The sequence below is a fragment of the Gopherus evgoodei genome, chromosome 5, assembly GCF_007399415.2.
Source record: "Gopherus evgoodei ecotype Sinaloan lineage chromosome 5, rGopEvg1_v1.p, whole genome shotgun sequence".
Lineage (NCBI taxonomy): Eukaryota > Metazoa > Chordata > Testudines > Testudinidae > Gopherus > Gopherus evgoodei.
This window is the reverse complement of record NC_044326.1, coordinates 131228905-131358678: the sequence shown is the minus strand read 5'-3', so window position 1 is coordinate 131358678 and position 129774 is coordinate 131228905. Positions and strand designations below refer to the sequence as shown.

The window sequence follows — 129774 nt, the reverse complement described above, 5'->3', positions numbered from 1 at the left end:
GTCAGGCCATCCAAAGTGTCTGCTCCAGGTACTGTCCTTTTTGGAACCTTCCTCCACTTTCAGGCCAGGCACCATCCACAGAATGCAAAGAGCTGGGTTGAGGGACCTTGCTGACAGAGCGACTCCTCTCAGGAGAGGCGTTATTTCTGTGGTTTGTTGGTGCTAAGCAGGCACAGCTAGAGTGAAGGAGAGGGCTGTGCAGTTTGATCTCATTCTGGTTCATGAGGTTCATGCTCATTCTGATCAATTCCGGGACTAGTTTCACAGCTGTGGGCCATGTGCCAAGCAAGTTGTTCATTATGATGGAATAAGTGGGCCCAGACAGTCAGATGTTAACATGACCCTGTCACTGTATAACACTAAAGAGTCAAACACGGTTTGAGGTTTTGGGTACAAAGGTCTCCACCTGCTCAATTCAATGGCAACAGCTACCATTACAAACCCAAAACTTTATAACCTTTTATTAGAGAAAAAGCGAGCAGCTAAAGCAATTAAAAATGTGAAACATTAAGTGAGGTTTTAGTTTAACGATACCCCTTAAAGGTTCATTTGCTTTAGCTATCAAGAGTTTTTAAATAAGGAAACACAGATTCGTCAGTCATTTAGATCAGTGGCTCTCAACGTTTCCAGACTACTGTATCCCTTTCAGGAGCCTGATTTATCTTGTGCACCCCCAAGTTTCACCTCACTTAAAAACGACTTGCTTACAAAATCAGACAAACAATGAAGCTAATGTCCTTGCCAGCTCACTGCTAGAGAAACAGTCACCACACACTGTCCAACCAGCATCTATGAAACCTGGCAAACCTGTGCTAGCATTGGGGTGTTTAAGGCATTGCTGGTCCTAGGCTCACAGCAGTGTTGTGAAAGATGCAGTCTTGACCGGCTAAGCTGGGCACTTATTAAACATAAGGTGAAAGAAAGAAAGAAAGAAAAAGAAGAGATAAGGTGGGGAAGGAAAATGATACATGGGCATGACAGCATGATCCCACGGCTCACATTTCAGGTGTTGTTTGGGATTTAGCCAAAGCCAGTGGAGGTGGCGCTGTCATTGGTTCTCCCTCTCTGGCCCAGACTGTTCAGGATGCCTTTCAGGATCAGGACGATAAAGAACCAGTGGTATCATGGTAGATTTTAGAGACCCTGGGGAAGTGGGGGTGGCAGCCATGATGGTAACACTCGTTCTTCCAGTCCACCCATCTCTACCCTAATGATTCCCCCCAAAGTCTCATAAGGACGCCAAAGAAGAGTGTGATTGATGGAATAGCCCATACCCTTATTATTTTGTTTTCCACTTAGATCTAACTTCTGACACCCTAATTTTGGTCCATTGATTTCTGATTCCATGCTCCTTTGTTCATTACTTATGATCTTAACACAGTCGTTGGGTGGCATCCGTAGATCTTTTTGTTTAGATAAATTCAGTCTGTCTAACTTTTTGCTGACTTTTATAAGCAATTTTTTGTAATGGGCTGAGTTGAACTTTTGTTACCTTGGGCAACTTAGATGCAGGCCTCTGCACAACAGCTCTGTCTCCTGCACACAAGTTTTACTCACAAGGGTAATATGTCCATTTTCCATGCAGCGTAGCTGTGTGGGGGAGGTCATGGCCACACAGGAAAGCAGAAGCGGCTGTGGAAATCCCTGTCAGGCTCTGTAGTTTCAGTTGTGAAGAGTGGAACATTGCTAGGTCCAGAAAGGAAACTGGGATTTTCCCACAGAGACTCAAGGGATTGCTGAGACAAGTCTGTGGCTCCTTGATTCTGGAGAGCAGCAGGCACTAGGGTCATGTCTGACCATAAAGGGTGCAGGTCGCACAGTTGTATCTTGCAGCTGATTATGTCCTATAAACAAATGACTGGGGAATTTCCTCATATACAGCTAGATTGTTCTTTTGGCACAGGTTTCTAATCTAGAGCTCATAATTACAATGCTAGTTTTGTATAAGCAAGTATGTACTGTAGCTCAGGGATCTGCAACCTTTGGCACATGGCCCATCAGAGTAATCTGCTGGCGGCACGCGGGACATTTTGTTTACGTTGACCGTCCGCAAGCACAGCCTCCTGCAGCTCCCAGTGGCCGCAGTTCACCGTTCCCGGCCACTGGGAGCTGTGGGGTGTGTGTGAGGGGGGAGCGTGTCCGCAGACAGACAACGTAAAAATAAAGGCTCCCGTGGCCTGTGAGTGGATTACCCTGATGAGCCGCGTGCCAAGGCTGCCAACCCCTGCTGTAGTTAGTGTTTCTTTATCTTTTTAGCTTCCTGCTCTGCTCTATAATACACTCTTGCAGGCACTGTTTGTCATTTTGAAACCTGGAAGAGGAAGGGAGAATCTGTGCAGCAAAACAAGACATCCAAATGTATTAAATTAGCTAACTAATTACAGTAGAGACAATGTTTGCCATTTGGCTGCCCTTCTGATGAATACAGTTTCTGCATAGTGGTAAAATGCCAGAGAATGCCTTTGGAGCACCAATTGTCCACTGGAACGTGGAGTAATAATAAAATCAGACTATTCTAGATAAAAGTGGATGCACCTTGTTATTTACACAGGTTATTAATGGAACCACGTTGTTACCTGATGTACTGAGAAAGTCATTATTCAGAATGTAAATATGCAGATTTCTTAACCTCAGTGCAGTTGTTAATCTATAACAGCTGACCAGAAAACAGACCTCACTCACTTCCACCTCTGGGACTGTCTCTGCCACCAGAGCTGTGTTCTCTTCCAGACAGAAGGGCAGACCCTTAGCGGCTATAGATTGTCCTTGCTCCATTGACAACAATAAATCTCCAACAATTTACAGCAGTTGAGGATCTACTCCAGACTACCTTACAGACCTGTGCAGTTCAAAATTCATGGATTATTAGGGTTGGAAGGGACCTCAAGAGATCATCTAGTTCAACTCCCTGCTCAAAGCAGGACCAATCCCCAAATGGCCCCCTCAAGGATTGAGCTCACAACCCTGGGTTTAGTAGAGCAATGCTCAAACCACTGAGCCATCCCTCCCCCCTTTATGCTAAATTGATGGGCCATAAAAGGCCCTTCCATGCGTTTTTGCCGAGCAGTTCATGAGTTCTAAGTCTATGCTCATGAAGAAGATGCTAAATGGAGGTAGTGAATTTACCTTGGACAGATTGCAACAACCTCATTGAGGGATGGATTATGGTTAAATGATGCCTAGTTCCACCTACAAACTTTGACACATCTTTGCCAGACTCTCCCTTACAGTCCGGTCGCCTAACACCGGAGCAGTTATTAGTCATTCAGAGCAGGTAGATGACATGAGCTTCAAAAGGCAAGCTTGCATCAGGAGTGAAGGGGACATCTTCTAAGAACAGCCCTGTGACCTGTTATTTTATTTTAATACTGATCTAAGAAACATATCTTTTGAAGGAATGAATATTGAAATATTTACAGTGCTGCAAGACCCATTTCAGAACACGAGTCATGTTTTTGTATCATGTGGGCCTGAGTTATTAAGTTCCCAGGTGGCATACTGTAGAAATGCTTCACTCTCACCAATCAGTGTTTGAACAAACACCCTCGTGATGCAGCTATGGACCTGATCCAAAGGCAGTGGAAAGGCCCACAGCGACTTCAGTGGGATATTGATCATGGCCTACTTAAGTACTCTTATTTCACAGATGGTGAGATTCAAAAAAGGATGTGAAGGCCTAATTACTCAGCACCTGTAGCTCCCACTGACTTCAAATGGAAGCTTTGGGTACTCAGCACCTCTGAAAAAAACCAAAAACAACCCACATGCCTTAAGCAACTTTCCAAGGCACATTTTGAAAGGTGATCTGGAATAAACATGTCATGGAAATAAAGAAGATAACTCTGACATTCTTACGGGCCAAATTCTGCCCTTAGATTAATGGGTGTAGTTTCTGTTAACTTCCTGGGCACATATCTGAAGACAGATTTTGGCCTTTCAAATCCCTTTAGCCATAATACTGCTGTATTAGCTGTACATTCACCTAAGAATCACCATTAACTTTATTCACATTCTGTGCTTCTTCCATCAAGCGACGGTAATATTTCTTTTAAAAGCAGACAGCTCAATAAAGCTTAGGTGGGCATTTTCCATGCCATGCTCCCCAGTCTCTGCAAGAAGCTACTTGATTTTACATGTTCTGTGATTTTTAGCAGCATTAACTGAAACTACTGGGGTGACCCAAAGTTTTGTCTGAACTAGTTTTAACAAAAGGCAAAGAGTGTGAGATTGTGCTGCAACTGAAATCCAAAAAAGTCAGAACATTCTAGGCAATTATAAATAAAATACATTTCAGTTTGCCTTTTTTCTACCCACAAAAAGAGAAGCCCACCCACTCACCCACTTACACAAAGAAGTCTTGTTCAAAGACCCTTTTCACTTCCGAATAAGAATTGTTTTGTGGGAAGTAGAAATGACCTAGTGCCAAGAGGATGAAGGCAGGGGATTTCTGCAGGGGGAAAGAGAGAGAAGCAGAGTGCAAGTGAACCATTGTCTACACTACCACTTACTTCAGCATAATTTATGTCACTCAGGTGTGTGAATAATCCATCCCCCTTGAGTGACATAAGTTACATTGACCTAAGCATTGGTGTGGACAGCCCTTTGTTGGCAGGAGAGCTTCTCCCGCCAATGTAGTTACCACCTCTCACAGAGGTGGAGTTATGATGCTGACGGGAGAGCTCTCTCCCGTTGGTATAGAGCAGGGGTAGGCAACCTATGGCATGGGTGCTGAAGGCAGCACGCGAGGTGATTTTCAGTGGCACTCACACTGCCTAAGTCCTGGCCACCGGTCCAGGGGGCTCTGCATTTTAATTTAATTTTAAATGAAGCTTCTTAAACATTTTAAAATCCTTATTTACTTTACATACAACAATAGTTTAGTTATATATTATAGACTTATAGAAAGAGACCTTCTAAAAACGTTAAAATGTATGACTGGCACGTTACACCTTAAATTAGAGTGAATAAATGAAGACTCGGCACACCACTTCTGAAAGGTTGCCGACCCCTGGTATAGAGCGTCTTTACCAGACATGCCACAGACAAGGCCCCAGTGTAGACAAGCCCAGAGTTTGAAGCCGAAACTCAGAGGTTCAAGTACGTGCCAAGAGAACTAGGCAGCAGATGCAAAAGCACACTCAGGATTAAAATCTAGACTAGAAGTTAAAGGTTCTTAAGATTTTGTTCAGCAGAAGCTGAAGAATGACAACTCAGTAATTAAGGGTAACTTTGTTTCTCACTAAAGTCAGAGAAAGGCATCTCCGTACTTTAAGAGAATTATTTAGAACATTTAAGGGTACTTCTGTTCCTGCAGACTCAAGGACCAAATCCGGAGGGGGAAAGCCAAGTTTTGAGAACCCAAATCAGTAGAAGATGAACCAAATTGTGCAAGTTACTGGTGGCCCCCCTTAACAGCTTACAAGCAGCCAGTAGGGGGAAGCAGAAGCATCATGGACACATTACCCTGAAATTTTGAACTATTTTTTCTGCTTCTGCCTTAAAGCAGAGAAAACTTGCTTCAAACTGGTTTTTCCTAACCAGATAACAGAACTGTGGTGTTTGACACCTACCAATCAAGTGTTAACACACAAGGGTCTTTGTCTGAAAGTGTATAAAAAGTTTGTAAAATTTGTATGAGGCAGAGTTTTTTGTACCAAGGTACAAGTCTCTCCTTTCTTCTGCAGAATAAAGCATTGTTTCCTTACCCCTGTCAGGCTGTTATTGGCTCTCAGCTAGGCAGACCCGATATTTCGGTAACAAAATCAAGCCAGACTTAAATGGAAGCTTGTATGTCCAACCAGGTGTCTTACCTTGTACCTGGGCCTAGAGACTTAATATTAAAAGCCTAGGTGGAGTAATAGCTAGGACTTTCTATCATAATATCCAGCTAAGAAGCCTTTAAAATGCAAAAACTAATCTGAAAGCTCCCGTAGCCTAAAAGAGAAAAGAAGAACAAACCATTCAGTAACTTAAAAGTTTAACATCTTACTTAAATACGGCATTGAAACGTTTGTCTAGGTTTTGTGTCTGCAACTGACAATGAGCACTGCTAACTAAATGGAAAAAGTGACCTGTCATCTGCCTTTCACTACAACATAATATGAACCACAGAATTGCAGGGTGTTCTATTGCGAGCTGTTTTTAAGAGCTAGCAGAAGAAGTATAATTTAGTTTATTACATGGGGGAAAACCTGAATCCTCGGTCTTAGGCTTACTGAATGTTAATTCGTTTGGGCTTTGTCCAGTAGGAAGAAATCAGCCTTTTGATAACACTAGTCACAATTTTAATACTTTGTTTAATGTGGGTTCCAAGTGACTAATAGTCCCATAAAAGGAAACATAGGGCACTGGGCAATTCCCGCTGGCTAACAGTATTCTAACTGGTTTCAGAGGAGTAGCCGTGTTAGTCTGTATCAGCAAAAACAACCAATAGTTCTTGTGGCACCTTAGAGACCAACACATATATTTGGGCATCAGCTTTCATGGGCTAGAACCCACTTTATCAGATGTAACTCTGGCAGTAGCCACATCCAGCTATCCTCTGCCATGAGGGGTTCCAGAGATCAATGGAAGTGGTGGTGATATGAAGGTAAATGGTAAGAGAATAGGAGGTATGAGGGAGTCACATATACACAAAAATCCTCCCTGTCTCCTAACACAAGAACAAGGGTTCAGTTGAAGTTAAAGGTAGGAAATTAAAAGTCAAGAAGAGGAAATACTTCAGTAATTAGACTATGAAATTCACTGAGGCCAAGAACTTAACAAGGTTCAGAAAGGGATTGGCCATTTATATTGATATCAAGAATATCCAGAGTCATAATCAATGCCAACAAAAATGTTGCTGAAGCAATATTAAACTTGGGTTTGAGGGTTTAAGCCCTTCTCCAAATATTAGATCCCAGGATGAGACCTACTAGGGGGTGTATGTGTGTGTGGGGAGAGGATTTTTCACATCTGCCTACTGGGGGGTTCTTACACCTTCTTGTCCTCTGAAGCATCTGGAGCCAGCCACTGTCAGAGACAAGATACTGGCCTACATGGACGGTGGGTCTTACTCAGTCTTGCAATTCTTATGACCGTCTGCACCCATTTAGCCCCAGCGATGATATACTTTAATTTCTAACGCTGAGGAGCAATTCTTACCACATATCAAATGGTAAATCTGGGGGCAGGGTGGCAGGGGTGGAAAGAGTTTTTTGGATGGAAACTAGCATGCCTAAAATCAGCCGGCACCTAGAGCCAGGGCCTGCTAATATAAAACTAACTAAATAATAAAATCATAAAGGATCAGATCCTTGGATTGAGAGGAATAGGTAAGGATTTTTTCTAACCGGGAAAATGAAACTAGCACAGACTTGCTTATCTATGGGGAAGGAAACCGAGCTCTTCAAAGATAGATTGGGGTTTTCTGATGTGGGAATTCCCACCTACACACTTCTAGACTAAGTGAAAATGCCCTACAAATAGCAGTCCAGAAGCTCCCTCTGAACCCCACACCACATCCACTTGCCTCTTACTGAGCAGCAAGTGGAAGAGGAGCAGCTACAGCTACACAGAGCTGAACATGAAGTTTCTTCTTCGTCTCTCACTCCTGCTTCTTCTGGCTGCAGTTCTGGTGCAAGGTACAGTAGCACTTTCCGTGGCACAGCCTGAGGTTTACATTTTTCCTGCAAACTTTCATTGCTCTTCACTCCTCTTTCCTGTAATGTGTCTCAAAACGACCACTGGTCTCAAACCTGGGTTAAACGCTTTGCAGTCTCTTACAAGTGTTATGTGAGAGAACAAACCTGATAAGAGCTGCACAGACACAATATCAGGAAATACTTAATGCAGTAAATAAGAGGCAGCTGTTGGCTTTGTGTAACTGACAATGTGCAAAGCAAGCTACAAGCAGGAAAATTCACTCATTTTGTACAATCTTATTTTGTGGTTTCTCCCCTCCCCTTCTGGAAAGTGGTCTCTCCCAGCAGAAAAAATCTGATTTGTCAAGCAAAGTATAAATTAATACTCATTTTATGGTAAAATAGATGCTTTTCATTACAGAGATATAATTTTATGATATATGAACATAGAAGGGGAAAGTATAGGATTAAGGCCACCAGCTCCATGCAGGTGCTGTTGTGCAAATGTCTCCCACACGGGCATGATCATGCCCAACTTTTATTCATTTATTGAGGCAGTGGTTGAAATGTTATTTGGAGCCACCTCTGCTGGAAATGAAAGGGTTAAATAGTGCTTAACAACTGATTCTCACTCAGCTTCTCAAAAGGTATTTAGGTTCCTAATTGCCACTGATTTCAATTATTCGATTTCCTGAATACATTTGAAGAACTGTCTCTCTCTGCTCTGAGTGTCAGAATACAATTCAGACACAGGCAATAGCCCCTATCTCCCCCCCCAAATCTCTTATTTTATTTCATCTCTCACATCTGCTAAACCTACCCTGACTTTGGTGGAGTTACACCAGCATAAGAGAAAGGAGAATTTGACCTAGTAGTTTTATCATAATAAACAATGTTGTGCTCAAATGTATTTATATATCTGTATTCTTTATGTCATCATAGGAATGCCAACCTCCAGCAGAGGACGCTGTCTTTGTGTAACAGCTGGTGCACCTTCAATCCACCCAAAACATATTGCAAAGGTTGAAATATATGGGCAAAGCAGCAGTTGTCAGAAAATCGAAGTGATGTAAGTGCACAATTAATACCGTGCAGCGCACGTTATTTTAGTATTTATTCAGTCACTTCCCATTTCATGCTAAGTCATTTTTTCTCCTGACAGTGTCACACTGAAAGAGAGCAAGCAAAGAAAATGTCTGAACAGCAAATCCAAGCAAGCATCACACCTGATACAGGTAAGCCATAAGTATGCCGCCTCTGTCCTGGTTTTTCCTAGAATGCTCCACTTTGAGCTTTTTTGATGTAAGTTGTAGGGAATGCAACTTTGGGATTTGAGGGAAACTTTTCCTTTAGTCTGCTAGACAAATCTCAGCGCTTGTTATCAGACTATTACATATCTTTAACAGCTGAGTTTCCTGGATCTCAAAATCCTGGGATTGACAGCACTGACATTTTGGTATTGGGAGATACTGTTGGATGAAACCACCCCCTTTTAGCACAGTGTACAGGAGTCCTGAAAACACTGGGTTTAAACCCCTTTTCTTAAATCACTGAATCATCATTTTGTGGCTTTGCACTGAGTCTTTAAGTCAAATAAATCAAGATGCTCATTCTGGACAAGATCTTATGAACTCAACTTTAAAAAGGCCTAAGTTGCATGCATTTCATTTACATATTAGATGCAATGAGGAAGCTGATTCTCTGTATGAAGTATTATCCTTGACATGAGAGGCAGCAAGATAAGGGCCTGGATTTTAATGTCACCCCTTAGCAGAGACCTATAATATTGATGTAGAACAAATGCACAATATAACCCTTTGCAAAATACACTGTAATTATTTCCATTATGCACAGAAGTATAAAAGGAGAAAAAAATGGATGGATAAGTAGTAGTAGGAATACTCTAGTAGGAAACTAATCCTTCGTGAGATGGTGAAGCCCAAACACAGCAATACAGCATGGGGCAGTGGAATAAGCTTGTTTATATAATAATTGCATGCTCTAAGCTAGAGCACCTGCAGAAACACAATGATGGCCCTTTCCAAAGGGCACCTGAGAAAGCGGGACAGCTGTTCAGAAACAAACTCCAGTGTACCTGACCGTAAACTCCAATAGGAAGTTGACCTGATCACCTAGAATTGTTAAATGAATAGATGGATGCTGCATAGCTCAACTAAAATTGTCCTTTATAGGACAGCCAGGCCTTTGGAAACAAATGGCTAACCCAGTAACCATGTATACCAGACTCCTGTAATGGAGTCCGAATAGGAGATATGAGGCTTTCAGTCCTGGGCACTTGAAAGTTTTCTGACTGGGAAGGAAAATCTGATCATGACTGTGGCCCACGTGCAGTTGTGTGTGTTTCTGGTTTGACATTGCCTGTCTGCTATTTGCTCTTGCATGCATTTGTGGGTTTTGTGGTGCACTCTGCTTCCCGTTCACTGAAGCAAAGTTTTCACGTGAAACAGAGTCCTCTGTTAGTTACAATGGGGTCCTGAGAGTCAAGACTGCTTGGTTCTATTCCCAGTGCCGGTACCTAGTCACTGTAAACCATATTCTGACACATTTACACCCAGCAAGTATTACTCTAATCCAGAAGTAGTTCCGTTAACTTCAACAGACTATTCATGGAATAAGGGGCTAGTCAGCATAAGTAAGGGTATCAGAATCTGGTCCTGTGTGGCATAGCGTAAGGTGCTCAACCTCTGTGCCTCAGTTTCCCCACCTATAAAGTGGAGGCATTGATATTTTCCCACCTTTGTAATGCACTTTGCTATCATGGAGATGCAATAATGGAACATGCTTCCACTGTCCTTGAAGGAGGCCAGACCAGAAAACTGATAGTATTTTTCCCCCTTCCAGAAATTCTTGAAGAGAAGTAACTAATAGCAGCGACCCGAAAGGAAGACTGTGCAAAACTACTAGTGGACATAACTGCTCACGCCATTTACCTGCTCACAACGAGGCGAGCACCCGGCCAGCCTGACTCGTCCCTGGAGTGCTTCTAGCCATGCAAGTACATCACAATGTGTGATCAGCCCCACAGCAGATAAAATATTTGCAACTATTTTCCTGTGCGTCAACATCTGTCGTCATTCTTCACACTGGTTATTTCATCTGCTATTGTTTAGCCTTGTCAGGACTTTTGTCATCAGGGACTTGACCTTAGCTAGAGCAGATTTGCTAAGACATTACAAAAAGTAGATCCTCTCTGATATGCTTAACTATGCATTTACCTTAGAGACACTGTAGAACTCTATCCCAAAGAAACCCAGTTGAGTCTTCTGGGTCAATCATTCATATTCTATGAATATTCAAGGAGAGCATTCTCTTTTAAAAAAAAATATGCCAGGGAAACCCCTGTTTAGATAAAAATATGCATAATGCAAACTAACAAAAGCCGGCAACATCAAGGTCAGAGTTTTAACCCTATCTTTAACTCAAAGTACTGGTTTATGAGTTTCATAAGAGAGTTTAAGAGGAATTGTCACCCTCTGTTTTGGATTTTTATGTTCCATTGGTTTGTATCATACTGGCTGTAACATTGAGACATAATTTGTCATGAATAGTAAATATAGATGTACAATCATTTCAAAAGACATACTTTGAAATAAATAAAGGTACATTTTGTTTTTTCTCTGAGACTGCAGATTTGTTTTTTTAAAAATTGAACTAATATCTTGAATTTGTACAAGTGTTTTGTAAATAAATAGATTTGTTGGATACAAGCATTGCTTTTTTTTTCTTCTAAGGAAAAAATATACATATATCCCCCAAACACACTATGAATAATATTACTGGACACATTTTGGCACAGACCCTCAGCAGAGATAAGTCAGCTTAGCACCACTGATTTCAATGAACCAGTGTTTGCATTGTCTGGGGGACTCATCTGGTATAACAAAGAATTCAGTCAATAATTCTCCCTCTCTCCCTGCCCTGCCTTGCCATTTCATTCTCAAAGCATGTCTACAGTAGTATGCTGCAATTTACCCTTGCCCTTCAGGGGCTCACCGTTCTCATGGGAGCAATATTACCAACCCCAAAGTTTAAAAATCCTGAGTTAGGATCCCCCCACTCCCAAAAAATGGGTTAAAATGCCCCCCCACAAAAAATGGGTTAAAAAACATGATATATTTTAAGGGAGAGGAGCAAGTCGCACACTTTGTTACTTCAGTAAACTGAACTCGTCGTGCACACCATTGGCTCCTTGTCCCTCCATTTTCACCCACAAGCACCATGTGTACCATCCTCCCCTCTTCCTCCACTTCAAGGACTCACTGTAATTAGCTTTCATCCTGTGCCAGGGAGTCTGTTTTCCTGCATCCGGAGAGCAACCCTTGCATCAGTGCAGGATGTTGCTGCTACCTTCGGCTCCAGCACATCCTTCCAGCTGCATGCCTCTGGGCCCAAGTCTTCTGTGGCTCAGCCCTTTGGGCACATCACTTATGGTCAGACCCTTTCCAAGATATCACAAACAAGCCCCAACAGAACTGAACAGGTCTCCTACCCCTCTGGGCTACCAAAGTCCTTTTTTCTCTATTTACAAGTTGTATCTCAGAGCTTCCCTTGCAGGAGCCTGCACCACCACCTTCATATCCCCTGTTGTCTCTGTATCCTGACCCTGAACACCTCTCACCTGGAGAAACCTACCACCTCTGCCCAAACCAACCAACTTCAGTCTACTTATTACAGCTTAGCTCTGCTCCCTCTGGCCAGGACCCAGGCACTGACACCTCCTCAGCTGCAGGGCAGGACTAATTGGGTACCTGTGCTACTCTTGCAAGTGGTGGGGGTTAAGCTCTATCACAGCCCCACCCCCTCCCCAGACTTTGTATGCTCCCCATTCCTCCTACATAACAGTGGTTCTGTGTCCCCACTCTTTTCTCCCCATGCTGCAGGTTCTAGGTGGCCACCTACCAGGGTCTGTGTACCCTAGTCTTTTATTTCTATCAGACAGGTGTCACAATTCACAGGGTGTGCGTGTGCTCTCTCTCCAGCTTTCATACAGTCTTTCTGGAAGAATCACCTTTGTTCTAGGCCCTAGACCTTCACTTTTCACACTGGTGAGCCCTATACCTCTACTACGCCATCACTGGGACCTCTGGCTTCTCAACATGGCTCTTCCGCCAGTCCAAGTGAGTTCAGACTCCTGGGAGAGACTTCACCCCTTTGGGGAGTGACACAGCCAGCAGGACAGCCCTTCAAAACAAGCCAGAATCTGTCAGTCAACTGGAATACAATATTTAAGGGTCCTCAAGTTACCATGGCAAAGCAAAACTTAATTGAAAGCCCATGTTTGCAAAATTGCCTGCCCTTTTTTCCAAAGCCTCCTGGATTTCATCTGTCTCTCTGCCCTGGACAGCAGCAGCAGCAACCTTATATTGCCATCTGCCCACATGTAGGCCTTTCTTTCAAATTGCATTCCTGCTGTGTTCACATGTTCAGCTTTCCTTGGCTCCAGGTGTTATCTGGTTGTTGGTATTTCATTATACCTCTGAGGCAACTCCTTTGATACCTTGACAGTTAAATAGACATGGGTGGGTTGGTGTGAATTACCACCAACACCCTTATTTCCCTGTCACAGGGGAAAAATGAACTCCTTCACAACGAGTGGGCAGCATATGACGTGAGGGGGGGGGAAATGAGTCATGCATCTCTTCATAATATTATCACAGAAATGTCCATAGTCTTGGTAATAGGCAATTCAGAATGTCAACATTCTAAACTGAGATGGCGGCATTATGCTGGAAGGTGTTAATTTCTGCTGTTAAGTGATATATAGACAATTAGAGGTGTTTGAAGCTGATGAGACTGCTAACCAGATATCAGGGGTTTCACATGTTCCCCATTTTCCCCTTCCAGTTTTCACCAAAAGCAGTTTACTCCCCTTTGATGCTTAGAACATTCTCAGAAATTTTGTAATTGATTGGATGCAGATTTCAAAAGTTATTGAATTGGAGACAGAACAATGCCTTAGGGCCTCACAACCGTGGCCAAAAAGATTAGTTATGTTTGATCTGTCTTCTCATTTTTGAACTCCATCAACCAAAGGGGTAGTGATGCTGAGCAGCCGTGAGTGAGCTAAGTCCTTGTCACACGAATTCTGGCCCATTTTGTTTCTCCAAAACCCAGACCTAACAATATCTTGTGACACAAAGCCAGTAGATCTTTAATGTCAATCAAATTACACAGACTTGTATCAACCGTCACAAATTTGTATGAAGTGCTGCCTGAGGGTGCAGAGGGCTCTCAGATTCTCCTCAGACCCCAAAATGGCAGTCAATTCTGCGCCCCTCAGCTCCACCTGCTGGATTCATCACCAAGAATTTCTGTTATTACTAAGTAACTTTCATTTTTGGGTCCCCAGTTCTTTCATTGACCAAGTGTTATGCTTATAAGAAGCACATGGGATTTTTTTCAAGTGAAAAGGTAAAATGCTGTGTTTATTGAAGATACAACAATTAGCATATGCATTTTAATTAACACACACACACACACACACACACCAGTCGATGTTATAGTTACCAGTTTAGAGTCCGGATCAATCTAGTGGCCAGCTAGGGAGAAGCCGGGTTCCGTCGTCGCGACACGGTGCTCCGGGGAAGTCTTGGCACGAGGAACCCAAAGTTTTATGGCAAGACACCCTGTTTACATAGTGATTTTTTTTTTATTGGGCCAAGGAGTTTTGCATCGATATGCTGTAATAATTGTTGTTTGATGACTGCTTGTTTTTTTAAATTGTTTTTTTTCTTAAATTAAATTTTTTAGGGAGTTATTTGATGCTGGTTTTGATTACAGCTATTTTGTTTCCATTGATAGGTGCCTGTTTTATTTTCAGAGTTGTTAACTTGCCTTTTTTTGGACATTTTAACAGAGGCATGTTGCAGCCTCCTGACGACCTTGCGTTTGTCTTTGGTTCCTTTCTAGACCATTGCACGCCCAGCCGCAAATCAATTAGTTTTGTGCCCCCAACCCTCGTATCTGTCCCCGTGACCAAACGCATGTTCACTTTTTACGCATAACCCCAGTGTCCGTCTGCTCCTTGTCCCCAATATACTTCTGCTCCTTCTGCAGCTGTGGAGATTCTTCACATCCCCTCACACGTTGTGGTCCTTCCCAGAACTGTTTACATACCCCCTCTGGCTCAGGCCTGGTGATGTAGACAGAGAAGAGTGGCACTGACCCATGCTTTCAGGGTAGCAGAACGCATGTAGAGCTCTCTTCTTTCCCTCTGGAGCAGACAGATTTTTTTCTTTTTTTGGGTGGGGAGAAAGCAACAGCTACCATTTCAGCATTGCCATCCTCAAGTGTTCAGAAACTGCAAGTCATGCCTCAAAAAACAGCACAGGATTGACTTGCAAATCAAGAGATTTAAGAGCCATCGGGTTTTTGTTTTCATTCTGGTTTCTGAGTCTTCAGGGTACATTCAGGTCATGTTTTCAGGTTTTCCTTTTCATCCATAAGGGCCAGACACATTTTAAACAAAGCCTGAGATTTTCATTGAATCACAGGACTCCAGAAGCTAAGACTTTAAGACAAGAAATATCACAAGCCTCCCTGTAAAAATAATGAGAGTTGGCAACACTGATTACAGAATAAACTACTCCGTGGGAGAATGGATATAAAAAGCTAACCTGCTATTGTTGAGACAGACCATTTACTCACACTGGTGAGCAATTACATGACTAGTCCCATTGACTTGTCTGGGATTGTTTGGCAAGTAACTCCTCATCAATTCAAGTAAGAGGTGCACAATTTTGCCCTAAATTACGCTGACATTAAAATTTCTCCTTGGAAGAGTGCTTTTACACTTACTGATAATTAAACTCATTGCTGTGGGAAACACACTAGCTTTCTGTGGCTCAGCTATCTGTTATACTATTCAATATAGAATGACTTTTGGAGTAATAGTTACTATTCATAAAGGGCACGGGAGGAATTTAATTAAATGATTTGAAGGCTGGATTGTTGAAGTTTTGGATAAATGCCAGCAAGCATAGAGTGACTTCCCAGAAATCATGTCTGTTGACTTTCAAAGCAGCGTCCAGAGTCACAAAATGCCATGGACTATATTTTACAATATGCCACAGTCTCTGTAGGAAAATCCCTCAACTGGTTTAGATTATGTTATAAAAGATTTTTATTTCTTGTAAATCATGCCTGCTCTCTGCATCTGCAGTGTCAGATCATCCCATTTTGCCATCCCTGTGTCATGATAAGTCTCAGATACCAGAAAGGGATGTTATTCAATATTGCATTGCAGTCAATAATTGAAGTGACAAAAAATGGAACACATAGCAACCCTCTCACTCAGCACTGTACCTCCTCTCTGCCCCCGAAGTCTTCCCCTTTCTTTAGCTGGTAGCAGTCAGAAGAAAAAAAGTTATGGCATAGCCACATTCAACCTTCCTCCCCTGAGCCAAGCACAGACACTAGAGTAAACTCAGGCTTTGATCCTGCACATGCATCCATAGCCATGTCCTTAAGTTTAAGCACACAAACAAGCCCATCAGGCCCCATACTTGTGTGAGGCGAGTTAAGGACGAATGTGGTTGGAGGATCAAGGCTTGGATTACGTTCCAGAAATGCTGCATACCTATAGCTCCAGTGAAAGTCAATGAGAGCTGAAAACAACCCAGTGAGACGTAAGGCCCAATTCGCCTTTGTTCTGCACCATATGTAGCCATTTACAGCTGTGCAAGCTGAGTGCAAATTGCGCGTGAAATGATGCCATGCTGATTTGGTGGCGTTTTACATCCACTTTGCATAGGTGTAGACAAATACACAAGGAGCCCTGTTGCTGGGAGCATATGGTAAGGATTTGCTCTTGAACCTAGTCTAGTTGGTTAAGTTTTAGCTACTAGAAATCATTTTACCTTTATTTGTCTTGTAACCATTTCTGACTTCAATGCCTTGTACTTCTACTCACTTTGTAGTTAAATAAACTCGTTTTATTCTTTAATGAAACTAATCCAGTGCTGCATTCAAGCTGAATTGTTTGGGTAACTCCTTTTAAAGCAGCAAACTGTTGGATACTGTTCCCTTACAGGGCAACTGGACCTAAAATATTCAAATTGTCCAGGAAGAGGCTGGCCAGTGCAGAACACATATTTTGGGGGAACATTTGGGACTGAGAGTGTGTTGGGGTCACCCTGCAAGTGGAAGCCAGATTGGGGATGGCAGGCTGCAGCTATACACAGACACTCAGAGCGTGACCTTCAGGCTGTTTGTGGGAGCTATAGCAGCAAAGCATTGTGAGGTGCTCCAGGTTGCAGACGACGGATGTCACAACCCCTCGCTGATCTGCATTGCACCTTGGAATGTCAAAGACATATAGCAAGACTCCTTTTTTCAAAATTGTCCTTGACATTTTGACAACAGTTTTTAAACAGTTTGTTGTCAAAATTTAGCATTCAGTTTCTGGAATTTACACTGTGAGGATTATCTAAGTCATAGCATTGCTTATACTCCAATTGGATGATTTATGCAAACAAACAGTGCAGATTTCAAATTCTGAATATCATGATCATCTACAATGTGAAATTTGCTTTTAGTGAATATTCAGGTTCAGCATTCTTTGTATTAATGAAGCTCAGCCGTTCACAAGAAGCTAGTGCAAAATGGTTGCAAATATGGTCAAATCCAAGTTAGTTTTTGTAAGCAACCAAATATTTACAAAATATTTTTTTTACAGTTCTTTCCCTTCTATTATATAGATACTAATCCAAAGCCCAGTGAAATGAATAGGATTTTTCCATTGACTTCACTGGGCTATGAATGGGTGACAGGAGATGGATCACTTGATGATTTACCTGTTCTGTTCATTCCCTCTGAAGCACCTGGCATTGGCCATTGTCGGAAGACAGGATACTGGGCTAGATGGACTATTGGTCTGACCCAGTCTGGCCATTCTTATGTTCTTAAATGGTTGGTACCCAAACGAACAACGCTTGTCTTGGACAGAATAACATTTCGGCTGGTTGCAGACATACTAGGACCTTTGGATTTCAAAATTTCAATGTCCTTCCATGATGTGTACAAGTCCTGTTTATTTCTCAGTCACCAGGGTTTTGCTGGCTTGAGATCAGAGTGCTCAGTCCTGTTGGCCCATGGCCTTCTCAGTGCACATGTTTTTAATCAAAACAAACTGTTGTTTTCTTATCAAAGAAATTCTGTAATCTCATTTTACTCCACCATCCTCCTCTTACAGGTGGTCCCAGTCACTGGATCAAGGTTTCTGATCTCTATCTTCCCTCACACTTCCCCTTTCCCCTGGGTGTCATGATGTTCCCTGGTTAGCCACATGCTTAACCTGAAGCATGGAGTAGGTCCACTAAAGTCCTTGCTGGATCAGAGATCGTGGTCAGCACCTTGTAGGATCGAGCCCAAGAAGATCTAGGAAGTGATCACCTAGAACTGGGTTATGACTCAAATTTATAAAATGGAAAATCTCCTTTCTGTCTTAGTTATGCAGCTAGCAGAGTGTCCGCAAGATTCAGACTGAAAGAGGAACTGGGGAGGTGGGGGTCTCCTGTAGTTAGAATGAAGATATTATTTCAATATAAAGAAAACAAAAGCAAAGCAGGGGGCCAGTGCATTGCCCTGGTTAATCATCAGCCATTTGATGCCTAAATATATATACACAGCAAATCTATCACTTTCACATCAAGATTAAACAAAGGCCATTTGATAAATTATCCATCTTACAACTATCCTAACATAGGGCCTGATTACCAAGAAAAGCCTTTATGTAAGGAGCTCCAGGGGGAATTCAACCCCAGATGGCTAAGTCACCCAGAAGGCAGCTGTAGTACACTGATTCTCTGGATGAGGCAAAGGTTGTACCTCAGGGGTCCCCAACCTGGTGCCTGTGGGCGCCATGGCGCCTGCCGGGGCGTCTAAGTGCACCCACGTACTGGCCGGTGGATGAGCATCTGCCAAAATGCTGCCAACAAGCAGCAGCATCTGGAGGTGTCGCTGCCAAAATGTTGCCGATTTTCAGCAGAATTTTGGCAGCGATGCCTCTGGGTGACACTGCTTCTCGGTGGCATTTTGGCAGCAACAGCTATTGATGTTGCCGCTTATTGGTGGCATTTTGGCAGATGCTCGTCTGCCGCCATGGTCCTCCATGGCTCGTCATCTGGCACCCACTGGATGAAAAAGGTTGGGGACCACTGGTGTACCCAACACACCCAACAGTCAGGGCCAGCTCCAGGCACCAGCATTCCAAGCTGGTGCTTGGGGCAGCAACCTGCAAGGGGCGGCAGTCCCTGTTGTTTTGGCCCCAAGCAGCCCACCGAATTGCCGTCGCGGACAGCAGGGGCAGTCCGTGTGCCGTTAGGGTGGCAGGCGCGTTTCCGCGGTGGCAGCAATTCAGCAGCAGCTTCTATGTTTAGCTGTCCCCGGAGGCTTCAGGTAAACGTAGAAGCTGCCGCCGAATTGCCGCCACCGCGGAAAGGCGCCTGCCACCTAAGGGCGCACGGACTCTCCCAGCTGTCTGTGGCGGCAATTCAGTGTGCTGCTTGGGGCGGCGAAAACTGTAGAACCAGTCCTGCCAACAGTGGCTTGCTTACACTTGCTTCCTGCATAGTCACTACACCTGTGCAAAATGAGGGGACAGCAGAGTTGGAACAATTGTGGGCGGCCACACAAGCTGCAAAACAGTGGTGAATCAGGCCGAAAGCCATGTTTTAGTGCCGTTTTGCTTCCAGTGTGTCACAGTGTAATTGTTCTAACCTCTGTAGACAAATATTTCATGCAATGTACAGCGCTACTGGAGGATGGAGACCTGCAATACGGAAGAGAGCAGTTGATTTAAGGTTAGAAAATTAAATGGAAGCCTAGAAAATTAAAGTGAAGTCTTGTTAACAGATGTATACGTTATACCATTTTTCCAGCAAGGCAGCTGGTTGGGATTAGTGAGCAACAGCCTTTTCTTGCTGCTTCCTAGTAGCTCTGCAAAGCAGAGACAATTCCTGAGTAAAAAGGATTTAGGAGACTTCTTTCTGTTGGTAATCATTTCGGGCTGCCTGGGCACAGCTGTTACTTCAACATCTGCTTAAGCCGCAGACTGTGGTTTGGCAAAGAACATCAAACTTAGGGGGATTTACTACTTTTTTCTTTTCCAGAAAAATACCCCAATTGGTATAAGTGAAAAAGAAAATAGAAGCCCAGGAGGGTATTTTGGGGGAATTGGTTTTAGAAGTGTTGAATTTGTTAGGCTAGACATGTAGGAGATGTATATTCATGTAGCACAGTGACCGCACTCAGACCCAGAAAACACTTGGGAGCTTCTGTTACCCCTTGGCAGCCTCACGTTCTTGAGGTCAATGCCGTTGGATGGCCCTTCGCATCTGTCAGGATCAGGCTCTCAATTTGGTCATTCACATAGGAAGAACCAAATTAGACAGGCCATTTAGGGAATACACTGACATAGCAAAAGGCTCGAGTGTTTTTGCTCTTTGCCACGCCATTTTCCTGTGGTTTGCCGACACTTTCTCTTCAGTATTCTTGATTTCATTCTCTTTCTATCCATATGTCTTCCCTTGTGCCCCCTCTCCATTTGCCTTTTGCCTCCATTGTATCCTCTTGGTTCCTGGTCTTAATCTTATTGAAGGCAGTGGGAGACTCGCACTGATTTTAAGAACTTTGGATCAGGGCCATGGCCCTCATCCAGCCTCAAGCCTCTATTATGCCACCATCCAGTGAGCTGCCTCTAGACTCCCCTCTCCTTCTGCACCTAAGGCCTGTGCAACCAGGTTGTCTATCCTTCCTCCTTTCCAGAGCTCTATGCAGGAGGGCATCCCAAAATACACTGCACCATGTGAAAGACACCCACAATCTTCTGTCATCAGCACCAACAGCTGAGGCAGTATGGGCCAGCTATTGAGAGACCCAGAAGAAAAGGGTACAAACATGGTTTTACAGCATGGTAGGACAGGTCAATATATATACTCTGGGCTTAGTTTGTATTAAATGTTGTTAGTTACAGTGCACCCATCCAATGCTCTGGATGCATGCACTCTCTGTTTAAATAAAAAAAAATTCATGAGGAGAACCAGTGTCCAGAAACTAAGGCCAACATTTTCAAGAGACCATTGATTTTGGGTGCCTTGTTTCCTAGGTTCCCCAGCTCACACCTAGCCTCGATGTTCACTGGTGCTGAGTGGCTGCAGCTCCAACGGAAACCAAGAGGCAGTGTGTGCATTCACTACCTCTGAAAGGCAAGCAGCCCCATTAAATGGTCTCAAGATGAGCACCCAAAAATGGAGGCCCTCAATAATAGTGGTCATGTTTGAAAATTCAGCTTTGGAAGACGCCTAGCTCTTCCTCCCCAGACAGAGGGCTGTTCCCCGGTAGCAGCAGGAATGAGACCAAAGTGGGTGATGTGCAGCCTCATTTTCATGAGAAGGGTCGCACGGAAGCCTGTGTCTCCTCAGATAAAGCCATTCCCAGCCACCCTTTCTTTAGCCTGCACTTTTCAAGTGAGGTGCTGAAGGACACCACCACCACTACTCAATGCAGAGAGCAACACCAGGTGAAATCATAGCCCCACGGACATCATTGGTAGGTCTGTTATCTTCAGTGGGGCCAGGATTTTACTCCTAGTCCTTAACCCTACTTGTTCTAACATGCCACTTCCATTCACACTTCCACCAGAGCACAACAGGCCTTAGGACCTGCCAGTCTGGGCACAGTGCACAGCAAGGAGCAGTCTATAAACACTCCAGATACACACTTCTATTTTAGGCAAGGTGGGAAACACTGGAAGACATGACACTGTGATGCACTGGACTTTCAGAAAGCCTTTGACAAGACCCTGCACCAAAGGCTCTTAAGCAAAGTGAACAGCCATGGGAGAAGAGGGGAGGTTCTCTCATGGATCAGTAACAGGTTAAAGTTAGGAAACAAAGGTTAGGAATAAACGGTCAGTTTTCAGAATGGAGAGAGGTAAATAGTGGGGTCCCTCAAGGATCTGTAGTAGGACCAGTGTCGTTCAACATATTGAGAAGTGATCTGGAAAAAGGGGTAAACAGTGAAGTGGCACAGTTTGCAGACTATACAAAATGACTCAAGAAGTTAAGTCCAAAGCGGACTATGAAGAGTTACAAAGGGATCTCACCAAACTAGAAGACTGGGCAAAAAAATGGCAGATTAAATTCAATGTTCGTAAATGCAAAATAATGCACATCGGAAAACATAATCACAACTATACATATAAAAGTAGCTGTTACCACTCAAGAAAGAGATTTGAAGTAACTGTGGAAAGTTCCCTGAAAACATCTGCTCAATGTGTAGCAGCAGTCAAAAAAAAAAAAAAGCAAAAAAAAAGCTAACAGGATGTTAGGAACCATTAGGAAAGGGATAGAGAATCAGACTGAAAATATAATGTCACTATCTACATCCATGGTATGTCCAAACTGTGGATACTGCCTGCTTTTCTGGTCAACCCATCTCAAAAAAGATATATTAGAATTTGAAGTACAAAGAAGGGCAACAAAAAGGATTACATGTATGAGACAAGATTAAAAGACTGGAATTATTCAGCTGAGAAAAGAGACAACTAAGAGGGGATATGACAGAGATCTATAAAATCATGAGTGGTGTCAAGAAAGTGAATAAGGAAGTGTCATGTACCCCTTCGCATAACACAAGAACCTAGTGAAATGAATAGTCAGCAGGTTTAAAACACACAAAAGGAAGTACTTCTTCACACAACGCACAGTCAACCTGTGGAACTCATTGCCAGAGGATGTTGTGAAGGCCAAAAATATAACTGGTATCAAAACAGAATTAGGTTAAGTTCATGGACGATAGGTCCATCAATGGCTATTAGCCAAAATGACCGGGGAAGCAACCCCATGCTCTGGGTGTCCCTAAACCTCTGACTAGCAGAAGCTGGGACTAGATAACACAGGATGGGTCACTCGATAATTGCCCTGTTCTGCCCCCACGCCGTCTCTTCACACGCAGTTCTGCCCCCTCCTTTGAGCGTGCCCCATCCTCACTCCTTTCCAGTGCCTCCTGCACACTGCAAAACAGCTGATCGTGGCGGGTGGGAGGCACCATGAGGGAGGGGGAGGAATTGATCAGCAGGCAGATGGGAGGCACAGAGTGGGAACAGGGGAGCTGACTGCCAGTGGGTGCGCCCATGAAGTCAGTGCCTATGCACCCAGCCACCACTGAGGAAAGGTAGCACTTTGACCCTAACTTGGAGGAAAAACAAATAAGTGTTTGGGTAAAGTGTGTACAAAGGTTTATGGCCAGCTGCCTAGGTACATACAAGATCTTGGCTTTATTTGTGCGTGTATTAGATACACATCCTGTTCATCTTATCTGTAAAGAGGGGAATTCTTATGCTGTTCTGGTGTGAGTTGTCAGCACGGATCTTCCCAGCCTGCTCTACAAGAAAACATCACGTGTTCTATCAAATCCAAACTCACCCCTTCCCTGAAATTTGGCTTTAATAACAATAAGATCACAAAGATCAGTTCATGGCTTTTCCCAGGTTGGCTTCAACTCGAGTTCCTCACTCAGGACTGCTCAGCCCGCACTAAGTGGGTCAAAGCTTGGGATCTCTGCTCTGTGGGAAAGTTCAGTGTTTTGTTTTTGTCCAGTTTGGTCCACTCAGGCCACGTCCAGACTAGGAATTAAAATCGATTTTAGATACGCAACTTCAGCTACGAGAATAACGTAGCTGAAGTCGAATTTCTAAAATCGAGGTACTCACCAGTCTGGACGGCGCTGCATCGATGTCCGCGGCTCTCCGTGTCGATTCCGGAACTCTGTTCGGATTGATGGAGTTCCGGAATCGATGTAAGCGCGCTCGGGGATCGATACACCGCGTCCAGACTAGACGCGATATATCGATCCCCGAGCAATCGATTTTAACCCGCCGATGCCGCGGGTTAGTCTGGACGAGGGCTCAGACTGCTAGGGACCCTAAAGCTTCCACTTTCAAGCTAGCTGGCTCTCATGTTTGCCTGCTTGGAGGAGGCCAGCTGGCCAGGATGTCTTCAAGTGCGGGGGTTCCCAATCAGGGCAGTCTGTCCTAGAGCCACAGATCCTGGAACAGAAGAAGGTTATAGAATCCCCATCACCAGAGGTTTTTAGAAACAAGGTGGACAAACACCTGTCAGGGATGATCTAGGTTTACCTGTTCCTGCCACAACATAGGGAGCTGGACCTGATGATCTTTCGAGGTCCTTTCCAGCCCTACATTTCTATAATTCCCTTCAGTTTGTGAGGCGAGCTAAGCCTGACACATGTGCTGCTGAGCTCCAAATCCCCTTTAAGGACCGACCCACCACACGACAATGACTCATCTGACTCAAGTATTTGATGAGTAGATTCCAAGGCCAGAGGGAACATTGTGATCATCTAGTCTGACCCCTTGCGTAACACAGGCCATAAACCTCCCCTGCTTGAAGTCCAATAGCTGTGATTGAATTAGAGCAGTAACGGAGAATCCAGCACAACCCTTGGTAAATTGTCCCAGCAGTTAATTAACCTCGCTGTTAACAATTTGCACCTTATTTCTAGCCTGATTTGTTTAGCTTCAGCTTTCAGACATTGGTTCTTATTGCATCTTTATTAGCCAGAATGAAGAGCTCATTATCAAATTCCCGTTCCCATGTAGGTGCTTATAGATTATGATCAAGTCACTGCTTAACCTTCTCTTTGATAAGTTAAATAGTTTTAGCTCCTTGTGTCTCACCATAAGGCATGTTTTCTAATCCTTTAATCATTCTTGTGACTTTTCTCTGAACCCTCTACATCCTGCAAGTATGGCCTATATTATTTGCTCCTAGGTGTCTAACTTTACATTTGACCATCCTGAAGTGCTTTTTGTTTACTTGTCTATGTTTATCAAGTTATCCAGCTTGCTCTGTATTAGTGATCTGTTCTCTTCATTATTCACCCCCCAAAAATTTTTGTGTCACCTGCAAACTATCTGTGGTGATTTTATGTTCTCTTCCAGGCCATTGATAAAAATAGTTGTTTCTAAACGGATAAACTAAATTGGAAAAAGGCAGTCTTATTCTGGGATTAGTGTGTCTACACAGGGATTTATACCAGTACAACTATGGCATTATAAATATCCTAATATAATTATGCCACTAAATTCCCCACATAGATAAGCCTATACTCACTTCTTCTAAACATGTGGGTCTTGTACAGATCTTTATACCAAGCTTAGTGCTGGGGTATAACACGATCCAGTGGCTGTAAACTGAAGAGAGACAAATTCAGACTGGAAATAAAGTATATATTTTTTAACAGTGAAGGTAATTAACCATGGAATCAATCCAGCTGGCCCTACACCAAATGGCAACCCAGGCGAGGAGCATCTTCAGTGCCCCCACCTGCACATTTGTTAACATTTCAAACACCTTTTTTTTTTTATTCCATTTCTAGCTCATTTCACGACTTTGATGTGTGATTTATTCCTGGCATATAAGATAATAAATTTGCATTCTAGGATCTGTACAATAAAAACAGCACCCCAAGCCCAGCGCCCCCAGCTCCGGCACCCCAGACAGTCGACTGGGTTGCCTGCTTTAAATCTGGGCCTGGAAACAATTTACCAAAGGCTGTGGTGGATTCTCCATTACTGTCAATTTTTAAATCAAGATGAGATGTTTCTCTGAAAGAGATACTCTAGCCCCAAAGGAATTATTTTGGGGAAGTTCTATAGCCTGTGTGATACAAGTCAGACTAGGGCCTGGTCTACACTTAAAGTTTAGATCGGCATGGCTACATTGCTCAGGGGGGTAGATTTCTCACATACTTGAGTGATGTAGCTATGTTGACTGAACCCCCCGGGTAGGTGCAGCTAGGCTGACAGAAGAATGCTTCTGTTGACCTAGCTACCGCCTGCTTGGAGAGATGGAGATCCTACATTGAAGTCACGGTACCCTGCATCTATACCAGGGGTCTCAAACACGTGGTGGCCCAGGGGGCTCTTGTGTGTGGCCCGCCAAGCTCCCTGCACTCCCCACCCCTCTGCCTACCCATGGGATTGCCCCCTGTGGCTTTGTGAGCCCCGCGCCTCTGTCTGAAGCAGCTGGCAGCACGCTCCTTCGGTCTGGGGGGGAGGGGGAAGGAGGCAGAGGGAACAGGGAACCGCGGCCAATGGGAGCTTCATGGGAGGTACTTGAAAGAGCAGCAAGAGCTGCACAGGCACAGAACCCTGAGCCCTCTCCCACTCTTCAAGGGGCTGCAGGGACATGGTTCCAGCTGCTTCTTGGAACAGAGCAGCGCGGGGCCGGGAGCCAGGGCAGGCAAGCAGGGAGCCTGCTCTGGCCCCGGTGCACGCCGCTGCCACTCCGGAGCTGCTCTAGGAAGCAGCCCCGGGCTGAAGCCCAACCCCTGCCTGCACCCCAACTCTCTTCCCTGATCCCCCTGCCACATCCCACACCCCAACCCCCTGCCCTGAGCCCCCTGCCACATCCCACACCCCAACCCCCTGCCCTGAGCCCCCTGCCACATCCCACACCCTTCCTGCATCCCATCTCCCTTCCCTGATCCCCCTGCCACATCCCACACCCCTCCTGCACACCAACCCCTGCCCTGAGCTCTCTGCCACATTCCATACACTCCTGCACCCCAACCCCTGCCCTGAGCTCTCTGCCACATTCCATACACCTCCTGCACCCCAACCCCTGCCCTGAGCCCCCTGCCACATCCCACACCCCTCCTGCACCCCAACCCCTGCCCTGAGCTCTCTGCCATATTCCATACACCTCCTGCACCCCAACCCCTGCCCTGAGCTCTCTGCCACATTCCAAACACCTCCTGCACCCCAACCCCTGCCATATCCCACACCCCTCCTGCACCCCAACCCCTGCCCTGAGCTCTCTGCCACATTCCATACACCTCCTGCATCCCAACTCCTGCCCTGAGCCCCCTGCCATATCCCACATCCCTCCTGCACCCCAACCCCTGCCCTGAGCCCCCTGCCACATCCCACACCCCTCCTGTAGCCCAATCCCCTTCCCTGACCCCCCCACCACATCCCACACCCGTCCTGCATCCCATCCCCCTTCCCTGATCCCCCTGCCACATCCCACACCCCTCCTGCACCCCAACTCCTGCCCTGCGCCCCCTGCCACATCTCACACTTCAACTCCCTGCCCTGAGCCCCCTGTGGCACATCTGAGGGCAGGGCCAGAGGCAGCGAGAGGGATGTGTCAGTGATGTGGCCCTCAGTTCAATGCACTAGTCCTCATGTGGCCCTCGTGGTCATTTGAGTATGAGACCCCGATCTATACTATGGGGTTATTGTAGGATAGTTATAGCACTGTAGCTATGCTGCTATAGACCCATATTGGAGACATGGCCCAGATCATCACAGTGGTCCCTTTTGGCCTTGGAATCGATGACTCTTCTCACACAAGAAATACTCAGCCCTTCAACGCACAGAATATCGTTCGAGGCTAAAGGATTTTTCCATTTTAGTTCATTATTTTCTAGCACAATGTCTTTTTTTACGCCACAGTTGTTTTGTATTAATGTCAGGAAGCTCCACTGCCCTTTCAGTCTCCCAATTGTTTGTTATCTGTTTGGCATGCCACTCTAATACGGAAATTCTTAATTTATTTTAGTTAGAGTAGAAATCCCCAGATATTCTGTATCACATCAGTTGGTTTCTCACTGATGCAAATAAGACTTAGGTATGTGCTTAAAGTGTTTTCCTGATTAGGGGCCTGTGAAATGGTCAACTGGTGCCTCTTCTGGTGGCTGTGCCGCCTGTGTGGGAGTGTGCCTCTTCCAGTGATGTGGCCCTCCAGCCAGGTCCCTTCAAATGTAACCCTTCTTTGTGTCTTAGAGTTCAGAACTATAACACACAAGAACTCCAAAACAGAAGGAGACAAAGCAGGCTGCTCCCTAAAGCAGGGAGGAACAACTCACCCTATCTTACTACAGGCCTTTCTGACTGCAAACTCACTGCTGCTAGTGTTAGGCCCAGTTCACACACTACATTACAGAACCATCTAGCCTGGAAGCAGAACCAGGGGAACCACTCCTTCCCTGAAATTTAAAATTATAACCTGCAATTTTAACATCGTTTTAATATACCACAATTTGGACCTCACTGAACCTGTGTGGTTCCTTCATATTTCATATGTTGTGAAAGAGCAGAAGGCACAACAATTGCTAAAGACTAGAATCCAGGGCCCGTACTCACACTACATAGCACCACACTCCTTGTGCAGTATCACTGAAAATATTGCCTTGTAAATTAAACGAAGTAGAGAGTATACAGTCTAGGTGGAGAAGTCACAAAAGCCAATAGTCCTGTGGGATTTTTGTCTTTGCCGACTGTTCCCTTTTTCATTTAAACACCTCTTTTCTCATGGGGACACTAAGTAGGTTTCACTTTCTGTGACTCTTAGGAAATGATCAGCCCACACCTGGGATGTGTGCAGGGAGCTGTCTGGGTGATCTCACAGGAGAAACTAACCCATGGGGATTTCTTAAAGTTAAAGCCCCACAAAATATTTCAGGCGTGGGACAGAGAAAACAGAGTCAGATTATCTCAACTCCAGTCCCTTAATACCAAATGTGAGTTGACTCAGCTTTGGGCTTTAAATATTAACAGAAATACTGCACTTTTTTCTTGTTAGTAAGTCCTTCACACTTGCAGGGAATTTGTAGTGAAAACTTCAGACCATGTTTCCGAGCAAGATTCCTAGGAGATATGAGAAAACAGGGCACCCTTAATGAGGGGACAGGAGCTGAGATAACTTGACTCCCTTCCCCCGACTCCTCATCCCACACAATGTTTATTTGTGGCTTTCACTTCAAGAATTACCGCTGTGTTATTGTTGCCTAGGAGAGCAAAAAGGCAGCGCCACTCTTTGCACACGTAGAGGCATCCGTCGATCACGTCCCAAGGGTACGTCTACACTATGGGATTATTCCGATTTTACATAAACCGGTTTTGTAAAACAGATTGTATAAAGTTGAGTGCACGCCGCCACACTAAGCACATTAATTCAGCGGTGTGGGTCCATGTACCGAGGCGAGCGTCGATTTCTGGAGCTTTGCACTGTGGGTAGCTATCCCGTAGCTATCCCATTGTTCCCGCAGTCTCCCCTGCCCATTGGAATTCTGGGTTGAGATCCCAATGCATGATGGTGCAAAAATAGTGTCGCGGGTGATTCTGGGTAAATGTCGTCACTCATTCCTTCCTCCATGAAAGCAACGACAGACAATCATTTCATGCCCTTTCTCCCTGGATTGCCCTGGCAGATGCCATAGCATGGCAACCAGGGAGCCCGTTTTGCCTTTTGTCACTGTCACCGTATGTGTACTGGATGCTGCTGACAGAGGCAGTACTGCAGCGCTACACAGCAGCATTCGTTTGCCTTTGCAAGATAGCAGAGATGGTTATCAGTTGTTCTGTACCGTCTGCCATGCCATTGTAAATTAGCGATGAGATGACGGTTATCTGTCGTTCTGTACCGTCTGCTGCTGTCATGAGTGCCTCCGGATCATTCCCTCCTTTATGTTGTATCTAAAAATAGAGTCAGTCCTTCCTAGAATATGGGGCAAGTGTGCTAGAGAACCAGTGTACCAGAAAGCACAGCCGCTCTATGTCAGATCCTGCAGAAATGATGAGCTGCATGCCATTTTAGGAGTGCCCTTTGCAACAACCCCACCCGTTGCTTCCCTGCTCCCCCAACTCTCCTGGGCTACCGTTGACGAGCTATACCCTGAACCACCCCGGACAACGTGTTTGACCCTACAGGCATTTGGAGCTCAGCCAATAATGCAAATGCTTTTCGGAGACTGCGGGGACTGTGGGATAGCTGGAGTCCTCAGTACCACCTCCCTCCCTCCATGAGCGTTCATTTGATTCTTTGGCTTTCCGTTATGCTTGTCACGCAGCACTATGCTGAGTCCCTGCTGTGGCCTCTGTCTGGAGATTTTTTCAAATGCTTTGGCATTTCGTCTTCTGGAACGGAGCTCTGATAGAACAGATTTGCCTCCCCATACAGCGATCAGATCCAGTATCTCCCGTACGGTCCACGCTGGAGCTCTTTTTGGATTTGGGACTGCATCGCCACCCGTGCTGATAGAGCTCCACGCTGGACAAACAGGAAATGAAATTCAAAAGTTCACGCGGCTTTTCCTGTCTATCTGGCCAGTGCATCCGAGTTCAGATTGCTGTTCAGAGCGGTCACAATGGTGCACTGTGGGATACCACCCGGAGGCCAATACCGTCGATTTTCGGCCACAGTAACCCTAATCCAATATGGTAATACCGATTTCAGTGCTACTCCTCTCATCAGGGAGGAGTACAGAAACCGGTTTAAAGAGCTCTTTATATCGATATAAAGGGCCTCATTGTGTGGACGGGTGCAGCATTAAATCGGTTTAACGCTGCTAAAATCGGTATAAACACATAGTGTAGACCAGGCCTAAGACTCACTGAAAGTGAAACCTAGTTTGAGTCCTTATGAGAAATCAGGAATTTCAATTAAAAAGGGAACAGCTGGCAAAGCAAAACAATTCTGTCACCTGCTGGGACTTTCCCATACAGCTTGAATAATCTCTAGATATTTTAGCTGTCTTGGCAATAATAAAGACCAATCAGCATGAAGGAGGGAAAAGGCTTAGTGTATAAATGTACACGGGGAAACACTTTCTCTTAGGCACTCCTCCATCTCTCCCAGACATCCAAGAATAATACAGAAGAACCTTCACTCTCATCATCATGAAGGGAACCTGGGCTGTTGTCCTTTGTTCACTGCTCTTGATTGCAGCTGAAATTCAAGGTAAGAGGCAGCAATATCACAAAAGACATGTAATACAGTGAGAAAGCCAGAGGCGTGAGTCACTGGAAAGCTGTGTAGTATAAATGCTTGGAAATTACTTTTGTGGGAAAAAAGTGATCTCAGTTCAGGGTTAGTGTTCTACTGCAGCGCGCAAACATCTGTCCTCTCTGCTTGTGTCTAGAAGGTGTGTGTTGTCCACACAGGACTCGGACGAATCAGCTTGTATTTAGCAGGGAAATGAATATGAGAGTTTTCGGCAGGCTTGAATTTGTGCCCAGATTGTCCCCTAGTTCATAAGGGTGTGAAATCAGCCTCAGTCTGTAATATTTTGTCTTGTTTTAATCACCGGAGGAAGATAGTTTGGGCCTGACCCAAAGCACATTCAGGTCAGTGGGAACTTTCCCACGGATTTTAATGGGTGTTGGATCAGACACTTTCTGAGCAACAATGATTTTAGTTTCAACTGCTCATTCACTCCCATCACTTTTACACTAGGGTGACTCTTGTTTTCCACTGACTCGTGTGAGAGCAGAATCAGGCCCTCTGACTTCAAAACTAATGAGATCAAGGCAAAAGAGTGTAGCACATTTTGTGACATTGTTCTAATGTAAATATGCTCATGGAAACATTGCAGGACAAATTACTCTGCAGCCCTGAGGATGAAATGGAGTGTTTTCAGCCTCTCCTCTACCAACTTACATACATTTTACTGAAGATCTCTCAGGTATCTAATATCGTTCTAATCTGTCTCTCCCCTGGACCCATTTCTTTTAGGGCAGTTGACCTATGGAAAAGGACGTTGCAGTTGCATAGACAAAGGTTCTGATTTCATTCAGCAAAAAGCCTTAGGAAAAATGGAAGTGATTCCCAAGAGCTCTTCCTGTGACCATGTTGAGATCACGTGAGTAATGACTTAACCACTCAGCTATCACCTCTCAGTGGGGCTGTTGTTGCAACAGCAGGAAATATGGGATTCCCCCCCTTTAATGTAACCCCACGTTCTGATGTCCATCTCCGTATTACGTAAAGCGAAGTGCAATGAGGCTAGAGACGAATGCCCAGATCATCAGCTGGTGTGATCAACACAGCTTCATAGACTTCCAAGGAAATACACCAACTGAGGACTAGCCTGGAGGGTGGGATTCTCCAGGGCTCGCTGCCTTGTTTAGTCATTGACCCTAGATCTGAGGAGGAGCATTTTCTGCACTCCCTTGGCACAGGGGTCAATGACTACAGGTTGTAGGGAATCAGGCCCTGAGGCTAGATGGGAACCTAGATCCCACTTGCTGGGTGCATAGAAATACATCAGGTAGATCCTTCTAATGTTTTAGCTGATTTGAGGTCTTTTGATTGTATATTCGCTCCCAGTTCATGGCGACAATGTAGCGTATCACTCAGCTCACCGAGGGCCAGACTCCTGCTATTCAGACCCTGATCTCAGATAATAAAGACAATGGTGACCTTTCCATAGTGTGGAAATATATTCTGTCTTTGGGGTGACCAGAGAGCAAATGTGAAAAATCAGGATGGGGGGCAGGGGTAATAGGTGCCTATTAAGAAAAAGCTCCAAAAATCAGGACTGTCCTTATAAAATCAGTACATCTGGTCACCCTATAACTGTTTTGCTTTGTTCATTTCAGTGCGACAATGAAGCCCACTGGAGAGCAAAGATGTTTGAATCCTAATTCCAAATGGGTACAGAAGATGGTGACAGCCCTCATCAAGAACAGGTAGGTTTCCCATCAGTCACGGGCTTAAGAGCTCACTTTATTCTTATATCTCAGTGAGATCCAACTTTGGGCTCCATTGATGGTCACTGCAGTCTCACAGCCTGTGCCTGAACCACTACTCAAAGCGTCCTCATGAACCTGCACTGCAACCCCAGAAAATGGCAGATTTCTTGGGAGACAGTATAAGCTATCTGGGGCATACAGAACACCCCTTGCAGCAATAGCCCCTGCTTCACGCAGAAGAGCAGGTCAAATTAACTGCATTGTTTCAAAGGGAAAAACAAGTTCGTTTAAATGGCCTATGTGTCTCAGACTCAGTACTACACTCACTTGTGCTGAATTTTGGGGCTCTTCACCCATGGGTGGATTTCAAGAGCTGGGAAGAATGGCTATCCTATTGAGAAATCACATAATCCCTTAGGACCAGATTGTGCCACATTTACCCTCACCGAGTAACACCTTACACCATAAGTAATCCTGTAGAAAGCAAAGGAGCTTTTCACAGTGTAAGGTGCCAATCAGCTTAACAGTGGCAGAATCTGGTCCTTTAAATTTAACCTACTGTTCTACCAAGTACTCGATGTCCTGATACTGATGTGACTTAACTGGTGTAAATCAGAGTAAGTCCAGTGGAGTGGCACAGCGTAAAGCTAGTGTGAGAGGAAAATCAGGCTCTTCTGATGTGAAATCCAGAAAGAAACATTCTAAATGAAAGGATAAAGTTCCCACTGTGTTTTACTTTGACAGGTCTTCACAAAGCACTCACCTGTAAAGGAGAAGAGCTAAAGATCACTTCAACAGCGCTTCAGTCTCCCTCTCCAATGAGAAATGAACTTGTCTGTTTCCTCCACCTGGCTCTACAGCTTTTAAAACACAAATGCTGCAGCTGAGGCAAGTTGTTCCCAACACAAAGTCGTTGCATTCATTAAGTAACATCTGGGTTGTGACATCTCAGCACTGTGATGGAACATCAGCCTGTCACGGCAGGACATGTAGTGAGGCCTCTGTAATCTCAGTAATCCTACTGGCAAACCAGTGACAGTAAAGGCCCAGTTTGTCTTTGGGGTCTCCGGGTGGCTGTAAGTGGTAATAGATTTATTCTGCTTATCTAATTAGCAAATAATTCTTTGAGCCACATGGACGGGTAATTATATTATTATAATCATAACTCGGAGATAAAAATATTCTCAGGTAACACATACTAAGAATTCCAAGTTATTTTTTTCTAGCTGGTTTGAGATTAATATAATTCTTAGATGTACATGTACTATGTTAGTTTATATAATATCACATATGATTGTTGTTCTAGGGTATGTGAAACATTTGCCTGTAGGCTTTATAAATAAAATTGAAGGATTATAATCTAAAGCAAACCACACTCTGTGTTTAACTGATGTATAAACATTTATTACATAGCTTAAATGCATCTGATCGTTATAAACCATAATATAACAAATGATTAATATAATATTCACAAACATTCCTTGTGTTAGACTTCTTCTTTTAAAGATAAACCAATTAAAGTGAATAAAAGACACTAAAAACTGTAACAGCTGCCTTGGAGTTTGTACTATATAATCATTCATCAGCTTAAATTTCATTCATAGTGCTAGGTATATTTACAGTTGAGTAACTCCATCTGAGAATAAATGCTAATATCCTACCATATTAATCTGATAAAAATACATGTATAGACAGCTCAATGCTTGTGTACATTAATTCACACTACAGTGAACCAATATGCAACCAATAGCACTTTCTCAAGTCCTCCTCCTACACCTCTAACACCAGAACTGCATCCCATCCCCACTCATCTACTTACCTTTCCGTGTCACCCCAAAGAAAACCCTGGAAGAATAGATAAGCATTGCAGCTTCTCCTGAAGGTCAAGTCAACATATCTGGTCTTTGGCAAAGCGGGGCGGGAAAGCCAGTTCCACACTGAAGGGCACCTCCCTGAAGAGGCTCTGGGCCTGATTCCCATTTACATGGCAGCTCTTTGCCTTGGTGTGGCAGCGCGAAGGGGCTGAGATGTGCGTCCCTGGTCTGACAGAAAGGAGCTGGTTCCAGAAGAGCAGCACAGGGGCCCAGACCCTCCAGAATATATAGGTGCCTAATTTCTACTGATTCCAGCGGGAACTAGGTGTGTGTCCAACACCTTAGGGGAACTGGGCCTGCCGGTCCCAGCTGGAATCCCCCCTCTGCTGGCCAGGGACAGCTCTTTCCCTTTAATACAATGAATTCCTATTAACTGGGAACACTTTAATGAAGCATTCTGCACCTATCACTGTGCCTGCCCCAAATAGCCCCATCTGTAGTGCTGGCCTTGCTGCCCAGCACCCTCAGCAGCACACAGATACTTCCCAGAGCTTTGAAAGGGGATGGTGCATGTCTGCAGGGCAGCAGAGATTAAAACACTGAGCAGAGCAATCAGGGCAGGCTTGTGGGATACTGGCAGAAGCCAGTTCTGTCGACAAAACAATCAGCAGTGTCTACACTGACTCTTTGTCGACAATAAAGGGAGGGGAAAAGACAGAAGTCTCTTGTAGGTTTGGAAGTTTTTTCTAGCCAAAACTGGACATTTTTCCCAGCAAAAGTCCCATTGTAGTGTGCACGCTCTTCAGGCTGGGCCCACAACATTTTGGCACCTGAGGCGGGGAGCTCAAATGCCGCCCCCATGGCCCCTTGCTTGGCCCAAAACTTTGAAAGGTCTCAATTCTGCCTTCTTCCTGTTCTACTCCTCTCATAGTACTGCTTTTCTACCTACCCAATAAAGGAGAACTAACAACTTAAAATGCCTTGTTCAAAAATTTTAAGTAATACTTAACTTTCAAATGCCTGAACAGCAAATGTAACTTTTCTTGTCTGCATCGTAAACACTGACATTTGTATCTGTTTGAATAATCAAAGTGGTGCTTTCCGTGCCTTTTTGCTTGCAAAGTTTTGAACTGCTGCCTGCTGAAGGTCCACAGTCTCGGCTAGCTCATGTTCTATTGAGATGATTGCAAGGCCAACCAGCCTCTCTTGCATCATTGTGGAGTGCAGAAATGTTTTTATTAACTTCAGCTTGGAGAAGCTGTGTTCTCCACTGGCAACTGTTACAGGAAGTGTTAGAAGTATGTGCAGAGCAACAAAAGCATTTGGGAAGAGGGTGGTCATCTTATTTGTGCACATATATTCCAGAACAGCCTTTGGAGTTGATCCTGCTGAAATGTATCTTGAAAGGGCTTTCAGTTCATCACCCAAATCACCCGCATCAATACTGTGCATGTCATCATGTATCAGCACTGTCTCTAGTGCCCTGCATTGCTGGTGTAGGTCTTCTTCAGGTATAGTGAGGAATTTTGGATTATCATACAACATCCCAAATATACTGATGTGTTCCTTGAGCTGCATGAAACATTCTTCAACCAACTGTATTGCACAATCTAGCACCTGGTTAAAGAATTCAACTTTTAATTGGTGTTTGGAGTCTCTTATAGGATTATTCCGTGCCTCGTAATCAAAATGTCTTCTTCGGTGATTCTTGTATTCTTGAATGGGCGGGAAAATAGCTTCAATGTGAAGTTCCTTTGCCAACTTCTATGCACTCTTCAGAATGTTCTGAAATCCCTCATCTGACCAGTAAGACTGTAGGTATGACTTTGCTTTGTCCAGTTGTTCCATTGCTCCAGATATATCAAGGTCAACACCTTGGAGTCTCTTGCATACAACCTTTATTTCAAACAGTTTGTCATGCCACAACACTAAGCCACACAGAAATTTGAAGGTATATATGTTTCTGGTGATTCCATTTCCCTCTGCCATTTTCCCATGAACAGTTTCTGTCATAGCATTATCCTCCATAATGGCAACTATGGCATCATCTATCTTCCCAATTTGGTGTTTGATAGGCTTTATCACCTACACTTGACTTTCCATTGTGTGGCACTCAGTGGTCAGTGTCAGAGAGGATGTTCCCAGATGTTGCTTCAAAATTTGCCATCGATGAGTTGATGCAGAGAAAAATGCATAGATGCTTTGAATTACATTAAAAAATTCAGCAGCCTCACTAGAAACTGATGCTGCCTCACTGACCACCAAGTTCAATGAATGAGAACTGCATGGGACAAAAAAAAAACTCGAGGGTTTAACTCTCAGATCTGTGTCTGCACTCCTCTGTTCTTTCCTCTCGTGTTGGCACCATTATCGTAGCCCTGATCTCTCATGTCAGCTATTGCAATTCCCGTATCTTCCAGCTTTTTAAGAAGTACATTTGTCATACCAGCTCCTGTAGTATCATCAATGTCAATACATTCTAGAAAATGCTCTCTGACAGTCACCATTACAGGGACATTTTCACTAGGTTCTGTTCTTGTTACAGTGCTAATAAGCTATGGTCACATAAACACCACCCTATACGGGACACCGACTGACTGCTATACTTACCTACATGCCCCCAGCTTTCATCCAGATCACATCACACAATCCATTGTCTACAGCCAAGCTGTAAGATACAACCACATTTGCTCCGATACCTCAGACAGAGACAAACACCTACAGGATCTCTATCAAGTGTTCTTAAAACTACAATACCCCCCGGTGAAGTGAAGAAACAGATTGACAGAGCCAGAAGGGTACCCAGAAGTCACCTGCTACAAGACAGGACCAACAAAGAAAGTAACAGAATGCCACTAGCCATCACCTACAGCCAGTGATGAGCTGCCAAAATCTTAACAACTGGTTCCCTACAGGGTCTTCAGTGGCACTTCGGCAGCGGCTCCTTCAGTGCTGCTGAAGACCCGGAGCGAGTGAAGGACCCACCGCCAAAGTGCCGCCAAAGACTCGGAGCGCCGCTCAGTGAGTACAGGCCCACATGTTTTATTAAGTGGTTTTTTTCAGTAATCCCTGCCGGGCCTCCGTCAAAACTGTTTGAATCGGGCCCCGCACTTCCTAAAACTGGCGCTGCACATCGGGGTTGCAAAATTGTACTGGGGGCCGGGTAGGGAAGGCTGTGCCTCCCAAAACAGTCTGACCCCTCCATCCGACCCCCACTCATGTCCTGCCCTCCACTGCCCTCCTCAGAACCTGCAAGGGCCGCAAGCAACCCATTACCTCCCCCGCTCCTTGTCCCCTGACCACCGCGTCCCGAGACCCCCCACCCTAACTGCCCCAGAACTCCTCCCCACCTCCTACCCAATTCACCCCGCTTCCTGTCCCCTGACTCCCCTGACCCCATCCACTACCACCCCGACAGACCCCCGGAACTCATGCGTACCCGAACCCTCTTCGTTCCCCATCCCGACCTCCCCCCCAGAACCTCCGCCCCCTCCAACTGCTCCTTGCCTGGCCCCTGCCTTATCCAACCCCTCCTTCAAGCCCCGGCCCGGCCACCTTACCATGCTGCTCAGGGCAGCGTGTAAGGATGTGGCGCGGGCCGCTGGAGCTCGCAGCCCCCACTTTACCTTGCTCCTCAAAGCGGCAGGAACTGCAGAGCTGCCCAGAGCGCTGGCGCCGGTGATTCGGCACGCTGTGGCTCTGTGAGGAGAGGGGAAGTGGGGGAGAGGCCAGGGGAGCCTCCCCAGCTGGGAGCTTAGGCCGGGGACAGAATGGGCCCATGGACAGGAGTTGTTTGCCCACCCCTTTAACAGCCAGTTCTACACCGGCTTCTAAATTTAACCACCAGTTTTTGCGAACCGGTGGGAACTGGTTCCAGCTCACCACTGCCTACAGCCCCCAACTAAAACCTCTCCAGCTCATCAACAAGGATCTACAACCTCTCCTGAAGGATGATCCCTCACTCTCACAGACCTTGGGAGACAGGCCAGACCTTGCTTACAGACAGTCCCCCCAACGTGAAGCAAATACTCACCAGCAACTACACACCACACAACAAAAACACTAACCCAGGAACCAAACCCTGGTGCCAACTCTGTCCACATATCTATTCAAGGGACACCATCATAGGACCTAACCATATCAGCCACAGCATCTGGGACTCATTCACCTGCACATCTAGCAATGTGATATATGCCATCATGTGCCAGCAGTGCCCCTTTGCCATGTACATTGGCCAAACTGGACAGTCTCTATGCAAAAGAATAAATGGACACAAATCAGACATCAGGAATCATAACATTCAAAAACCAGTAGGAGAGCACTTCAATCTCCCTGGTCACTCAATAACACACCGAAAAGTGGTAATTCTTCAACAAAAACACTTCAAAAACAGACTCCAATGTGAAACTGCAGAACTGGAATTAATTTGCAAACTGCACACCATCAGATTAGGCCTGAATAAAGACTGGGAGTGGTTGGGTCATTACAAAACATAAACCTAATTTCCCCAATACTAATTTCCCCCTACTGTTACTCACACATTCTTGTCAACGGTCTGAAAGGGGCCACTCTCATTACTACTTCAAAAGTTATATTTCCTCCCTTGGTATTCTGCTGTTAAGTGAATTATCTCATTAGACTGACCTCACACTTGGTAAGGCAACTCCCATCCTTTCATGTATTTATACCTGCTCCTATATTTTCCACTCCATGCATCTGATGAAGTGAGTTTTTGCTCACGAAAACTTATGCCTAAATAAATTTGTTAGTCCCTTAGGTGCCAGAAGGACTCCTAGTTGTTCTAGCCCAAAAGGAATTACTTTGAGGAAGTTCTATGGTTTGCATGATAAAAGTCAGATTAGGGCCTGGTCTACACTTAAAGTTTAGGTCGGCATGGCTACATTGCTCAGGGAGGTGGATTTTTCACACATTTGAGTCATATGGCTATGATGACTTAACCCCCTGTGTAGGTGCAGCTAGGCTGACAGAAGAATGCTTCTGTTGACCTAGCTACAGCCCGCTTGGAGAGGTGGAGCTCCTACAGTGATGTCATGGTGGCCTGCATCTAGACTATGGGGTTATTGCAGTGTAGCTACAGCACCGTAGCTATGCTGCTTTAATCCCATATCGGAGATGTGGCCTAGATGGTCCCTTTTGGCCTTGGAATCGATGACTCTTATCACACAAGAAATACTCAGTCCTTCAACATGCAGAATATCATTCGAGGTTAAAGGATTTTTCCATTTTAGGTCATTATTTTCTAGCACAATGTCTTTTTTTACACCACAGTTCTTTTGTATTAATGGCAGGAAGCTCCACTGCCCTTTCAGTTTCCTAATTGCTTGTTATCTATTTGGCGTGCCACTCTAATACAGAATTTTTAGTTTATTTTAGTTAGAGTAGAAATCCCCAGATATGCTGTATCACATCAGTTGGTTTCCCACTGATGCAAATAAGACTTAGATATGTGCTCACAGTGTGTTCCTGATTAGGGGCCTGTGAAAGGGTCAGCTGGTGCCTCCTTATAGCCAGGTGTGGTGTAGCAGCTCTCTCTTCACTGGGTGTGTGTGTGTCTCCTGCTGGTGGCTGTGCCGCCTGTGTGGGAGTGTGCCTCTTCCAGTGATGTGGCTCTCCAGCCAGGTCCCTTCAAATGTAACACTTCTTTATGTCTTAGAGTTCAGAACTATAACACACAAGAACTCCAAAACAGAAGGAGACAAAGCAGGCTGCTCCCTAAAGCAGCGAGGAACAACTCACCCTATCTTACTACAGGCCTTTCTGACTGCAAACTCACTGCTGCTAGCGTTAGGCCCAGTTCACACACTACATTACAGAACCCTCTAGCCTGGTAGTAGGACCAGGGGAACCACCCCCTCCCTGAAATTTAAAGTTATAACCTACAATATTAAACACAGTTTTAATATACCACAATTTGGACCTCACTGAACCTCTGTCATTCCTTCATATTTATATGTTGTGAAAGAGCACACAACAATTGCTAAAGACTAGAATCCAGGGCCCATACTCACACTACAAAGCACCACACTACTTGTGCAGTATCACTGAAAATATTGCCTTGTAAATTAAACTAAGTAGAGAGTATACAGTCAAGGTGGAGAAGTCACAAAAGGCAATAGTCCTGTAGGATTTTTGTCTTTGCCGACTGTTCCTTTTTTTCATTTAAACACCTCTTTTCTCATGGGGACACTAAGTAGGTTTCACTTCCTGTGACTCTTAGGAAATGATCAGCCTGCACCTGGGATGTGTGCAGGGAGCTGTCTGGGAGATCTCACAAGAGAAACTAACTCATGGGGATTTCTTAAAGTTAAAGCCCCCCAAAATATATCAGGGGTGGGACAGAGAAAACAGAGTCAGATTATTTCAACCCCAGTCCCTTAATCCTAAATGTGAGTTGACTCAGCTTTGGGGTTTTTAAATATTAACAGAAATACTGCACTTGTTTTCTATTAGTACGGCCTTCACACTTGCATAGAATTTGTAGTGAACATTTTGGTCCATGTTTCCAAGCAGATTCCTAGGAGATATGAGAAAACAGGGCACCCTTAATGGAGGGACAGGAGCTGAGATAACTTGACTCCCTTCCCCCGACTCCTCACCCCATACAATGTTTATTTGTGGTTTTCACTTCAAGAATTACCGCTGTGTTATTGTTGCCTAGGAGAGCAAAAAGGCAGCTCCTCTCCATGCACACACAGAGGGGTGCGTCAATCACTTCCTAACACTCACTGAAAGTGAAACCTAGTTTGAGTCCTTATGAGAAATCAGGAATTTCAATTAAAAGGGAACAGCTGGCAAAGCAAAACAATTCTGTCACCTGCTGGGACTTCCCCATACAGCTTGAATAATCTCTGGTTATTTTAGCTGTGATGGCAGTAATCAAGACCAATCAGCATGAAGGAGGGAAAAGGCTTAGTGTATAAATATACACTGGGAAACACTTTCTCTTAGGCACTCCTCCATCTCTCCCAGACATCCAAGAATAATACAGAAGAACCTTCACTCTCATCACCATGAAGGGAACCTGGGCTGTCGTCCTTTGTTCATTGCTCCTGATTGCAGCTGAAATTCAAGGTAAGAGGCAGCAACAGGACCTCCCAGAGGATTCCGGGGGCCTGGGGTCTTTGGTGGTGACGAGTCCCTTTTCGGCAGGAATTTGGCAGTGGGGGGTCCTTCCGCCACGGAGTGGAAGGCCCTCCACCGGCGAAGACCAGGTGCAGAAGAAGCTCAAGGGGCCCAGGCCCTGAGAGAGTTTTCCGGGCCCCCCGGAGTGAGTGAAGGACCCCGCTCCAGGGGCCCCGAAAAACTCTCGTGGGGGCCCCTGCAGGGCCCGGGGCCTGGGGCAAATTGCCCCTCTTGCCCCCCTTGGGCGGCCCTAGGCAGGAATATCACAAAAGACGTGTAATACAGCGAGAAAGCCAGAGGCATGAGTCACTGGAAAGCTGTGTAGAATAAATGCTTGGAAATTACTTTTGTTGGAAAAAAGTGATTTTTGTTCAGGGTTTATGTTCTACTGCTGCTCGCAAACATCTGTCCTCTCTGCTTGTGTCTAGAAGGTGTGTGTTGTCCACACAGGACTCAGACTGATCAGCTTGTATTTAGCAGGGAAATATGAGAGTTTTCAGCAGGCTTGGATTTGTGCCCAGACTGAACCCTAGTTTCTAAGGGTGTGAAATCAGCCTCAGTCTATCAAATTCTGTCTTGTTTTAATCACCGGAGGAAGACGGTTTGAGCCTGATCCAAAGCACATTCAAGTTAGTGGGAACTTTCCCACTGATTTTACTGGGTGTTGGATCAGACACTTTGTGAGCAACAATGATTTTAGTTCCAACTGCTCATTCCCTCTCGTCACATTTACACCAGGGCAACTCCTATTTTCCATTGACTCGTGTGAGAGCAGAATCAGGCCCTCTGACTTCCAAAAGAGACTGATAACAGAAAAGAAATTCTCAGCTCTGGAAGAAAGAGGTTCAGAAGGGCCTAGTGTAAACAAACGAATGGAGATCAAGGCAAAAGAGTGTAGCGCTTTTTGTGACTTTGTCCTAATGTAAATATGAACGTGGTAATATTGCAGGTCAAATTACTCTGCAGCTCTGAGGTTGAAATGGAGTGTTTCCAACCTCTCCTCTACCGACTTAAATATACTTTACTGAAGACATCTCAGGTATCTAATATCATTCTAATCTCTCTCTCTCCTGGGCTCATTTCTTTTAGGACAGTTGACCTCTGGAAAAGGACGTTGCAGCTGCATAGACAAAGGTTCTGATTTCATTCAGCAAAAAGCCTTAGGAAAAATAGAAGTGATTCCCAAGAGCTCTTCCTGTGACCATGTTGAGATCATGTGAGTAATGACTTAATCACTCAACTATCACCACTCAGTGGGGCTGTTGTTGCAATGGCAGAAAATATGGGGATTCCTCCTCCCCCTTTAACGTAACCCCACATTCTGATGTCCATCTCCGTATTATAAATAAAGCGAAGTGCAATGAGGCTAGAGACAAATGCCCAGATCATCAGCTGGTGTGATCGACACAGCTTCATAGACTCCCATGGAAATACACCAGCTGAGGACTAGCCTGGAGGGTGGGATTCTCCAGGGCTCGCTGCTTTGTTTAGTCATTGACCCCAGATCTGAGGAGGAGCATATTCTGCACTCCCTTGGCACAGGGATCAATGACTACACAGGTTGTAGGGAATCAGGTCTTGAGGCTAGATGAGAACCTAGATCCCACTTGCTGGGTACATAGAAATACATCAGGTAGATCATTCAAATGCTTTAGCTGATTTGAGGTCGTTTGATTTTATATTTGTTCCCAGCTCATGGCAACAATGTAGCGTATCATTCAGCTCACCAAGAGCCGGACTCCTGCTATTTAGACCCTGATCCCAGATGACAAAGACAATGGTGACCTTTCCATTGTATGGAAATGAATTCTGTTTTGCTTTGTTCATTTCAGTGCGACTTTGAAGCCCACTGGAGAGCAAAAATGCTTGAACCCTAATTCCAAATGGGTTCGGAAGATGGTGACAGCCCTCGTCAAGAAAAGGTAGGTTTCCCATCCGTCTGCAGGGAAAACTCTCATGGGCTTAAGAGCTCGCTTTATTCTTACACATCCTTGAGGTCGAACTTTGGGCTCAGTCAATGGTCTCTGCAGTCTCATAGCCTGTGGCTAAACCACTGCTCACAGCGTCCTCCGAAACCTGCATTGCAACACCAGAAAATGGCAGATTTCTTGGGAGACAGTATAAGTTATCTGGGGTATACAGAACTCCCCATTTCAGCAATACCCCCTGCTTCACGCAGAAGATCAGGTCAAATGCATTGCAGAGTTTCAAAGGGAAAAACAAGTTGGTTTAAACAGCCTGTGTGTCTCAGACTCAGGACTAAACTGACTTGTGCTTAATTTTGGGGATCTTTACTCATGTGTGGACTTCAAAAGCTGGGAAGAATGGCCATCCATGATGCCTATTGAGAAATCACATAATCTTTTAGGACCAGACTGTGCCACATTTACCCTCGCTGAGTAACACCTTACTCCACAAGTAATCTGATAGAACGCAACGGGACTATTCACAGAGTAAGGTGCCAAGCAGCTTAACAGTGGCATGGCAGAATCTGGTCCTTTGAATTTAATCTACTGTTCTACCAAGTACTCGATGGCTGTGGTTCGGATGTGACTTAAACTGGTGTAAATCAGAGTAAGTCCAGTGGAGTGGCACAGCGTAAAGCTAGTGTGAGAGGAAAATCAAGCTCTTCTGTATGTGAAATCCAGAAAGAAACATTCTAATGAAAGGATAAAGTTCCCACTGTGTTTATTTTAACAGGTCTTCACAAAGCACTCACCGAATGGAGAAGAGCTAAAGATCACTTCTACAGCACTTCAGTCTCCCTCTCCAATGAGCAATGAACTTGTCTGTTTCCTCCACCTAGCTCTACAGCTTTTAAAACACAAATGCTGCAGCTGAGGCAAGTTGTTCCCAACACAAATTCGTTGCATCCATTAAGGTAACATCTGGGTATGACATCATCTCAGCACTGTGATGGAACATGAGCCTGTCACGGCAGGACATGTAGTGAGGCATCTGTAACCTCAGTAATCCTACTGGCAAACCAGTGACAGTAAAGGCCCAGTTTGTCTTTGGGGTCTCCGGGTGGCTATAAGTGGATTCTGCTTAACTAATTAGCAAATATTTCTTTGAGTCACATGGATGGGTTATTATATTATTATAATAATCATAACTTAGAGATAAAAATATTCTCAGGTAACACACACTAAGAATTCCAGATTAGTTTTTCTAGCAGGTCTGAAATTAATGTAATTCCTATATATACATGTACTATGTTAATTTGTATAATATCACATATAATTGTTGTACTAGGGTATGTGAAACATTTGCCTGTAGGCTTTATAAATAAAATTGAAGAAGGTTTATAATCTAAAGCGAACCACACTCTGTGTTTAACTGATATGTAAACAATTTATTACATAGATTAAATGCATCTGATCATTAAGAAATGTAATATAACAAATGACTGTAATAGAATATTCACAAACATTCCTTGTGTTAGACTTCTCCTTTTAAAGATAAACAAATTAAAGTGAATAAAAGACACTGAAACTGTAACAGTTGCCTTGGAGTTTGTACTACGTAATCATTCATCAGCTGATATTTCATTAATTGTGGTAGATATATTTACAGTTGACTAACTACATCTGAGGATTAATGCTAATATCCTACCATATTAATTTGGAAAAAATACACATATAGAAAGCTCAATGCTTGCGTACATTAATGTGCACTATAGTGAACCAATATGCAACCAATAGTACTTTCTCAAGTCCTCCTCCTCCACCTCTAATTCCAGAACTGCATCCCATCCCCACTCATCTACTTTCCTTTCCGTGTCGCCCCAAAGAAAACCCTGGAAGAATAGATAAGCATTGCAGCTTCTCCTGAAGGTCAAGTCAACACATTTGTTTTTTGGCAAAGCGAGGCGGGAAAGCTAGTGCCACACTGAAGGGCACCTCCCTGAAGAGGCTCTGGGCCTGATTCCCGTATACATGGCGGCTCTTTGCCTTGCTGTGGCAGCACGAAGGGGCTGAGACGTGTGTCCCTGGTCTGTGACAGAAAGGAGCTGGTCCCAGAAGAGTAGGACAGGGGCCCAGACTTTCCAGAGTATGTAGGTACCTAATTCCTACTGATTCCAGCAGGAATTAGGTGCCCAACACCTTAGGGGAACTGGGCCTGCCAGTCCCAGCTGGAATCCCCGCTCCGCTGGCCAGGGACAGCTCTTTTCCTTTAATACAACGAATTCCTATTAACTGGGAAGACTTCAATGAAGCATTCTGCACCTATCACTGTGCCTGCCCCAACAAGCCCCATCTCTAGTGCTGGCCTTGCTGCCCAGCACCCTCAGCAGCACACAGATACTTCCCAGAGCTTTGAAAGGGGATGGTGCATGTCTGCAGGGCAGCAGAGATCAAAACACTGAGCAGAGCAATCAGGGCAGGCGGAAGCCAGTTCTGTCAACAAAACAATCAGCAGTGTCTACACTGGCTCTTTGTCGACAATGAAGGGAAGAGAAAAGACAAAAGTCTCTCGTAGGGGTGGAAGGTTCTCACCAAAACTGGGCATTTTTCCTGACAAAAGTCCCATTATAGTATGTACGCTCTTGCTGTTTTGTGGCCAAAAGGCAGTTTTTGGAGACAAAACTTGGTAGTGTAGACAAGGCCTAAACTGACAAACTAAATTGGAAAAAGGCACTCTTAATCTTGGATTAGTGTGCCTACACAGGGATTTATACCAGTATAACTACGGTAGTATAAATATCCTAGTATAATTATGCCACTAAATGCCCTACATAGACAAGCCCATACTCACTTCTTCTAAACATGTTGGTCTCGTACAGATCTTTATACCAAGCTTAGTACTGGGGTACAACACGATCCAGTGGCTGGAAACTGAAGCTAGACAAATTCAGACTGGAAATAAAGTATAATTTTTTAACAGTGAGGGTAATTAACCATTGAATCAATCCAGCCTGGCCCTACAGCAAATAGCAACCCAGGCGAGGAGATCTTCAGTTCCCCCCATTTGTTAAAGTTTCAAACACCTTATTTTTTATTGCATTTGTAGCCCATTTCATGACTTTGATGCATGATTTATCCCTGTCATATAAGATGATAAATTTGCATGCTAGGATCTGTACAATAAAAATAGCACCTCAAGCCTCGCGCCTCAAACTCCGGCACCCCAGGCTGTCGTATCGGTTGCCTGCCTTAAATCTGGGCCTGGAAACAATTTTCCAAATGTTGTGGTGGATTCTCCATCACTGTCAATTTTCAGACCACGATTGGATTTTTCTCTGAAAGAGATACTGGGGAAGTTCTGGGGAAGTTCTATGGCCTGTGTGATACAAGTCAGACTGGGGCCTGGTCTACACTTAAAGTTTAGGTCAGCATGGCTACATTGCTCAGGTGGGTGGATTTCTCACATACCTGAGTCATGTGGCTATGTTGACCGAACTCCCCGTGTAGGTGTAGCTAGACTGACAGAAGAATGCTTCTGTTGACCTAGCTACCGCCTGCTTGGAGAGGTGCAGCAGGGGTGGGCAATCTTTTTTGCCCGAAGGCCACATCGGGGTTGCAAAACGGTATGGAGGGCTGGGTAGGGAAGGCTGTGCCTCCCCAAACAGCCTGGCCCCCAACTCCCTATCTGCCCCCTCCCACTTCCTGCCCCCTAACTGCCTCCCTCAGAACCACCGACCCATCCAACCCCCCTGCTCCTTGTCCCCTGACTGTCCCCTCCTGGGACTCCCACCCCTAACATCCCCCCAGGACCCCACCCCTATACAACCCCGCCTGCTCCCTGTCCCCTAACTGCCCTGACCCCTTTCCATAGCCCTGCCCTGACGGGGCCCCCAGAACTCCCATGCCTATCCAACCCCCCTGCTCCCCATCCCCTGACTGGCCCCCCAGGACTCCCACCCCATATCCAACCCCCACATCTCCTTGTCCCATGACTGCCCTGACCCCTATCCACACTCCCATCCACTGACAGGCCCCCCCCCCAGAACTCCCATGCTTACCCAACCCCCGCTTTCCCTGTCTCCTGACTGCCTCACCCCCAGAATCTTCACCCCATCCAACCGCCCCCGCTTCTTGTCCCCTGAATGTCCCTCGGAACCCGCCGCCCCTTATCCGATCCCCTGACTCCCTTAGTATGCCGCTCAGAGCAGCAGGACTGGCTTATTGGAAAGCCTGGGAGGAAGGCGGGCACAAGTTGTGCTGACTACATGGTGGCATGGCTGTGGGACAGGGGGGACAGCAGGGGAGGGGTTGGAGGTAGCCTCCCTGGCTGGGAGCTCAGGGGTTGGGCAGGACGGTCCCAAGGGCCGGATGTGGCCTGCGGGCCGTAGTTTGCCCACATCTGTCCTACAGTGATGTCACGGTGGCCTGCATCTATACTATGGGGTTATTGTAGCATAGCTACAGCACTGTAGCTATGCTGTTATAGTTTCATATCACAGACATGTCCCAGATCATCACAATGGTCCCTTTTAGCCTTGGAATCGATGACTCTTCTCACACAATACTCAGCCCTTCAAGTTGCAGAATATCATTTGAGGCTAAAGGATTCTTCCATTTTAGTTCATTATTTTCTAGCACAATGTTTTTTTTACACCACAGTTCTTTTGTATTAATAGCAGGAAGCTTCACTGCCCTTTTGGTCTCCCAGTTTCTTATCTGTTTGGCATGCCACTCTAATACAGAATTCTTAGTTTATTTTAGCTAGAGTAGAAACCCCCAGATATGCTGTAACATATCAGTTGGTTTCCCACTGATGCAAATAAGACTTAGATATGTGCTCACAGTGTTTTCCTGATTAGGGGCCTGTGAAGGGGTCAGCTGGTGTCTCCTGATAGCCAGGTGTGGTGTAGCAACTCTCTCTTCACTGGGTGTGTGTGTGTCTCCTGCTGGTGGCTGTTCTGCCTGTGTGGTAGTCTCCCTCTTCCAGTGATGTGGCCCTCCAGCCAGGTCCCTTCAAATGTAACACTTCTTTATGTCTTAGAGTTCAGAACTATAACACACAAGAACCCTGTAGTGGGTTTTGTACCTCGTCAACCCCTTTGATTCAAGGAGGGTGAGGTTAACCCCTCCTCCCTGCATCTACATCAGTCTTACTACCTCCCCGGTAGTCAGGGCTGTATGGCCCAATGGCCAGAGTCCCTCTAAATCCGCTTCCCCTGGTAGGAAAGCATGGCCTAGTGGCCGGAGTCCCTATAGTGTGCTCCTAAAGCAGTGGGGCCTAATGGCCAGAGTCTCTCTGCACTTTCTTCCCTTGGCAGGATAGCACAGCCTAGCAGCTGGAGTCTCTATAGTGTGTTCCTAAAGGAGCATAGCCTAGTGGCCAGAGTCTGTCTGCCCTTCTTTCCCCTGACAGGGTAGCGCGGCCTAGTGGCCAGAGTCTCTATAGTGTGCTCCTAAAGCATCATGGCCTAATGGCCAGAATCTCTCTAAATTCTCTTCCCCTCAGGGGATAGCATGGCCCAGTGGCTGGAGTCCATCTATCTCCTTTGTGGTGAGAGAGGAGTCAGTGAACTATGTTGTCACAATGGGGTGGGGGAGCTTAGAGACCCCTGGTAGGGGAGCCCGGGGCCCATCCGCTTTCACCAGGCTCCAATCCAGGGCCCTGCCAGTGACGGCGTGATCTGCCAAAGGTCAGCGAGGAATCCTACTGCAGCATGCTGCCCTCAGAGTGGGGGTAGATACCACTCCCTTCCCTCCCCTGGGTCACTTCCTACCAGTCCTCCCAAACGTAGCAGTCCCTGTGGCATCAGGGTCTTCAGGTTCCTCAGCACCTGGCACTCCCTGGGGTTCCAACAGCTGCCACTCTCTGGGCCTGCTTCCCGGCTCCTCAGCTCCCTCCTGTAAGGGTCATAACTGCTCCTGGGCTGGAGCTTCTGCAGGACATCCTCCTTCCCCAGCCACCAGCCCTGGCCGAGAGGTTCTGCAGGCTTTTATGCTTGACTCCCAGTTGGAGCATGCCCAGAGGAGCCACAAGGGCTTGGCTGTCTCTGCCAAAAGGGAAGGGTTAAGTCTCTCAGTCCCAGTGTGGGGCCAGTCCGCCCCATCACAAACCCAAAAACAGAGGGAGACAAAGCAGGCTGCTCCCTAAAGCAGCGAGGAACAACTCACTCTATCTTACTACAGGCCTTTCTGACTGCAAACTCACTGCTGCTAGTGTTAGGCCCAACTCACACACTTCACTGCAGAGCCCTCTAGCCTGCAAGCAGAACCAGGGGAACCACTCCTTCCCTGAAATTTGAAGTTATAACCTACAATTTTAACACGTTTTAATATACCACAGTTTGGACCTCACTGAACCTGTGTGGTTCCTTCATATTTCATATGTTGTGAAAGAGCAGAAGACACAACAATTGCTAAAGGCCAAAATCCAGGGCCTGTACTCACACTACATAACACTACACTCCTTGTGCAAAAACCACAAGGAGTCCTTGTGGCACAGTAGAGACTAACTAATGTATTTGGGCATAAGCTTTCCTGGGCTAAAACCCACTTCATCAGATGCATGGAGTGGAAAATACAGCAGGCAGGTATAAATATACAGCACATGAAAAGATGAGAGTTGCCTTACCAAGTGGGGGGTCAGTACCCACCTGGTGAAGAGAAGAAACAGATTGACAGAACCAGTAGGGTACCCAGAAGTCACCTACTACAAGACACGCCCAACAAAGAAAGTAACAGAACTCCACTAGCCGTCACCTACAGACCTCAACTAAAACCTCTCCAGCGCATCATCAAGGATCTATAACCTATCCTGAAGGATGATTCCTCACTCTCACAGATCTTGGGGGACAGGCCAGACCTCGCTTACAGACAGCCACCAACCTGAAGCAAATACTCACCAGCAACTACACACCACACAACAAAAACACTAACCCAGGAACCAAATCCTGGAACAAACCCCGGTGCCAATTCTGTCCGCATATCTATTCAAGGGACACCATCATAGGACCTAACCACATCAGCCATAGCATCAGAGGCTCATTCACCTGCACATCTAACAATGTGATATATGCCATCATGTGCCAGCAATGCCCCTTTGCCATGTACATTGGCCAAACTGGACAGTCTCTACGCAAAAGAATAAATGGACACAAATCTGACATCAGGAATTATAACATTCAAAAACCAGTAGGAGAACACTTCCATCTCCCTGGTCACTCAATAACAGATTTAAATGTGGCAATTCTTCAACAAAAAAACTTCAAAAACAGACTCCAACAAGAAACTGCACAACTGGAATTAATTTGCAAATTGGACACCATCAAATTAGGCCTGGATGGGTCATTACAAAAACTAATTTCCCCATACTAACTTCCCCTGACTGTTACTCACACCTTGTCAACTGTCTGAAGTGGGCCACCCTCATTACCACTATAAAAGTGATTTTTCCTCCCTTGGTATTCTACTGTTAATTGAATTGTCTCGTTAGCACTGACCCCGCACTTGGTAAGGCAACTCCCATCTTTCCATGTACTGTGTATATACACCTGCTACTGTATTTTCCACTCCATGCATCTGAATAAGTGGATTTTAGCCCATGAAAGCTTATGCCCAAATAAATTTGTTAGTCTCTAACATGAGAACTGTTCATTGTTTTCGCTGATACAGACTAGCACAGCTACCACTTTGACTCCTTGCGCAGAATCACTGAAAATATTGCTTTGTAAATTAAACTAAGTAGAGAGTATATAGTCTAGGTGGACAAGTCACAAAAGCCAATAGTCCTGTGGAATTTTTGTCTTTGCTATCTGTTCCCTTTCCATTTAAATGCCTGTTCTCTCTTCAGAACAGTAAGTAGGTTTCACTTCCCATGACTCTTAGGAAATGATCATAATGCTGAAGTAGCAGAAAAGTGAGGTAAATGTATTTGCAAGGCTGTCACAGATGGAGGGCCAGGGAATGTGTGCAGGGAATATGTGCAGGGAGCTGTCTGAATGATCTCACAGGAGACAGTAATCCATAGGAATTTCTTAAAGTTAAAGCCCCCCAAAATATTTCAGGGGTGGGACAGAGAAAACAGAGTCAGATTATTTCAACCCCAGTCCCTTAATCCTAAATGTGAGTTGACTCAGCTTTGGGGTTTTTAAATATTAACAGAAATACTGCACTTGTTTTCTATTAGTATGGCCTTCACACTTGCATAGAATTTGTAGTGAACACTTTGGTCCATGTTTCCAAGCAGATTCCTAGGAGATATGAGAAAACGGGGCACCCTTAATGGAGCGAGAAAATTTGACTCCCATCCCCCAACTCCTCACCCCACACAATGTTTATTTGTGGTTTTCACTTCAGGAATTACCCCGGTGTAATTTTTGCCTACGAGAGCGAAAAGGCTCCCTGCACACATACAGGCGTGTGTCCATCACTTCCTAGGACTCACTGAAAGTGAAACCTAGTTTGTTTCCTTATGAGAAATCAGGAATTTCAATTAAAAGGGAACAGTTGGCAAAGCAAAACAATTCTGTCACCTGCTGGAATTTCCCTGCACAGCTTGAACAAACTCTGGTTATTTTAGCTATGATGGCAGTAATCAAGACCAATCAGCATGAAGGAGGGAAAAGGCTTAGTGTATAAATGTACACGGGGAAAAACTTTCTCTTAGGCACTCCTCCATCTCTCCCAGACATCCAAAAATAATATAGAAGAACCTTCACTCTCATCATCATGAAGGGAACCTGGGCTGTTGTCCTTTGTTCACTGCTCCTGATTGCAGCTGAAATTCAAGGTAAGAGGCAGCAATATCACAAAAGACGTGTAATGCAGTGAGAAAGCCAGAGGCGTGAATCCCTGGAAAGCTGTGTAGAATAAATGCTTGGAAATTACTTTTGTGGAAAAAAGTGATCTCAGTTCAGGGTTAGTGTTCTACTGCAGCGCGCAAACATCTGTCCTCTCTGCTTGTGTCTAGAAGGTGTGTGTTGTCCACACAGGACTCAGACCGATCAGCTTGTATTTAGCAGGGAAATGAATATGAGAATTTTCGGCAGGCTTGGATTTGTGCCCAGACTGAACCCTAGTTTGTAAGGGTGTGAAATCAGCCTCAGGCTATTATATTTTGTCTTGTTTTAATCACCAGAAGAAGACATTTTGGGCCTGATCCAAAGCACAGTGAAGTCAGTGGGAACTTTCCTACTGATTTCAATGGGTGTTGGATCAGACACTTTGTGAGCAACAATGATTTTAGTTCCAACTGCTCATTCACTCCCATCACTTTTACACCAGGGTGGCTCCTGTTTTCCACTGACTCATGTGAGAGCAGAATCAGGCCCTCTGACTTCAAAACTAATGAGATCAAGGCAAAAGAGTGTAGCTTTTTGTGACATTGTCCTAATGTAAATATGCTCATGGAAACACTGCAGGACAAATTACTCTGCAGCTCTGAGGTTGAAATGGAGTGTTTTCAACCTCTCCTCTTCCAACTTACATATATTTTATTGAAGACATCTTAGGTATCAAATATCGTTCTAATCTCTCTCTCTCCTGGGCCCATTCCTTTTAGGACAGTTGACCTATGGAAAAGGACGTTGCAGTTGCATAGACAAAGGTTCTGATTTCATTCAGCAAAAAGCCTTAGGAAAAATGGAAGTGATTCCCAAGAGCTCTTCCTGTGACCATGTTGAGATCATGTGAGTAATGACTTAATCACTCAGCTATCACCACTCAGTGGGGCTGTTGCAATGGCAGGAAATATGGGGATTCCTCTTCCCTTAACATAACCCCAGATTCTGATGTCCATCTCCGTACTACAAGCAAAGCGAAGTGCAATGAGACTAGAGACTAAGGCCCAGATCCTCAGCTGGTGTGATCAACACAGCTTCATAGACTCCCATGGAAATACACCAGCTGAGGACTAGCCTGGAGGGTGGGATTCTCCAGGGCTCACTGCCTTGTTTAGTCATTGACTCCAGATCTGAAGAGGAGGATTTTCTGCACTCCCTTGGCACAGGGATCAATGACTACAGGTTGTAGGGAATCAGGCCCTGAGGCTACATAAGAACCTAGATCCCATTTGCTGGGTACATAGAAATACATCAGGTAGATCATTCAAATGCTTTAGCTGATTTGAGGTCTTTTGATTTTATATTTGTTCCCAGCTCATGGCGACAATCTAGCGTATCACTCAGCTCACCAAGAGCTGGACTCCTGCTATTCAGACCTTGATCCCAGATGACAAAGACAATGGTGACCTTTCCATTGTATGGAAATGAATTCTGTTTTGCTTTGTTCATTTCAGTGCGACTTTGAAGCCCACTGGAGAGCAAAGATGCTTGAACCCTAATTCCAAATGGGTTCGGAAGATGGTGACAGCCCTCGTCAAGAAAAGGTAGATTTCCCATCCATCTGCAGGGAAAAACTCATGTGCTTAAGAGCTCGCTTCATTCTCATACATTTTTGAGATCGAACTTTGGGCTCAGTCAACGGTCTCTGCAGTCTCACAGCCTGTGGCTAAACCACTGCTCACAGCGTCCTCCGAAACCTGCATTGCAATGCCAGAAAATGGCAGATTTCTTGGGAGACAGTATAAGTTATCTGGGGTATACAGAACTCCCCATTTCAGCAATACCCTCTGCTTCACGCAGAAGATCAGGTCAAATGCATTGCAGAGTTTCAAAGGGAAAAACAAGTTGGTTTAAACAGCCTGTGTGTCTCAGACTCAGGACTAAACTGACTTGTGCTTAATTTTGGGGATCTTTACTCATGTGTGGACTTCAAAAGCTGGGAAGAATGGCCATCCATGATGCCTATTGAGAAATCACATAATCTTTTAGGACCAGATTGTGTCACATTTACCCTCGCTGAGTAACACCTTACTCCACAAGTAATCCGATAGAAAGCAACGGGACTATTCACAGCATAAGGTGCCAATCATCTTCACAGTGGCAGAATCTGGTCCTTTAAATTTAACCTGCTGTTCTACCAAGTTCTTGATGGTCCTGATACTGATCTGGGCCGGTGCAAGGATGTTTCGCGCCCTAGATGAAACTTCCACCTTGAGGCCTCCCCCCCCCCCGCCCTGAGACGCTGCCCCTGCGGCAGCTTCCCCGTGCCCCCGGCCTGAGCCCCCCCCCCCCCGCGGCAGCTTCCCCCCTCTGCTCTGAGGCGCCCCCTTGCGGCAGCTCCCCACCCTCCGCCCTGAGGCACCCCTCTGCCCCAGCTCACCCCTGCTCCGCACACTAGCACCCTGAGCATGCTGTGGCCACTTCACTTCTCCCACCTCCCAGGCTTGCAGCGCCTAAGCTGATTAGCCCCGCAAGCCTGGGAGGCAAGAGAAGTGAAGCAGCTCATCCCTGCCCCGCCTCCTCCCCGAGCATGCCGTGGCTGCTTCAGCTTAGGCACCGCAAGCCTGGGAGGCAGGAGAAGTGAAGCAGCCATGGCATGCTTGGGGTGGAGGCAGGGCAGGGGTGAGCTGGGGCAGGGAGCTCCCCTGCGTGACGCCCCCCCCCACCTTATTTGCTGCAGGCGGCCCTCCCCGTACTCCCCTGCCCCAGCTCCCTCTGCTTAAATGCTGACGGCGACCGGGGCAGCCGAAGATCCAGCCACTGCTGAAGAAAACGGCGCCCCCTAAATGCCAGTGCCCTAGGCTACCACCTAGTTCGCCTAAATGGTTGCACCGGCCCTGATACTGATGTGTCTGAAACTGGTGTAAATCAGAGTAAGTCCAGTGGAGTGGCACAGCGTAAAGCTAGTGTGAGGAAAATCAAGCTCTTCTGTATGTGTAATCCCGAAAGAAACATTCTAATGAAAGGATAAAGTTCCCACTGTGTTTTATTTTGACAGGTCTTCACAAAGCACTCACCGGTAAAGGAGAAAAGCTAAAGATCACTTCAACAGACTAATGATATTTTAAGATTTGAGCACTTCAGGCTCCCTCTTTGAGTCACATGGATGGGTTATTATATTATAATCATAACTCAGAGATAAAAATATTCTCAGGTAACACATACTAAGAATTCCAAATTATTTTTTCTACCAGGTTTGAAATTAATGTAATTCTTAGATATACATGTACCAGGTTAATATATAATATCACATAAGATTGTTGTTCTAGGGTATGTAAAACATTTGTCTGTAGGCTTTATAAATAAATTGAAGAAGGCTTATAATCTAAAGCAAACCACACTCCGTATTTAACTTACGTATAAACATTTATAGACTAAACGGATCTGATCATTATGAAATGTAATATAACAAATGACTGTAATAGAATATTTACAAACATTACAAACACTGTAATAGAATATTTACAAACATAAACCAGTTAAAGTGAATAAAAGACACTGAAAACTGTAACAGTTGCCTTGTAGTTTGCACTATTGTATCATTCATCAGCTGAAATTTCATTCATAGTGCTAGGTATATTTACAGGCAGAGGTAACAGTAAAAATACAATTCTTACCGGTACGGGGGCCTACTCTGCCCTCCACCCTGAAAGGGGCGGGGCCAGGGTGAAAGTAAGTTAAATTTCTTACTGGTACAGTCCAAAGGCAAGCAACCCACCTCTCCTACATACTTCATACCTCCCATTGCGTGACTTCACTATAGAAAATAAAGCTACTACTACTACTAGTACTGTCTGTAATAAAACTTTCATAGAGGAATAAGCCTGAAAAAGTAAAAACTCACTATCATACAATGTCCTCCCTCCTCCTCCAGCCAGACTGCTGACACAGCTTGGCTCCGCGTTCCCCGACTTCCACACTCAGCAGGGGCTGGAGCAGCTGCCCTCTAGCTTGTAGCAGGGAACAGGGGGACTGGGTGAAGGAGAAACCTCCCCAAGATGCCTGCTGCCTGCATAGGAACAGTTTAAACTCAACTGTTTACTCCCTGGTTCAGCCTGCGGGATTACGGGCCATTTCTGGCATCCTTGTTAATTTCACTCACAGTTGTCGGGGCTGGAGGAGGAGGGAGGAGAGAAATGGATGTGACAGTGACTTTTCCCCTTCCACTGGCTTTTATTAGCTCTGGATTTAAGCTGTGCAGCCAAATGCCTATTGTATTCTGCCTCCACCTTGGTCTCACCCTCACCCCCCAACAACTGTGAGTGTAATTAACAAGGATGCCAGAAATGGCCCCTATTCCTCTGTCTGAACTGTGGAGTGAACAGCTAAATTCAAACTGTTCTTATGCAGGCAGCAGGCATCCTGGGGAGGCTTCTCCCTCAGCCAGTCCCCCTGCTACAAGCAGGGCTGGTTCCAGGCACCAGTTTAGCAAGCAGTTGCTTGGGGTGGCCACTCCGGAGAGGGGCGGCATGTCCAGCTATTCGGCGGCAATTCAGTGGAGGGTCTCTCACTCCTGGTTGGAGCGAAGGACCTCCCGCTGAATTGTCACAGATCGCGATAGCGGCTTTTTTTTTTTTTTTCTGCTGCTTGGGGTGGCAAAACCCCCGAAGCTGGACCTGGCTACAAGCTAGAGGGGAGCCCCTGCTGAGTGCATTGGGGAGGGGGCGGAATGCAGAATCTAGCCATGTTAGCAGCCTGACTGGAGGAGGAGGGAGGAGAGAAACAAATGTGACTGTTTCCCTTTCCAAGCTTTTATTAGCTCGGAGTTTAAACTGTTTTTTATGCAGCCAAAAGAGGTGAAAGTAAGCCAGTACTGAATGCTCCACTTACTTGCCAGTATACTCCTGCATCTTTTTTTACTGGTACTCTGTACCAGGCCGCACTGGCTTACTTTCACCTCTATTTACAGCTGACTAACTCCATCTGAGAATTAATGCTAATATCCTACCATATTAATTTGATAAAAATACACGTATAGAGAGCTCAATGTTGGTAAACCAATATCCAACCCACAGCACTTTATCAAGTCCTCCTCCTACACCTCTAACACTAGAACTGCACCCCATCCCCACTCATCTATTTACCTTTCCATGTTGCCCCAAAGAAAACCCTGGAAGAATAGATAAGCATTGCAGCTTCTCCCGAAGGTCAAGTCAACACATTTGGTCTTTGGCAAAGCGGAGCAGGAAAGCTAGTGCCACACTGGCAGGCACCTCCCTGAAAAGGCTCTGGGCCTGATTCCCATTTACATGGCGGCTCTTTGCCTTGGTGTAGCAGCGAGAAGGGGCTGAGATGCACGTCCCTGGTCTGACAGAAAGGAGCTGGTTCCAGAAGAGCAGCACGGGGCCCAGACCCTCCAGAGTATGTAGGTACCTAATTCCTACTGATTCCAGCGAGAACTAGGTGTGTGTCCAACACCTCAGGGGAACTGGGCCTGCCGGTCCCAGCTGCAAACCCCTCTCCGCTGGCCAGGGACAGCTCCTTCCCTTTAATACAACGAATTCCTATTAACCAGGAACACTGTAATGAAGCATTCTGCACCTATCGCTGTGCTTGCCCCAACGACCCCATCTCTAGCGCCGCCCTCCTGGGCCGCTGCGCTCTCTGCCTGTAGGGGGCGCAGGCAGCTCCCAGCAGGCCAGACCCAGAATAACGCACGTGCAGTTGCTTTTGTAAAAAGTTTGCCCCTCTGCGGCTCCCCTAGCGCCGGAAGTCAAGATGGCGGCGCCCAGGAGTAGCCCACGTGGTTGTTCCGGGAAGAGCAGAGTGTCTCGTAGGCGGTAGCGGCCGGGCTCCAGCAACCATGTCTGGTCGCAACAACAACAAGCTGCCCAGTAACCTGCCCCAGCTGCAGAACCTGATCAAGCGGGACCCGCCGGCTTATACCGAGGAGGTGAGAGAGCGAGATCCCCCCTCCGCCGGGGGGAGTCCGCCCCGGGCACAGCCCCCATTCTTAGTGCGCAAAGCAGAGTCCGCAGCATGGAGAGGTCTCTTTCCCTTGGGAGGCCCGAAGGGCAGTGAGACCGCTTGTTGTGGCCCGCGGGTGCCAGAGAGGGACAGGGTGGGGAAGGTAATATCTCTTAATGGACCAGCTTCTGCTGGTGGAAGGTGCAGGCTGGCGAGCGTCAGAGCTCCTCTTCGAGTCCTGGGAAGGTAACCAGAGTGACCCCCACTCAGTGTCACGCCCACACCGCAGCCCCCCTGACCCCAAAGGGCTGTATGCCCTTGCTCAGAAAGGGCGTGTTTACCTGGCCATAACTAGTTGGACGATGATGGGAGTGAAATTCTAGTGGCGACGAGGCACTGTGCTTCTCAGCTCGGCTGGCTACATGGAGGTGCCTTGTCGGCGCTAGCCGGAGTTAGGTGTTTTGATGTAAAACCGCACTTTTCCTCCTGTTAAGATACAGCTGCTTTTACCAGAGATGGTGGGTTATAAGACAGCACGTTGCCTCATTCTCTTTCTGACATGGGCCCGGATCCCTTGGACTCAGTGTGACTTTACGTGCTTCAAATTAGACATGTGCTAAAGCATCAAGCTGAACCAGGGCCTTAGCCCTGGCTAGACACCTTTTTTGCCAGCAATTTAACTGTTTTAGTTAGGGGTGATATTTTTACCGATTTAGTTATACCCGTATAAAGGTGCCTTATGTTGGTGTGGTTTATTTGTCTTCCTTTAGGGGAATAGCTATGCCATTATGAAGCACTGCTGTACTAGTATAACTGCATCCATAGAGGTGGAGGGGTGACAGGCAGTTCTGCTGCAAAGTCTGTGCCAGTATAGTTAATGTGGTACAACTTTTGTGTGTAGATCAGTGCCTAAGAGAGACTTTAAAAGTTGCCTTTGGGCTTGTGTACTCCTGGAAGTATTAAAGAACAGCTATTGCATCTTATTCAGAGTTGTCGTACAAGCATTTGGCGAGCCCTTAAACTGCCAGCTTGCCATCATTTTAGCTTCTTAAAAAAGCTAGAATGTCAGCCCTGAGTTCCCTTACCAGTTCTTGTAGTCCTATAATTGCCTATTTCTTTTTAAAATAAAAACTTCCCTCTTGCTACTACTGAAAGTTCCACCCAGACATCTGAAACTGACCAATGATAAGGGAGACATCAAAACTGGTAAGACGTTCAGGGTGAATCTGCACTATCCTGCTACATTGGTGCGTTGGGTGAAGATGCGCTACGCCGATAGGAGAGCGCCCTCCCATTGGCATAATTACTCCACCTCCACAAGAGACAAAAGCTGTGTTATAGTCAGGAGAGCGTCTCCTGCCGACTTAGTGCTGGTGGGGACAGCATTTAGGTCGATGTCATTTGTGTTGCTCAGGGGCATGGTTTTTTCAGACCCCTGAGTGACATACATTACATCGACTTAAGTGGTAGATAAGCTCTAAGTGTTGTCAGATGCACAAAGAAGAGAAATTGTAAATATATTTCTACTCTCATTCATTTCACACAGATCAGTGTTAAAAATGGTTAGCCCGCTGGCATTTGCGTGGTCCAAGATAGTGTCTATGCCAGTGGAACAATCATGTTGAACATAAGATTTGGGACGAGGGAGCTGTTCTGTTTGATCCTTGATGTTAAACACAGCAATTCTCCCAATGTACATATGGTCAATAGGACAGCGAGGAAGGTATCCAGACCTGTCTCTCCTGTGGTTAGAGGTTGAGTTGAAACCAGAATTTTAAACCTCAGGAATTCTCCACACCACAATGATGGTTTAAAGTGGCATTATGCAACACTGGTCTCTCTCCTGCCTGTAGGCAATGTGCATGCATTATACCTGCACTGCAACTATTTGTGCTTTACCAGCTTCTGATGCATACTCTTCTGGACGGGGACTGTGCTCTGCTGCTCCCCAGTCCTGCAAAACTTAAGCATGTGCTTGATTACTCCCAGTGCATAAAATCTTTGCAAGGTCAGGGCCAGGGGGTCCATGCAGTTTCTAGCAGAATGCTAACCTAACTTTGAGTGGTGCCTCTGTGCCCCACTGTAAATATTAATTTCTCACCCTAATAAGGGACATACACCCGTCTCACGTGGATAAGCTGTTAATCACATCACTGAGACACTTGAGATGTATCATCAAAAGCTGCTTGGCTTGAATGTCACAGGGAAATTATAATTCTATTTAAAGGGACTCAGTGCCATTTCAGGGGGCATGGAGCAGCATTCACATCACACTCCCCTTCGGTACCCTTCCCAAGCTAGAGAAGCTAATGATCCAACCAGCACACTGTTGTCGATGATGAATCCTGGTCACATGCCGCCTGAGGCATGTTACGCGTACGCTAAAAAGCGTGCCATTTCGAGGGGGATTTTCTGACCTGAATGGTTTCTAAGGGCCTGATTCTGTACCACTGAAGTCACAGATAGTTTTGCTGCAGTTTTCAGGTGGAGCAGAATGGGGACCTTAGATCCCTTGATACTGAGAAGCTATCTTATCCAGTAATGACAGCTAAGAATGAAATGCCATATTTGTGTTTCAGTTTCTCCAGCAGTATCGTCACTACCAGTCCAATGTGGAGATTTTCAAACTCCAGCCCGATAAGCCCAGGAAGGAGCTGGCTGAATTGGTGATCTTCTTGGCACAGGTAAAATTCTGTAATTCTAGGGAAAAGCAACACATAGAACTATTAAAAGTGACCTGCAAATCCTTTCCCTCCAATGAAATAAGTGTAAGCTATATACAGATGGCCAATATAGCTAGGAGCAGGTGATAAATAACTGACAAGAAGATTGTAATATATTTTTTTTAATTTCTGTTCTCCAGTGTTGCTTTCTGTGGATTATAGTATAAAATGGCAAAAATAAAACATTTAAAAAATTGAACTGTTTGTTTAAAGAACAAACAATAACCCAGTTGAGTCCTATTTGACAGACTACATTGCATCAGGAAAATTTTTAATAGGTGTTTTGTTCCAGAATGATTCTGAAACATTATAGTGATGCTAAATGGAATTTCTTACTTAAAATTATCTTTTTTTGGAATACGTGTTGCAGATCACCTTTAAATGCATTGAACATACAGATTTTACAGCACTTTTAATCCTTTAATAAAGGAGTGAGCTTTTATGTAGGTAGTTAATGATAGAAACTTCAGCATTCAAAGATATATTGCACATCAACAAAATTTGAAAAAGTTAATCATCATTTAATGTATATTTGGTTAAGGGGTATTTTTTACAGAATCAGATACACTCAGGCAAATATGCCGTTGTTACACTGTTAGAGTTTATTATAGGGATTTCAATAAAGATTAATTTTTTAAACAGGTTGGGCACTGCTATCCAGAACATCTTGTTGATTTTCCGCAGCAGTTGAAAGAACTGCTTTCTTACAACCACACTGTTTTGGATGCAGATCTTCGAATGGTAAGTCTGACATTTAAAGCACTGATATATATCGATAAGGTCTTCAAGAGGATTCTGTGCAGAAATTTATTTTACAGTATAAGCAGGGGCTTACATTGTCCTAAGTGACTATTAATTTTGTGTGCCTCAGTTTTTCAGTGCCCAGCTTTCTGAAAATCGGACTCCTTCAAGATGCCTCAAATTGGGTATCCAAAAATCAAGGCCAGAGTGGTCCTGTTGGTAGAGAAGTGGTACTCTGGTTTTGAGGACCACCACACAGTTAGCAACTCTGGTCTCCAGTAGCACATCTTTGTCCAGATCCTTCAAAGACTAATACACATGCTTAATGTACTGTGAACAGTCTTGTTGACTTTGCTGGAACTACTTGTGTGGAAAAATTAAGCATGTGTAAAAGTCTAAGCGGGATTTGGGCCTGACTTTGTGTGTGTGTGTAGATGAATAATAAATGCTCCCTTAGTCATTTTCAAATTGTGATTCTGGTCACTGCTTCTTTGTTGCAGACATTTTGCAAAGCTCTGATCTTATTAAGAAACAAGAATCTCATAAACCCTACAAGTTTGCTGGAACTCTTCTTTGAACTCTTGCGCTGCCATGATAAACTTCTACGAAAAGTAAGCTGCAAAATAAGAATTGGTTTTATGTCCTTGGTGAGCCTCTTGGCCGTGTTTTTCCCTGTCTTATGAGAAGGAAGCACAGGCAATTCAGCAGCACCAGACAGCCTGTTTGCTGTTCCCGGTAGCTAAATATATCATTTTATTGTAATTCTGTTGGTTCCACTAGCAAAGATTTTAGGGTATTTGGGCTTTTAGCAGCTTGATGTGCCTGTGACCAAATATTATGGAGATGGACACTCAGGGATAAATACAGTGAGTGTGAAAGGGCCAGCTTTAGAAACCTGAAATGTGAGATAAAATAGTGTGTCACCGGCCCCCAAAAGGGCGGGACGAGTTGGCAGCTCATTGAGAGTTACGGGCTTGGTTCCTAGAAGTTCTGAGTATTTGCTGGTGTCGTTGACTTCATGGGGCCTGAGCAGCTGTAACTCCTTGTGTGGGCTCGTGTGCCACTCATTTAAGATTTAGTGGAAATACCATTCCGATGATGGTGGTGTGACATTCCCCAGGGTGCGATCTGACCCAGTGGACTGCTGTGTCCCCTTAGCACTCCAGCCTGGGATGCCTTTTACCCTGCTTTGCTGGTGAACAGCCGTCTCTCTAGGCCCATCGCTCTCAGCCACCAGCATGCAAAGTCACTCCCAGCTGAGTACATGACTGCTATGCCCAGCTATCCATGCATGACATACAGAGAGGCACCCACGTATCCTGCAGCTCCAGCCTTGCTCCCCAGAAGTGTGCATCTTATACTGCTCAGTAGCCCACTGGACAGTACAAGTTCATACATAGTTCGTCATTCCAACAAGGGGTAATGAGTAGAGTCATTGCTCTCATGAGCAGAGAGATGGCTAGGGACATTCCCCCTCCCTACCTCCCTTCTTACATCCTAGCCCTTTGTGCTGGAAAAATCCTTGCTGGATCATAGGGACAGGCAGTTCCATTGTATATGTAGGCGCCCAACTGTCCTTCGCATGAATTGTAAATTTCTTGTTTGCAACTCCCCATCTCCCACCCTCCGGCCTTCTGGAGAATGTCCGATTAAGCTGGTAATGACTCTTTAGCACTTTGCTGGCATGCTAAGGCGTCTTTGTCTCTGAGAAATTGGTTTGTGGACATTACCCAGAATTACAACATGTTTCAGTAACAATCATTATTTTACATGCAGTGTTGTTGCACACATTTCACCAGGATCATAATATTCAGCAGATTGAGTTTTCAAATGAGATCTCACAAGGAGTACTTTGTACAAAATAGAACATAACCATATAAAAGTGGTGAACGTGGGTTACGGTGTGTCATAGGTGTACTAGGAATAAACATAATTACATTGATTTAAAAATCAGCATATCTGATCTCTCTTGGAGATACTGTGGATAATTGTCTAGGCATAAGTTAGAATTTGTTCTACATCCCTACATGATACTAATTTCTGAAATAGAATTCAGGAGTTTATTCCTAAAGTTATGGGATAGACAGTCCTATTCACTGAGGACTTTTCTGTTGTAGGTACAGTACCCAAACAGGAACTCCTGAGTTGTTTAGGGAAACTTGTAAATGGAAAGCACTGCTGGCCATAAACATTTAAATGCCTTCTTTGTTGCAGAAAGATTTATCACTACCTGAAAATGTAATTGACTGAAATCAAACTTACTACAACAGTCAGTCAAAACTTAGCTGAAATTGCAAAAGAAATGTCAGCAATACAAGATTTTTTTTTTTGTAATTACAGCTATGTTTGATGTTCAATTCTCTGTGGCCTCTATTCTGCAAAGACTGTGGTCTTGTCTGCGTAAGGAAATCATGCCAAATAGGTATTCTACATTAACTCCCCTTGTGAACGCTCTTCTTCTCCTTTTGCGGTTTAACTTAGGGTTTGTCTAGATGAATAGTTTGCAGCAAGCTAGGGTGTAAATCTACATTGCATTAGTGTGCTGTGCACTGACTGTCCGTGTGGACCCTGCTACCACACATGAAAAGTTCTCTAGTGCACATTGACCTGCTCTGCTTTGAAACCAGACTAGATAAAAGTGCACTACGGAACTTGTAGGATGTGGTAGCAGGGTCTGCAGTGATAGTGTCTGGCAGGCTAGTGCACTGTAAATTTATAACCCAACTTGCCACCACTCGCTGTTCACCAAACGGTTATTTCACTTTGTAAGTGGATTAAGCTAAAGTGCAAAAAGTCACTCAGTGCAGAATTGGAATGTCCACACGGGGAATTAGTGCAGCATAGCGATTGTTCTTTAAAGTCACACTCTACTTTATCCACACTAACATCCCCTTGTAGACGAGCCCTCTGTGTGCCGTGAGTAGCCCTATTGAAGCCAGTAGGACCATTTGCAGTGTGTGAAGTTAAGCATGTGAATAAATCTTCTTGCAGGATTGGGGCCAATGACTTTTATTTTCCTCTCCCAACTGTGGCTTTGGAAAAAACATCTTTGCCATAGTAACTGGTGCTCTCCTTGCATGATAGTACGAATGGGCTTTAGGGAATGAACTTTGTAGGCTGCAAAGTGTAAATACTTCACTTTACTGTACATGTCACTTTCTTTACAGACTTTATATACTCACATTGTAACAGACATCAAGAATTTAAATGCCAAACACAAGAACAATAAAGTGAATAGAGTAAGTATGCTGGCCTCCAGGTTTACTATGAATGCTTTTTATTATAAAAACTTTTTCAAACTCACTGATCATTTTCCGAATTTCTTCTTAAGACACTGCAGAACTTCATGTATACTATGTTAAGAGACAGCAACCCTACTGCAGCCAAGATATCTCTGGATGTGATGATCGAACTATATAGAAGGAATATTTGGTGAGTTTGAGTGCACAGAACTGGTTCTTGATTATTCAGGGGCTATGCAAGATGGATAAAAATTGATGATTTTACAAAAAGACTCTTTTATTTAAATTAAATGAATGTTTATTTTTTAAAAATAAACCTATTGGAAATTGACAACCTTCGTTAAGGCCTAAACATACTGTAATCTATTACAATCATTTAAATTAAACACCAAAAAATAATATTAAGAAGTACATCTTTGCTGCCTAATTTTAAAGAAAGTCAGACCACTGCACTGGTGGAAGTCACTGGCTAAGCACCTGGAACCAGAGTTTGTTGAAGGGCTAACCCAGCTTTTGACAGCAGTAGCCTCTATTGCAGGTACTGGGAGAATATTTTCTTCATTTCAGTTTATTCAGCTAGTTCAGGTCAATGACTATTCAAAGTTAAGAAACAAATTGGGAGTTGAAAAAGCAGAAAAGCTTGTTTTCCTCTTCCAATCTATGAATAAAAATGAAGTTGGAGAGGGTGAGATCTGCTAGTTCTAAAATCTTGAAAGACATGGTAGCAATCAATTCAGTTGACTAAGTATAGATAATACTTTTTTAGTTTAGTAAGTCAGTTAGTTTTATATGCAAAACATGTTTTGATGAGCTTTCTGATAAACTTTTTTCCTTTTGTATCCAGCATGTTTAAGATATCTTTAACGAATGAAAAACATTTTAAAACACTGTTTTAGTGCATTTTAATTGATTTTGAATTTCCATCTAAATAGATCTTAACCCAAATCACAAGCAAAAAACAATCATCTAATAAATAAGAAATGTTATTTGTTGCTTTCTAACATAACAGACAATGTAAAAATTTAGACTCTGAATACATATATTTAAGCAATATAATTGCTTAAATAATATGTATAGAGGTGTAGTGCATCTTCCTGGTTAGAAAAAAGAAGCATCAAGTGTGGTGTAAAGGCTATATTTTGTTGCAAATCAACATGTTTTAATGGTTTCCAACCAATAAGAATCAATCTTTCTTTTGGAAAATAACTAAAAGGTACAAATGCAAAACAAGTTTAAAATTGATGATTCAAATCAAGGTTTTCTGCTTGCTGATCTCAGTCGTGATTAAAATATGTGATTAAAATCGCTTTGATTTTAACTCAGTGCACCCTGGGGCAATCCATTTGTAGTGTGGTTGTACTATGTTTTTGTAGAACACAATCTAGAAGGGCAGAAATGACTGAGAGACTTCGCAGAAGAAGGTGCGCAGGAAGAATCTTAGACGTTTAAGAACAATAAACAAGTATACTTCAAACCATCAAGCAAAACCTGTACATATACATGCTTTCTTGAGCCTTTCGGTTGATGCATTAAATCTTGAATATAATTCTGCTGTATAGTAAGTCGTGAAGTCCAGCTGTGGCTGATGTCCAAGCCCTTGTGTACGCTTGCGGCAGTGTATATAGTGCATGTAGTTCCATGCAGTGAGGAAAGGTGCTGGTAGTGAGGAGATAGCGGGACACTACACTGCTAAAAATATCAGTGTAGACCTGGGAGGCACCCCATGGTTACATCAAGAGATGGGTAGGGTATTGCCCAAAGTTTCTGGTGTGTTTTGTACTCTACTTGCCTAAGTGGTGCCTCCCCAGCGACGTTGCTATGTACACCCGTGCTAGCCGGGAGGGCGCTGGCTGTTTTCTACATGCTGCTGCAAGTGTAGGGGTACTTCAAGAGAATAAATAAGATTTGCATGTCTATTATTAGACAAGAAGCCTGTGCATTGATGGTACCTGCTTGGTGCATTCATGTTTTGAGGAGTGAGTTGGTTTTCCGGAGTAAAAGCAAGTGCTGTTTTGAATAAGCAGGGGGCTGGGTAAACTCCAAGATAGCGATGTATTAGAAGAACAACAGAACTTTGAGTATTAATGGAGTTGTACAGATGTTTATTGATTTCAATGCTGCCTTAGTTCTGGTGCTGCTGCTCTCAGCAGATGTGTCACCGTGAGGAATAGCAAGGGTGGATCTTCATTTGCCTATTGTTTTAGGTTCTAATTATCCCTCAGCGTGTGTCCTATTAGGGGGTGGGGGGAGTTGTCACCTAACTTGTACCCCTCTTTTAACCTTCTGGTCCTTCCATGGAAATGAAAGTACAGATAAGAAATACTGCTCCTTTTAAGCATTTTCTGCCTCATTGGGATCTCCCCAATGTTCTGCAGGGGTGGTTTGCACTGCCATTGGTTCTTTATTCCAGGCAGAGTTCCTAGGGACTTGAGCAGTTCAGCGTGACTGTGCAGCAGGACTGCCTTTTATAGAAAGCAGAGAGAATAGCTGGGGCGTTAGGCGAGTTGGCAGAGCATGTTTGGGCTTCAGGAGCTTTGTTCACGTGTTGATCTGGGATATGCCATGAATCCCCTGCGCAGGCAGGCGGATAAGTCATGCACTGTCGCAATGGGTCTGCCAGCTCTAGAACGGCAGCGTATTAATGCCTCTGGGACAACGGAGGGGAAAGAAATATTGCAATAGAGTAAATGCTGGGAACACTTAGAATATATAGGTGACCATCTTACTTATAGACTCATGGGCTTTAAGGCCAGAATGGGCCATCATGATCATCTAGTCTGACATGGCCACAGAACCTCACCCACCTACTCCTGTAATAGACCCATGACCTCTGGCTGAATTACCGAAGTCTTCAAATCATGATTTAAGACTTCAAGTTATAGAGAATGCACCATTTACTCCAGTTCAGCCCAGCATGTGACCCAGGCCCCAGGCTGCAGAGGAAGGTGAAAAACATCCAGGATCTCTGCCAATCTGACCCAGGGGGAAATTCCTTCCTGATGCCCCACATGGTGATCAGTTAGACCCATAGCATGTGGGCAAGACCCACCAGCCAGATACCTGGGAAAGAATTCTCTGTAGTAACTCGGAGAGGGCCATGTAGTGCCCCATCTCCAGCAATTGAGGATATTTCCTACCAGCAGTTGCAAATGGGCCATGTGCCGTTGGAGGGAATGGTATAATGAGATTACCTACATCATACCTTCCCCTTTTAAGGACAGAGCTTTTGCAGTATTGCTAAATAGCTTTATAGGTATTTGAGACTCAGCTCAAATTCAGTTCAGGATCTACAGTATTTATAAACCTCTCCTAGAGATTGTTTCAAACCTTTCTTGTAGCTTTTGTAATGAAAGCCAAATCTCTCTGCGTTTATTTTAACAGGCAATTTCTTATCACTTGAAGTATCTTTTACTGTGAGGCCTGCCATTGCTTTTATTGGTTCATCTTTGTTGTCAGAGTGAAACTGTGTGTTCTTCTCAAGTGTGAACTTACCCAGAAGCATATATGCGTTATCTATCTAGACCTGATCATTTTTGTGTAGGAAAAATGACAACAAATGGCATGTAGAAACATCCTCTCTTGGTTTGCGTTTGAAATCACTGATGGTATGATGAAAGCAGCTAGTACTGTGGGGTTTGTTTCCAGTGACTCTACTTTGCATTAAATCTACCATGACGTCTTGTTTTTCAAAATCAGCAAACTTTTTGGTGAAGGTATATTAATATTTTGCTTATTCCAGGAATGATGCCAAAACAGTAAATGTTATCACAACAGCCTGCTTTTCCAAAGTCACAAAGGTGAGGTGGAAACCTATCTGAAATGCCAGTATATTTTGCTTCCGCTGTTTTTGGTGTGTGTGTGTGTGTGTGTGTGTGTGTGTGCGCGCGCGCGCAACTTCCTTTCTATACCGAAGAACCTCAGAGTTATGAACCCCTTGGGAATGGACGTTAGTAGCCCAGCTATTGCTGGCTGATGTGAGATTCCATACCCACTCATGCTGGGCAGTGCTAGCCAAAAGTGACTTTCAGGAGCATTGCCTCATGTTGATCGGCAGTGTTGTGCTTTCTCAGCTCCAACAGTGAAAATAACTAGTATCCCAGCTGCCTGTATCTGGATGCTGCGATGGTGGTGGTTTTAGAAATGCCTGGGATGCCATGGGTTGGTTCATTATATGATAAAGGCCCGTACTCTAGTTCTTAAAACCACCGTAGGCTTGTGAAACTGAGCATAGGGTCTCAAGCTGCTGCCAAAGTTACCATGAATGGCCGTATTGCTCAGCGGAATAAAACCAAAATTGTACTAGCAACTGAGGAAACCAGACGTTGCACAATAGGTTGTGTCTACACTACAGTCGTGTCAGTCGAGGATCACACCTTTTCACATCCTTGGCTGACATAACTCTGCTGGCCACAGCCCCTGGCTTTGGTGCCATTGTGCTGGCACAGCTTGTCTTATTTAGGGCTCGTAGAATAAACTATACTGCTGAGCAGTGTGGCCGGTAATAAGATCCATTCACACTGGGGTGCTTTGCTGATATACCTGTGCTAGTAAAGCAGCCCTCGTGCAGTAGTGCAGGTTCACGTGGGCCTTTGTGAAAATCCTGCTACTCTTCGAGCAGTTGCTTCACTGTTGCCAGACAGGCAACAAAGACTGAGAGTGGTATTTTTTGTTTTTTTTTGCACGTCTAGTGTTTTCAGTCAGCCTGTCTGTTTTACGCCATTTCATATCTCTTGTTATAAGCAACTGGTGACCTAACATGGGGACTTTTGCCTCTTGTAAACTAGTTCTTCCCTTCCTTCCCCGCTCCCCCTAAATGTCCACGTTTTTCAGATACTAGTTGCTGGTTTGACATTCTTTCTTGGGAAAGACGAAGATGAGAAAAAAGAGAGTGATTCAGAATCTGAGGTTAGTCCGGAGTCTAATTCTCTTGCTGTCACTTTCTCAAACTCTACAAAATATACCTGCAGTAGGTATTATGTATCTTATTTATCTGCCATGTCTCTTCTTGCATTGTCCTCTCTCCTTCATCTGGGATGCCAGCCACGACACACCTGTGGGCTTTCTTCCATGCCAGCCAGAAAGAATAGACGGGATTGTTTGTTAGTTTGCCCCTCAGTTTGAGGGATTGTGCTGTTATTGTTAATGGGAAATATGTCTGTACGTTGAGGGGAAGATCAGGAAAATGGTCCTGTTTGTTTTCAAAATCATTAAGGGTCACTTAGTCACTGGCCCATTTGTAGTGCCTGTGCTGATGGTCATGTAGCTGGCAGCATGGGAAGTCATAACCCGCATTATAAGAATGAGCTAGTAGGAAATACAGGTTTGTTTTTTTTCCTCCCCTTACAGACTGAGAGAATGTATTTGGTTCTAGTAGTGCCCTCAGTATGCTAGGCACTGCACATTGATGATACAAAGCAGATGTGGCCCATGCCCTGAAGAGCTTACACTGTAAGGGGGCCGGGGCCGGGCCACACCTGGCTGTTTGGGGAGGCACAATTTTGGAAACCCAATGTGGCCCTCAGGCCAAAATTTTGCCCGCCTCTGGTTTAGAAGGTAAAGAATTACCAGAGGCTTCATGTAGACTTGTGATTGAGGAACTGGACTGGGATTTGGGAGACCAGGATTGTGGGTTGTTTTTTTTTAATTAATTAAAGCTCTGCTACAGACTTTGCATGTGACCTTGGGCAAGTCACCTAATCTCTGTCTGGCTCAGTTCTTCATCTGTAAAATGGGGAAAGTAGCACTTCTTTATCTCTGAGGTGTTGTGAGAATACATTTACTGCTATGTGGGGAGTGCACAGAGGTTAGTGATGGGGGTCAGACAATTACATAGATGCTTTTGAACAAATTTACTGAAGTATGTTACCCTAACCATCCCCCCACCCCCAGCTACTTTATCTGATCTGTAACAAGATCCTTTTAAAGCGTTGCTCATGAATTGGGCCTTGTTGAATAATATGTTACTGTTGCCTAATGACTAATCCCATATCCGTTGTATTGCTTTATTGATGTGCTGTTGCCTGGGCATAAATCTTGGTATATGTGTTCTCCTTTATGAAGTCAAAGTTTTAAGTATTGAAATGAATGTCAGGCTGGTTACATGGCAAACACTTGGAGGTAGAATGAATTGGTTTCCTATTTTTGAAAACCTTGTGTGTAACCCTGACAATTGTTGCTGTCAACCAGCTGCACTGTCCCATTTGAAGTCTCATTCCCTTGAGTCATGCTCTGTCTGATGTTCCTTTCCGAAGGATGAAGGGCCCACGGCCAGAGACCTCATGGTGAGATATGCAACAGGAAAGAAAACCACCAAGCACAAGAAGAAGCTGGAGAAAGCCATGAAGGTTCTGAAGGTAAGGGAAGCCTGGTTGGACATTTTGGAGTCACCATGGAACTAGCAGCAGAACCCAAGTGTAAAGTTACCAGTGATGGCTTGGTAGAAAGGGAAACAAGAGTAAACTGAATACTGGTAAAGCTAAATAGGATTTTAAAAGCAGTCAGCCCTAACAATGCAGTGCTCAATTTAATCAAACTTCTAAAGACGACGTGCTGTTCTCATTTCCCTTTCTGATACCACAGTCAACTATGTCAGGTTCTCTCCTTCATCGGCTGATACACTGGGACCCTTCAAGACCAGGATTTTTGTGCTCTCATCTGTCCCTTTTTAGCCAACTACCCTTTGTCATGTCTTCTAAGCAAAGCTCCCTTTGCTGCTCTGGCAGCAGCCAGCTCGACGTACACATGTTGACGTGGAAGAACACGTGTTGAAAAGAGACTTTGCTAGGTTAGATTGTGGACCAGGTTCTGCCGTGACTTGCATTTAATTCAATCCTTTTGCGTGGGGTACACTGTAAGTCAGGGCAGGATTGTGGCCTGTTTTCTGAACTGCTATTTCCCATGCCCAGTGCCTGGTTGGGAAACTAGTATCTGTATAGCTAGAGGTATGTTTCAAGAGTTTGAGTGGAGCTTTTGTTACACAGTTTGCATTGACTTTGCCTGGAGTCGTGTGGCTGAAAACCACACGTAACTCAGGAAATGTTGAAAGTGCTGATGAACTTTACTATTTAAAATCAAAACATGCCTCTTAAAGCTGGTAATGTGAAATGGGAGCTTTCCAGAACTCATGTCTGAAATTAGCTTAGAGCAACTCTTCCATGGAAAGGAAAAAGTGTCTCCTTATCTCTTGCTGTCCTACAGAAACACAAGAAGAAGAAAAAGCCAGAGGTGTTTAACTTCTCCGCTATTCATTTGATCCATGATCCCCAAGGTAAGCATGGTGTCCAAGCCAATTAATATACATGCGCCTTGGAAATTCTAATGCATGTTTGAGCTGGGATACTGAGTTTTCAGGCAAAACTGCAGTGGGAGAGACACCTATGCTCCGCTGTTTGAATGTGGGAATGGTATGGAATGTTTAGATACCACACTGGCTCACCTGATCACAAAGCACTACACAAATGTTGATTAAATCTCACAGCACCTTGCAAGTTAGGAGGAATGGTCAGAGATTTTAAGGCTAGATGGGATCACTGTTATGCTCATCTAGGCTACATCTTCAGTACCGGCCGTACCGGCGGGTAGCAGTCGATTTCTCGGGGATCGATATATCGCGTCTCATCTAGACGTGATATATCGATTCCCCGAACGAGCTCCTGTCGACTCCGGAACTCCACCAACTCGAACGGCGGTAGCGGAGTCGACAGGGGGAGCCACGGACGTTGATCCCGCGCCGTGAGGACGGTAGGTAACTCGATGTAAGATACTTCAACTTCAGCTACGCTATTCGCGTAGCTGAAGTTGCGTATCTTAGATCGATTTTTTCCCCCCCCTAGTGTAGACCAGTCCCCAGTCTTGACTTCATGCACAACGCTGGCCATGGAGCTTCACTCGGAAACTTTTGGGTTGTAACTGCTGTCTGAGCTAAGCTTCTCATTAAAAATAGATACCCAGCCTTGCTTTAAGGACTTCCTGGAGAAACCTAGGGAAGTGCTAGAAAGTTTTAATGACTGACTACCATTCATCACTTAGTCATTTAAAAATTTACCCCTTATTTCTAGTCTGTTTTCTCTAATATTATTCTTTCACTCTAGACATCATAAACGTAATTTTTTTCAGATAGGCCTCAACTCAGCCTCCTTTTTAGTGCATATTAACTGGCTTTAAATATTGACCCCTAAAGCTGTGGAGCTGTGTAAAAAGCATGTGCCATCCCTGTGTGCCCCCTGGCAGCCTGGTGTACCCTGCTTGAATTCCACAGTTGAGCATCAGTAAGTTGATTTTAATAGATGTCAAGACTCTGGTTCAGAGCTCCCAAACTTAGTCTGCAGAGCAAAGTCTCTTAGACTGGCCAGGCTGGTGTCCTGGACTGAGAGAGGCTCCATCCAGCACAGTCTGCATGGCTTCTAGTCCTGTTTGCCTTGCTCAGCTTCCTGTTCCTGTTCAAATAGCCCACCCACAGGATGATACAGGGCCTCCTTGGTTGCACCTAGGTTGCTTCTCTGGAGTCCTTCTAGACCCAACTTCAGGGCCTTACACAGGAGCCCTGTTTTGCTTCCTGTGGTTCCTCCTGCAAATTGGGTTTTCTCCACCCTTTGAGGCCCAGGTGTTTCAGGCTGTCACCTGATCCCAGTGAGTCCAACCTCCTTAGGCAGGTAACCAGCTAAGTATGGCACAAGTGGGCTGATTGAACAGGGCTGGCTAGCCCCAGGCCTCTTGGCCCTTAAAGGAGCAAGCCACCCCGTGACAAGTCCATTGATTTTCCTTTTGCTTGTTTATCCTGTTCTCAATTTTATGAGCAATTTTTTTCTTTATTCACATTTTTTTTTCTTCTTGCTGATCTAATTCAGTAACCAGTTCACTTTGTATCATCAGGGTGAGGCTATCTGAGCCTTAATAACTGATTATCTAATGATCTCTGGCAGCTTTATTCTCCGAAGTCTCTTGGGATGTCAAGCTGACACACATCCTGCTCTGACATCCTCGACCCCCCAGTGTTATTACTTCTTGCTCAGTATCAGAGGGTAGCCGTGTTAGTCTGGATCTGTAAAAGCAGCAAAGAATCCTGTGGCACCTTATAGACTAACAGACGTTTTGGAGCATGAGCTTTCGTGGGTGAATACCCACTTCCTCAGATGCATGTCACTTCTTGCTGACACTCCATGTTGCTTCCAGATTTTGCAGAGAAACTACTAAAGCAGCTAGAGACATCCAAGGAACGGTTTGAAGTGAAGATGATGCTCATGGACCTTATCTCTAGACTAGTTGGAATACACGAGGTACACATGTTAACTGCACTGGGTTTTTGGGCTCTCATGTCCGAAATAGGCTTGTCCATCAGTAATGGGTCTGAATGTGGTCAGGATGGCACAGTGGGTTAACGCTCTGGCCTTTCACCACAGGAGACTTTGTTGTTGTAAGTGAAGATGAGTTTGACTTCATTTTATTTCCTAATGGACTTAGGTCTGGCACTAGTAGCTGGCCTGAGAGGGCCTTGCAGGCCAGGACAGGGGTGCTAGAACAACTTGTATAGTGGGGATGCTGAGAGCCATAGAACCAAACTGTAAACCCTGCATATGATGGAAACCACTTCAAGCCAGGGGGTGCTGCTGCACCGCCAGCATCCCGAATTCCTGCACTTATGGGTCAGGAGTCACTGAGGTTTATGATCCATCCTAGGATCTGAATGCTTTTGTCAGTCTTTTCAAAGTACTTGTTAGAGATGGAACAGGAGGACCCAGAGGCAGATTGAGTAAACAGGCTTCTTTATGGTGGTACTTGTTCATCTCAACCCAATTGTCGAGTAAGGCCTGAGTTAATCACATCACACTCTGTTATCTAAGTTAATATGTAAATACCTACACTTACTACAACACCCCCAAAACCCTGATTTAGTATTTACTGAATATAATTATCTACAGCATTAAACATATTCTGAGACATTTTTACCTTGAAGATACGTTTCTTTGCAGTAATTGCAGCCACGTTTCCTTAATCAGCAGGTCACAGGGAAGGGAGGAAGGATCAGTGACCCGGAGCTCGTTTATGTAGCTGGGAAAGGAAGAGAGGGGGAGATAACACTACTTTACACAAAGGGTATCCTTTAGACAGCCACAGTCCTTATGCAGCTCCAATGCTTATTAATCCTTAACAAACAGAAGGGAGAGGGATGGCACTTCATCTATCCAGGGCAGAAACAGTGCCTGCCTGTGCTTCTGCTCCTTACTACCGTGCCAGCACACCAGCGGTTTCCCTGGTCTTCACTTAACCCTTACACATCCCAACGGTATTGTCAATCATAAATGGACTCTGGCAGTTCCCCACCTAACAGCAACTTGAGTGTAACTGAACTGTATTAATCCCCACAAACAGAATTTCTGCAGTTCTCCAACTTTTCCTTCCTCCCAGCTCCCTGTGGGCCTAGGAGAAAGGATGGGCCTTGCAGCCTGTCCTGAGGGTTGACAAACTCAGGTGGTACTGAGTATGTGGGGGAAACCTACCCAGCCTGGGCCTGTGCTGTCTGGCTCTGGCAGGACTGTCTCTTCATTCCAGACTAGGACAGAAGAAAAATTGAGTGGCTTGAAAACTGGAATTCAGCAGACACTATGTGAAACCCTAGATGTTCAGTATTGAAGTGCAATGGATTTGGGTCTATTGCCTAGCAGGCACATGGCCATGCAATGAAGAAGGCCACAGCCATGACAGGTGCCCCTTTGACAGTTTTCTTGAAGACTAGCCTCTATGCCCACTCACTCCTCAGTTACCTGCTTGTGTTTACAGCGGGCCCCTCCAGCTTTGCACTGAGGGATGTTTTTCTAGGGATCAAGAAAGCGGCATTCTTAACATGGGACACTTGAATGACAGCCCCAATTCAAAGCCTGTCAAAGCCAATGAGACCACTTCCTTCCATTGACTTTAATGGGATTTGGATTGGGATCAGTATTTACTTCATTAAAGAAAATTTTGAACATCTCATCACAGTATTTCTCTCCCCCAGTCCAAGGCAGGCAAACAAATCAAAATCCATGCAATCTGTGTGTACCATTGTCTGCATACAATTATTATGAAGGTTTCACAGCCCTCCATCTAGATAGGCAGATACAAGGGAGGAAACGCTGGCAGGGTTCTTAATCCAGTATCCGCTTTCTTCCCCACAGCTCTTTCTCTTTAACTTCTATCCCTTTGTGCAGCGGTTCATGCAGCCCCATCAGAGAGGTAAGCAACCATCTACAAAACCAGTATCCTCTCCCTGCCTTTGTGTTTTGCATTCCCATATTGTGTGCAGTTGATCTCAAGCAGTGGTTCTGTAGGATTAAAGGTGGACAATCAGGTTTGCCTTGTCAGATACGGAGGGTGTGAAAGGAGGAGGGTGAAGAACAGAGACACAGTTTTGCTCCCAGTTGTAATGGGATACGGGAATGGTGTGCTTCGTACTTCTGAAAGTGGGAGCTAGAATTCTTTAAATATAGACTAGAATGGATCCCCTGAGCTATGTGAGTTAGACCAAGCTGCTACAAGAAGCTGTCTGTAATTGTTTAGCAAGTTTGTCTTCCTTGCTGCACCATAGTTAACGTTGCAACACTATTTCAGTCTAGAGCAGTGGCTCTCAACCTTTCCAGATTACTTGTATCCCTTTCAGGTCTTGGATTTGTCTTGACTATCCCCAAGTTTTGCCTCATTTAAAAACTACTTGCTTACAAAATCAGACATAGTGTGCTGTGACGCTTTTGTATTTATATTACCGAAAAATGGTTTACTTTCTCATTTTTACCATATAACTATAAAATAAATCAATTGGAAAATAAATCTTGTACTTACATTTCAGTTTAAGATACATAGAGCAGTATAAACAAGTCATTGTCTGTATGCAGTTTTAGTTTGTAGTGACTTTGCTAACACTTTTTATGGAGCCTACTGTAAAACCAGGCAAATATCTAGATGAGTTGATGCACCTCCTGGAAGATCTCTGCCTACCCTTGGTTGAGAACCAGTGCCCTAGAGCAGACTTTTCAAAGTGCTCTACTGTCCATATGCGGTGCTTCAAAAGAGGTGGCCAGCTGAGAGTCTGGGATAAAGTTTGTGGTATCTGATTGAGTGCTTTATTGTGACAAAGAGTGATCTGGAGGATCTGGTTCTGCGAGGCCCCAAATGACTTCATGTTCTCTGTGGAAGTTCAGGGTACTGAACTTCTTGCAGGATGGGACCCAGAATTAGAAGTTGTGATGCACGGAGATATTTATAAGCCACTGAAAGCAGAAATGGCTGTCCGTTGACTGTGGAACCTTTCTCTATTTATTTTCTACTCTTCCAGAAGTGACCAAGATCCTTCTTTTTGCTGCGCAAGCATCTCATCAGCTGGTGCCGCCAGAGGTCAGGATCCTTCCAAATCTCATTAATATTAAAAAGTAGACTGTGTGCGAACATTGGAAATATAACTGCTGAATGTGTTGACAGAGCTATGCTGAGAGACAAAATACCTGCCCAGTCTCAGGCTGGAAGTGTTGGATGCTGGGTATTGTTTACGTAGGGGGAAAAGTAATGCAGGGAGTGAATTCTCAGTTGTGTCCGCTCAGTTCTTCTGAGATTACACCCTCTTGGTGTCAGGTGGGGTTGAAAAGCACACGCTGATCTTTCAAAATGGGAACACTTGTGCTTATTGTATGGTTTATGTTCCATAAAAAAATTAATAATGAATACCCTGACTCTTTGGGGTTCACCCAGGCCAGTAGGGGGTTCAGTCAGCACCTGCCTATGCTGTTGTGGCTCACTGCGCTGACACTAATATGCATACAAGTGTGCTGGTCATACTCGCTTCCACGGCCCAATTACTCTTAGCAGGGAGACCTCAACAACCCTTCCAGCCCTGAGTTCTCCCCCGAAGACCTCTTCATGCAGTGCTCAGCCCCTCTCACTGTACCTCTCTCAAAACCTGATTAAGTTTGCCGCTCCTTTACAGAAACAGTACGCAGCCCCATTTGGCTGAGGATTTTCCTCTTCGGTTTGAAACACTAGGCTGCTGTTGTGTAATAAAACAAGATGAAGTTTATTAATAAAGAACTTCCATGTAAGTGATGCCAAGAAGGAGGAATTACAAATGAAACACAAGTGAAAATACACTTCTAAGACTAAAACCTAACTTAACAAACTAGAGTCTTTGGTTCAAAGTAAGTATCAGAGGGGTAGTCTGGATCTGTAAAAGCAGCAAAGAATCCTGTGGCACCTTACAGACTAACTGTTAGTCTATAAGGTGCCACAGGATTCTTTGCTGCTTTTGCTAGTTCAAAGTAAGAGTCTCACCACAGTTGCTTTTTTGCATGGCTGACCGGTTTTTAGCCAGGGGTCAGTCACAGAGCCCAAACTGCTCAGTTTCTTTGACTGTTCAGGTGAAGGATAACTTTGGGGTTCTCTCCCTCTCTTTATAGTCCAGTAAACCTCTGAAATGTGTTTTTTCTGAAGTGTATCCCCAAGATAAAGTTCGTTTCCCCTGCTGGGTGTAGACTCCATGCTGTCTGGTGCAGACACCATGCTGGATTCACCCCTGCTTGTAATTTTTACAATGCAAATGATCTTCCTGCTATCTCCCATTTGGTAAATAGCCCACTGTCCCTAGCAACACCTGGCTTGTGGGGCTGGTCCCTTTCCTTTGTCTCCAAAAATCTATTTACCAACTTCCACTGACATGCTTGGTTAAAACACATTTTGGTCACACATTTCTGGATAACTCTTTGTAGATTAACCGTATATACATCACACAAGAACGTGAATGATCAGTGAGTTAGTTGTTTTGCAATGATTTATTACATGCCACCTTTTGGATAAGTATGATCACAGTGGATGGGGATGTACTGAGCAGGTCAGCCCAGCTGAGTCTTACTGCATAACAGAGAGCTCCTTGCCATCTAGCCTTGGGATCCTCTTAGGGTCACAAACTGGCTCTCATACAGCATTTTTAATCGAAGTAAATCTTAAAGGGCTTTATAAAGGAATTCAGTAGCATTATCCTCATTTTTCAGATAGGGAAATCAAGGCACAGAGCAGTGATGTGATCGAAGTAACTCGGCAGGCCAGGGGCAGACCCAGCTCTGCTGAATCCACGTTCAGTGCTGTATTCACATTTCCTGCCTGTAATAGGATTTGTATTGCAAAAATGCTCCATTAGGATGTCTCTAAAAATAGCCTCTTAAAGGGCCAAGTCTCAAGCTTTGAGTGAGTTTGCCCATTGTGAATATGGCATTGTATGCAAATGAATAAAGCTACAATAGGAATGTATGTTCATCTGGCGCTACTTTACTTTCTCCCTTCTAGATCATCCAGTCAGTATTAATGACCATAGCCAACAACTTTGTCACTGACAAGAATTCTGGGGAAGTTATGACTGTAGGGTATGTACAAAAGTTCATGACAACTCATTCTGAGATCCATGGGGAACATGGGTTCCTAGAAACACTGTACAACTCATAGAAAATAGGTTGGTGTATCTCTTTAAAAAACAAAAACAAAACACCATTGAAATAAAATGACCTTTTGTGCAGCATGCTTTGAGTACGGTAAACTATTTATTTTTAATTGCCAGCACTGCTATGTCACTGGCCGTAGAGGTCATTGGTTAGCACCAGCATGCTCCATTCTCTTCTCCCCAGATGGGGCTGAATCCCTGCTTTCCTGGATAACAAGATCTTTGGGAAGGTTCCGTGTGTTCTTATTTATCTGTAAACTCTTAACATACGCCATGATTTTTCAGGGCTTCGATAACTTGATGGTGAAGACTTCATTCCCTGTCTATTGTGCTAACAACAATTAAGTTTAAACGTAGCTGTTGCCAGTGGAACACTAACCCACTTTCTGTGCCAAGTATAAACTGGCTTATTTTGCTGAGACCCATGCTATAGACTGATGCATAATATTAATTATATAATAATAATTGTATAATGTATTATCTCTCTCTTATAATGGAGATCTAAGATGAGTCTGGGGAAAAGGTGTCCCGGTTCATACCAATTGCACGGTGGTGCAGGGGGAAACAAGCTCACTAGCTCCAGCCATGCTTTAAGAATGGTTCTTGCTAAAATGATTTCAACCATAAGGAGAGGGTGGGGGATGGACTTTAGAGAGAGACTGGGGAGGGTGAGGGTCAGTTTGAAAGTAAAGTTGCTTTGAAAGGGAACTCTCCTGTGTGAGCATACAGGCCCCCAGCATAGGCTGTCCTTTACTGATCTAACCATGGATGAATGCAGTCAGGATTCCTGACTCCACTAGGCACAGACATGGGCCTCAGATTTAAAAGTGGTTAGCTTTTCTGTATGGGCTGCCCACTTCCACCCTTTGGTTTTTGATGCTTTCTAGCTAGTTAGTGATTGCTGTGCCAGTACTTTATCTTAATTTTCAAAGATGCTGAGCACCTGCACTTCTGGAAACTGGGCCATCATGCTGGCTAGGAGAACAGACTATGCAAAGCTGCCATGGTTACAGCCCCTTTGATAGGCTACCTGGGGGGTTGAGTCCTGTGCTGCTCTTTTCTCTGATACTGAGTTGTGTGCCTCAGGATGACTGTCCCTTAGTCTCAGATACGGTCATGTAACACGCTGCTGCCAGGGTCTTTTCTAACTGAGAAGTTTTTTAAAAAAACTTTTGATTTTTCTAGAATGAATGCGATAAAAGAGATAACTGCGAGATGTCCTCTGGCTATGACCGAAGACCTGCTCCAAGACCTCGCCCTGTACAAATCTCATAAAAATAAAAGTAAGTTTAGTGTTTTGCAGGTGGAAAAATGTGCTGTTCTTTTATTTACATGTGTTTATGCTATGTGTTCTGATGGCACATCATCATTGGTTGTGGAGGGAATAGGTTGGAGTTCAGAGTATTTCTCATGTTAGTCTCCTGCACCTCTGTGTCTGTTTCAGGTGTCCTCATGTGAGAGATGAAGCAGTCAGGAGGGGAAAGTTGCCCAGCAGCTACCAGAACTAAAGCTACATAAGGGCTTGATCTTGCACAATTTGATCAATGAGAACTTTTCCAATTGGTTGATCATTGACTGTAGGGGATACAGGTTCATGTCCTAAATAAATGTTGATTGTGTGAGTTATCTTGGAAAGGTCTGATCTAGTCCTGGAGAAATTTTCTTCTTCACTTCTTTTTTAGAAGTAACAGATCCAAACTGATATTGGTAGCTGCTTAATTTTTGAAAAACGATTTTTGGGAAGATGTATCCAACAAATAAAATGAGTAGAGCGAAGATAGCAGTTACATTGGAAGAAGGCTGAGAGTAGAAGGTAGTTTTAAAAAGTAGGTAGTCCAGACCGGAAGACATGGATTGTCAAATAGAATAATGCTAAGAAGCACTAGCATTTCTGAGAAAGATGTAAAGAAATATACTGCTTTTCATTTTACCCTCCTCCCCAGCCACAGAACAAAACCTAATTCTAGCTCAATGGTTTCCTCTTCATTTGATCCAGATTCTGCATTTTCCAAGGTGTTTGTTTATTCCTGGTATTTGTTTTGTAGATGTAATGATGTCTGCAAAAACTCTGATACATCTCTTCCGATCACTGAATCCGCAAATGTTACAAAAAAAATTCAGGGTAAGTGATGTTTATGTGCATTAATTTGTATAAGAAATGCAGAGTTATAATCCTGAAAATGAGGATGAAATAAATTGAGCATCTCAAGCCAGTGAACATGGTTAACTGTGTGCATACTTTTAACTAAGAATATGTGCATTGCCTTTTGCCCTGGAGAGCTCACCTAAAGGCAAAAGGCAGTGTGGCCTAATGGACAGAGCACTGAACCTAGGAGACCTGGGTTCTATTTCTGGCTCTGCCACTAGCCTACTAGGTGACCTTGGGCAAGTCACTTCCCGTTTCAGTTTCCCCATCTGTAAAATGGGGATAATGATGCTTTTTTGCAAAGTGCTTTGAGAGCTATAGAGTATCTCTGACCCCACCACTTCACTACAGAATCCATCATTAATCTATGGAGAGGAGATGTTTTTCCATCAAGTGCTATGCTCCAAAAATGGAATATCAGAAGCTCTTCATCATATAGTTTTCTGTGTGACTTAAACCTAAACTTGTTAAAAGAAGTGGATGGAGAGATTATCTGAACCTGGAGGGCTGTGGATCTCTGTCGTTGCAAGGTTCATTAATGTATAAAGCCCAAGCTGCAGAAATTCAATCCAGAGTTTTGGAGGGTATGTTGGGATGTGTGCCTCTGGCTGATTTCTAACACTGGCTGATCACTTCTTGTTTCACTGGTGAAAAAACACCTCATAACAGGGCAATCTTCCCTTTAAGGGGAGCAACCAGCCCTGTTCTGGTGAGCAGCTTGGCAGGCTGCTCACCTGACCCAGGTGAGTAACAACAGCTGATTGGGTCTGATGTTTTCCGGCTAGGGGATATAAATGAGGACCTGTGGCAATCCAGGACCAGGAGAGGCCTGGGAGAATGCTTTCCTGTAACTGTGGCAGAGGACTGCAGGAGGCTTTGTGGACCTTCTAGGCAGGGTGGAAATCCTGACACTAAACTGCCAGAGGCTGGGGGGACGCCACAGTCTGTGTTGTGAGCAGTACTATGTATATTGCCATATCGTGTTTCCCAGGCTGGTGATCAAGTCCACCCACCTTAGACTCCTTTTAAAATGTCCTGTTAGTGAAATTAAAGAAAACAAAGAGCTACTTAAAAATGTACTTTCTTGTAGGGTAAACCTACTGAGGCCTCATCAGAAGCCAGAATCCACGAGTATGGAGAATTAGATGCCAAAGATTATATTCCAGGAGCAGAAATACTAGAGGTTGAGAACAAGGAAGAAGGAGGAGGAGAACATGAGGAAGGTTGGTTAGTTTTTCTTCACCTCCAGGCAGTACAGCATTGCCACTAGAATTCTAGTTACATGTGAAGATGTGGTCCAAGTCTCTTGTTGTAATGCAGTAACTTGCATGTGTTTGACACTGTTATGTCTTGAGTATCCCTGGCCATGGGTGCATTTGTCCAGTGAAACAGCACTAGTGCTGCCCTTGAATGAATGCAATACACCCAGTTATATTTGACATTGGGTCTGTGCTGCTTCCTACAGTATTTGCTTTAGCGAGAGCTAACAAAAGGGTTTTGTTGCCGGCATGACTAATCTTCAAGGAAAAGCAGGTCATACGGCTTCAAAAATGCACCTGTTCAGCTCTCCCCAAGATAAATAACTGTTTGCTTACTATGTCCTTGAGTCACGTTGAAGAATGAAGAAGAGCAGTGCTCAGGTTGTTGAAAATGTAACATGGCTTTTTCATATATTGTGGGCTGCTTCTGTATCTGTGTGAACTGGTTGGATGTTGGGGATGCTGCAGAATGTCACTGCATGCATGTAGGGTGCCCTGTGCAGTAGACATCACGGGGCACTCGTGTAGCGCTGTTTATCTTCAGAGCCTTTTCCAAACACATTTTAGAATTTTGTAGAGCTCTTCACAATAACTGAAACACATGCTGGCAGTAAATTAGGTTTACACAACCGCTTGTCTCCATAGCCAGTGATCAGACATCAGGCACACCAGCGTTCTGCATGCTGCCTTTGGTGTTTTCTTACAACTTTGGGGATAACGTGTTTATTACTATGGTTGGTCCCACTTAAAATAACTGATGACATCACAGTTTCCATGAAGGATCTGATTCTAGGTGTTGTATAAACTTGTAGTAAAGTGACAGTCTCTGCCTTAAATAGCTTGTGTACTATGTTAATTACAAGATGCAACAAGTGCCCGAAGTAAACTGGTTAGGGGCATGTCTTGTCTTTAACAGCTTCCACAAGCCATTGCCACCAAACTACATGTTTTTATATAAATACACATATCTGAATGTCGCTGAGAGGCACAACTTTGTGGTCCATGGACTATTTTTGTATCATATCTAGCACAGGGATCGGCAACCTTTGGCATGCCAGCCTGTCAGGGAAATCCGCTGGCGGGCCGGGACGGTTTGTTTACCTGCAGTGTCCACAGGTTTGGCCGATCGCAGCTCCCGCTGGCCACAGTTTGCCCTTCCGGGCTAATGGTGGCTGCTGGAAGCGGTGCAGGCCGAGAGATGTGCTGGCTGCTGCTTCTCACAGCCCCCATTGGCCTGAAATGGCGAACCGTGGCTAGTGGGAACTGTGATCGGCCGAACCTGCGGACACTGCAGGTAAACAAACCGGCCTGGCCTGCCAGCGGATTTCCCTGATGGGCCGCATGCCAAAGGTTGCCAATCCCTGATCTAGCACGTTGTGGATGCTACTTGAAATGTATAGTTTTTAAACAGCAGTCAGCCTCTACCGTAACTCGACAACCCTTTAATTCTTGCTTGTTATTTCTAGTGGCATCTGGACTAGTTGATTGAGAACTGCAAATGGAAGGCTTTTAAAAACAGTAGTGCATTTAGCAGGTAGAGATAACATGGAGGGAAATGAATCTGGGATCCAGTCTCAATTGCTGTATTTATTATCATGCAATTGAACTAAGTCTGTTCTAGTCACTGTGTGCGCCTCTTCCCCTGGGCAGATGGATGGCAAAGTGCTAGCGTCAGTGAGGAGGACGACGATGAAGATGGGGAATGGATAGATGTGCACCACTCCTCAGATGAGGAGCAGCAAGAAGTAGTGAGTTTTGTCATCACTTTCTGGCCTAAATAGAAATGTGATTTGCAAAGATTGGGTTTGATTCTCTATTGGCTTGCACCTTTCATGTAGTTTTCAGCTGTGCCAAGTGGGTGTAGAAACAGTAGCTAATGAGAAGGGTGGTGTGTCACACCCCTTTGCACAGGTCAAATATCCATGGGTCAAAGCAGGGGAGAATCAGTCTTGTGTTTAACTATTTTGCAACCTATGGGGAATAGGGCAAATTCCCCCCGTCTCCAACAAAGAGTAGTAGTATTTTGGCACATTTATACTGCTCCTTATCCCTTCTCTCTCCCTTACACATGAACAAGTGCACACAACCAATTTCCTGAAAAGTCTGGGAACTCCTTGATCACAGGCTGTGTGGTGCCGCAATGTGGGCTCTGTTGGTAATGTTACACCCACCATTGAACTTTGCTGTAGACCTGAAGAAGGCCAGTGCTATTCCCTCCCCTATGCCTCTCACCTCCCAAGTACTGTACCTCCTATTATGTTTTCAATATTCTTGTCTTCTGCCCTAATCAGCCATATGCCCTTATTATAAAGGCAAGTCCTGTTTCTGTCCACGCACCCACGTAGGTGGAGAGAAACAGCACTTGCCTTTATAATAAGATTATAGTGTACAAATAAACCATACAAAACCATTGCTTAAAGACTCTGATAATCATCACTGATGTCTGGATTTAAAGGCGGAGAAGATCAAGAGCATGCCTGTAGAAGAACAGAAAGCCAAAGCAGCAGCAGTTAGCACAAGCCGGGTTTTAACTCAAGAAGACTTCCAGAAAATACGCCTGGCCCAGATAGCCAAAGAACTCAACTCGGCACCTGGCAAAGCTGCAAAGAGGAAGAACATTGAAATAGACAGCGACGAGGAACGCAGGTAGAATACAAAATTCCTTTTTGCTCAGGTGGTATAATGGATATTATTTGTATTGCGGTAGCATTTAGGAGCCTGAATCATGGGCCAGGACCTCATTGTGTTAGGTGCTGTACAAATGTATAATAAAAACATGTATCCTCATGCCACACAGTTTCCAATCTAAGTATGAGACAAGACAGCAGGTGAATATAGGAACAATGAGATGATACTCGTCAACTTGATAGGCTGTGGTCTCAGCACACCGGCTGCCTAACCGCTGCTGAGATTTTTGTAGGTATGGTAGTTAAAAAGGCATTTGAAGGAGGACAATGAGACAGCTGTGCAGATGTTTGTGGGTAGCTCTTCTCATGCATAAGGGCAGCATGGGACAAAGCACAGAGGTGCTTGTGTGAAAGTGGGCAGTGAGGTCCGAGTCCATATCTTGAGAATGAGAGATGATGGAGAGGGTGAGGATAGACCCATGCGTGGTGGGAGCTCCCATGATGCCAGACAACATAATATTCTCCTTTCGTTTTGCAGGGGAGAGTTGCTTTCGCTCAGAGATATTGAGCATCTGCATAAGAAGCCTAAATCAGACAAGGAAACAAGACTGGCCACAGCCATGGTGAGGAGCCGTGATATTCTGGAAACCCTTCCTTGCAGATTTTCAGGGGGTTCAGGCTTTGCAAGCTTTGAAAGGGCACAGGCATGAATGACAGCTAGACCCCCTGGTTGCCATTTGTGCTTTTGAAGATCTCCCCCTCCTGGGTTCTTTGCCGCCCTGGCACAGACCAATGGTTAACATTAGTCCAGTTCCCTGTGTCTGACTGTGGCTGATGCTGGGAATTTTAAAAGCTTTTTTTTTTTAATAGAGGCTCTTATTCAAAAGATACAGTTAAACAGCCAATCACAAAGCACATAAAATCTCCCAGGAAAGCAGAGTGAGTCTGGATTTGCAGGTCCAGGAATGGAAAGTTTGCAACCGTAAATGGCATTTCCACAGAGGCCAGTTAGATGATCTCACTTGTGAGAAAGGAAGATAACCCTGTGGGCTTTAATTGTTTGGATATTTTTTCCTCCCGAGGCTGGAAAGACGAACAGAAAAGAATTTGTGAAAAGGAAAACGAAAATGAATCCATTCGCCAGCTCCACTAACAAAGAGAAGAAAAAGCAGAAGAACTTTATGATGATGAGATACAGTCACAATGTCCGAACAAAAAATAAACGTTCCTTCAGGGAAAAACAGGTCAGTATTTTAATATTCAGCTCATTGGTGACAAAGTAAATTGGAGACTAGTCAGGGCAGTGTATGCAACAAACTTTAGTTACTTGTATTACAGCTAAAATAAGCGCCCCTCACATTCTCTAGGAAGTTTTATGTGGTTAAAGATTTCCCATGTCAAAACTTAGTTCAAATGAACCTATAATAGGCTGCTTCTCTTAAACTAATGATCACCTGTCAACTAACCCAATAAAAAAGCCCTTTGTGCAGTCTATACATTCCTTAGCCTATGTCCTACCCAAATGCCTGGGCTTTGTAGCAATCACAGATCTGGGCTCTTGCAGACCAATGGCTGGGGGTGGTGGGTAGGGTGGGGGGGCTTGTCTACATAGACAACACCAAATCCCGTGGTGAAGTTATGTTAGTCGTACCATGGTATGGTAATGTAATTATAACACAGGGTGGGCCCCTTGGCATAGGCAAGGTCAAACTCTGATTGTAGTATAATCAGGACATCAGTGTGACAGAACATGCTGCCTTTGTGTGGTAGAATTGGCTTTGCAGACAGGCCTTTTAGTCTGTCCTTTTATTTTCCTTTGGGTTCCTCTTCAAACCCTCATTTCACAGTCACCATCTTCCTGATTAGCTTATTCACCAGAGACAGGTCTGTCCTCCCATTCACGCTGGCTGGGTATGCTGTGTCTACGATAAAAGGTGCCTCTTGAAATCCTCTCATCTGCTCTGGAAAATCTCAAGGCCAAAATGTTGCTGACTATTATAATGTCACTGTATTTGCGCCGACTGTTTTGAATGTGTTCAAAGAGCCGTTTCCAGGAAAATCCTGCTTTGTGGATTTCTCACCAAGCTGTCCCTTCGGTAGAGTATGTGTACTAACTTCGTTATGAACCCACCTTTGTCAGTAAGATTTGGGTCCCAGTGAGTAGCTCTGGGGTCTGTTTCTGGCTTTTTATTCCCTGCTAAGGGCAGGCAAACAGTGTTGAGAACAGTTCGCCAGTGGCTTTTGTCTTTACAAACCAAATGAGGAAAGTAGATCCGGGATATTCTTATGCTGTTTTATTAGATAACATAACCCTGGACCGGTACCTCCAAATTTGCTCTTTACTTGGTATCGTCTCCATTTCCCACAAATGTGGGATCTAGGTTGACCCCATTGACTGCAGCAATGTGCTGATTCCACCCCCTCTTTTATAAAACACAAGAGGTTCATTTTGTGAATGAGCAGCTTAGGTACGTCAATGACCTTGCTAATCCTCTGTACTTGCACCGAGGTGCTGACGTCTCTGATTTGATAGGCAGCCAGACTACCTCACTACATCAGATCTCTATGAGAAGCAAAATGAGCAGCGTGTTAGCGATTTGAACCAAAAGGCTCCTGTTGGGGGGGACCGGAGTGGGGGTGAACGGCTTAAAAGAACTAAAATTTGATTTTATAGTTTAAAATCCAGAGCTCAAATCCCCATTTTAAATTAGGGCCGTCAAACGGTTAAAAAAAAAATTGCAATTAATCACAGTTTTAATTGCACTGTTACACTTAAATTGGTATTCTATTATTGTTTATTATCAATATTTTTGAATGTTCTTCGACGTTTTCAAATATATTGATTTCAGTTACAACAGAGGATATAAAGCATACAGCGCTCACTTTATATTTTTTTATTACAAATATTTGCATTGTAAAAAGATAAACAAGAGAGTATTTTTCATTCACCTCATACAAGTACTGTAGTGCAATCTCTTTATTGTGAAAGTACAACTTAAAATGTAGCATTTGTTTTGTTTTTAAGTGCAGTTATACTTAAAAAAAAAAAAAAAAGTAACTTTTTAGAGACTACAAGTTAAAGCAGTTTCCCAGATCTTTACTTAACCCTTACATATCACAACAATTTTCATGATAGAGATCGCACTACAGTACTTGTATGAGGTGAATGAAAAATACTATTTATTTCTTTCTTTTACAGTGCAAATATTTGCAATACAAATAATAAAGTGAGCACTGTACATGTATTCTGGGTTGTAATTGAAATCAATATATTTTAAAATGTAGGAAACATCCAAAATATTATAATTTTAAATTGGTATTCTGTTATTGTTTAACAATTAGATTAAAACTGCAATTAATCGCAACTATTTTTTAAATCTAATTATTTTGTTTTGTGTTAATTGTTTGTATTAACAATGATTAATTGACAGCCCTGTTTTAAATGTGTCTACATTTCTGGCAGAACCTCTCTGGAGTGACTGCGCTTGTAAATGTCAGTCTTGGGTTTTTTTTGTTTTTTGTTTTTTTTTAAAGTTTCATTTGCTCTTTAAAAAAATTACTTTAAACCTACTTAAAGGGACGAGTGATATTATACTGATCTTTTCCAGTTTAACACCATCGACACAGTGCAATGACTTTTATATTACATTAGTTATTTTTTTTTTATTGTACAGTGTCAAAGAAGTGTCACTACTGCTATGTTTACTGCCTGAATCTAGGAGTTCACTAACTCTTTCTTGGTTGTATTACCAATTCTATCTAGGTACGACTATGATCCCTGTCACAATAGTGCCTACCATTGTTTTTCATGTAGGGGTTTAAGAGGGGTCTTTGTCTCTCATTTTTACAATATATATTGAGACTTTTCCCCTAAAGTATTAAATAATCTGCTTGGTTTCTTGGCATTTTTAATTTTTTCTAGACTAAGTTATTAAGTCTAGCCTGAGTTTCTCACTAGAAAAGTTGTTATAGCTTTTCCTCACAAGGGTAATTTTAGTTAGTATATTAATCTTTCCTAAGTGCTTAAAATAAGAATTAAATTGTTTCCAAATTACAGTTTTTATAACAGCTTTTGGCGGTGAAATATCCAGTTTTATCTCAATGTAAATTGTTTGTGCCAAGTTGGCTTTCAAAGTAGCGAAGTGTGTTGCATTAAATACATAGCTCTAATACATCTGTGCATACAGTACCTAAGGGACACTAGCCCAGGCAGGCTGGCTTGATTCCGTCAGGTGACTCAGACTCTAAGGCCAGAAGGGACCATCATGATCATCTGACCTACTGCACATTGCAGGCCACAGAACCTTACTCACCCCCTCCTGTAATCAATCATAACCTCTGGCTGAGTTGCTGAAGTCCTCAAATCATGATTTAAGACTTCACGTTACAGAGAATCCACCATTTACACTAGTTTAAACCTGCAAGTGACCCGTGCCTCATGCTGCAGAGAGAGGCAAAAAACCTCCAGGGTCTCTGCCAATCTGACCCAGGGGAAGATTCCCTCGATGCCACATATGACCGTCAGTTTAACCCTGAGCACGTGGGCAAGACCCACCAGCCAGACACTTGAGAGAGAATTTTTAACTCAGAACCCTCCCCATCTAGTGCCCCATCACTGGCTGTTGGAGAGATTTGTTGCTCACAGTTACAGTTTAGCTACATGCCATTGTAGGCAGTCTCATCATGCCATCCCCTCCGTAAACTTACTGAACAGTCTTAAAGCCAGTTTGATTTTTTGCTCTCACTGCTCCCCTTGGCAGACTGTTCCAGAACTTCACTTTTCTGTGATGGTTAGATGCCGCCTTCTAATTTCAAGCCTAAACTTGTTGATGGTCAGTTTATATCCATTTGTTCTTGTATCTACATTGAGGCTCAACTTAAATAACTCCTCTCCCTCTCTGGTATTTATAAAGAGCAATCATATCTCCCCTCAGACTTCATTTGGTTAGGCTAAACAAGCTGAGCTCTGAGAGTCTCCTCTCATAAGATAGGTTTTCCATTCCTCTGGTCATCATACTAGCCTTTATGTGCACCTGTTCCAGTTTGAATTCATTTTTCTTAAATATGGGAGACCAGAACTGCACATATACCAAATCTAAAATGGCATCACATCTTGCTGGTTTGGCTACAGTTAGGTGAAGAAATCTGTCAGCTACTGCATCCAGGAAAATCTAGTCCCTGCTGTATTTAGTACCACGTGTCCTCCAATCTATAACTGAATTAAGACCCCCGTTTTAACTATGGTGTGATTTTTTTGAATTCCTGTGTGGTGATCTTGCCTGCTAATGTCTTCCACCCTAGAGGTGGCTACACGCCAGCAATGAACAGATAGATATAGATATAAAATATGGTGTGTGTGGGTGTGTGTACGGTTTTCACTTCACATGGGGATTGCTGCCTGATGGGTGCTATATTGGTATTTCAGTTAAATACTTGAAAACTTGTAGTCAAAATACCTCAATATTCCACTGTTATGCAACATGTTTTATTTATGTATTTATTAATTTTGTATTCTAGCTGGCATTACGAGATGCACTTCTGAAAAAGAGAAAAAGGCTAGTGAAATAACTTGAAACAACAAAGGAGTGGACTGTTTCATATCCTTACTGGGGGTACAGTAATAACCCTGGAAACAGTTCTTATATTGGAAAGTATAGGATCACCTGTACTGAAGAATTGGATGTCGATTGCATATAACTCCGAATACAACTGATGATTTTAATACAACTCTGCAGTACCAAATGAGCCTCATTTGTACGTGTTGGCATCAAGAGGCCTTAATGTGCCAGAAGATCTTGCATTCTAGAAGCATCTTAGGAAGGGAGGCAGTTACCTTTCATTGAATATAACTTATTTTGAGTTAACTAGTTATGTCCCTGTAAATATTAACTAAAGCAAGGAGAATTTCATTGTTAAATGTTTTGCCTGAATCATGGAAAATGTAAGTCCTAGATCAGTCCATGTAAAATAACTTTTACATAGATTAAAAACTTTGTGCCTTTCATAAGCATGTAATTTTTTTAAAGGACTTTTACTCTACAATACACCATAGTTGAAAATGGTTAACTTTCATTTCCTGTTTTTAGAAACAAGGTGGGTGAGGACTGACGTAATATCTTTTATTAAAAAAAAATGAGGAGTACTTGTGGCAACTGAGAGACTAACTAATTTATTTATTAAATTAGTCTCAGGTGCCACAAGTATTCCTCGTTCTTTTTGCTGATACAGACTAACATGGCTACCACTCTGAAACCTATCTTTTATTAGACCAACTTCTGTTGGTCACAGATAAGCTCAGACGCTACACAAGCTCTTCTTCAGCTCTGAGAAAGGTAACCAGAGTGTCACAGCTAAATACAAGATCAAATAGATAGTTTAGCGTAAGTAGTTAGCACATACTCTAAGATGGGGTTCTCAACCTTTTTCTTTCTGCTATAAAAATTCCACAGCCCACCTATGCCACAACAACTTTTTCTGTGCATATAAAAGCCAGGGCTGGTGTTAGAAAGCAGGGCAATTGCCTCGGGCCCTGTGCCACAGGGGCCACCGCAAAGCTAAGTTGCTTAGGCTTTGGCTTCAGCCCTGGGTAGTGGGGCTCAGGGCCCCAGGCTGCAGTCCTGTGTAGTGGGGCTTTGGCTTTCTGCCCCTGGCCCTAGCGAGTTTAATGCTGGCCATATTTGGAGAACCCCCTGAAACCTCACGGCCCCCCGTTGAGAACCACTGTTTAAGGGACCTTTGAAAGTGAAGTGACCTGTTAACATGCCTGTAGTTTTGTAGTGGCTAGCAAAGTTAATGAATTTAAACTCCCAGGCTTGTCTTTTGAAAGTGTTGTGCAGGTGTCCTTTGAGGATGAGGACTCAAAGATCAGAATGGAGTGATTGCTTTGTGATATAGTGGTTTTGTCTTTTATAATTTTCCTGTGCGAATTCATTCAAGGGTGTAGTGGTTGTCTGGTTTCATCCCCAGAGCTGTTGGAGCCTTTAGTGTGCTGGCTGAGGTGCACCACATGTTGTGATAAGTACGTGCAGGACCCAGGGATCCTGAAAGGTGTATTGTAGGGTGGGGGATGTTGATCATCAGACCAATGGAGATTTGTCTGCAGGTTTTGCCTCTGTCGTGGCAGAGTCTGGTGCTGCTTTGAGTTGGTGACTTACCCTTCTCCCCTGCCTCTTTTTGTGTCCCGTGACCGCAGAGGTATTAACAGGCCCCTGAATCTTGAATGGTCCTTTTAGAATACCTGCTAACGGCTAATGCTAAAGTACAGATTCAGTCTTGTTTCTAGCTGTGATACTTACCTTTCCCAGACCTGAAGAGCTCTGAATAAGCTGGAAAACTTCTCTCAGAAGTTGGTCCAATAAAAGATCTCACCCACCTTGTCTCTTACAATATCCTGGGACCAACACAACTACAACAACCGTGCATACCTTTCCTCTTTTTGTTTAAAATAAAACAAAAACAACTTGTCGTTTCAGAGCTTGTTCAGCCAAATGATTGTAGATGTGCAGTTAGGTTATTCTGTGCTCCAAAACTGGAACAGTTAGTGGAGGAATGGGATCTGCATGACTGTTCTAAAACAATGCCCCCTCATGACACTGACGCCATATAAGTGCGGAGATTTGCTCATACTGAATCAATTGCAGAATGAGGCGTAAATCTATTAAAAGATGAAATGAAGTGCATGTCTGTACCACCCCCCTTGTGATTGCACTTAACCAATTATTTTCTGTAACACTTTACCATGCAAATTTTTTATTCAGAAATAATAATTTCATCCTGTTTCTGCCACATTTCCCCCTCATCTTTGTCCTGTTTGTTAGCTAACCCCAGGGCCGGCTCCAGCTTTTTTGCCGCCCCAAGTGGCGAAGCCCAAAAAAGATAAAGCCGCCACCGGCAGCTCTACTGCTCCGCTTCATTTTTTCGGCAGCTGGTCCTTCCCTGCGAGAGGGGGTGTGGCACCTGCTGCTGAATACCCGAACATGCTGGCCCTTTCGATTAGCGGCCTCAAGCACCTGCTTCCTTTGCTGGTGCCTGGAGCTGGCCCTGGCTGTCTCTCCCCCCACCTTGCTTTTCTTTTAACAAGTTCCCTTTTAAAAACACTTACCAGTACATTTCAAAGCCAGAAGTTAGAAGCTGGATTGATTTTTATTATTATTATTCCACTTTTCCCTCCACTTTAAAAGTTTTTACTCTAGAAAATGTAAACAGTGCTTGGTTTGTATAATACCCACGCCAGCTTCAAGTGGTGATAGGAAGTATGAGTCCATACCTGGAGTAAGGGGAACTGCTGCCTTGGGTGCATTTGTGTATGCCTACATCGGGGCTGGACCTAGGGGTGCTGCTCCACCCCCTGGCTTGAAGTGGTTTCCATTTTATAGACCAGCTGTGCAGTTTGGTTCGCTGGCTCTCAGCACCCCTGCATGCAGCTAGCGCCTTGTGTGAATGCACACCAGAAGCGCTAGGAAAGAGGCTGTAGTGGGTTCACGCTGGCGCTGGCTGAACGGGGCTGGAAGGAGGCCGGGCGGGGGCTGGAGCCCAGCTGGGGCTGAGTGAAGAGATGCTGTAAAAGCTTTGCTCCAAGTCCAGCCTGCAGCTAACGCTCTGCCCGGGACCGGGCGGCTTTACAGCTCGCTTCACACCCTTTGTTTTTAGACATCCGCTTCCGCATCTACCACCAGGGACTTACAGCGGCCCGGCCCGGCCCGGCCCTGCCCTCAGCGCTAAGCCGGCAGAGCCTGAGGGGAGCCCGAGCGCTACGCGGGGCGAACTACCCGGCCGGAAGCGGAGGGAAGCGGCCGCCCGGCCCGGCCCGGCCCCGCCCCGCTCAGACCGGGCTGGCAGCTGGGCCATGGGTGCGGGCCGGCGCTGCGCGCTGCTCCTGCTGCTCTGGGGGGCGGCCCGGGCCGCGGCTCCCCCGCTGTGCAACGTGAGCCTGGAGCAGGAGCCGTGGCAGCGCTGGCTGCCCGCCCTGCGGCACTTCGACCCGGCCTTCCTGCGGGCGGCCCTGGCCCGGGTCATCGAGTGAGTGAGTGAGCCAGCGGGGCGGGCCGGGGGGCAGCAGCGCACCGTGGGGCGCCGGCTGTCTGGGCCCCCCTTGGTCCCACACCCAGCCTGGGGCGTGGCTCGGGGTCCACCCCCCGCCTGCCTCCGTTTACCGAGCGCGCCCATCACCGTGGCGTCTGGCTGGTGGGGGCAGTGCTCCGCCCAGCCCCGCTCCGGCGGGCGCATGGAGCCAGCAGCGCGCCCTGAGGGCAAAGGGAGACCCCCCCCCCTCAGCCCAGCACAGGTCTGGGTGTGGGGAGCCAACCTGGCCCCACAGCCCTTGCTCTCCCCTCGCCTTCCCCATCCGCTTCCTTTGCCTTGGGTCTTGTCCAGGGGTTCTCAGCCTGGGGGTTGTGAGGTTATTACATGGGAGGGGATGATGAGCTGTCAGCCTCCATCCCAAACCCGCTTTGCCTCCAGCACTTATAATGGCTTTAAATATATAAAAACATATTTTTAATTAATTTGGAGGGGGGGTGTTACACTCATAGGCTTGCTATGTGAAAGGGGTCACCAGGACAAAAGTTTGAGAACCACTGATCGTGTCCTTGTCAAATTTCCCTGTGCCGGAATGGCACCTGCTGGATGGTACCGGAGCTGCTTCCCGCTTGCCCTGGGGCTCTGCTGGCTGAGCAACTGCATTGGTAGCAGGCCTGGGGGCAATGCAGAGGGGCCCTGGAAGGCCATGTTGCAAGTGGGTGAGAGGATTATGGGCCCATATTTTGTACACTGGGGAGGTAGCTGGTTCTGGCCCATAGGCTGGGTGAGGGCTGTCAGCCAGTGTATGCTCTGGTGGTGGATTTTGCCAGCATCGAGCCCCAATCCATACTCAGGCTTTATTTAAGTAGAGTGAATGTCACCCTAATAAATAGCAATCTTAAAACCCTCAATACCATGGTGATAGCTCGTTAGAAATGCATAAAATTAGCAGTTTGAGGGACCTAATGGTAGAGGAAAAAGCATTGCATCCTGTAAACCCTTAAGCATGTGCTTAACTTTACTTGCATGAATCCTGCTGAACACCGTGGGATTACTCATGTGGATAAATGTCTGTGGATCGAGGGATAAGATAGTGAGCCCTACAGGCAGCCTAGCACAAATGTGGCTGCTAATTAATAATTGATAGTGGAAAACAACTTTCTGTCTGGTGCTGAGCAGATGGGCAGTGACTCCAATAACTGGTTAACTTGTGAGCTGTAGATACTGTTTATACCACTCTGACTGCCCACACCCATCTTCAGGGGAATGATTAGCTGATATTTTGGGCTTGTCTTTCAGTGAAACTGTTCCTAAGTGGGTCCATGCTGCCATTTGGTTGGTAGCAGAAGAACTGGAGTCTTTTATTCCTCAACCCTTTGCAGGAGAGATCCTGGGAATGTGCAAAGCACTGGGGATTAGTGTTGGAGATGGAATTCTCATCAATTTGGCCTATGAATTTTCTGCGTAAGTATAAGGAGGAGTGTGTCTCAATGCAAAATGGCTTTAAATTATGATTGATTGAAAAATGATACATCTCTGATCTAATATATGGGATGGAATCAGACTGAATTTTGAGCGTAAAAATCAATCAAGCAACATTAATGCTTTAATGAAGGAGTGAGATGGTACAGTAATGTATATATTGAAACTAGGGCTATAGATCACAGTTAACTCACGTGATTAACTCAAAACAATCACAATGAAAAAAATTTATCACGATTAATCTCAGTGTTAAACAATAGAATACCAACTGAAATTTATTACTTATTTTGGATGTTTTTCTGCATTTTCAAATATCGACTTCAATTACAACACAATACAAAGTGTACAGTGCTCACTTTATATTTATTATAAATATTTGCGCTGTAAAAATGATAAATAGTATTCTTCAATTCACCTTATACAAGTACGGCAGTGCAATCTCTTTATCATGAAAGTGCAATTTACAAATGTGGGTTTTTTTGTTAACTGCACTCAAAAACAAAACAGTGTAAAACTGTAGTGCCTACAAATCTACTCAGTCCTACTTCTTGTTCAGCCAATTGCTACGAGAAATAAGTTTGTTCACATTTACAGGAGATAATGCTGGCCCCTTCTTCATTACAATGTCACCTGAAAGTGAGAACAGGCATTCGTGTGGCACTGTTGTAGCCGGCATCGCAAGATGTTTATGTGCCAGTTGTGCTAAAAATTCATAGGCATCTTCATGCTTCAGCCATTGTTCCAGAGGACATGCTTCCATGCTGATGATGCTTGTTAAAAAAAAAAAAAGCTTTAAGTAAATTTGTGACTGAACTCCTTGGGGGAGAATTGTATGTCCCCTGCTCTGTTTTACCCACATCCTGCCATATATTTCTTGTTATAGCTGTCTCAGATGATGACCTAGCACATGTTGTTTGTTTTAATAACACTTTCACTACAAATTTGACAAAATGCAAAGAAAATACCAATGTGAAGTTTCTAAAGATAGCTACAGCATTCGACCCAAGATTTAAAAATCTGAAGTGCTTTTCAAAATCTGAGAGGGATGAGGTGTGGAGCATGCTTTCAGAAGTCTTAAAAGAGCAACAGTCTGATGCAGAAACTACAAAACCCAAATCACCAAAAAAGATGACACCAGCAGAAGGTTGATTTTCTGACTCATAATGATGAAAATGAACATATGTTGGTCTACACTGCTTTGGATGGTTATCAAGCAGAACCTGTCATCTGCATGGATGCATGTCCCCTGGAATGGTGGTTGAAGCCTGAAGGGAAATGTGAATCTTTAGTGCATGTGGCCTGTAAATATCTTGCGACACTAGCTACAACAGTGCCGTGCAGATGCCTGTTCTCACTTTCAGGTGACATTGTAAACAAGAAGCAGGCAGAATTATCTTCTGCAAATGTAAACAAACTTGTTTGTCTGAGTGACTGGCTGAACAAGAAGCAGGACTGATTGGACTTGTAGGTTCTAAAGTTTTACCTTGTTTTATTTGTGAATGCAGGAGTTTTTTTGTACATAATTCTACATTTGTAAGTTGCACTTTCATGATAAAGAAATTACACTATATTACTTGTATTAAGTGAATGGAAAAATACTATTTTTATTTTTTACAGTGCAAATATTTCTAATAAATAAAGTGAACAATGTACATTTTGTATTCTGTGTTGTAATTGAAATCAATATATTTTAAAATGTAAAAAGTCCAAAAATATTAAATTGTATTCTATTATTGTTTAACAGCACGACTAATCACAATTAATTTTTTTAATTGCTTGACAGCCCTAACTGAAAGATCAAAGCAAACTGGCAAAGAGCATCCCTTCAAAAGCTCATTAGATCCTTAACAGTTAAAAAATAAATTAGATTTGTTTAATCATTTAGGCAGTAGGATTTAACTCAAAGAACAGAAGTAAGGAGGATTTGTCTGGGAAAATGAGTTCTGTTTTTTTTTGTTTTGTTTTGTTTATTTTAAAAATGTTGTTTAAGTATCACTTAGCTTCCGAGTGGAAACAAGTACATTTGTAAATTTGTACATTTGTAAAATTGTCATGTTAGCTGTTGTGGTTATAGCCACAACTTACTTTTTTGCTTTGTCTATAGTGGGAAAATGAGGATAGTTCTCTTTCCTACTGTGGATGAAATTTAATTGGGGAAAAAAGTTAACTTTTGTTTATTTTCAGTCAATTAGTGCATGAGGAAACAGAAAGAGGCTGTTTGAGTTCACAGCACTACAGAGAAATATTTAACTTAAAAAAAAAAAAGACTCAAATTTTTTGTCTGGAAAAATTCACTCTCCATGTTTGGTTTAGTCCCCTTTTCATCACAGCAGCTAAATGTTGGGCTCCCTCTAGGTGACAACATCTCTTTGCAAGCATAACTAGCTGATAAAACACTTACTTAAAGGCCGGATATAACCATGTGCGAAGCACCTGCTGTGAGGTAGTCAGTGCCCTCTGCTCGCAGTGAAGGCATTAAGAGTTGAGGATTCTCCGCATCACACTGGATTGGGCCCTGAAACATGCGAGATGGTGATGAAATAGCAACAGAAAGTTAATTTGTTGCTAATTGTTTCTGTGAGTAACAGTAGGGAGAAATTAGTATTGGGGAAATTAGAAGCTGCAGAACTGGAATTAATTTGCAAACTAGATACCATCGGATTAGGCCTCAATAAAGACTGGGAGTGGTTGGGTCATTACAAAATCTAAACTTACATATATATTCGTTCATAAGCCGAATATTTTTAGTAAAAAAGAGAAGCGCCAGAGAAGGGGGTCGGCTTGTGAATGTTTATAGAGAGGGAGAGATAGGACACAGCCTCTCCCCGCAACAGAGGGTGCAAGGAGAGGCAGCAGAGCCAGAAAGGAAGAGGTGGGGTCAGAGTCTCTCTGCTTCTGGCCATGCTGCTCTCCCCTCAGCCTCCAAAGCAGCTGCAGCTCCAGGCTGGCAGGCTGCAGCTGTGCCGCTCGGCCCCGCCCCCCAGAGCACGCTGTGGCCACACGGCCCAGTCTGCCCACCGTAGCAGGCTACGGCCGTGCTGGCCAGCCTGTCAGAGCAGCTCCAGCCAGGTCAGAGACATCCTCCCCAGATAGGGTGAGAAGGGATGGGATGGGGAGAGTGTGGGGGTCCCAGGCTAGGAGTGGGGTCATGTGAGGTTTGGTCACAGAGGTTACTCCCCTGACTCCCAGCTTCTCCCCCTCAAAAAATTTCCCCACTAGTTGCTGTCCTGGCCCGTCAGGGAAGCAGCTGGTGCACCAGGACACTTCGTTTACTTAGGTTTACCTCTGTGCCTGTGGACGCTCGAGGTAAACAAACCATCTTGGCCCACCAGTGGCTTATCCTGATGGCCCGGGAGCCAGAGTTTGCTGGCCCCTGAATTATGGGGTCGGCTTATGAATGGGTTATAAAAATTTTCCATTTTTACTTATCCATCTTGGGTGAGGGGGTCGGCTTATAAACGAACTGTCTTATGATCGAGTATATACGGTAATTTCCCCAATACTAATTTCTCTCTACTGTTACTCACACCTTCTTGTCAACTGTCTGTAATGGGCCACTCTCTTACCACTTCAGAAGTTATTTTTCCTCCCTGGATATCCTGCTGTTAATTGATTTATCTCATTAGACTGACCTAACACTTAGTAAAACACTCACATCCTTTCATGTATTTATACTTGCTTCTGTAGTTTTTACTTCATACATCTGATGAAGTGGGTTCTAGCCCATGAAAGCTTAGGCCCAATAAATGTGTTAGTCTCTAAGGTGTCACAAGGACTCCTCCTTTTTTTTACATTCCTTCTAGTTCAGATCAAAGGTATCCTGAGTGTAACTGGGTACAGTTCCATTGGAGTCCTTAGAGTTGCACCTGTTTAAGAAAGAGTTGAATATGGCTTTTAGAGTTGGGTATATGCTACCTTGGAGTGTGCCGTGATCTGCAAGTGATGATCAAACATTCAATAATCATCCAAGTGTTACTGCATGACACGGATGCCACTCAGAATGAATCAAATTCTATATTTTTTTAATAGATTTTTATATGGTGATATGTACGTTGTTTCTTAATGCTAATAAAGGCCAGATAGCTCTGGTTAATTATTTTCTAGCTGAAGAGTTGTCTGTTAAGAGTTGAAGACTGTCAGGTATGGTTTGCTTTGAGGGAGCATTATTATAGTGAGACTGATTGCTATAATTAAGGTTTTATAACAATTTGCATTTTAAACTCCTGTTTTCCAGTACTCATAACTTCTCTGAACTTTAGCTTTTAAGTAGAGGGAGAGTGGAAAAAATTAGGTTTTCATCAGTATAAAAATGTTCTTGGAGGGTTGTTTTTTTTTTTTTTTTTTAAGTTTAAATGCTGCAACTGCTGATGTAAGGAAGCTGAAGTTGAAATTTGGCAGGGCTATTTCTCTCATTGAAGGAAAGTGTCTTAATGTTCTGATGAAAATTTATTTTGATTTGACCAAGTCTGAACATTTGAAAATCACATTCTATGTAAGTGTACATCTACACTACGGGATAATTCCGATTTTACATAAACTGGTTTTATAAAACAGATTGTATGAAGTCGAGTGCACGTGACCACACTAAGCACATTAATTCGGCGGTGTGTGTCCATGGTCCGAGGCAAGCGTTGATTTCTGGAGCGTTGCACTGTGGGTAGCTATTCCTTAGCTATCCCATAGTTCCCGCAGTCTCCCCCGCCCCTTAGAATTCTGGGTTGAGAGCCCAGTAGCTGATGGGGCAAAAATCATTGTCACGGGTGGTTCTGGGTAAATGTCGTCAGTCATTCCTTCCTCCGGGAAAGCAACGGCAGACAATCATTTCACGCCCTTTTTCCCTGGATTGTCCTGGCAGGTGCCATAGCTTGGCAACCATGGAGCCCGTTCAGCTTTTTTTTTTTTTTTTACAGTCACCGTATGTGTACTGGATGCTGTGGACAGAGGCGATACTTCAGCGCTACACAGCAGCATTCATTTGCTTTTGCATGATAGCAGAGATGGTTACCAGTCGTTCTGTATGGGTAATAAGCAGGAAGAACTGGAAGTGCTAATAAATAAACACAACTATGACATTGTTGGCATTACTGAAACTTGGTGGGATAATACACACGACTGGAATGTTGGTGTGGATGGGTATAGCTTGCTCAGGAAGGATAGACGGGAAAAAGGGAGGAGGTGTTGCCTTATATATTAAAAATGTACACACTTGGACTGAGGTGGAGATGGACATAGGAGACAGAAGTGTTGAGAGTCTCTGGGTTAGGCTAAAAGGGGTAAAAAACATGGGTGATGTCGTGCTGGGAGTTTACTACAGGCCACCTAATCAAGTGGAAGAGGTGGATGAGGCTTTTTTCAAACAACTAACAAAATCATCCAAAGCCCAAGATTTGGTGGTGATCGGGGACTTCAACTATCCAGATATATGTTGGGAAAATAACACCGCAGGGCACTGACTATCCAATAAGTTCCTGGACTGCATTGCAGACAACTTTTTATTTCAGAAAGTTGAAAAAGATACTGGGGGGAAGCTTTTCTAGACTTGATTTTAACAAATAGGGAGGAACTTGTTGAGAATTTAAAAGTAGAAGGAAGCTTGGGTGAAAGTGATCATGAAATCATAGAGTTTGCAATTCTAAGGAAGGGTAGAAGGTAGTACAGCAAAATAGAGACAATGGATTTCAGGAAGGTGGATTTTGGTAAGCTCAGAGAGCTGATAGGTAAGGTCCCATGGGAATCAAGACTGAGGGGAAAAACAACTGAGGAGAGTTGGCAGTTTTTCAAAGAGACGCTATTAAGGGCCCAAAAGCAAGCTATTCCGATGGGTAGGAAAGATAGAAAATGTGGTAAAAGACCACCTTGGCTTACCCTTGAGATCTTGCGTGACCTACAAAATAAAAAGGCATCGTATAAAAAATGGAAACTAGGTCAGATTACAAAGGATGAATATAGGCAAATAACACAAGAATGCAGAGGCAAGCTTAGAAAGGCAAAGGCACAAAATGAACTCAAACTAGCTATGGGAATAAAGGGAAACAAGAAGACTTTTTATCAGTACATTAGAAGCAAGAGGAAGACCAAGGACAGGGTAGGCCCACTGCTCAGTGAGGAGGGGGAAACAGTAACGGGAGACTTGGAAATGTCAGAGATGCTTAATGACTTCTTTGTTTTGGTCTTCACTGAGAAGTCTGAAGGAATGTCTAGTATAGTGAATGCTTACGGGAAGAGGGTAGGTTTAGAAGAGAAAATAAAAAAAGAGCAAGTAAAAAATCACTTAGAAAAGTTAGATGCCTGCAAGTCACCAGGGCCTGATGGAATGCATCCTAGAATACTCAAGGAGTTAATAGAAGAGGTATCTGAGCCTCTAGCTATTATCTTTGGGAAATCATGGGAGACGGGGGAGATTCCAGAAGACTGGAAGGGGGCAAATATAGTGCCCATCTATAAAAAGGGAAATAAAAACAACCCAGGAAACTACAGACCAGTTAGTTTAACTTCTGTGCCCGGAAGATAATGGAGCAGGTAATTAAAGAAATCATCTGCAAACACTTGGAAGGTGGTAAGGTGATAGGGAATAGCCAGCATGGATTTGTAAAGAACAAATCATGTCAAACTAATCTGATAGCGTTCTTTGATAGGATAACGAGCCTTGTGGATAAGAGAGAAGCGGTGGATGTGATATACCTAGACTTTAGTAAGGCAATTGATACGGTCTCGCATGATATTCTTATAGATAAACTAGGAAAGTACAATTTAGATGGGGCTACTATAAGGTGGGTGCATAACTGGCTGGATAACCGTACTCAGAGAGTAGTTGTTAATGGCTCCCAATCCTGCTGGAAAGGTATAACAAGTGGGGTTCCGCAGGGGTCTGTTTTGGGACCGGTTCTGTTCAATATCTTCATCAACGATTTAGATGTTGGCATAGAAAGTACGCTTATTAAATTTGCGGACGATACCAAACTGGGAGGGATTGCAACTGCTTTGGAGGACAGGGTCAAAATTCCAAATGATCTGGACAAATTGGAGAAATGGTCTGAGGTAAACAGGATGAAGTTCAATAAAGATAAATGCAAAGTGCTCCACTTAGGAAGGAACAATCAATTTCACACATACAGAATGGGAAGAGACTGTCTAGGAAGGAGTATGGCAGAAAGAGATCTAGGGGTCATAGTAGACCACAAGCTTAATATGAGTTAACAGTGTGATACTGTTGCAAAAAAAGCAAACATGATTCTGGGATGCATTAACAGGTGTGTTGTAAACAAGACACGAGAAGTCATTCTTCCGCTTTACTCTGCACTGGTCAGGCCTCAGCTGGAGTATTGTGTCCAGTTCTGGGCACTGCATTTCAAGAAAGATGTGGAGAAATTGGAGAGGGTCCAGAGAAGAGCAACAAGAATGATTAAAGGTCTTGAGAACATGACCTATGAAGGAAGGCTGAAGGAATTGGGTTTGTTTAGTTTGGAAAAGAGAAGACTGAGAGGGGACATGATAGCAGTTTTCAGGTATCTAAAAAGGGTGTCATCAGGAGGAGGGAAAAAACTTGTTCACCTTAGCCTCCAATGATAGAACAAGAAGCAATGAGCTTAAACTGCAGCAAGGGAGATTTAGGTTGGACATTAGGAAAAAGTTCCTAACTGTCAGGGTAGTTAAACACTGGAATAGATTGCCTAGGGAAGTTGTGGAATCTCCATCTCTGGAGATATTTAAGAGTAGGTTAGATAAATGGCTATTAGGGATTGTCTAGACAATATTTGGTCCTGCCATGAGGGCAGGGGACTGGACTCGATGACCTCTTGAGGTCCCTTCCAGTCCTGGAGTCTATGAGTCTGCTGCCAGTGTAATTTGGCAATGAGATGACGGTTATCTGTCCTTCTGTGCTGTCTGCTGCTATCATGGGTGCCCCTGGCTGAGGTCGGCCGGGGGCGCAAACGCAAAACTGGGAATGACTCCCCGAGTCAATCCCTCCTTTATGGTTTCTAAAAGTAGATTCAGTCCTGCCTAGAATTTGGGGCAAGTGTACTAGAGAAGCAGTGTATCAGAGAGTACAGCTGCTCTGTGTCAGATCCCGCAGAAATGATGAGCTACATGCCATTCACGGGGGGTGCCTCTGCAACAACCCCACCCGTTGCTTCCCTCCTCCTCCAACCTTCCTGGGCTACCGTGGCAGTGTCCCCCCCATTTTTGTCATGAAGTTATAAAGAATGCAGGATTTAGAAACAGTGACTTGTTAGTGAGATAAAATGAGGGGGAGGCAGCCTCCTAGTGCTATGACAGTCCAGGCAGGACATTAAGCAGTGCGGAGGAGAGGAGCCTAGCATCCCACTGCTATGATAGTCCAGGCAGTACAGAATCTTTTCTTTACACAGGAAAGGGAGGGGGCTGATGAAGCTCAGTACCCAATTGCTATGATGAGGACGGTTACCAGCCGTTCTGTCCCATCTACTGGGAATGACCAGGAATCATTCCTATTTTTACCCAGGCACCCCCAGCCGACCTCACCTGAGGCAAGCCAGGAGCACTCACGGGCTGATGGTAACGACGGATATAAGTCATATTGTACCGTCTGCCACTAGGGAGGGGAGAGGAGTGGATACTGCTCTTCACTGCTGCAGCATTGCGTCTACCAGCAGCATTCAGTAAACATAGGGTGACATTGAAAAAAGTCAAGAAACAATTTCTTTCCCTTTTCTTTCACGTGGAGCGGGGAGGGAGTAAATTGACGATCTATTCCCTGAACCACGCCGGACAATGTGTTTGAACCTACAGGCATTGGGAGCTCAGCCAAGAATGCAAATACTTTTCGGAGACTGCTGTGGACTGTGGGATAGCTGGAGTCCTCAGTACCCCCTCCCTCCCTCCATGAGCGTCCGTTTGAGTCTCTGGCTTCCCGTTACGCTTGTCACGCAGCACTGTGTAGCCTGTAGATTTTTTTTTTCAAACGCTTTGGCATTTCGTCTTCTGTAATGGAGCTCTGATAGAACAGATTTGTTTCCCCATATAGCGATCAGATTCAGTATCTCCCGTACGGTCCATGCTGGAGCTCTTTTTGGATTTGGGAGTGCATTGCCACTCATGCTGATCAGAGCTCCATGCTGGGCAAACAGGAAATGAAAATCAAAATTTCGCGGGGCTTTTCCTGTTTACCTGACCACTGCATCTAAGCTGAGATTGCTATCCAGAGTGGTCACAGTGGTGCACTATGGGATACCACCCGGAGGCCAATACCGTCAATTTGCGGCCACAGTAACCCTAATCCGATATGGTAATACCGATTTTAGCGCTACGCCTCTTGTTGGGGAGGAGTACAGAAACCGATTAAAAGAGCCCTTTATATCGCTATAAAGGGCCTCGTAGTGTGGACGGGTACAGCGTTAAATCGGTTTAACGCTGCTAAAATTGGTTTAAACGTGTAGTGTAGACCAGGCCTAAGTTTAGTGAGATTTTAACTAAGAAATGCTAAACTTATAATATGCACTGCTAAAGGTCATGCTGCGGATGCTTGAGTGACAAATTTAGCAATCCAGTAACAATGAGTTGTGAATGCCTCAATGACTATTAGAGCTGGCTGTGAAATTTTTGACTCAACTCTTTTGTCAGACAATGCCAATTCGTTAAGACTGAAATTGTTTGTGGGAAGATGGTTACGACAGATTGCTTCTCTCACAATTTTTGGGGAAGTTTTGAAATTGTCGAAATGTCTTGTTTTGAAACATTTGAAATAAAAAAATTCAATTTTTCTGTTTAAAATTACTTTTCATTTAGAAATGTAAGTTAATTAGAGTTTAAAATATAAAACATTAAAAGGTTGAAATCAAAACAAAGCATTTTGATTGACCTAAACAGATTTTTTTTTTAATTGTCAGTTTGCAAAAACTTTTGAGACTTCAACTCTTTGTCCCAATTTGGGCCAGAACATGTTTTCAAAGTCTTGAAATTTTTCCCAAGACAGGGAAAATATTTCCCACCCAGTTCTATTCACTACATCTTGTAAGACAAAAAGCTGCACAACTCCTGGGACTCAGTTCTGTGGGCGAAGGCTGGGGCATTGCAGAGATGGGAAGTTGCACAGTTAGGTACTCAGGTCAGGAGCAGTCAATGTTAAGAGGCTGCATGTGGAATTTGAACTCCTCTCTTTTGTGTACATACATTGTAACACAGTCTTTCATTACATGCTTACATACTGTTTCTTAAATAATATACTTTTTTTCTACAACCATATGTACATATAATTTTTTAAATTCTGAAAGATTTATATAATTTTCATTGTCAATAATTCAATATCTTTTTTGATTTTTGCTTTAGAGAGTTGAGAGCCAATGTGTAAAGCATGCATTTTAATATCAGGCTCAATCCTGCTATATTAAGGGTAATTACTGTTTTAGGCAAGGATGAAGAGAGAGACCCAGCTAAGTTTAATTCTTTTTAAATTGACCCTGGACTCGTCCAGGTAAATATAAATACATCATGTATTTTATCGGCATAATTTTTCCCAACTTATTTTGTATCCGGAGAAACTGCTGAACTGGTTAATAATTTGCAGCAGGCTGGGGATTGGTACCTTTAAGGTTAGTGAAGGAAAGCAGCGTGTTACCTGCTTGAAAAGATATTTTTATGGCTGGAGGAAACTGAGATGCCTACATACCAAGAGTAGCACCTGACCTTTATAGCTAGGAGTTATAGTGCTAGGTTCTAATTGTGTTTGTCCTATAAGTAACTTTCATGGACTTTGTTGGTCTGTCAGACAAAAAGTAGCACATAGTACTGTAGGATATTTTAGATGTGTATCTAAGTCAGTAAAAACAATTATTTGCCAATATATACAGCATAGAAATGGTATATAATTAAAGACGGCATTGTAATGCATATGCTGAAAGGGGTGGAGAAAAGGTTGTAAACGCAACTTTTACTTTCACATATGAGTGTTTACATTGCTTTGTAGTTTCAACATTTTTTTTTAAATTGTAGCTGTTCAACATTTGTATATGCAATGTCATAAGTGTTAATGGCACTTTACAGAGAAAATGAAATAAAGATTCAATCACTGCTGTAAGAAATTTCCTGAAAAATTATTCAATATTGAAAAAATGTCTGTTTTGGCTTTTTTTAAATAGTTTCTTTTCTTATGTTTTCCAAGGTTGTGTACCAGTATTGTTGCTCAAGATTCCAAGGGAAACATTTACCATGGTCGGAACCTGGATTATGCTTTTGGAGATATTTTACGCAAGATTACAATTGACGTGCAGTTTATGCAAAATGGGCAGGTATGGTCTGTTTTTGGCATGGGTTGATGCTGTTTTCTGAGAATGGCACACAGGTCTGCATATATTTAAGCAGCTGGATTTAGTGAATTGAATAACAAATCCACAGAGGAGTGCAAGAAAATGAGTAATAGAATATTTGCTATTTAGAATGCTTCTCCATCTGTCCAGGTTTATGTAACAGAGATTTGTATATCATTGTAGTATCTGAGCACTCCCGCCAGTCTCTCTAGGACTATGGTGTAACTGCGTTTGAGTTATTCATTTTTGGGCACCAAAATATCAGAGAGAAATTGAAAAACTGGACAGAATTCATACTAAAACAAAATTGACTTGGGGCCAGGAGAGACCTACTTATAAGGAAATATTGATAGAGCTTCTAAATATGTATTGGATAGTGAAGGGATGATGCAAGTTTACAAATATTAGAATGGTGAAAACTCCAAGAATGGAGAGGAATTATTTAAGGTAGTACATAGGGGGATAGCGAGAGTTTAATGGAAGGAAATTAAGAGAAGGGAACTCAGACTGAGTCTAAGAAAAATCTTCTTGATTGTGTGATGTATTTGACTGGAGAATAGTCTCCCAAGGAGACCAAATGCAGAGGACATTTAAAACATAATCAAAATATTTGAACATGTACAATAGAGTTCTGTTTTAGTGAGGAGAGGGAGTGGAGAGCCGAACAGGTAATCTTCGTCTCTGATTTCTCTGATTCCTCCTTTTCAGCACTATCTTTTCCTTTTTAAGAATCTTATTGCATGGCTGTCAGTCTGACAACTTCTGCCAACATTATATGCATTGACCAATGTGTGTGTTTTACTTTTTAATATTTTAAATGATTTATTGGCTGTTGCAATCTCCTCATATCTATCTATCTTAGAAATGGAAGATTCTCCTCACAGTCCGATACTCTTGAACAACATTTTAATAGCAGTTGGGTTATCCTTAGCAAGGAAATGCAGTGGAATTTAATCTTTGCTGTTTTTTTTATCTTTAGTTTCCTTCTCCTTCAATCATGATGCAGATATTTTAATGTCATAATGTTATTGTGTTAACTTTTTCAAATGACATATGGTGGAATCCAGTTATTTCTTTACTGGAAATTCACAGGTAAAATATAAGATGCTGTTTTGGAACGTATTAAAATCATGTCTGTCCCATAAACTATAGAATGCTGTACATATTCTGATTTCAGGTAGCGTATAAAGGTACCACATTTATGGGCTATGTGGGCTTATGGACTGGACAGAGTCCACACAAGTTTACAATCTCTGGTGACGAACGAGGTAAGTCAAACTCACAACCATAGCACTGTCATATCAAAACATATCAATAGTTTAACTTCTTAGTTGTAAACGATGTAGTAGAACATCATTCTACAGCACTTTTGTTGAAGCAAGGTTGGAGCTATCACCTTACGCCTGACAACTCTCCTACATTGGATAGGACTCATTGCAGTTCAGCTGCTTTTATCCCTGTCTAACTTTTCTCCCAGAGTCTCCCTCAAACGTGCTGGCCACTGAAGTGGAGTAGAGCACAACTTTCTGGCCTTCTGCATACATAAGCACCTGGGGCCACCCTGGAGAGGAGAAATGTTTGGATGTCTACACAGCAGCATTTGAACTTCAAACAGCAGAAGCAGGAGATGGGGGAATTCTGGGGAGGCCCAGGAGGAGAATTTGTGGCCCTTTGAGGAGACACCACTGAGGAAGGGAGATATGGGGCTGAGAGAGAGAGACCATCTTGTGCAGGGAGTCAAAAGGCTGGATCCCCTGGCCTGTTCCAGTATGGTGGGGCCCATGCATACAGGGCAATGCAAGGGAAAAGAGAAGACTCATAGACTCTAGGACTGGAAGGGACCTCGAGAGGTCATCGAGTCCAGTCCCCTGCCCTCATGGCAGGACCAAATACTGTCTAGACCATCCCTAATAGCCATTTATCTAACCTACTCTTAAATATCTCCAGAGATGGAGATTCCACAACTTCCCTAGGCAATCTATTCCAGTGTTTAACTACCCTGACAGTTAGGAACTTTTTCCTAATGTCCAACCTAAATCTCCCTTGCTGCAGTTTAAGCCCATTGCTTCTTGTTCTATCATTGGAGGCTAAGGTGAACAAGTTTTCTCCCTCCTCCTGATGACACCCTTTTAGACACCTGAAAACTGCTATCATGTCCCCTCTCAGTCTTCTCTTTTCCAAACTAAACAAACCCAATTCCTTCAGCCTTCCTTCATAGGTCATGTTCTCAAGACCTTTAATCATTCTTGTTGCTCTTCTCTGGACCCTCTCCAATTTCTCCACATCTTTCTTGAAATGCGGTGCCCAGAACTGGACACAATACTCCAGCTGAGGCCTAACCAGCGCAGAGTAAAGCGGAAGAATGACTTCTCGTGTCTTGTTTACAACACACCTGTTAATGCATCCCAGAATCATGTTTGCTTTTTTTGCAACAGTATCACACTGTTGACTCATATTAAGCTTGTGGTCTATTATGACCCCTAGATCTCTTTCTGCCATACTCCTTCCTAGACAGTCTCTTCCCATTCTGTATGTGTGAAACTGATTGTTCCTTCCTAGGTGGAGCACTTGTGGCCCTGTCCATAATGTGTGTTACAAGACTCTGCCCTCTGTTATACTAACCTCAGCCTTTCCCTTGCCCAGTTTCTGCTATGAAGAAATAATGTTTACAAATGGAAAAGTCAGCGAGTCGCCAACTGTAATGGAAAAGGAACTTGGGGACTTTCTGACTGAAATTGCTAATGCTTGTCTTTCCTGAGAGGTGTTGAGTATTTGTTGTGACAGTGCCCCTTCAAGTCACTTGATATTGAATCTCCTACAGTCATTTTACTTTTGGGTTTTTGGTGTAGGTAAAGTGGGATAACTAGTCTTTTCTCAAATTCTGTTATAGTGTTGGTCCTTGTCACAGTGGGTGTTGGACTGTAGCTATTTGGTGGGTCATTCTTCACCCAAGAATTGCTACAGCTGGGTGAAGAATGACCCACCCAGCTGGCAGTTGGTAGTCAGTGGCTGCCACTTTGATTCCCAGTAGCAGCATGGATGGAGAATTTATTGTACTGGACTTTGATAGTGAAGGAGAGGGAGGGGATTATAGAGATTGAAAACGGAGCTTGAAAGGAGAGGTGAAGGATAGTAAGATGGGGAGAGATGATGAAGATGCACAGTATAGGTATTGGTTGGCAGCAGGAATTGCCTGCATGTGTAATAACACTTTCCATTTCTTTTTGCAGCTAAGGGAAGATGGTGGGAGAATGCAATAGCTGCTTTCTTGAGTCGAAACATCCCAGTCAGCTGGCTTATCAGGGATGTAAGTATGCAAAGTATTTCATCTTCTTTATCTTAGTCACAAGCTATTTGAAGATGCAAACTATAATAACAACTGTTTTTCCATTTTTCATTTGCATTGAAAATTACATAGATACACTGACAAGTATATGACCTGTATAGGAGCATATTGTATTGTCTGAGAGTTTTTGAGCTATAAACTGTCCTAGGGCAGGAAATAGAGGCCCTTCCAGTACTGCAGGGGTTTCTTACCAGAAAGCTTGAATTTATCACTCAATAACATTTACGTTTCTGTGAAAAGATGCCTGTCCCACAGAACAGGAAGTATTTTAAGGGACCAGTTGGATACAAAATAGTGCAAATGCATAATAGCGGCACTGGTGGGTATGCGATAGGGAAGGTATTTTATACTACTTGCAAGTATAGTTGCATATATAGGCTATTACTTCAGAAAGTATTCAACTTCACAGTGAGAATTACACAGGCAATTAAACCTCTGGCTAAGTTTGTGGTTTAATGGAGTCACACGTATGTGATGTGCTGGGTAGTTGGCAAAATAAAACTGCGCTGTTTCTCCGTGTCATGAATTATAACAAACAAGACTCTTTGGTTTCCAAGTAAAATAAACAGTATGTTCCACTGCAGAGCAGGTTTGCAGTTAGTGTCTGAAAGCAGCGCCGTAGCTGGCAGTTTTGAGAAGTCTGTCTACTCTGCAGTCAGAGGTGTGACTGCAGCACATGTAGACACAGCTGAGCTGGCTTTGATCTAGCTAGATCACGTAACAAAAGCTGTGAAGCCACAGTGGCATAGGCTGTACAAGCTCTTTTGGGCCCTTGGGTATTACTCAAGCAGGTAGCCTGTGCCACCTTGTCTTCATTGATACTGAGTTAGCTCGATGAGAGCTAGTTTGAGTCTTCCTGAGAAGATTCAACTCCCATCTCAAACTCAGAAGAACATGAATGAACACTTCTGCAGAAGCTTGTTAGTTGTTGAATGGAGTCTATTTAAAATAACCACCTGCTTATCCACTGCTTTGCCTTCAGCAATATGTATGTACTGAAACAATTAGTGTAGCAGTTTTTAATTGTAAAGCAAAATGCCTTTTGCCAGAACATCTCAAAATGAAGACATTTGAAAAATAATACACACCCTGTTGAGGCATCAGAGTGGCATTGTGGGATCTTATGTTTGATTAATTTGGTGAAACTCCAAAGGGGAGAGATTAAATTGTCAGGGAGGGAGTTGTTATCTGTAACACTGGGTGTTTGTTGAAAGACTGTGAGTATAGTAGGCTTCCTGAATTGCAGAGTTCCCCCTATAGCTGATTATTGAACCCTCAGTAGTAATAATTTTTTGAAATGCCGGATACGTCTTGTCCAGAAGCTAAAGAAAATGAACTGTCTGTAACCGAACTCCATCTTGCCGTGTTATGTGGAAGGAAGGTAGGAGTGTACAGAGAGCTGCTTAGGAAATATGGGCACAAAGTTCTAAGCAATTATTAGGATTTCAGTGCACCGCTCCAGGGCTAGCTAAGGGAACCAAACAAGTCACTTTGAAGGAGGTGATGAGAGGAGAACACTTACACATTGTGACACAAAAACCCAGCCTCCTGCTTCTTTCCTGTATGACTCTCGTTCAGGCACCTGATGCTAGTTCAGCACATCTGAAATGAATTTGCAGATGCTGTCTAGAAAATGGTCCTGACCTTTGTACCATACACACAGTATGTTTCTTGCATAACTTCAGTGGAATAACAAGCAAACGCTGAGACTGCCATATATGAGAAAAAAACAAATCTTTGATTACTAGGAGCCAGACATACCTAAACATTTAATTTCTTCATGTACCTTGTTTGTTGTTCAGTAACTCTTCACTTAATGTTCCTGAAAAATGCTACTTTAAGCAAAACGATGTTAAGCGAATCCAATTTCCCCATAAGAATTAATGTAAATGTGGGGGTTAGGTTCCAGGGAAATTTTTTTTGCCAGACAAAAGACTATATTATATGTATAGAGACACACACACACACACACACACACACACACACACACACACACACACACACACACACACACACACACACACACACACACACACACACACACACACACACACACACACACACACACACACAAAATAAGTTTTTAACAAACAATTTAATACTGGTACACAGCGATGATGATTGTGAAGCTTGGTTGAGGTGGTGAAATCAGAAGGTGGGATATTTGCCAGGGAATGCCATACTGCTAAATCTATGGGTATGGCTACATTTGGAATTTCAAAGCGCTGCCCGGGCAGCGCTTTGAAGTGTGAGTGTAGTCAGAGCGGCAGCGCTGGGAGAGAGCTCTCCCAGCGCTGCATGTAAACCACATCCCTTACGGGTGTAGCGTGCAGCGCTGGGAGCCACGCTCCCAGCGCTGCTGCCCTGATTACACTGACGCTTTACAGTGCTGTATCTTGCAGCGCTCAGGGGGGTGTTTTTTCACACCCCAGTTGCAGCGCTGTAAAGTGTGAGTGTAGCCAAGGCCTAAATGATGAACTAGCACTTGGCTGAGCCCGCAAGGGTTAACATGTTGCTAATGTAGCCTCACACGCTACAAGGCAGCCCGAATGGAGGGAGGGGAGGCAGCATGGCGTAACACACACGCTGTCTGTGTGTGTGAGAAAGAGAGGGAGAGAGCTGTGCATTGCCTCTTTAAGTATTCTGACCGCACTCTAAGTACATTGGCCTTTTAAGTAGATCGGCAAGTTGAGACAGCAGCTGCTGCCAGCAAACTCCCTCCATCCTGAGCCTTGTGCCTCCCCCAGCCATGGAAATGGGGTAAAGGAACAGGGAGGGGAACACCCTGATATTAGCCCCTCCCTAGCCCCCCTGCACAGCAAGCAGGAGGCTCCTGGGAGCAGCTCCAAGGCAGAGGGCTGGAGCAGCACATGGCTGGGGGGAGGGACAGCTGAACTGCCAGCAATTGATAGCCTGCTGGGCGGCTGCAGCACAGGAAACTTAGAGGGCCTGACAGGGGAGCTGCTGGTCTACCCTGGTTCCAAGCCCCCACCAGCTAGCTGCAACAGGCTGCTCTTCCTGCAAGCAGTGGACAAAGCAGGCAGCTGCCAAACAAGGTTAGAAGGGAGCATTGCGCAACTTTAAATGAGCATGTTCCCTAATTGATCAGCCACAAAACAACATTAACCGGGACGACTTTAAGTGATACTGTAGAAGGTCCCTGCTGTCTTTTTTTTAATTTATTTCCCAAGCCCTATTTGCTTTTAATTCCTGTGCTGTGTTAATTTATTAGGGTCAGTTTTTGAGGGAGTATTTCCTACAGCCCTAATCTTGCAAACACTTTGGCACATGCATAGTTTTACACATATGAGTAACTCCATTGACATCAATGGGACTAGTCATTTGTGTGAAGTTACATGCATGAGTTTGCAGGCACAAGGCCTAAATAACTCATTTGCATTTTTATCTCCTCACTGTCACCAATATTCACATAAACCAAAGTTAAAACCAAGGCCTGGAGAAACCTTTTATCTTTCATCACATAATTTAGGGCTTAGTCCTACGAATTGCTTCCTTGGAAATTGACAGCATTGCTCAGCTCCATTACTTTTCATCATTGATGCTCTCTGGTTTGTAGCAGGATAGACTCCTGCTCTGGGAGAGAAGGGGTTAAAATAGCCCTGGCAAGGGGCTGTAGCTGGAGCCAGAAGCCTGGGCTGATGGCAGGAGTGGCTGCAGCCCCAGGCTTTATAAGAAGGCCAAGGTAGCCAGAAGCAAACAGTCTCTCTTTGACAGGGAAAGAGAGACAGGCCTGGCTGCTCGGGGACTCACCCAGGGAACCTAAAGGAAGGCAGGGCTGGGGGAAAAGCCTTAGGAGCTGGGAAGCCCTAGGCCAGCAACTCCCCAGGCTGCAGGGCCTAATTCTAGGCTTTCAAGGTACTGGGCTTGCAGAGGGGCAGCCAGAGGGTGGGTAAAGGCAGCCAGGCCAAAACCCCTTTGCCTGTTGATGAGTGGCTGATACTGCAGTCTGCCCCGGGGTGTAGGGGCTAGACAATGACTGGGCAGTGGCCAATACTGAGACAAAGTGGGGATAGTGGGGTGGGGGTTCCCCTGGGAGAGGGGAGACCCAGTTAAAGGGGCACCGAGGTCCAGGGAGGGGCCCGGGGCCAGTGGAGGACAGGTGGACCACCTGCCTGCAGAGGGTGCTCTGGGCTGGAATTGAGCTAATTCCTCGAAGCAACCAGCAGGAGGCGCCGTGGGGGTGAGTCCACACGTTTACAGTTACTTTCTATATTTTACTCAGTTTGGACCGTGAAACCAGCGTACTCAATTCCTAGTCATTGTCCATTCCTGGTTCTTATGCCAAATGGTTCAAGTCGGGTTGGACAGCTATTTTAATGATTTTTTTTTAAATGTTATTTATTAGCGATGGGAAAAATGTGTGTTCACCAAACCTGGACCTACCAGATAATCGTGTGTTTGGGCTGGGATATTCAAAGTAGCCTAAGGAAGTTAACTACCCAAGTCCCATTGAAAGTCAGCTGGGAGCAGGGGCCTGATTTCCTTAGGCTCTTTTAAAAATCCCAGTCTTGGGATGGTTTTCTTTTTCTTTTTTTTTTTCTTTTTTGGTGTCCTCATTCTTCCTAATGGGCCTGATGAGTTAAGAGGAACGACTCTTGGCATTAACTGCTCACTTGTGTGAGGATGGAGTTTACAATTTGGCTTTATATATGGCCGCATCCTGCAAACATTTAGATGTCTGCTTAAGTTCAAGCACATTGATTATCCTCTTGGCTTCAGTGCTCCTAAAGTGTGTACATTGATGGCAAGATCAGGGCCTAAGTGAGAAACCATTCCCATACTACACAGATACCTACTCTATTGATCACTAAGCCAAACATTGACCTTTCTATAAAACGCAGCCTTTGCTGGAGCCAAGAGCCCTCCCGTCTCCGAGCTGTCTTGATGCAGTGCTCAGCAGGCTGTGCAGTATTGATTCCAGGTGATTTTGGTTTTGCATTAGACCCTGAGCAAGGCTGCAGACTTTCAAGCTGCCGTTCTCAAACTGGCTGCGACCCCGATCATTGCGGACGTTTACTACATCGTCGCAGGGACGTCGCCCAAAGAGGGCGTGGTCATCACAAGGAATAGAAGAGGGCCGGCAGACATCTGGCCTCTTGAGCCCACAGCCGGAGCGTAAGTGGCCACAAATGTTGCTTTGTTTCACCTTTGTGAGCTGCTGTTGGGAAGAGTGTTCAATAAACCCAAGACCTGGTGGGAGGGCAGCATCTTGTGCGTCTGCAATGTCGACTATGGCTGAGCCAGGAGGCTCTTTCACTGATGTCTTTGAATGCAGCTCTATCCAGCCCTCCTCAGCCAAGGAAGCCACTTCCAGACAGGGCAGGGCCAGTCCTCTGAGAACAGGGGGGAGAAAGGGGACATGTGGATTGATTTTTCTTTACTGAGGACAATAAACAAAATTGAGATTATATAAACCTGTGAAAAGAAGTTGTCAAAGTTAGAATCAGGACTCACAATTTGTCAGACCACTCTGTTTATTAGCGCAGCGCTCCGCCAATAACATTCAGAATATGTGAGTGGCCATGCAAGGCCCAAACAGTCTTATTTATACAGATAAAAGAGCGGGAATTAGACAAAGGGACAAAGAAAGCAAAACAGGAAAATTCACCTGGGGCACAGCATGCATATTCTATTTCCTTACTAACTGTTATTGATTTAAGGCTAATACTTCACCAATTGCCCTCAAACGGTGCAATTGTTCTATGTTAATGTCTTTATTCCTGACACCTGGATTGCAGCATTCCAACAGTTTTGCTTAAAGGTACAGACAACATTTCTTTAATCCTTTCTATTCTTACTATATAATTCATTCTACTTTCACAAAGTACAGTTCAGTTACTGGTACAGATATAAATGCTATCCAATTGCTGAACTGCTTCACTGACAATAATATGCTAGTCTGCATGTACGTAAGATATTCAGGGTTGTTTCGAATTCATGTGTGTCGCTGATGTACAGGTCAGTTTACAAGTAACAGGCTATTTTTCTGACTGTTAGCCTTGCACACTCACTGTGGGATTTGAAAGTTACGTTGTATTCTTTCCTCCTTTTTGTATCATTGCTGGTAATGAAAGATTTGCACGCTAAACTGGGCCATCTGTGACTTATCTGCAACCCCACTAGTTTCAGTGAGGAGTGTATTGGGTAAATAATTTGTCATTCTAACTAGAATTTAGCAGACAGTTCAGTTGATGCACAATTCACTGTTAGTCACGTTGGCTTTGCAGGGCTAACAAAAGTAAAAAGCATTTTTAAAAACCTTATTTTTTTCACTGAAGTAAAACAAAGAAACCTGCCAAAAAACTTAAGGTTCTTAGTATACGCAGGGAGCAGAGCCAATGAATGAGAGAGGTCTATTGTTATATAGTTTCTTCTCAGACCAGACTCCATTTTAAGGGCCTGATTCTGCTTCACTTGAAGTCAATGGTAGTTTTGCCTTTGACAGTAATGAGAGTTTTTCCAGTCTCCTTAACAGTCTATGTATGGGAATGCTCGGTACAACCGGGAACTTGCCTTTTACTGTGCCATTGGGCTTCCTGTTGACAGGGGAATTGACAGATTTGTGGGGGAACCTTTTTGTTCTTTTTAAATAGAGACCTAACGACTCATGTCTGTTTTTATTAGCCACATGTGCAACTGGGTGAAATCACACTTGCTTTTTTGATTTGTTTTGTGGTGTAGGTGGTTCCGTGTAGAGACAAACTATGACCACTGGACAACCCCTCCTCCATTTGATAATCGAAGGTGAGTTTGAGTTGGCTTGTGACCTCGGATGCCGTTTTGATATATAAGAGGTGACACAGACTTTTGGGTGTTCCCCTGAGCAGCTTCGTGTGCTGAGCAGGCAGCCGCTTCAGCTCCTGCAGCATCATTCGGAAGAAACTAGACCAGGTAAGGAGTGATACTGACTGGTTCCAGTGCTCTTTGGCTGGGAGCACAGTGGTTACAAGGTGACAGCTCTGTAACGTGAGGCAGAAGAAAATTGTGGGAAGGGAAAGATGCTTGGGGTTGGTGTCCCCGTAGAAAACAGAATTTAACCCTAGTCACAGTATTCAGGCACTGTTTGGAGGCATTGTTAAATGCTTCAGCAACATTTTTAGTTGATTGACTGTTTGATGCAAGGGCGCAAAATATGTTGGCAGATTGGCTGCAGTTCTGTAGCTATATCCTTTAATGGTAATGCCTCTCATTCAATTTTATGGGGTACTGGATTCAGTTCATACCATCTTTTAGAGTAATTGAGACCCAGGTAGATGTTTTGACATGAATTGATTTTAGTGGCAAACATTTCTCATTCAGGCTGCATAATGTTTTATATGATGGCTATTTTTCTTGAATGACATTGCATCATTTCCTTGCAGAGCTGCAGCCATTAAAGCTCTCAATGCCACTGGATGGGAGAATATTAATTTTGAGACCCTCTTTCAGGTATTTCTTAAATTTTGCGTCATGATGTCTGGATGTTGTCTTAAAATTCTGCTGTTTGGAGAGATGGTTAGAGCAGCGATTGAGGAATGTGATTGTTTTTAGTGAGGATTTGGAAAACTACATAGGCAGTACATGGTGTAGGACATACAGCAAAGGGCTAATTTTTGCTCATTTGAGTGGCTGTTGTCATCCAGGGTCACTGGAACTGGGCTCTAGTGATAGAGAACTGAGCCAGGCTCTGCTGCTGATTCAATGTGTGACCATGGGCAAGTTACTTAAGCCCAAATTTTCCAGTGTCTGTTAATTGTGGGTGACTCAGTTTTGGAGCGCCAAAGTTGAGAATCCTGGAGTGTAATTTTCAGCCCCCATTGGCTTCAGCTGACACTGTGGGCGCTCAGCTTCTCTGAAAATTAGGCTGTAGTGGTCTCAAACTGAGCATCCAGAAATAATTGGGCACTTCTGAAAACTAGATCCTTATCCTCTCTTTGTCTCTGTATTCTAGCCGATAAAACGTGGCTGGTAATATGTATTTCACAAAGAGCGTTAGTTCACAAGATTGTTCAAGTACTTTGAGATCCTCAGACAAAACATGCTGTAGAAGAGTAAATTATTATTGCGGTTTTAAGGCTGAATTTGAAGATCTGTATTAAGACTATTTATATGGTGTGCTAGTGCCAATGAAGGGTCAGGGCCCAATTGTGCTAGGCACTGTACATACAAGAAGACGACAGACTTTGCCCCAAAGAGTTTATATCTCCAGTTATTCAAAGTCTGTCTCAGAAATACTTTGCATACCAGCTTAATTTATTTCATTGTAATTTAATGTAAATCTATTCAGATTATTTTTCATCTGAGACGGGGCAGTTTTGATTCCTGTGGGGTTTTTAGGCAGTAATTCAGATATGGTAGACTTTCAGAAGCATATAAGGGAGTTTAAAAGCACAAGTCCCACTGATTTTTACCCATTATATTTAATAACTGTGGTGGTTTCAATCAAGGGTTTTTTTTTGCAGTGCTTCAGAAGTCACAGGGGAGGAGAGAAGAATTTTAATTATTTTGTAATTATTAAATTATCATGGGCTTTGGCAACGACCTCTTTGGTGGAAAAATATGGCAACGACACAAAACGTAGTTTCATACAGAAACTAAAAGTTTTAATGGAGGAGTGTGTCACGGAGTCACCGGGCGATGCTCTGGAACTGCACCCCACCAAGCCAGTCAGGACTTTGGGGAACCTCCTCTCCCTTGGAGCAGACTTGTTCAGGGCAAGAAGCTCACACAGCTTCACCTCCTGGGTCTCTCCTTGGAGCATTCAGCATCCTCTGCCCCTCCGTGTGCTTCCCACAGCGAATCCACCCCAGCGGGGTCCTGGGGAAGCCACCGGGTCCTGCACCCCCACTTTGCAGTCAGACGTGACTCTCAGCCAGCCAGTAAAACAGAGGTTTATTCGATGACAGGAACAGGGTCTAAAACAGAGCTTGTAGATACAGCGAACCGGACCCCTCGGCTGGGTCCATTCTGGGGGGCAGTGAGCCAGACCCCCAGGTCTGCCCTCCACCCTCGACCCCAGCCAGCTCCAGACTAACAACCCCTCCCAGCCCCTCCCCTCTGCTCAGCTCCTTTCCCGGGCCAGGAGGTCACCTGATCCCTTTGTCTCCAACACCTTCAGCTGGCACCTTTGCAGAGGAGGGCCCAGGCCATCAGTTGCTAGGAGACAGAGTGTCAGGCATTTAGGTGCACTGGCCCTTGGCTTTGCCAGATACTTAAGAACTGCCATGGGGACACTGAGGCACCAACACAGTACTCAGAGAAAACATTAGGAACTTTCCCAGATCGTCACATCTCTCCCCCCTTCGAGACCGAACGGAGCGAGGTCACTTCAGCCAGTGACCTGGGGAAGTTCGAACCCACCAAGGTTCCCATGGATGCCCCAGCATCTCTCCCATCCCTTGGTGTGAGTTACACCAGGACAGTCCAGTCTTACGCCCTCCCTTAGGTCGGGTGTGCTTGATGGCACTTGCAGGCCGCATGTGGGAAGGTTTATGCAGCCCACACCCTTTGCCACCCCAGTACCCCCTGGGCTTCAAGCTGGGATTGGGTCTTTTCCCAGCACTCTGGTCTGTGATTCGGGCTCCCTTGGTTAAGAGCCCCCATCTTGGCCTTTGCCAGCTCTGGGCGTGGGCAGCCGCTTCCCACTTTGTGGCCCAGACACAACACCTCTGCCGTCCCCCCTTGCACTTTCCAGCTTTTACCGTCAGCCCCACCTCCTTGAGGCAGCCCAGCCCCCTCTTCACCTGGAACACCTGTTCCTCCCAGGTCTGGCTAAAGATGCACATGTTATCAGTGTCTGCCAGGGCCAAGTTCTCCATCCCTCTCAGCTTGTCTAGAATCTCCCCAGGCCTAGGCATGGGGTCGGCATCGGACACTGTGATGTCTTTAAGCTTCTGATAGCCCCCATAAAACCAGATCATCCTGTCTCGCTTGGGGATCAGCCCCACAGGTGAGGCCCATGGGCTGTAAAATGGCTGGATCCCATCTAAAGCCAGCATGTCCCTGACCTCTCTCTCCAGGTTCTGGACTGCTTTCCCAGTGACTCTGAATGGGGAACACCTGATGGGGAGATTGTTTCCCACCTCAGGGAAGAGATCCCCCAGGGGGTCTTCCCCCTTCTCCATCCAATCCTTCCCGTGCAGGTCCAGGGGTCCCCTCACTCTCCTTTCATCCAGCAGCTCAAATGGGAAGAACCCTGTGGATTCCTGGGGCACCACCAGCTGCCTTCCGATTCCCCCCAGTTCTACTTCCCCTTGGGGAGCCCATTCCCGGTACAGGAATCCCTCCTCCTGCAGGACTCTGTCCCTGCAGCCTTCCCCAAGGGGGTTTGCAGTGCTGTGGCCAGCAAGTTCCCTCAGCTTCTCCAAGGAGGGATCCCTCTGCAGCTCGGTCTGGGATTCAGCGGCTGGGGCAGGGAGTGGAACCTGTTCCCTCTTGCTGGCTGGGCCTAAGGTCACAGCCCCCCTGAGCCCTGTCCCTGGTAGCTCCCTTCCTGCTGTGTAATCACTTCCCAGCAGCACGTCTGGACCAGGCAAACCTGTTTGGCAGCTGACCTGCCCTGCCTGGGTGTCCCTGCACTCAGCTGGGGTCTCAGCTCCCCCCGTGCTCAGCACTGCCCTTGCTGTCCCAGTGGGGGCAGGCTGCGAGCTCTCTGCTCTGGTCACAGCATCAGAGCCAGCGTGAGCCCCCTCTCCGGTGTGCAGGGGGGCGGGGAGCATCTCTCCCTCCCACTCAGCCCCAGGGGGCTGGTTGCAGGCAGGCAGGTATCCTGAGCTCAGCAGCCCCTCCCCACTGCCAGCCAGGTTATTTGCATTTTCACTGACCATTTCCATCCTAGCCAATTGGTTCCCTGGATTTAAATTCAAACCCTCGGCCGTTACAGGAGCAGGGCCTGGATCCTGTCCCATGGGGAGACAGTCACCCCCCAACAGGACCTCCCAGTTGATATCCTGGAGAACCCCAACTACCAGCCAGCCCAACCACTCCTGGGTCTGCACAGGGATCTGGGCCATAGGCAGGGCGAGGGGCTTCACCCCAGGGAACTTCACCCAGGTCCCACAGTCCCTCAGCATCTGGGGCTGCACCACCACAGTTCTCTCTGTCCCAGGGTCTCGCCCCTGCAGGCATGTTTCCCCACTGACCCCTGGGCAGCCCCCTATGTTTCTCTGCTCCACCATCACCAATCCACGCTGCTGCTGCTTCTCCTGCAGCTTTTCCTCGGGCTCTTCCTTTCTCTCATGGTCCTCTCGCTCTCTCGGGCTCTGCTCCCATCCCATCCGTCTCCAGTTTCCTGATGGGGAACCCAATCGTGAAGACCCTCGTCTGATTGGGGACCAGACTCCCGGGGATGCCTGGCTGATGCTCCAGCTGCTCTCAGATCCTCTTGTAGCCCCATCTGGGCCAGGAATCTGCTCCTCAGAGCGGTGCTTCTCCTTCAACTGCACGATTAACTGTGCCTTGGTGAATTTCCCCATGCGTAACCCTCTCTTTGTGCACAGGATCACAATGTCCTTCTCAAGGAGATGGTGATAGGCCATAACTTCACCGTTCCCAAGTGGCTCTGGACTCACAGGCTTGTGTGCTCTTGGCTCCCCCATGGTTTCCAGGAAGAACCCCGGGTGTGCCAGCCCTTCTCGTGGTCACCACCTCTTTGCCAGGGTCGAGCTGCAGACTCCTCCGCCCCTGGGACTGCTCCTGCAATCCCCCGGGGAACCCTGCTACTGCAAAATCCTTCTCTCTCCCAGGGTCGAGCGGCAAGCTCCTCCGCCCCTGAGACTGCTCGCTGCAATCCTCAGGGGGACCCTGTTACTCCAACAGTCCTTCTCGCTGGTCACACACTCCCAGAGGTTAACTGCCCCCTGAAACCATCCCTCTCTGAGCCTTCAGCACGCCTGGTCCTCATTATCCCCCCTTTGTTTTACTGCTCCCCAGTCACTTACTGCAAGCAGCGCCATTCACGGGGTGCAGTACGTCCCGCCGCTGCCACCAGTTGTCACGGAGTCACCGGGCGATGCTCTGGAACTGCACCCCACCAAGCCAGTCAGGACTTTGGGGAACCTCCTCTCCCTTGGAGCAGACTTGTTCAGGGCAAGAAGCTCACACAGCTTCACCTCCTGGGTCTCTCCTTGGAGCATTCAGCATCCTCTGCCCCTCCGTGTGCTTCCCACAGCGAATCCACCCCAGCGGGGTCCTGGGGAAGCCACCGGGTCCTGCACCCCACTTTGCAGTCAGACGTGACTCTCAGCCAGCCAGTAAAACAGAGGTTTATTCGATGACAGGAACAGGGTCTAAAACAGAGCTTGTAGATACAGCGAACCGGACCCCTCGGCTGGGTCCATTCTGGGGGGCAGTGAGCCAGACCCCCAGGTCTGCCCTCCACCCTCGACCCCAGCCAGCTCCAGACTAACAACCCCTCCCAGCCCCTCCCCTCTGCTCAGCTCCTTTCCCGGGCCAGGAGGTCACCTGATCCCTTTGTCTCCAACACCTTCAGCTGGCACCTTTGCAGAGGAGGGCCCAGGCCATCAGTTGCTAGGAGACAGAGTGTCAGGCATTTAGGTGCACTGGCCCTTGGCTTTGCCAGATACTTAAGAACTGCCATGGGGACACTGAGGCACCAACACAGTACTCAGAGAAAACATTAGGAACTTTCCCAGATCGTCACAGAGTGAAAATTGAAACTCTCCAGATGTTTGGATAATGGAATATATTACGAAAAATAAGTATAAGTCAATAGAAAAAACAGTATTGGAATTTTTAATTTTTTTTTTAGTTTTTTGGTCATGGGGACCGTTGGCAAAGTACTGTATTTCTTTTGAGTGATGGGCTCTGGATTTGGAGCTGGAATTAAATGCTTCCGTGGTGTTCAGAATCAGAATTTTGGTTCAGTCCTTGTAAAAGAATATGACGATGTGTGATGCCACATTCTCAAGTGACATGTCGTCTCCAAACTCAGATCATTCATCCTTTCAAAATTCTACCTAGCACAGCCATAGAGACCACCAGATTAACCATGTACAACCTCTGCAGGAGAAATGACATTACAGCAGGCTCAGACTCAAGGTGCCAGAGCCTGTTTTCATGCCACAGTACTCCCAGTTTCCACTGAGTGACATTACTTGCTTCTAAAATGCTTGCGTTGTTTGGGCGGAGAGATTTTTACAGGCGAAGCTGAGCAAGAGATGATTCCAATAATTGGGTTAGGCCAGGGATTCTCAAACTGGAGGTTGGGAGGTTACTACGTGGTTGGGTTGCAAGCTGTCAGCCTCCACCCCAAACCCCACTTTGCCTCCAGCACTTATAATGGTGTTAAATATATTAAAAAGTGTTTTTAATTTATAGGGTGGGGTCACACTCAGAGGCTTGTTATGTGAAAGGGGTCACCAGGACAAAAGATTGGGAATGACTGGCTTAGGCCATTTAACATATGGGGCTTGATCCCAAGCCCATAGAAGTTATCTAAAAGACTCCCAATCATTTAAAGCCCATTGGGCTTTTGATCAAGCCTATAACACAGAGTAAAATTCTGCACTATTGTGGGCATGGACTAAAGGACCCAGGTCTAGAAAGGTGCCTCATTCCCTTTAGGAAGCTGTGAACTATTACTTTTAAATGAGGAGCGTGTGTAACATGGCTGTGTTCTGACTGCTCAGACAGGAGCATGTGAGGGACGCAGGTTGACTGCATCACCAGCATTATTAGATGATTTCTTTTATACAAGCACATATATAAATACTACAGATGCAGAGGGGGTAGAATGTAAGAAGAAGGTTGATATCTGCCTCTTAAATGCAGGAACTTGACAAACTTTGGGCATTCTCAAAAGCTTTTTTGCTTAAAAATGTTCAGTAAAGTGCTCTGATTTTTAAAAATGTATAGGGTAACCTTTGATCTTGCATTATCCATCTTAAATAATTGTATCCCACTGTTTCTAAATAGCCTTAAACACTTCTTTTAATCTGACACAATTTAATTTTTTTTGAATAGGTATTATCAGTGAGGCCGGTCTTAAACAAGTAAGTATCATGTTTAGAAACACAGATCAGTGCCCACTGTCACTCCAGGGCAGTTTATATTTAATATCAATTTCGATAGTCAGATGATTTTCCTTTAAATATGCAAAATATCCCATGATTTTCCCCAGCCATAAACACTGCTACCATGCACAATGCTTTTCAGTGTCTGCCCTCGCTTGGGTTTGTTTCTTTATTGGAACACTCGCTGTCCAATGAAAGAATCGTATTTCATAAGGCTCAGTCCTCCTGTGCTTGGAGTCTAAACTTATAGTGATACACAACAATGAAGCAAATTGATATTCAGACCAGTACTCTTCTGCTGAGTGGTGCATCTTGCTCCTAATATGTGGAGCGTTCATTTTCCACTTAGTTGCAACTCTTGCCTTGGTTAATCAGTGTTAGTAAATTTGCTTTGCTTTGAAGAGGAAAAAATAATACATGCATACCATAGCTACTGAGTATAGTTTTACAAGCTACTGCATGCCTAACCAGCACTGAATTCTTTCACTTGCTCCATAATAGCTCTGTATTTTAGAAACATTTACATCTTCCCCTTCTTCCCGTTGTCCTGTTTTAGTTTTCTGTGTAGCCCAGTATTTCCATAGCTTCCTTCACTCATGCTAAGAGCTCTGGAATTGGTTTCTTGGGGTCAGCAATAAGGATTTAATCACCTATATATTGTGCTTATACTCTTTCTCACAATTTGAATTCTGTCACTGTAGCAATTGAGATCAATAATATTAATATTCTAGTAAACTGATAAAATAAATTGTGAGTCTGCAACTAGGGCATATTTTCTGCTGGGTAAAATTCCCTTGATGTCTATAGAGCTGTGCCAGTTTTCACCAGGAGAGAATTTGGCTGTCAGCATTACCAAACTCTTCCGGATAGTTCAATACTTGGTGCCTTTTTATTGTTTTGATTCAGACACGCAGAATGTTTTTTCTGCTGAGATTGATTCTATTGCTTTGCTGCTGTTATCTGTATCTTCCTGGATTTGGGATGGTATTTTAAGCACACAGTACATCTTTTTTCCCCTCTTTCCCTCAGTTACACAATATATACCACAGTAATGAGTGCTGCAGCCCCAGACAAGTACATGACACAGATCAGAACCTTGGAGTGAACATGTGTAAGTAACATATTGGTGCTGAGAGCTGTTTTCATTGAATATGAACTCTCAGTGGTACCTGTGGATGGGATTTCCTGTTCTGTTGAGGTGAAGGAACTTTGTGGAAACTTAGGGTACGTCTACAGTACGAAATTAATTCAAAGTTATTTTATTTGAATTTCCTGAATTGAGTTTTTCATAAGAGCTCAACTCCCACTGAAGTTCAGTGACCTGCTCTTTCAGTCTTGGGTCAGGCCTAAAAATCACACTTAATTTTATGAAGCTTTTAACGATGCAGTTTAAATGTCCAGCAGGGGCTAGAGGTGCAGTCCTATAAAACAGTGGTTTTCAAACTTTTTTTCTGGCAACTCAGTTGAAGAAAATTATTGTTGCCCATGACCCAACAAAGCTGCGGATGAGGGGTTTGGGATGTGGGAGGCGCTTAGGGCTGGGGCAGGGGGTTGGGGTGTGTGTGGGGGGTCAGGGCTCTGGGCTGGGGCCAAGGATGAGGGGCTTGGGGTGCAGGATGGGGCTCCAGGTTTGGGGGAGGGCTCAGGCTGCGGCAGGGAGTTGGCGTGTGTGAGAGGGTCAGGACTCTGGGCTGGGGGTGCAGGCTTTGGGGTGAGGCCGGGGATAAGGGGTTTGGAGTGCAGGGATGTGCTGGCCACCACTTCCCGCAGCTCCCATTGGCCAGGAATGGTGAACCACGGCCACTGGGAGCTGCGGGCAGCTGTGCAAATGTAAACAAATGGTCTTGTGGCCTGCCAGCAGATTACCCTGATGGGCTGCAGGTTGCCCACCACTGCCCTATATGATTAGTTTTCCTTGATGGTCCAATTTTGAATGAATTTTGTAATTTGAATGAATTTGGGTTTCTCATGTGTCAAATAAACTACAAATCACTTCAATTGTTCATTCCCCCTTCCCCCCCCCCCCCCCCCCCCCCCCCCCCGCTAGAGTTAGCAGTGGTCATGTTGAGCTTTTGAGATGGCAGGGTTTATTTTTTTCTGTTGCAGAATTTAAAGTGGGTGCTTTATTTCTCTGCTCTGTGCAGATCCATGCTCATTTCTTTCTCTCTCTTAACAGACAAAAGGGGGGAAAGCTGAAGCTTTCCAAGTTCAGCATCACTTTTAAACTAAATTAATGCATCGTAGTTGTTTTGTACAAAACAATTCCATGAAGATTTCAGGTGAAGCTGACTTGCAAGATTCTGATTTTGTTCGTGTTCTGGAATGAAGATGTGATGTTGCACTTCATATGCTTTATGAAAATATGCTTGTAAATGTGAATATGATGTAACTGAAATATGCTTTATGCGAAAGGTCTCATAAGGTATCATTACAAAGCTTATAATCTAATGAATGTGTTCATCCTATTTGTATGTATGTATCATTCTTGTATCTGAAGCTAAAAATATGAAGTATAACTCTGAGATCCTATTGTAACTATGCAAAGTGTGGGCCATTAATGGTGGCTTAGAATCTTGACGGCTCCCATTGACTAGGACAATTGGTTGTGAATGGGTTTAGTTGCCTGCAAGCCTTCCTATGTAGTGTGGGCCAGCCCATGGGTAATGAAGAATGAGGTCTCACAGGACATGTGACCATGTCACATGATACTGGAATCCATCTTAAATCTGGTACTTTTCCATTTAGAAGGAGGGGTGGGGACCCAGAGGGACAAAAGATTCCTGCCTGGTGCCAAAGCTATAAAAGGGGGTGGAACGGAACAAGGGGGGCTGTCAGTCATGAGAACACCTCTGCTTTTCACTTATGATGTCTGCTGGAACTAACAAGGACTGTGTCAGGGGAAAGGATTGGGCCCAGACTAGGAAGGATTCTAGTCTGTGAAAGTATCAGAGGGGTAGCTGTGTTAGTCTGGTTAGTCTGGATCTGTAAACCTTTCCAACATATCATCAGTGATCTACAACCCATCCTGGACAACGATCCCTCGTTTTCACAGGCCTTGGGAAGGCGGCCAGTCATTGCCCACAGACAACTCGCCAACTTGAAGCATATTCTCACCACTAACCACACACCACACCATAGTAACTCTAACTCAGGAATGAATCCATGCAACAAACTTCGATGCCAACTCTGCCCATACAGCTACACCAGCAACACCATCATAGGACCTAGCCAGGTCAGCCACAACATCACTGGTTCACTCACCTGCCATCCACCAATGTAATCTATGCCATCGTGTGTCAGCAATGCCCCTCTGCTATGTACATTGGCCATACTGGACAGTCACTACGTAAAAGGATAAATGGACACAAGTCAGATATTAGGAATGGCAGTATACAAAAACCTGTAGGAGAACACTTCAATCTCCCTGGACACACAGTAACAGATTTAAAGGTAGCCATCCTGCAGCAAAAAAACTTCAGGACCAGACTTCAAAGAGAAACTGCTGAGCTTCAGTTCATTTGTAAATTTGATACCATCAGCTCAGGATTAAACAAAGACTGTCAATGGCTAGCCAACTACAAAAGCAGTTTCTCCTCCCTTGGTCTTCACACCTCAACTGCTGGAAGAGGGCCTCATCCTCCCTGATTGAACTAACCTTGTTATCTCTAGCCTGATTCTTGCCTGCATATTTATACCTGCCTCTGGAAATTTCCACTACATGCATCTGACAAAGTGAGTATTCACCCATGAAAACTTATGCTCCAATATGTCTGTTAATCTATAAGGTGCCACAGGACGCTCTTTGTCACTTTTTAATCTGTGAAGGAAGCTTATTGGAACATCTGAGGGTGAGATTTTACTTGTAAACAGTTTCTTAATGTATTCGGCTTAGACTTGTGTGGTTTTGCTTGGTGACTTACTTTGCTTTGTCTGTTACTTGGAACCACTTACATGACGGGTTTGGTCACAGAAACTCCCTCAAGACTATCACTAGATGTGCTGGGATACCACTGAGAACAAACCCCACTGCCAGAGAAGTCTTCCCTCCACTCCTATCTTGCTGAGTTAGACACTCCAGTCAGCTACAGCACAGACCAAGAGGTTGGGCCATGCCCCCTGCAGTTCACTGAAACTGAGATCCACTCAGCTCAGGGGCTTCTTAGTTAACAGACTTTCCCAGCACCCAGTATTCAGTATTTCTGGGAGCCAAACCCCAAATAAATCTGTTTTTTTCTGTATAAAGCTTATACAGGGTAAACTGATAAATTGTCCACCCTTTATAACACTGATAGAGATGCACAGGTGTTTGCTCCCCCAGGTATTAATTACTTACTCTGAGTTAAAAAATAAGCAGAAGTGATTTTATTAAGTATAAAAAATAGGATTTAAATGGTTCCAAGTAATAGACAAAACAAAGTAAGTTACCATGCAAAATGAAACAAAACACGCAAGTCTAAAGCTAATACATTAAGAAACTGATTACAGATGAAATCTCACCCCCAGAGATGTTTCAATAAGCTTCTTTCGCAGACTGGTCTCCTTCCTATTCTGGGTCCTGCATTCACTCACGCCCCTGTAGTTACTGTTGGTAGTTCCAGTTTCTTTCAGGCATGTCTTGGGGATGGAGAGGCCATCTCTTGAGCCAGCTGAAGACAAAATGGAGAGGCTTCCAGGGCCTCTTATAGTCTCTCTCTTGTGAGCGGAACCCCCTTTGTTCTTCTGTGCAAAGTCACAGCAACAAGATGGAGTTTGTAGCCACCTGGGCAAGTCAAATGTCCATGAATGATTCAGCTTTTACATGTTAGTTTGAAAGTTCCCTGGAAAGCTCAGATGTGGACTGGCGTCTCCCAAAATCCATTGTCAGTTAAGTGTTTCTTGATTGGGCACTTACTGAGAATAGTCCTTTCTCAAGAAGCTGACCACATGCTTCACTGAGGCCATGTCTACACTTACAGTTTTGCAGTGCTGGTAGTTACAGCTGTGTTCGTACAGCTGTGTAGGGCCAGCGCTGCAGTGTGGCCACACTGACAGCTACCAGTGCTGCAATGTGGCCACATTTGCAGCACTTGCAGCGCTGTTGGGAGCGGTGCATTGTGGGCAGCTATCCCAGCATTCAAGTGGCTGCAACGTGCTTTTCAAAAGAGGGGGGTGGGGTGGAATGTGACAGGGAGCGTGGAGGAGACAGAGAGAATGGATTTTTGGAGTTGACACTGTTCTCAGCTCCCTGCCTTGCAAGCTCTAAGGACTGGAAGACACACAGTGCCTACCTTCAATCATCTTAAAAGTTCTAACTCCCTTCCCCCACTCCTCTCTCATTCACTAAATGCAAATTATGTACTTCTAAATACCCGTCAGACCAGATAAGCAACTGCTCAACACGGACTTCCCCCTCCCCCTCTGCCGTGTGAGAGTGCTGTTTCTCTCTCCAAGCAAACAGCTGTGAACATTCCAAAGTAATTCCCCTGCCTGCCTCCGCTCGCTCAGCAAACAGGAGCTGTGTTTGTTTTTTAAATAAGCAGTTTGGCTGAACTCCAAGCTCTCCCTTTCTTCCGGTTTGTTGTGGACAGGAATTCTGGGATACCTCCTTATACCCCGGAGGTCAATAAAAGTGCTGGTGGGCGTCCACACTTGGTGACCAGCGCTGGAATCCCTACACCCGAGGCTCGACCG

The 129774-nt window shown here is 44.6% G+C and overlaps 5 protein-coding genes across 8 annotated transcripts; all 5 read left to right on the top strand.

Moving 5' to 3' along the window:
* Positions 1-7521: 7521 nt before the first annotated feature.
* On the top strand, positions 7522-11153 carry LOC115652788 (C-X-C motif chemokine 11-like). The gene is made up of 4 exons (XM_030565233.1): positions 7522-7622; positions 8565-8691; positions 8785-8857; positions 10485-11153. Exons 1-4 carry the CDS (start codon positions 7565-7567, stop codon positions 10506-10508), a joined length of 282 nt encoding a protein of 93 aa, XP_030421093.1. The 5' UTR covers positions 7522-7564; the 3' UTR covers positions 10509-11153.
* Positions 11154-30334: 19181 nt separating this feature from the next.
* On the top strand, positions 30335-44543 carry LOC115652235 (C-X-C motif chemokine 10-like). 2 transcript variants are annotated; one of them, XM_030564024.1, is made up of 4 exons: positions 30335-30412; positions 42192-42318; positions 42935-43024; positions 43803-44543. In XM_030564024.1, the coding sequence occupies exons 1-4, from the start codon at positions 30352-30354 to the stop codon at positions 43837-43839; spliced, it is 315 nt and encodes a 104-aa protein (XP_030419884.1). In that variant the 5' UTR covers positions 30335-30351; the 3' UTR covers positions 43840-44543. The 2 variants fall into 2 exon arrangements, with proteins under 2 accessions (XP_030419884.1, XP_030419883.1); XM_030564023.1 differs by lacking the exon at positions 30335-30412 and adding an exon at positions 40712-41051.
* A 7173-nt stretch (positions 44544-51716) lies between these two features.
* Positions 51717-55186, top strand: LOC115652903 (C-X-C motif chemokine 10-like). Its single transcript, XM_030565545.1, has 4 exons — positions 51717-51794; positions 52566-52692; positions 53301-53390; positions 54845-55186. The coding sequence occupies exons 1-4, from the start codon at positions 51734-51736 to the stop codon at positions 54867-54869; spliced, it is 303 nt and encodes a 100-aa protein (XP_030421405.1). The 5' UTR covers positions 51717-51733; the 3' UTR covers positions 54870-55186.
* Positions 55187-57558: 2372 nt separating this feature from the next.
* Positions 57559-90947, top strand: SDAD1 (SDA1 domain containing 1). The gene is made up of 22 exons (XM_030565167.1): positions 57559-57739; positions 60333-60437; positions 61119-61217; positions 61718-61828; positions 64385-64456; positions 64549-64649; positions 68199-68256; positions 69290-69364; positions 70711-70812; positions 71657-71726; positions 73631-73734; positions 75613-75670; positions 76767-76825; positions 78761-78837; positions 80097-80194; positions 80957-81033; positions 82148-82280; positions 83967-84064; positions 84772-84962; positions 85482-85566; positions 86026-86187; positions 90461-90947. Exons 1-22 carry the CDS (start codon positions 57650-57652, stop codon positions 90509-90511), a joined length of 2076 nt encoding a protein of 691 aa, XP_030421027.1. The 5' UTR covers positions 57559-57649; the 3' UTR covers positions 90512-90947.
* A 2396-nt stretch (positions 90948-93343) lies between these two features.
* Positions 93344-125215, top strand: NAAA (N-acylethanolamine acid amidase). Of its 3 annotated transcripts, none has more exons than XM_030565164.1 (10): positions 93344-93419; positions 95261-95425; positions 106581-106707; positions 107903-107993; positions 109956-110032; positions 115035-115207; positions 116774-116836; positions 117454-117520; positions 124055-124083; positions 125134-125215. In XM_030565164.1, exons 2-10 carry the CDS (start codon positions 95358-95360, stop codon positions 125207-125209), a joined length of 771 nt encoding a protein of 256 aa, XP_030421024.1. In that variant the 5' UTR covers positions 93344-93419; positions 95261-95357; the 3' UTR covers positions 125210-125215. The 3 variants fall into 3 exon arrangements, with proteins under 3 accessions (XP_030421024.1, XP_030421023.1, XP_030421026.1); XM_030565163.1 differs by lacking the exon at positions 93344-93419 and adding an exon at positions 93783-93961; XM_030565166.1 differs by lacking the exon at positions 93344-93419 and adding an exon at positions 93872-93965.
* The last annotated feature ends 4559 nt before the right edge of the window (positions 125216-129774 follow it).

Coding starts and splice junctions, on each gene's coding strand:
- LOC115652788 (XM_030565233.1), top strand. CDS start 7,565: ATGAAGTTTCTTCTTCGTCTCTCACTCCTGCTTCTTCTGGCTGCAGTT. Junction 8,692..8,784: donor TGTCAGAAAATCGAAGTGAT/GTAAGTGCACAA, acceptor TTCTCCTGACAG/TGTCACACTGAAAGAGAGCA. Junction 8,858..10,484: donor AAGCATCACACCTGATACAG/GTAAGCCATAAG, acceptor TCCCCCTTCCAG/AAATTCTTGAAGAGAAGTAA.
- LOC115652235 (XM_030564024.1), top strand. CDS start 30,352: ATGAAGGGAACCTGGGCTGTTGTCCTTTGTTCACTGCTCTTGATTGCA. Junction 30,413..42,191: donor GATTGCAGCTGAAATTCAAG/GTAAGAGGCAGC, acceptor CATTTCTTTTAG/GACAGTTGACCTCTGGAAAA. Junction 42,319..42,934: donor TGTGACCATGTTGAGATCAT/GTGAGTAATGAC, acceptor TGTTCATTTCAG/TGCGACTTTGAAGCCCACTG.
- LOC115652903 (XM_030565545.1), top strand. CDS start 51,734: ATGAAGGGAACCTGGGCTGTTGTCCTTTGTTCACTGCTCCTGATTGCA. Junction 51,795..52,565: donor GATTGCAGCTGAAATTCAAG/GTAAGAGGCAGC, acceptor CATTCCTTTTAG/GACAGTTGACCTATGGAAAA. Junction 52,693..53,300: donor TGTGACCATGTTGAGATCAT/GTGAGTAATGAC, acceptor TGTTCATTTCAG/TGCGACTTTGAAGCCCACTG.
- SDAD1 (XM_030565167.1), top strand. CDS start 57,650: ATGTCTGGTCGCAACAACAACAAGCTGCCCAGTAACCTGCCCCAGCTG. Junction 78,838..80,096: donor GGGGAAGTTATGACTGTAGG/GTATGTACAAAA, acceptor TGATTTTTCTAG/AATGAATGCGATAAAAGAGA. Junction 84,963..85,481: donor GACAGCGACGAGGAACGCAG/GTAGAATACAAA, acceptor TTCGTTTTGCAG/GGGAGAGTTGCTTTCGCTCA.
- NAAA (XM_030565163.1), top strand. CDS start 93,789: ATGGGTGCGGGCCGGCGCTGCGCGCTGCTCCTGCTGCTCTGGGGGGCG. Junction 95,426..106,580: donor TTGGCCTATGAATTTTCTGC/GTAAGTATAAGG, acceptor ATGTTTTCCAAG/GTTGTGTACCAGTATTGTTG. Junction 116,837..117,453: donor CCTCCATTTGATAATCGAAG/GTGAGTTTGAGT, acceptor ATTTCCTTGCAG/AGCTGCAGCCATTAAAGCTC.